This window comes from Salmo salar, chromosome 20 (genome assembly GCF_965601325.2).
Source record: "Salmo salar chromosome 20, fSalSal1, whole genome shotgun sequence".
NCBI lineage: Eukaryota > Metazoa > Chordata > Actinopteri > Salmoniformes > Salmonidae > Salmo > Salmo salar.
The window spans coordinates 36,720,189-36,864,367 of NC_138310.1; the positions used below are offsets into that span (position 1 = coordinate 36,720,189).

Here is a 144,179-nt window from a genome sequence, read left to right on the forward strand (position 1 = left end):
TATTGTGTTGATGACTGATTTTAATGGCAAAGTCACTCCACCCTAGCTGAGTACTCTCCCCTTACAGATCGACTGACAGATTCCTTCCCTCCCATCGTAATGTTATCGTCTCATTACTGCGTTAAGCAACATGGGTTCCTGTACACTCCTGTAGCATCAGTAGGAGAGGAGAGAGACTGGAGGATGTCTACTCCTTTCAGGGCTGCTCTACTGTCCAAGTTGACCCTCCCTGAGAATTTAACCCACACCGCGACAGCTAGTGGGCATAAAGGATGAAGGACAGACGGAGGGAGGGTGGGAGAGAGAGAGAGAGAGAGAGAGAGAGAGAGAGAGAGAGAGAGAGAGAGAGAGAGAGAGAGAGAGAGAGAGAGAGAGAGAGAGAGAGAGAGAGAGAGGCATGCAACAGGACCAAGGCCCATTATTACCTGTGAATTCATTTTTAATGAGGTAAACAGGTCTTTCCAGGTCAGCTGTACCCTCAGTGGGTGGTGTGTCTACTCCATCAGCTGCCTGACTACCTCCCTGCCTAGAGCTTTGACACAGAGCATTGCTGCAGGGGCTCCAACCCATAATTAGGTCTCACTGTCATTGACCGAAAGTGTCTCTCACTTTCCGCCGAGTCCTTTTCCTCGCCTTCAAGTTGAGTGCCACTAATTATACAGTGGCAGGAAGACCTTATTAAATGTGCTCCAGGCAACCTTTGCCTTCGTTTTTCTTCTCACTATGGCAAACTATAGCTCTATATTGATTTCATCCGAATTTGTTGTTTAGAAGTGGGAAGCAATTCCTTTAGCTGGCTTGTCTAATAGCTAGATGTTCAATGTCGTTCTAGAGAGAGATGAACTAAATAGACTGCTAAATAGTTATATAGTTAACCAATAAGCTACCTGGAATATCTGCAAGTACCATTTTTGCACTAACTCTTTTGACTCATTATAATAGACTGCTGTTACTGTTTATTATCTATCCTGTTGCCTAGTCACTTTATTCCTAGTTATATGTACATATCTATCTCCATTACCTCGTACTCCTGCACATCGCCTCGGTACAGGTACCTGGTGTTTATAGCCAAGTTATCGTTTCTCATTGTGTATTTATTCCTTGCGTTATTACTTCTCTTTTTCTTTCTCTCTGCATTGTTGGGAAGGGCCCGTAAGTAAACATTTCACTGTTATTCTACACCTGCTGTTTATGAAGCATGTGACATACTGTATCCAACTAGCTCTCCTTTTGCATGCTGTCTCTCCAGGTACACTATATCTTCATTCTTACGCCATACATTATCAATAAGGTAGCAGCATTTAGTACAGGTTGTCGGGCCCTCCCCACTTGACATATCCTAGCAGCATAGTTTCATCAGAAATGTACATTTAAATGCCAGTCGATAACTCAGAACATGCTTCTGCAAGTGTCTGGTTCCTGAGTGCGACGAGATTGGGTGACAGGGAAGAATGCGTTTACACACATAGACGTCAGCAGGGAAATCAACTCTGTTCCATGCTCAGTAGACGGAGGTAATAGCATGACAAACAGAGACTAGTCAAGCTCCCACAGCAATTCCCTGTGAATCCTCCCTCTCCTCCCTGGCTGCACTGCTGTGAAGGAGAGATGAGGTGAAAGAGAAGGAGAGAGAGGAGAGACATTTTTATTTAGTCACATGCACAGGGTCGCTGCAACTGCATCGCAGATTAAACTCTTAAGTGCCGAGCTCCAACAGTGCAGGTGTGACTGAAACAATAAACAAACAAATGTTTACAACCACATGAGAGAAGGAGCGAGAGAAGGAGAGAGAGGAGGAGAGAGAGAAGAGAGGAAAGAAGAGAGTGCGACAGGAAGGTGAAAAGAGGAACAGATGGAGAGGCACAGTACGTCTTCCACAGGAACGTAGGGACTCTGTGTGTAAAGACATACTCATTTAAAACAGGTGCTATACTTAGACATGGCTCCACAGCCTCTTTCCATCCTATAGTGAACAAAGACATTGATTTCATTAGAACACAGTGTCACAAATCACAATTATAAGGACTGAGTGTTCACACAACTATAATTCTATATGCTAGATCATTTTTACCCTCAGGAGAGCCAAAGCAAAATGAATCAGGCCCCTCAAGTAATGGAATATTCTTTGTCACCCAATGGCCGTGCTACATATACAGTATGTGCCACTCTGTTTTGTATTGGATTTGGGTGGGATCTTTTCTGTCTGACTGGTATTTGGCTCTCAACAAGAAGAAGGAGATCATTTCCCCTGCTGATAGAAAGCCTCTCTCTCTCAGGCTGCACGTCTCCCTGTCTCAGCCTCCCCTCACCACACATCACTACATCCTCTGCCTCACACACCAGCCATGCTTATCACTGTGCATGTGTCCCAAATGACACCCTATTCCCTATGTAGTGCACTACATTTGAACAGAGACATATGGTACCTGCTCAAAGGTAGTGCACTATATAGGGAATAGGGTACCATTTGTGACATTGACTGTTTTATATGGAGAACTTCCATAGACTGGCACCATTAGAATATTCAATATTTCGTTTTTTTTGTGTCACACCAGCATGATTTCATATTGAAGGACAGAAAGCTAATGAGGGTAGATTTATTTTTTATCGTCAAAGGGGTTCTTGAATGTTCCCTGAGGGAAGGTCCCCCCCCCCCCGATGCACCATCATCATCAGCACCAGAGCCTTTGTAGCCCCCGATTAGTTTGGAGGTCGGGTCACAGACTGACTTAATGAGTGTCACTCAATTCTCCATGCTGGCTCTTATGAAATATATTTAATGCATATCTTCTCCTTTTGATGTCCCTGGGAATGAGGGGACACCGCCTGAGAGCATTTTGGCTCTGGCTCTGGCTGGGTCCTGCATCGTCCTTCTTGGTTGTTCCTGTGTTTATTTGAGTTGGGACTGACTGTTTTCACAACCAGCATCCTCTGGGTCCTGCTGTTCCTATAGCCCCTGTTGTCTTTAAATGAGGAGGTCAGGTTCTAGCCCCTGTAGACTCTAAATGAGGAGGTCAGGTTCTAACCCCTGTAGTATCTAATGTAAGAGGCCAGATTCTAGCCTCTGTAGTCTTCAAATGAGGAGGTCAGGTTCTAGCCCCTGTAGTCTCTAAATGAGGAGGTCAGGTTCTAGCCCCTGTAGCCTCTAAATGAGGAGGTCAGGTTCTAGCCCCTGTAGACTCTAATTTAAGAGGCCAGGTTCTAGCCCCTGTAGACTCTAAATGAGGAGGTCAGGTTCTAGCCCCTGTAGCCTCTAAATGAGGAGGTCAGGTTCTAGCCCCTGTAGACTCTAATTTAAGAGGCCAGGTTCTAGCCCCTGTAGACTCTAAATGAGGAGGTCAGGTTCTAGCCCCTGTAGCCTCTAATTTAAGAGGCCAGGTTCTAGCCCCTGTAGCCTTTAAATGAGGAGGTCAGGTTCTAGCCCCTGTAGCCTCTAAATGAGGAGGCCAGGTTCTAGCCCCTGTAGCCTCTAAATGAGGAGGCCAGGTTCTAGCCCCTGTAGCCTTTAAATGAGGAGGTCAGGTTCTAGCCCCTGTAGACTCTAATTTAAGAGGTTGGGTTCTAGCCCCTGTAGGCTCTAAATGAGGAGGTCAGGTTCTAGCCCCTGTAGTCTCTACATGAGGAGGTCAGGTTCTAGCCCCTGTAGACTCTAAATGAGGAGGTCAGGTTCTAGCCCCTGTAGACTCTAAATGAGGAGGTCAGGTTCTAGCCGCTGTTGTCACGCCCTGATCTGTTTCACCTGTTCCTGTTATTGTCTCCACCCCCTCCAGGTGTCACTTGTTTTCCCCAGTGGATTTATCCTGTGTTTCCTGTCTCTCTGTGCCAGTGTATTTATCTTGTGTTTCCTGTCTCTCTGTGCCAGTGTATTTATCTTGTGTTTCCTGTCTCTCTGTGCCAGTGTATTTATCTTGTGTTTCCTGTCTCTCTGTGCCAGTGTATTTATCCTGTGTTTCCTGTCTCTCTGTACCAGTGTATTTATCCTGTATTTCCTGTCTCTCTGTACCAGTGTATTTATTCCTGTGTTTCCTGTCTCTCTGTACCAGTGTATTTATCCTGTGTTTCCTGTCTCTCTGTACCAGTGTATTTATCCCTGTGTTTCCTGTCTCTCTGTACCAGTGTATTTATCCTGTGTTTCCTGTCTCTCTGTGCCAGTTCGTCTTGTATGTTCAGTCAAGTCAACTGGCGTGTTTTTTACCGTACTCCTTTGCTATTCTCCTTTTTCTAGTCCTCCCGGTTTTGACCTGTTTTCTGGACTCTGTACCCGCCTGCCTGACCATTCCGCCTGCCTTGACCATGAGCTTGTCGGCCACTCTGTACCTCCTGGACTCTGATCTGGTTTTGACCTTTTTGCCTGTCCATGACCATTCTCTTGCCTACCCCTTTGGATTAATAAACATTGTAGGACTCCAACCATCTGCCTCCTGTGTCTGCATCTGGGTCTCGCCTTGTGCCTTGATAGCTGTTGTCTCTAAATAAGGATGCCAGGTTGGTTCACTCCAGACATGGGTACAGAGCAGAGGGACGGAGGTAGGTACTGGGCTTTTTCTCAAATGGCACCCTATTCCCTATTAAGTCAACTACTTTTGACAGGAGCCCTATGTGCCCTGGTCAAAATAAGTGCAATATAAAGGAAATAGGGATGCAGCTGTATTTAAACACACATTAGTCAAGGGCTGTGTGGTTGGTAGAGTGTTGTATGGAGAGCAGGCTAGCTTGGTTCTGTTCAATGTTATGCATCAGGTTTCAGAGGTTTCAGTATTCTGGTGGATTTGAGGATGGTATTGCCGATATTATAAACCGGGTTGTTCAAGCCCTGAATGCTGATTGGCTGAAAGCCGTGGTATATCCAACCTAATACCACAGATATGACAAATAATACCTAAAGCACCTTGATTGTTTGGAATACAGTATAGCCAATATAGCACATCTAAGGGTTGTATCCAGGCACTCTGAATTGCGTTGTGCTTAAGAACAGCCCTTAGCCGTGGTATATTGTCCATACCACACCCCCTCGTCCTTATTGCTTAAATTAGGGATAAGAGGACTAATAACAAATAACTTAGAAAACTGATCCCCATCATTACCACCACCAGCATTATCACCATCGCCATGCGCATTATCATCACCATCACCACCACCATTATCACCATCTCTGCCAGCAGTATCACCATCGCCACCCACATGATCACCCTCATAACCACAATCATCACCATAGTCACCAACATTATCATTATCATCAACAACATGATCGTCACCGCCACCAGCATTATCATCATCGCCACCGACATTGCCATCATCGTCACCCGCATTATTATCATCGCAGCCAGCATCATCATCAACATTGCCACCATTATCATCATCGCCACCAGCAATATCACTATCATCGCCACCATTATCATCCTCATCAAAAATCAGAGGCAGTCACTCTAGCTACTTTTCCTGTTTATATTCTAGTCTAAAATGATATGTTAATGCAGCCCTGAATTCACTAATTTATTCCTCTTCCATTGGCTGCTCCACTTTGTGGCTAATGGTCCACCCTCCCCCAAACCCTCAGTCCCCCCCCCCTCTCTCTATCTCTCTCCCCCTCTCTTTACTGTGAGCGAGCGGGATCCAGCCTTGAGGCATCCCATTTCAACTCCTCAGCTTCCATTCATAGGGGGGGTATTCAAGAGTGCTAGGTGGGAGTGGGGTCTGACCGCATAGTCTACTATTTAAGAGAAAGGGAATTCTCCCTCCCTCTCTCTTTCACTCAGTCCCCAGCTCTCCTGGCTTCTCTCTCTCTCTCTCTCTCTCTCTCTCCTCTCACTGACTACATCCGCAGCAGGCTGGGTCTCTAGGTAGATGGAATAGACTGATTGAGAGAAGGAGAGGAAAATGACTAAACTGCCATTGCTTTAGAAGGCAAAGTCACAGACCCACAAGAACATTTGTTTGAGGCTTTGGTTTCTTTGAGCCAAGTTCTCACATACTTCCTTTTTGTTCTATTACGTTGATTTAGCTCCGGTGGAGAGATTCTGTGAATTCAGTGGAAGGTAAGCTGCTCCTGTGTCTAGCTGTGTGCAACTTGATGATGTTCTGTTTGAATTAGAATTAATGCTGATGTCTAGATTTTGTGTGATCAGATCATTTAAGATTTTTGTTAGTGTGACTTAATTTAGTCTGGATTTTTATTACTATTACAGAAATATCACAGTGGGAAATATAATCAATTTAATGTTTTTGGTTTGCCTTAAAATATGTTTTGACGGGAAATTATGTATTTATTGCCAACCAAATAAATACAAAGCAAAACATTTCAGAACAGTAAGCTGTGGATTGTAATGGGATATATTTCATTCATCAAAGTGGAGTCTTTTATTGTTTGCCTTCTATACTTTTTAACAAGCGAAGACTTCTGAAGCTGGTTTAGTTTGTTCCATCATTACTTCTTTACTGTACATGCTCAAAGGTGCCTTTACACTTTATGACTTTACCACATGTTTTACATGTTTCTACTATTTACCTCTTACCTAATCTCATCCACCAGCCTGCTCTCTCTCTCGCTCTCTTGAGCCTGGGGGTGAGGATAGCTGGGTCTTACCTGAACAGAGGGGAAAATGACATTGAGTGATCCAAGATGTTGATCATCTACTGAATAATTCTTCCTGTGTAGGTGTTGAGTTGCAGTCAGCTGGGGTTCGGGGTAGGAGTAGGGTTGTTCTGTGTGTGTTGCCACCCGCAGCCTGCCAGATATGAGTCTGTAGATCTACTGTATGTGTGCCAGCAGACATTGAGCTTCTGTGGCTCGAGACAGACAGCTGCTGTGCAATACAGTTGCTCTCTCTACTCTATACTCTCTCTATTCTCTCTGTTCTCTCTACTCTCTTTCTATTCTCTCTACTCTCTAGTATCTCTACTCTCTATTCTCTTTGTTCTCTCTACTATTTTTCTATTCTCTCTACTCTCTAGTATCTCTACTCTCTCTACTCTCTATTCTCTCTGTTCTCTCTACTCTCTTTCTATTCTCTCTACTCTCTAGTATCTCTACTCTCTCTACTCTCTAGTATCTCTACTCTCTCTACTCTCTATTCTCTCTGTTCTCTCTACTCTTTTTCTATTCTCTCTACTCTCTAGTATCTCTACTCTCTAGTATCTCTACTCTCTTTCTATTCTCTCTACTCTCTAGTATCTCTACTCTCTCTGTTCTCTCTACTCTCTTTCTATTCTCTCTACTCTCTAGTATCTCTACTCTCTCCACTCTTTGTTCTCTCTACTCTCTCTACTTTCTCCTCACTCTACTCTCTACTCTCTCCTCACTCTACTGTCTCTCCTCACTCTACTCTCTACTCTCTACTCTCTCCTCACCCTACTGTCTCTCCTCACTCTACTCTCTACTCTCTACTCTCTACTCTCTCTACTTTCTCCTCATTCTACTCTCTACTCTCTCCTCACTCTACTGTCTCTGCTCTCTCTACTCTCTCTACTCTCTCCTCACTCTACTCTCTACTCTCTAGTATCTCTACTCTCTCTACTCTTTGTTCTCTCTAATCTTTAGTATCTCTACTCTCTCCTCACTCTACGTCTCCTCACTCTACTTCTCCTCACTCTACTTCTCCTCACTCTACTCTCTCCTCACTCTACTTCTCCTCACTCTACTTCTCCTCACTCTACTTCTCCTCACTCTACTTTCTACTCTCTACTCTCTAGTATCTCTACTCTCTCTACTCTTTGTTCTCTCTACTCTCTAGTATCTCTACTCTCTCTACTCTCTACTCTCTAGTATCTCTACTCTCTACTCTCTCCTCACTCTACTCTCTACTCTCTCCTCACTCTACTCTCTACTCTACTGTATCTGCTCTCTCTACTCCCTCTGTTCTCTCTACTCTCTCTATTCTCTCTACTCTTTATTTTCTCTCTGTTCTCTCTTATCTCTCTATTATCTCTACTCTCTCTGTTCTATCTATTTTCTTTACTCTCTACTCTCTACTCTCTCTACTCTCTCTACCCTAATCTCTCTACTCTCTCTGTTCTCTCTACTCTCTCTGTTCTCTCTACTATCTATATTCTCTCTACTCTGTTCTCTCGACTATCTATATTCTCTCTATTCTCTCTGTTCTCTCTAATATCTATATTCTCTCTACTCTCTCTGTTCTCTCTACTCTCTCTGTTCTCTCTACTATCTATATTCTCTCTACTCTGTTCTCTCAACTATCTATATTCTCTCTATTCTCTCTGTTCTCTCTAATATCTATATTCTCTCTACTCTCTCTGTTCTCTCTACTCTCCCTGTTCTCTCTACTATGTATATTCTCTCTATTCTCTCTGTTCTCTCTAATATCTATATTCTCTCTACTCTGTTCTCTCAACTATCTATATTCTCTCTATTCTCTCTGTTCTCTCTACTCTCTCTGTTCTCTCTACTCTCTCTGTTCTCTCTACTATCTATATTCTCTCTACTCTCTCTGTTCTCTCGACTATCTATATTCTCTCTATTCTCTCTGTTCTCTCTACTCTCTATATTCTCTCTACTCTCTCTGTTCTCTTGACTCTCTCTTCTCTACTCTCTCTACTCTCAATATTCATTCTACTCTATCTACTCTCTCTCTACTCCCTGTTCACTCTACTCTCTATACTCTCTATATTCTCTCTACTCTCTCTTTTCTTTCGACTCTCTCTGCTCTCTATATTCATTCTAATCTCTCTAATCACTTTAATCTCTCTACCATCTCTATTCTCTCTGTTCTTTATATTCTCTACTATCTCTATTCTCTCGACTCCCTCTGTTCTCTTGATTCTCTCTATTCCCTCTATTCTCTCTGTTCTTTTATTTTTTCTATTCTCTACTCTCTACTCGTTCTACTCCCTCCACACTCTACTCTCTCTATTCTCTCTTTCTTTTCTCTCTGTTCTCTCTTATCTCTATATTATCTCTACTCTCTCTACTCTCTCTGTTCTATCTATTTTCTTTACTCTCTACTCTCTTCTCTCTGTACTCTCTCTACTCTAATCTCTCTAATCACTCTGTTCTCTCGACTCTCTCTATTCCCTCTATTGTCTCTGTTCTTTTATTTTTTCTATTCTCTACTCTCTACTCGTTCTACTCCCTCCACACTCTGCTCTCTCTATTCTCTCTATTCTCTCTACTCTCTCTACTCTCTCTATTCTCTCTTTTCTCTCTACTCTCTCTTCGCTCTCTATTATCTCTAGTCTCTCTCCTGATTCTCTCATTGTACGGTTGGTACACATTACAAGCTGGCAGCTCTGCAGACTCTCTTTCTCCCTCTAGTCTATGTGCTGTTCAGCACTGGGCTACAGGCAGCGTGTCTGCGTGTGCATGTATAGTCCTCAACACTCACAGATATCCTATATCGGACCTCCTATATCGGATCTCCTATATCAGATCTCCTATATCGGATCTCCTATATCAGATATTCTATATCAGATCTCCTATATCGGATCTCCTATATTGGATCTCCTATATCGGATCTTCTATATCAGATCTCCTATATCGGATCTCCTATATCAGATCTCCTATATCGGATCTGCTATATCGGATCTCCTATATCGGATCTCCTATATCGGATCTTCTATATCGGATCTCCTATATCAGATCTCCTATATCAGATCACCTATATCAGATCTCCTATATCAGATCTCCTATATCAGAGGGCTCAGAGAGAGAAATTAGGGATGTACAGAGCTTATTGGTGGGGGTTGTCGACAGTGATTACACCCCTGTAAAAGATTGCATGCCTGTGACTGTGATGACTGTGACTGTAATGACTGTGACTGTGAATGAGAGTAGAGGGGAGGATGTGTGGGGGGTGCCGTACACGTGTGTGTGTGTGTGTGTGTGTGTGTGTGTGTGTGTGTGTGTGTGTGTGTGTGTGTGTGTGTGTGTGTGTGTGTGTGTGTGTGTGTGTGTGTGTGTGTGTGTGTGTGTGTGTGTTGGGGCACTGTGTGTGGTATGTATGGAGATGTATGGAGATGTGGGGTGCAGTGAAGGAGGAGACCCCCAGGATACCATGTCTGTATCTGTTGGATGGTAAATGCAGCATGGGGGCAGAATGTAATGCCTACCTCATCTTATCTTTTAAACATTGTTGTGTAGATAATGGTTGGAGCAGGATCAACTCATGGTTCTTCTATTGCAGCACAATGATGTTCAGTGCCTAATTGGACGATATTGACCTTTTTCCACTCAATACTTTGATGCTTGTGTGGATAAGGCTACCTACCTACGATCTTGGTTCATTTGTGTAGGTTTTTTCTGTCTTTTGTCGCTTTGAGCTAAGACGTCTAATGTTGGGTTTCCTCTTTCATGCACTTTTTCCTTCTTGATATGTGTATAGTCAGTGTCAGAGTGGTTATGTTTCAGTACCAACTGCGTTCCATGCGGAGGTTGCTCAGGCTTGGTGTGTGAATGTTTTATGATCCTAATGCTATGTGCAGAGAGGAGAGCCATTGATAGTGGCACAGCACCAGAGATGAGTGGAAAACTGTCCTTTGTTTGGACAGCTGTATCCTCCATCACCCCATGCTTGATAATCAATGCACTTGGAGAGAGAACTGTATTTACCCTCACTTAGCTCCTCTGGTGGTGATTGAGGAGAAACAATGATTGGGGCATTTACAATGACCTGAAGAGGTTATTTTACATGCTCATAAAGAAAGGAAAGGATAACAAATTGGTTGAGCGAAGAAGCAGATGTGATTTTTGCTGGATGAAACAACGGTCATCTCTATTTCAAACCACCCCCACCTGCACTGCCACTCTCTCTATCTCTCTCTGTCTCTCTCTGTCTCTCTCTGTCTCTCTCTCTCTGTCTCTCTCTCTCTGTCTCTCTCGCTCTGTCTCTGTCTCTGTCTTTGTCTCTCTCTCTGTCTCTCTCTCTCTCTCTCTCTCTCTCTGTCTCTCTCTCTCTGTCTCTCTGTCTCTCTGTCTCTCTGTCTCTCTCTGTCTCTCTCTCTGTCTCTCTCTCTCTGTCTCTCTCTCTCTCTCTCTCTCTCTCTCTCTCTCTCTGTCTCTCTCTCTCTCTCTGTCTCTCTCTGTCTCTCTCTGTCTCTCTCTCTGTCTCTCTCTCTCTGTCTCTCTCTCTCTCTCTGTCTCTCTCTGTCTCTCTCTGTCTCTCTGTCTCTCTGTCTCTCTCTCTGTCTCTCTGTCTCTGTCTCTGTCTCTCTGTCTCTGTCTCTCTCTCTGTCTCTCTCGCTCTGTCTCTGTCTCTGTCTTTGTCTCTCTCTTTCTCTGTCTCTCTCTTTCTCTGTGTCTGTCTCTCTCTCTGTCTCTGTCTCTGTCTTTCTCTGTCTCTCTGTCTCTCTCTCTGTCTCTCTCTCCCTGTCTTTCTCTCTCTGCCACTTTCTCTCTCTCTCTGTCTCTCTCTTTCCCTTTCCCCCTTGCTCTCTGTCTGTCTCTCTCCCTCTCCCCCTCTCTCCCTGTATCTCTCTCTCCCCCGCTCTCTCTCCCCCCCCTCTCTGTGTCTCTCTGTGTCTCTCTGTCTCTGTCTCTCTCTTTCTTTGTCTCTCTCTCCCTGTCTTTCTTTCTCTGCCACTCTCTCTGTCTCTCTATTTCCCTCTCCTTCTTGCTCTCTGTCTGTCTCTCTCTGTCTCTCCCCCTCTCTCCCTGTATCTCTCTCTCCCCCTCTTTCTCTTTCTCTCTCTCTCTCTGTGTCTCTCTGTCTCTCTCTGTCTCTTTCTCTCCCTCTCCCCCTCTCTCCCTGTCTCTCCTCTTTCTATCAGATTCAGATTGCTTTATTGGCATGAAATACAATTTGTAGATATTGCCAAAGCTGTATAGTGGTACAGCATTTCAGGAAATACACTACAATGCATTGAGGTTAATGAAATCCATTTAATTTCAGTAGTAATAATAACATATCATGTGTACAGGTAAAACACTACTGCTGTTTTACTGTGTGATCCTTGATCGATACATTTCATTAAATAAAAACATATTATAAAAAGAAGTAAGGTATATACAATGTATATACAATGTAAATATATCAAGGAATGAATGTTCATAGACTGTCCCCCAGGCTATGGCAATCAGACATCTGGCAGTAATAGCTGCTCCCTCACCCAAAATACTAACTCGCTTTATGTTATCAGTAAATGCACAGCAGTTGGGGATTGATTGAGCTATTTTCTTTTATATTTATATCTATTATCTCTCTGTCTCTTTGTCTCTCTACACTGTCATTGTTATTTTGTTGAAGTTTGTCTATTCAAGGCTATCTTGATAACGGGTTAATTCACTGACCATTTGACATCATGACAGTTCTACACGTCTCATTGATTGAATTTAATGATGGTGAGTAATTACTACACTGAAAAAAATTATATAAACGCAACCTGCAACAATTTCAAAGATTTCACTGAGTTACAGTTCATATAAGGAAATCAGTCAGTTGAAATAAATTCATTAGGCCCTAATCTATGGATTTCACATGACTGGGAATACAGATATGCATCTGTTGGTCACAGATACCTTAAAAAAAACATCTGGTGTGACCACCACGTGCCTCATGCAGCACGACACATCTCCTTCATATAGAGTTGATCAGGCTGTTGATTGTGTCATGTGGAATGTTGTCCCACTCCTCTTCAATCGCGGTGGATGAATGACAACAATGGGCCTTAGGATCTCATCACGTACAGTATCTCTTGGCATTCAAATTGCCATCGATAAAATACAATTGTGTTCATCGTCCGTAGCTTATGCCTGCCTGCTTATGCCTGCCCATACAATAACACCACCACCACCATGGGGCACTCTGTTCACAACGTTGACATCAGCAAACCGCTCACCCACACGATGCCATACACGTGGTCTGTGGTTGTGAGGCCGGTTGGACGTACTGCCAAATTCTCGAAAACAGTGTTGGAGTCGGCTTATGGTAGAAAAATTAACACTCAAAACTCTGGCAACAGCTATGGTGGACATTCCTGCAGTCAGCATGCCAATCGCACTCTCCCTCAAAACTTGAGACATCAGTGGTATTGTGATGTGTAAAAAAACAGCACATTTTAGATTGGCCTTTTATTGTCCCCAGCACAAGATGCACCTGTGTAATGATCATGCTGTTTAATCAGCTTCTTGATATGCCACACCTGTCAGCTGGTTGGATTATCTGGGCAAAGGAGAAATGCTCACTAACAGGAATGTAAACAAATTTGTGCACAACATCTGAGAGAAATAAGCTTTTTGTGCATATGGAACTTTTCTGGGATCTTTTATTTCAGCTCATGAAACATGGCACCGACACTACATGTTGAGTTGATATTTTTGTTCAGTGTAGATAATGACCTGCTGTGGTTCATTCCGACTGTTCCAGGTTGGTAAATGTGTGTTTTTCACCATGTATATCCGAGCCGCTGGCAGTAGGGCCTGTCTGACAGCCAGATGTTAACCTGAAACATAAAGATTTAATCAGATCCCGGTACCTGGAAACTCATAACCCGCACCATGCAGACTGACTGCAAGACCAAAACATTTCTGCTGACAAAATGTCAGTGTTTGTGCTTGTAGTGGTTTGAGTTCATGAAATGCCACCACCATTGACAGTGAATGAATTAATACCATCTATCCCTTTGAGAGCACCTATTTGCTTTATATAGACTAAGCCTTCAATCCAGTAAATTGTAGTCTGTAGTATTGTGCTTTGCTTTTGTCCTCTGATTTTGTGTTATGTCTGCTGTTCACATCACATTTGAGACTGACACATATGAATGTATTAAGCCTTATAAAAGGCCTCTTTCCTGTGTCACTCCCAGAATTGGCCTCTGACTGACAGCCCCTCCGCCCGACGAGACAAAAAGCTCCTGACAGATTAGTTATCACCACGGGAACAAAGATTCTCTCAAAAAGAATCCAATGTCTTAAAGTGTTGAACACCCAGAAGGTTTTTAATGTTACTCTGATGCTAATGTGAGAGCTGAGTGGAGGGGAAGCGCTGGCAGCCTGTGGGTGCATCCCAAATTACACCTTATTCCCTATACAGTGCACTATTGTTGAACAGAGCCCTATAGGACCTGGTCGAAAGTAATGCACTATATAGGGGATAGGGTGAGATTTGGGACACTGTCTGTGTTCCGGGGCCTTTGTGTTGCCAATGTTATAACTCCATTGGTGGCATCCAAGAGATGAACACAGCTGGCTGATGATGGGGCTGTGACTCTTTGCCTTCGCCAGTGACCCCACATATTGGAATGCACGCACCATAGCATCACATTCCCTGGACAAGACAGGCCTCATTGAGGGGGCAGACAATTTAAATTGGGACATGGTAAATGGGAGACCCATAAAGTGTATGACCTGGGGTCGTATTAGTGTGTGAAAGGATGGTAGTACTCCGTGTGAGGACACGCGACACACTGTCAGCCTTTCATTGACATGCAGACAGGGACAAACAGATGTCCTCATATCACAGCCAACATTCCTGCCTCGATTTCCGAGTGGGAAAAACCTCTCCTTCCTGTCATAAAGCCTGTCAATGCTGTGAAGAATACCCCACAATCTTCAAAAGATAGCCTTCAGTACTTTGGATGTCCTTGAATAACCTAAAAATCCCCTCAGTTCATTAACAAGTGGATGAAGAAGGCAACATGGCAATTCACCAAATGTTATTACTGTAAGTTGTTTACTGTACGTTGTTAGCAGAAGTACTGGACAGCTGCCCCTGCAGTTTGCGAGGGAGGAACTAGGACCAAGGACAGAGAAAGTTGTCCTGTCCTCTGTCTGAATTCACTGCTGCAGTGCAAAGCGAAAGTCAGGGAGCAACACGGTGAAATGCTCCCGAGACCACATGCCTGCAAGGTGCTCCCTCTCCAGGAAAGGGATTTTTCTGTCCACCATTGGACAGAAAATCCTTGTGCCTACCACAGACCAGCAAGTAGACAATTATTCATCCATAAAGCCACTATAGAGCCATGCTGCAGCATTGTCTGAAGGTCTGTTTGTCTGTGAGGGAATTGGATCATGCTGAGAATATTCCTCTTTTTTTTTTACTTCACTCATGCTGTGTCTGGTCGTAGTGCCACTTTTGTATATGTAAGCAATTAAGTTAACAAGCGCTCTCCAGAGGTAACCAATATGAAGCCACAGATGCTCCCAGCTCTCTTGTTTCTTGTTATGGTGCTGCAATCAGATCTCCGTCGAGCTCGTCTTGATGACCTGAGAAGGTGTTGGCTGCTTGAAAGTTCATCCTTGTCTTCAAGGTCAGCCAGCCTCAATAAGATACAGTACATTATCAACACATAACATCCTACAGTGCCTTCCAAAAGTATTCACATCCATTCACCTTTTCCACATTTTGTTGTGTTACAGACCTAATGAAGACGTTGTGTCACTGGCCTACACACTATGCCCCATAATGTCAAAGTAGAATTATATTTTAGACATTTTTACAAAATAATAAAAAACGAAAAGCTGAAATGACTTGAGTCATTAAGTTTTCAACCCCTTTGTTATGGCAAGCCTATATAAGCTCAGGAGTAAAAATTTGCTTAAGTCAGATAATAAGTTGCATGGATTCACTTTGTCTGAAATACTAGTGTTTATCATGATTTTTGAATGACTACCTCATGTCTGTACCCCACACATACAATTCTCTGTAAGGTCCCTCAGTTGAGCAGTGAATTTCAAACACAGATTCAACCACAAAGACCAGGGTGGTTGTCCAATGCCTCGCAAAGAAGGGTACCTATTGGTAGATGGCTAAGGAGGAGAAAATAGAGGAAGAAAACCACTCAGGAATTTCACCATGAGGCCAATGGTGACTTTAAAACAGTTACAGAGATGAATGGCTGCGATGGAAGAAAACTGAGGATGGCTCAACAACATTGTAGTTACTCCACAATTACTAACCTAAATGACAGAGTGAAAAAAAGGAAGCCTGTGCAGAATAAAAAATATTCCAAAACACGCATCCTGTTTGCAATAAGGCACTAAAGTAAAAAATGAGGCAAAGAAATAAACTTTATGTTTTGAATACAAAGTGTTATGTTTGGGGCAAACACAACACAACACATAATTGAGTAACTCTCCTCATATCTTCAAGTATGGTGGTGGCTGCATCATGTTATGGGTATGCTTGTCATCGGTAAGGACTAGGGAGTTTTTTTGTATAAAATGAAATGGAATAGAGCTAAGCACTGGCAAAAACCTAGAGGAAAACCTGGTTCAGTTTGCTTTCCAACCCTTACCGTGAGACAAATTCACCTTTCAGCAGGACAATAACCTAAAACACAAGGCCAAATATACAAATATACAGTTGAAGTCAGAAGTTTGCATACACATTAGCCAAATACATTTAAACACAGTTTGTCACAATTCCTGACATTTAATCCTAGTAAAAATTCCCTGTCTTAGGTCAGTTAGGATCACCACTTTATTTCAAGAATGTGATATGTCAGAATAATAGTAGAGAGAATGATTTATTTCAGCTTTTATTTCTTTCATCACATTCCCAGTAGGTCAGAAGTTTACATCAGTATTTGGTAGTATTGCCTTTACATTGTTTAACTTGGGTCACACGTTTTGGGTAGCCTTCCACCAGCTTCTCACAATAAGTTGGGTGAATTTTGGCCAATTCCTCCTGACAGAGCTGGTGTAACTGAGTCAGGTTTGTAGGCCTCCTTGCTCGCACACGCTTTTTCAGTTCTGCCCACAAATCTTCTATAGGATTGAGATCAGGGCTTTGTGATGGCCACTCCAATACCTTGACATTGTTGTCCTTAAGCCATTTTGACACAACTTTGAAGGTATGCTTGGGGTCATTGTTCATTTGGAAGACCCATTTGCGACCAAGCTTTAACTTCCTGACTGATGTCTTGAGACGATGCTTCAATATATTCTCAGAATTGTCCTCCCTCATGATGCCATCTATTTTGTGAAGTGCACCAGTCCCTCCTGCAGCAAAGCACATCCACAACATGATGCTGCCACCCCCGTGCTTCACAGTTGGGATGGTGTCTCTGGCTTGCAAGCCTCCCCCTTTTTCCTCCAAACATAACGATGGTCATTATGGCCAATCAGTTCTATTTTTGTTTCATCAGATCAGAGGACATTTCTCCAAAAAGTATGATCTTTGTCCCCATATGCAGTTGCAAACCGTAGTCTGGCTTTTTTATTGCGGTTTTGGAGCAGTGGCTTCTTCCTTGCTGAGCGGCCTTTCAGGTTATGTCGATATAGGACTCGTTTTACTGTGGATATAGATACTTTTGTACCTGTTCCCTCCAGCATCTTCACAAGGTCCTTTGCTGTTGTTCTGGGATTGATTTGCACTTTTCGCACCAAAGCACATTCATCTCTAGGAGACAGAACGCATCTCCTTCATGAGCGGTATGACGGCTGCATGGTCCCATGGTGTTTATACTTGCGTACTATTGTTTGTACAGATTAACTTCCCTGTCAACAGGGAAGTTAGTCAACAGCCAGTGGAATCACGTGGCGCGAAATACAAATACCTCAAAAATGCTATAACTTCAATTTCTCAAACATATGACTATTTTACACCATTTTACAGACAAGACTCTCGTTAATCTAACCACATTGTCCGATTTCAAAAAGGCTTTACAGCGAAAGCAAAACATTAGATTATGTCAGGAGAGTACCCTGCCAAAAATAATCACACAGCCATTTTCAAAGCAAGCATATAAGTCACAAAAACCAAAACCACAGCTAAATGCAGCACTAACCTTTGATGATCTTCATCAGATGACACTCCTGGGACAATATGTTATACAATACATGCATGTTTTGTTCAATCAAGTTCATATTTATATCAAAAACCAGCTTTTTACATTAGCATGTGATGTTCAGAGCTAGCATACCCACCGCAAACTTCCAGTGAATTTACTAAATTACTCACGATTAATGTTCACAAAATACATAACAATTATTTTAAGAATTATAGATACAGAACTCCTTTATGCAATCGGGGTGTCAGATTTTAAAATAGCTTTTCGGCGAAAGCACATTTTGCAATATTCTGAGTAGATAACTCGACCATCACAGGCTAGCTAATTTGACACCCACCAAGTTTGGCGCTCACTAAACTCAGAATTACTATTAGAAAAATTGGATTACCTTTGCTGTTCTTCATCAGAATGCACTCCCAGGACTTCTACTTCAACAACAAATGTTGTTTTGGTTCCAAATAATCCATATTTATATTCAAATAGCTCTGTTTTGTTCGTGCGTTCAGGTCTCTATCCGAAGGGTGACACGCGAGCGCATTTCGTGACAAAAAATGTCAAAATATTCCATTACTGTACTTCGAAGCATGTCAAACGCTGTTTAAAATCAATTTTTATGCCATTTTTGTCGTAAAATAGCGATAATATTCCAACCGGGCGACATTGTATTCATTCAAAGGTTGAATGAAAAAAATGGAGAATTCTCATGAACGCGCATCTCCAGTGTCACTGTTCCCAGCCTGACCACTCACAAAATCTCCTGCTGTTCTTCGCCCAGAGACAGGAGACACGTCATTCCACTTTCTGGAGCCTTCTGAGATCCAATGGAAGCCTTAGAAAATGTCACTTTACAGCAGAGATGCTGTATTTTTGATAGAGATGCAACAGAAGAACAAGAAATTGTCAGACAGGGCACTTCCTGTATGGAATCTTCTCAGGTTTTGGCCTGCCATATGAGTTATGTTATACTCACAGACACCATTCAAACAGTTTTAGAAACTTTAGAGTGTTTTCTATCCAAATCTAATTACATGCATATTCTCGTTTCTGGGCAAGAGTAGTAACCAGTTTAAATCGGGTACATTTTTTATCCGGCCGTGCAAATACTGCCCCCTAGCCCCAGAGGTTAACGTCGTACCTTCAGATGTTTGGAAATTGCTCCCAAGGTCTACAATTTTTTCTCTGAGGTCTTGGCGGATTTCTTTTGATTTTCCCATGATGTCAAGCGAAGAGGCACTGAGTTTGAAGGTAGGCCTTGAAATACATCCACAGGTGCACCTCCAATTGACTCAAATGATGTCAATTAGCCTATCAAAGCTTCTAAAGCCATGACATCATTTTCTGGAATTTTCCAAGCTGTTTAAAGGCATAGTCAACTTAGTGTATGTAAACTTTTGACCCACTGGAATTGTGATACAGTGAATTTTAAGTGAAACAATCTGTGTGTTAACAATTGTTGGAAAAATGACTTGTGTCATGCACAAAGTAGCTGTCCTAACCGACTTGGAAAAACTATAGTTTTTTCACAAGAAATTTGGAGTGGTTGATAAACAAGTTTTATTGACTCCAACCTAAGTGTATGTAAACTTTTGACTTCAACTCTATATGGAGTTGCTTACCAAGACAACATTGAATGTTCCTGAGTGGCCTAGTTATAGTTTTGACTTAAATCGCCTTGAAAATCCATGGCAAGACCTGGAAATGACTATCTAGCGATGATCAACAACCAACTTGACAGAGCTTGAAGAATTGTTAAAATAATAATAATGTGCAAATATTGTACTATCCAGGTGTGCAAATCTCTTAGTGACTTACCCAGAAAGACTCACCCCTGTAATTGCTGCTAAAGGTGATTGTTACATGTATTAACTCAGGAGGTTAAATACTTATCTAATCAAGATACACTCTATTAGTGTTTCATTTTTCTTACATTTTTAACAAAAGTAAGAATTGTTCTTCCACTTTGGCATTGTAGAGTATTTTGTGTAGATAATACAAAAATAAAACATGTTAGTCTATTTTAACCCCACTTTGTAACACCACAAAATGTGGGAAAAGTCAAGTGGTGTGAATACTTTCTGAAGGCAGTGTAGTTAGAATAAAGTCAAACACAAGCAGATTTTATTGTCATTGCTGTGTGGTGTTAAAACTAAAGGAAAGGAAGTGGGATGAATGAATAGAGGTCTAGGTTGTTACGACTGTCTGCTGAAATTAATGTTTAGATGTGCTTTAAAGGCAGCAGATGAGGCAGCTTCTCCCCGGCACTGCCTGCCACACAGAGGTTGAACTAATAAACAGGAGCTCACCAACAACATGTAAAAAAGATCTCATGAACAACAACTGGTATCTGTTCTCTCCATCTGGACTGGACTACAAGAGCAGTGTGTGACAGACCTACGTTGGGTTACCAGCAGTAAAGAATATTGATGGGCTCATCCAGAGATGAGAGACATTTTGACAATAAAATGGAGTCTCCGGCTGTCTGCCTGCCATTCCATTCCCCTCCCATGTGCATTCACAGCATCCTTATTTGTCTTTGTATCTCAATGTCAGAATGGGAAATTGCTTTTCGGTTCTGTAAATGTGTGTTGATTTTTTGTAACAGTCAGATAAGTTGGGATAGGATCTAAAGCAACCCTGTGTTTCAATTAGGGTGATACTGTTCATCCCTGGCTAGGTGATCTCACTAGCTGTTCATTGTCTGAGTCCCAAATGGCACCCTATTCCCTATGTAGTGTACTACTTTTGAACAGGCCCTTTAAGGTGCACTATATAGGGAATAGGGTGCAATTTGGGACTTAGCAGTGCATTGAGATAAGTGTTTGTGCTGGGATCACAGTCCTCCACCCCCAGCCTGTCTTATCAGACATGAACACACCAACCACCCCACTCCCCTGCTATCTGTGCCATCAGATACACCAGGGTCATGGAAGATCAATAACATGGGGCTTGATTTATAAGAAACCAAGCCCTTTCATCCCGAGAAAAAAATAAGTCCATATTTCGATTTAAAACTTGCAAGTAATTTTATGCTTTTCCCATACCAAGGAAAATTATAAGCTATATGTCATGGGCGTCGTAAGGATAGGACCAAGGCGCAGCGGGTATAGTGATCATCTTCTTAATTTATTTAAAGATAACACTTAAACAAAATGACGAAACAGTTCCGTAAGGCAACACAGGCTATACAGGAAAACAACCACCCACAAAACACAAGTGAAACAAACCCCAACTAAATATGGCCTCCAATTAGAGGCAACGACAACCAGATGCCTCTAATTGGAGGTCCTACCAAAACCCCAACATAGAAATAGAAAACTAGATTTTAAACATAGAAATAGAAAACATAGAACCTAAACCAAAAACACCGAAACACACAAACAAACACCCCCTGCCACGCCCCGACCAAACTACAATCACAAATAACCCCTTTTACTGGTCAGGACGTGACACTATATGCCAAAAGGGGATGTAATCAAAACATTGTAACACATAATTTATTTAATATTCTCCCTTCTCTGAGGGTTTACCCCTTAGTTTAGAAACATACTGTACAGTGCCTTCTGAAAGTAGTCAGACCCCTTGACTTTTTCCACATTTTGTTACGTTACAGACTTATTCTAAAATGGATTAAATAAAAAAAAAATCCTCAGCAACCTAAACACAATAACCCATAATGACAAAGTGAAAACAGGTTTTTAGAAATATTTGCTAATTTATACACATTTTAAAACAGAAATACCTGTTTACATAAGCATTCAGAATTGAGCTCCAGTGCATCCTGTTTCCATTGATCATCCTTGAGATGTTTCAACAACTTGATTGGAGTCCACCTGTGGTGAATTCAGTTGATTGGACATGATTTGGAAAGGCACAGACCTGTCTATACAAGGACCCACAGTGCATGTCAGAGCAAAAACCAAGCCATGAAGTCGAAGGAATTGTCCGTGGAGCTCTAGGGAAGGGTACCAAAAAAATTCTGCAGCATTGAAGGTCCCCAAGAACACAGTGGCCTCCATCATTCTTAAATCAAAGAAGTTTGGAACCATGAAGACTCTTCCTAGAGCTGGTCGCCCAGCCAAACTGAGCAATCGCAGGAGAAGGGCCTTGGTCAGAGAGGTGACCAAGAACACGATGGTCACTCTGACAGAGCTCCGGAGTTCCTCTGTGGAGATGGGAGAACATTCCAGAAGGACAACCTTTTCTGCAGCACTCGACCAATCAGGCCTTTATGGTAGAGTGGCCAGACGGAAGCCACTCCTCAGTAAAAGGCACATGACAGCCCACTTGAAGTTTGTCAAAAGGCACCTAAAGACTCGCAGACCATGAGAAACAAGATTATCTGGTCTGATGAAACCAAGATGGAACGCTTTGGCCTGAATATCAAGTGCCACATCTGGAGGAAACCTGGCACCATCCATACGGTGAAGCATGGGGGTGGCAGCATCATGTTGTGGGGATGTTTTCAGTGGCAGGGACTGGGAGACTAGTCAGGATCGAGGGAAAGTTGAACGGAGCAAAGTAGGGAGAGATTCTTGATGAAAACCTGCTCGGAGTGCTCAGGACCTCAGACAGGTGGCGAAGGTTCACCTTCCAACCGGAAAATTACCCTAAACATACAGGATATGCAGAGAAGAATGGAGAAACTCCCCAGATACGGGTGTGCCAAGCTTGTTCTGTCATACCCAAGAAGATTCGAGGCTGTAATCGCTGCCAAAGGTGCTTCACGAATGTACTGAGCAAAGAGTCTGAATATTTACGTAAATGTGATCATCCATTTTTCGCAAAATGTTTTAAAATCCTGTTTTTGCTTTGTCATTATGGGGTATCGTGAGTAAATTGATGAGGAAGAAAACTATTTAATACATTTTAGAATAAGGCTGTAACCTAACAAAGTGTGGAAAAAGTGTCTGAATACTTTCCGAAGACTGTATGCATATTTAAAGAGAGTTGCCTACAATTTCAAGTTTCTTAAAGGTCCAATGCATCAGCGATTTTTATCTCAATATCATATAATTTCTGGGTAACGATTATGTACCTTACTGTGATTGTTTTCAAATAAAATGGTCAAAAATAAACAAAAATAGCTTCTTAGCAAAGAGCAATTTCTCAAGCAAGAATTTTGCTTGGACTGTCTGGGAGTGGTCTGAGTGGAGAGGGGAAAACTGAAAACTAGCTGTTATTGGCAGAGAGGGTTGGAACTCTCTTTATCATTGGTCTATTAACTAATTTACCACCTGGTAATGTCACCAGGCAGGCCAAAACTCCATCCCATGAAAACAGGCTGACATTTCAGCTAGTCTGTTCAAACAGCTCTTACACTAAAAGAGCATTTTCACAATTTCACAGTATAGTTCCAACCTCATAGTGTGGAAATATATATAAAACACAGGAAAATCATGTTTTGACTGCACTATGCCTTTAAAGTTAATCTTGTGGGGTTTATTTGCATTTCTGCAATTATTCAATTCTAGTTATCATCATCAACATGGAAATGTATAGAGCTCAGAAATACCAAACACATTTAGGCTACATTTAATGTGAGGTGAAATTCCTTATCACCTCTGTGACTTGTCCAACAGCCAGATATGAGGTCAGTTTCTGTGTTGTAACCATCTAGGCCTTTCATCCAAACAAATGGAAGTGTATTGTGTGTTTATTATGATTGCTCAAAACAATTTGTTTTGAAACCAATCAGTGAGCCCAAACCTGCCACAACTGACTGCCCTTTAAATTGTATCCAGGCCAGAGAAAATAAATGTCTAAGGGGTGCCTGCGTCCAGTCGTCCACTAGCAAACTAGACTGAGAGGGCTCTTTTAGAGGCAGTGGACTACGTTCGAGGCTGCATCCAAAATGGCACCCTTTTGTGTTCCTTTGTTTTTTCCAATGAGACAATGTGTTAGGTCATGGGCACTGTCAGTACCATCAGTTAGCCTCATCCCTCTAACGCATACGGTGCCTTCCTCCCCTCCCTTTGAATGGATAAGATGAGATTGATTGACTGCTTCATCTACGGTGTTTTCAAAAATGAATTCCTGCGTCGTTCTCAACTCAGTTCAACACTGTGAAATATCAGTAAGGGTTGTGTACTGTATGATCGATCGAGACAAAGACAGAGAGCACAGGGTTTCCCATTGTTGCAAGGTGATAACTTTAGAAACCCATTTTGGTGAGCAGCAACAACATGACTGCGGGCTGGAGTTTACAATCGATCCCATTTCTCACTCGCACTCGCATTCAATCCACGTTATAAGTCATACAGGAAATCAATTTCTGTGTTTGATGATTATAACTCTCAGCCATACAGATATAGTGCTGGCCTCAGCAACTATCTCTCCTCTCCCCCCTCACCCTCTCTCTCTCTCTCTCTCTCTCTCTCTCTCTCTCTCTCTCTCCCTCACTCTTTCTCTCTCTGATTGTGACCTTCGTGGAGATTGAAACAAACACTTTAACCGCTCCAGAAGAGGACATAAGTAGAAACCCTTTCACCTTGCAGGCGTTTTATTATGATTTCTGTGTATATCAAACCATTTCAATATTAGCCAGTGTGTCCGCATTATCGCCAAGCTTCTCTTTAAAGATTCATCTTGAAATGTGATAAGAGAGAGTTACTTATTTGATCTTTTTTTTCCAGGCTTTGTAATGAATGGAAGACGTAAGTGTGGCAGTTTGATGTGTTGTATTTTCTCATGATCTTTTGTTGGAGCAGAATTTCCTGGTCATTGAGCCTCATACTCTAATACCATGGTCAATGAGCCTGGTACTCTGGGTCAGTATACATCCACTGAGATATTTTTTATGGCGTCTCTCAAGGTGAAAAGATCCTACAGACAATAACTGGTCATTCACCTCCTCACGAGCGACCCAGATTAAATAAGAGTGTGTGCCAAGGAAGGCAAGCCCGTCTTTGCCATGGGTGACCTACAAAACTAGGCAAGCTTGATAATTTCTACTGAAACGACAAGCATGCTTTCTCCCTGTCCCCTGTTTAACATACTGGGGATGTAGATACAGTCCTGGGAGTTGGTTGAAGAAATCATTGAATATTTACAGCTTTTACACATCAAGTGTGCCAAACTGTTTCATTATTCAGTTTGTTTGTTGTATAGTTTATCTGACTGATACGGTAGACAGTAGTACACTCCAGCAATGCAACTGCTTCCCTTATACTCCACGGGCATATCTTCCATTTATCATTAGCAGACAGTCATGATCTGTAGTAGCTTGCCTTTATGTCATGAAACACATGTGCCCGCAGAATGATGAGGCTTGCCTTCCTTCCTGCTCTATCGATAGTTAGTCTTTTCTACCAAACAGACTGGTTGCAGTGACAGGCCAAACTGTGCGTGGTGAACAGTTGTCTTTTCTAGTGATTTATCTTGACTGTACCATATGGAACAGTGAGTATTAGTTAAGCTAGACTACCAAGGGCAGACTGGTAGTCCATTTTCAGCCCAGTGGACCTGTATAACATGGGTTTTTAGCACAAAATGTTCATTGTCTAGCTAATAATGGGGGCCTCAAGGAAAGAAAATGGGCTAGTTTTTGATTTTTGGTCCCAGTCCGCCCCTGTAGGCTAGAGTGATAATTAAGTTTGCAGCATGGGGGCCAGGCTGAACTGAGTTTGAAAGAAATCCTGGCTTCTGCATATAACGTCTGAAATCCTCTACAGGCGGAAAGCTCCCTCTCATCAATCATAAAGTGCTCCTCCAGAACCAATTGAAATAACAACTTCCAGTGTCTGAAAGATGGGACAAGGAAAGAAAATAAAAGGCACTCCTGGAAAAGCAATCATCGACAGAATAGCGATAATTGTTTATTTCCCCTGAAACTAGAGGAAAACGTGTGAAATGGTAGCAGCTATGCTAAGCGATTAAAGTAAGGTAAAGGAGGATCGATCATGGCTTTCATTGGTTGGAGTTGGAGATCCAGTGCCATGGTTCTTACATTACACTAATGACTAAAGCAAGGAGGTACAGTAAAGTATGAGAAGCAGATTTATGTAAAGAAACACTTCTGGAGAATAGATTTAATCTCTATGGAGTCTCAGTTCTGTCTCACACAATCTCTTATTTTCCATAGAAAATGAAGGACCATGCTTATTGTATCCACACCCACATGGTAAAACTGTTCATCTCTTCATCAGATGCTTGCAATGTAGCTACAGTAGATCGTCCTTATTTGATCAATCAAAATCATGTCAACCTAGTTAACGCTATCACATTTTACCCTATTCCTTGATCACATAACAGTCTAAACCCTATCTAAACCGCATTGAATAACAGATTCATTACATGGAACAACAGAAAGTCCCCCCCAAAAAATACAAAATAAGTTTGTTCTGAAGTGTCTGTCCTATATCTGAGAGATATAAGAAAGATCAGGAAACACATTTATTATTATTATTTTTTAACATTTTTGTACATTTCTGGCGCTGAACAGTCTCCATATGTAGACTACTGTACCTGATCAAAAGTATGTGGACACCTGCTCGTCGAACATCTCATTCCAAAATCGTGGGCATTCATATGGAGTTGGTCCCCCCTTTGCTGCTCTAACAGCCTCCGCTCTTCTGGTAAGGATTTCCACTAGATGTTGGAACATTGCTGCAGGGACCTGCTTCCATTCAACCACAAAAGCATTAGTGAGGTCGGACACTGATGTTGGGCAATTAGGCCTGACTCGCAGTCGGCGTTCCAATTCATCCCAAAGGTGTTCGATGGGATTGAGGTCAGGGTTCGGTTCAGGCCAGTCAAGTTCTTCCACACCAATCTCGACAAACCATTTCTGTATGCACTTTGTGCACAGGGGCAATGTCATGCGGAAACAGGAAAGAGCCTTCCCAAACTGTTGCCACAAAGTTGAAAGCACAGAATTGTCTAGAATGTAATTACATGCTGTAGTGTTAAGATTTCCCTTCACTGGATCTAAGGGGCCTAGCCCGAACCATGAGAAACAGCCCCAGTCTATTTTTCCTACTCCACCAAACTTTACAGTTGACACTATGCTCTGTAGTGAGTGTTGCAACTGAGGACAGACAATTTTCATGTGCTACGCTCTTCAATGCTCGGCAGTCCCGTTCTGTGAGCTTGTCTGGCCAATCACTTCGCAGCTGATCCATTGTTGCTCTTAGACATTTCCACTTCACAATAACAACACTTACAGTTAACCGTGGCAGCTGTAGCAGGGCAGAAATTTGACTAACTGAGTATGACGGTCCCACGTTGAAAGTCATTAAGCTCTTCAGTACGGCCTGTCTACTGTCAATGTTTGTCTATGGAGATTGCATGGCTGTGTGCTCGATTTTTTACATTTGTAAACAACGGGTGTGGCTGAAATAGCCAGATCCACAAATTTCTATAGAGGCGTCCTATTAGTGTGCAGCCCACACTGTTCAGATGCTACAGACAGAGGTTGGAAGATCGGCTCTACCAACAAGCCCCATCGGCTGTACCGAATTCAGAGCAAAACGGAGAACACCATTGTGTTTGTGAGTCTCATCTTTCCATAGAGGGGTCTTAATAGTTTGTAGGATAAACCGATTTTGTGAGAAGACTGCAGTATTTGGACGGAGAGATGCGTTGGACTGAGAAACTTTGAACTGACAGATTTTTATGGGGATTTTTTTTATGCTAATTGGTTTTCCACAGGGGTGCAGACATCGACTCTAATCCCCATGATCATTATCTATGTCCATATGGCAGGGTCAGAGAAGAATGCTGCTTTGCTTGTTTTGAGATGTGTAGACTCATTCTTATTTGCCATTTTTTCGAATTAATCAATCCAAATTTTTGCTAAGGGCTGTAACCTGGCACTCCTCGTTGCGTCGTGCGCAAGAACACCTCCTCGGGCCTTATTGCTTAAATAGGCACCATTGTTAAGACAGATGAATAGTCAATACTGCAATGTTTTGAATGAGAAGCTTTTGAAGACGGGACTTTGTTTGAAACCATTTCCAGCTGTCCTCTGCGTGGGGTGGGTATAAAACTGAAGTGTTGCCGGCTCAGTACCACTCATACAATACTGAGCTAATTTAGATCACTTGCACTAAATATGTGTGCCAGCCAGCAGGTTCGTAAAAATTCCCCTCACATTGGCCACATGGCAGCCAACTGGCTTTGTTGCGGTCTGAGAAGCTAACAATAGAGTAAAAACAAGTGAGAGAATTAGAAAGCAGCAGCAGTCAAATAGTGTCAGGTCTGAGTGTGTGTGCCAGCGACCAGCTGCATTAGCGTCGAACCATGGCCATGGGGGTCTGCTGACAGAAGTCCAGGAGGGGTGGCCGTGTTCTCCGTTTCCCATGGTAGAAACAAGCTACAACTGTCTGTTATTCACAGTATCATCTAATAATAACCGTATGGTCACAAGTAGCTGGCATTAGCTTCTCCTGTCTGTAGATAGTTGATTCTGATTAGACATGTTTTATTCCTTTCCACTTATTTTTGAAAAATACTGTGTTTTGCCAAAGCCACAGATTTGCTAAATAATGCCTCACACAAAGAGTAGTTTTGTCTCTCAGGGAGGGTTGGGTCCCTTAGAGGTCCATGTGGAGAGAAGCCAGCCAGTCTCAAAGTGAGAAAGCCAACCATCCGTCCAGAACTAAAACCCCAGCAGCAGCTCAAAGCAATTTTCTGGCTATTTTGTTGATTTAATCCCTGGTTTGCGATGCTCAGGCACAGTGGAGTGTGTGTGTGTGTGTGTGTGTGTGCCTGTGAGGTGGGGGGTAGCGTTTTAGCACCCCTAGGGTCCAGATCTTAGCGCTCCCATTAGCAGGCTACATTAGTGCTCTTACTGTGCGTCCATCACGGAGGTACTCATCCCTGTCTGTCTAATCAGTGGCTGGCTACGTGGGGCTGCTGAAGCTGAGATCAGCCGTGGGATCCCATCCCCTGTATCCCTGTGACTGGAGCTCATCTGTCAGCCAGCCTAATCACACGTCAGCCAGCCCCGGTTCAGGAGACCGAGCAGACAGAAGCACAGCAGCTGCAGCTCCTCACAGCACAGGATATTACCTGTTCATGACTTCCCTGTGCATATGACTGTCCGGGCTGTCAGCCCCCCACCGTCTGCTCTCACAGGGGAGAGTGTAGAAATGATGTACTTACTGAAGATGAGGAACACCAAATAGATGTGGCAGAAAAGTTCGTATTTAATTAGCTTGGGGTACAAAACACACACACTTTTTTCTGAAGGCATGAAATCCATTGTTACATTTGTATTTACACTCATGTCCCCACGTATAATGTGCCAATAATGAGGTATTTCTAAATATGTCACTCTTAACTTACACAAAGTGACCTAATGGTTACTTAATACCTTATTGTTAGGAATAGTCTTCACAAATCCCCTCTTTACGTCAACATCTATTCTTGTGTTCATACAGAACATGTAGTTTATGCTTCACGTTCAAGCTCGGTTGCCCACAGTGGAGAATACTTTAACTAATCTGTATTTGGAGTGGAGAATACTTTAACTAACCTTTATTTACAGTGGAGAATACTTTAACTAACCTTTATTTACAGTGGATAATACTTTAACTAACCTTTATTTACAGTGGAGAATACTTTAACTAACCTTTATTTACAGTGGATAATACTTTAACTAACCTGTATGTTTTATCTAACCACAAGATTAAAGGAAAGAAAACAAACTTTTACTGCCTGTCTCCAAACCACAATTCAATCTTGGCACATTTTCCAGCAGACCGTTACTCTTAAAAGAAACAACATGTTGCAGGAGCACAGGAGGTTGGTGGTACCTTAATTGTGGAGTACGGGCTCATGGTAATGGCTAGAGCGGCATCAGTGGAATGATATCAAATACATCAAACACATTGTTTCCATGTGTTTGATGCCATTCCATTTGCTCTGTTACAGACATTATTATGAGCCATTCTCCCCTCAAGAACTTGTTCTCAACTAGCTTACCTGGTTAAATGAAGGTGAAATAAATGAAATTATTTTATTTTATTTTTTAAAGCAGCCTCCAATGCTCGGGAGCCTTGCCAAACAGCCAAGTAACTTCTGGTGTAGAAAGAATCATGTTACCAAATGAAGCTGAATGGCAGTCTGTAGAGCGGTCAGGTGAATGCTGATCTGACCCTTGGGGAGCCCTGTGATGCGTACCAAATGGCACCCTATCCCCTTTACAGTTTACTATTTTTTTTAACTAATACCCCTAGGGCTTAGTCAAAAGTAGTGCACTATAAAGGGAATAGGGTGTCATTTGGTGCGCATACTGAACACCCGGCCACTCCGTGCGCCACTAGGCTAGCCAGAAACCTGCAGATGGTCTCCCCCTCATTGGTATTAATCTGTCAGCTTCGGTTGTGGTATAGAAAGTCGGGAAGGGGAGGGAGAAGGGTAGCTCCCCACTCCCCACTCCCCACACCCCACATGCAGGTGTTGCCTGCTGTTTATGGCAGCCTGTCATGAGAAACCCGGACGGAGAATAAGCTCGAGCAGTACTCAAGGTCACAACACACCACCCCTGCCGTAATTGTCCCTGCAGTGTTAGTCCTCAGAGAAATAGACCAAATAATGCCACAATGTCATCCACTAAGTGTCTGTGTCCTCCACTGTGACCAGGGGGGTTGAGATGGGGTGCAGGCAGGCAGACCGGCATGCAGGGAGACAGGCAGGTAGGCAGGGAAACAGGCAGGCAGGGAAACAGGCAGGCAGTCAGGCAGGTAGGCAGGGAAACAGACAGACAGACAGATAGGCAGGCAGGCAGGCAGGCAGGCAGGCTGCAACAGGATCATGTATTGGAGGGGGACAGTGGAAGGTTAATTGCTTTTAGAGGGATACTATGACATTTCACTGCAGCCACACGGTCCCATGTGTATCAGGGTGTTTTGTGTTTGTCACTGTCAGCTCCATACTGGCTAGCAAGAGCAAACTAGAAATGTCAACGTAGTTCTGAGTTTCATAACTTGAGAATTGAGAGTTGGTTGAGATTGTAAATAGATAAAGTAGCTACTGTACTACAACATACAGTATTTGTCAAAATCTCTCTCAACTCTGATGTTTCCTTTCTTTTTCATACATACAGTTTATCTGAAGGCTGACCTTCTGCTTCTATTCACATTGTTTTCTTTCTTTCTTTCTTCTTTCTTTCTTTCTTTCTTTCTTTCTTTCTTTTTTCTTTCTTTCTTACACACAAGGGAATCTGCGCCATCTCCCAGATAGAAGGACTCCATTCTCCTCCCCCGTCCCTGACCGCTCACAAGCACCCCCAGCAGGACGTGACAGGACCTGGTCATCATGGTGATGAAAGGCCTGCTCCTAGGCTGTGTGATCGTGGCTGTGCTGCTTCAACTCTCCAGCGCCGGCCTGGTCAAGAAAATCATCCGCCACCGCAGAGAAACCCTGAGAGAACCCTCTAAGAACCTGACCCTGCCCCACCCTGACCAGCCAGTGGTCTTCAACCACGTCTACAACATCAACGTCCCCTCCAGCTCCCTGTGTTCCGTAGACATGGAGAGCCCAGGAGGAACCAAGATCAAGCCTAAACGAAGTCCAGTCCAGTCGAACATGCAGGGCACGGAGAACAAGGACCACACGATGGATGGAGAGAACCAGATCGTGTTCACCCACCGCATCAACATCCCCAAGCAGGCATGTGGCTGTGACAACCACATGCCCGATATGAAGGACATCTTTAGCAGATTGGAGATGCTGGAGTCTGAGCTGTCCAGCCTCAGAGAACAGTGTGGCAGCGGAGCCGGTTGCTGTGGAGCCCAGGTTACAGGTATAGTACAGAACATTTTGACCAAAGACATTCTCAGGCAGTGTTTCACACCTGTTTCAACTATAGGCTTGATAGTGGGTACATTCATTGTATAAAATGTGTTAGTGCTATGGCAAAAAGGAAAATGTTTTGGGTTCCAAGGACCAGGATTTAGAAACACTGTTCTTGCGGCAGTTAGAGTTGTAGTTTTCACTTAGATTACATTCCCACATTGGTTTTAATTCTGCTACAGATCAATATTCCCTATTCTGACTCATTGCTATTGTCTTTTTGTACATATATTATTTGCTGCAAATATTATAGTATTATCATAATTTAATAGATGTATGTGTTGTTTCCTCTACGTTTCCTCAGGTGAGGTGGCCACCAAGCCTTACTGTAACGGCCGTGGTAACTTCAGCACTGAGACCTGCAGCTGTGTGTGTGAGCCTGGCTGGAAGGGACCCAACTGCACCGAGCCTGAGTGCCCCAACTTCTGCCAAGACCAGGGACGCTGCGTCGATGGCAAGTGTGTCTGCTTCGAGGGCTTCCACGGAGACGACTGCAGCATGGAGCCATGTCAGGAGGACTGTGGGGACAACGGGGAGTGCATCGACGCCATGTGTATCTGTGAGGACGGCTTCACCGGGAATGACTGCTCCCAGACCAACTGCCTGAACAACTGCCTGGGACGCGGCCGCTGCATAGACGATGAGTGTGTGTGTGACGAGCCGTGGATGGGCTACGACTGCTCCGAGCTCATCTGCCCCAACGACTGCTATGACCGCGGCCGCTGCGTCAATGGAACCTGCTTCTGTGAGGGGGGCTTCACCGGGGATGACTGTGGGGAACTCACCTGCCCCAGCAACTGTAACAACCGTGGGATGTGTGTCGACGGCCAATGTGTGTGTCACTCTGGCTACAGCGGCGAAGACTGCTCCAAGCTCACCTGCCCCAACGATTGTACTGAGAAAGGCCATTGCTTCAACGGGAGATGCATCTGCGACCCAGGCTTCGAGGGAGTGGACTGTTCCATCCTGTCTTGCCCAGACAACTGCAGCAACAGAGGCCAGTGTGTCAATGGAGAGTGTGTCTGCAATGTAGGATTCGAGGGTGACGACTGCTCTGAAATCTCCTGCCCAATGAAGTGTCTGAACCGAGGCCGCTGTTTGAATGGACAGTGTGTGTGCAGTAAAGGCTTCGCCGGGGACGACTGCAGCATCAAGACCTGCCCCAAAGACTGCCTGGGACGCGGCGAGTGTGTTGACGGTACGTGCGTGTGCTTCATTGGCTTCACGGGCAAAGACTGCAGCAAGCTGACTTGTCCCAACAACTGTCTGAACCGTGGGCACTGTGTTAACGGCCAGTGTGTGTGCGACAAAGGCTTTGCTGGGGAGGACTGCAGTGAGAAGACATGTCCCAACAACTGCTTGGAGAGGGGCTATTGTGTAGACGGGAAGTGTGTGTGCTTCGAGGGATTCCAGGGCCTGGACTGCTCTGTGCTGACCTGTCCAGGAGACTGTGAGGACCAGGGGAGATGTATGGATGGAGTGTGTCTGTGTAACGAAGGTTTCATCGGAGAGGACTGCTCTAGGGGTAAGAAACTGAGGATGAACTCCAAATGGCATCCTATTCCCTTTATAGTGGACTACTTTTGACCTAGGGCCAATAGGGCGCTGGTCAAAAGTAGTGTATTAGGGCAGTGGTTCTCAACTGGTTTTGCCTCAGAACCCAAATTGAACCAGGTTGTCTCAGTCGCAATACAATAGGAATTTTTGGGGGGGCTAAAATGCAATCTTGGAAACTATTTTGAATGCTATATTGATAGTAAGTGTACTAGTTATATGAAAAGGGAACAGCAGTCCCACCTTTTTCATTGTCATTCATTTCATTTTGCCCATATTCTTGATGAGGAATGTTAAGCTCACTGGTTTGAGACCACAAAATCAACCAAATCCTCTAAATAGCTCTGCTAATAGCTCTATATTGAAGATACTGTGATTAAAGAAAAAGGTTAAATTATAAAAAAATATATAGGTTCATTATCATTCCTACACACTTTCTACCTGGTTTTAGTAGTTTAATTTCAGACTGGAGTATGTTTAATAAAAAATATAATATAAACATGTTTACTCACACTCTCGACCCATTCAAAACCTCCCATGACCCGTATTTGGGTCATGACCCACCAGTTGAGAATCGCTGTACTAGGAAATAGGGTGTAATTTTGGACAAACAGAAAGAGACAGAGAGAGAGAGAGAGAGAGAGATCTCACATCCTTTGGTTGATGGGAGTATCGCTTGATGTGATATAATTTGTTTATGGCTGATATGTTTGAGGAACATTTCAACATGATGACCTTAATCTAAATGCTAAAGTTTCTGGCTGCACAACATTGGTTATATTGCTTTGAATAAATAATGTTGCTGTTTAATGTGGATGTCAAATGAAAATGTCCATGGCTATTGGAGTCATCTTGGAGAATTTATGTTGTTAGTTGCCGCAAAATACCTCAGATCAGAGACATTTAAAAAAAAAATGGGTTTGGCAAATGATGCTATTCGATGCCCACCCTCTATTGAAGTGTAGTTGTGTAGCTGCTGGAATTTCCAGATAGAAATTCTACGTTTAGCAAATCCGGACATTTTAATTTCCCTGCCCAATAAGACTACTTGAACTTGAAAGTGATTCATAGGCATTGTCCTTTTGCATTTGTGATACGTATCGTAGTTGTGTGTTATTTTGTTATTTTATAAAGCGTACCCAACCAAGTCCATAGTAGGTATAATCTGTTACAATTATACCTACTATACCGAATATGTCCCTTAACATGATGTGGTTGTGATTCTCTCCAGTGTCTCCACCCAAGGACCTGACAGTGCAGGAGGTCACCCCAGAGACAGTGGACTTGTCCTGGGCTAACGAGATGCAGGTGGCAGAGTACCTGGTCACCTATGTGCCCACCGCCCTTGGAGGCCTGGAGCTGGACATGCGTGTGCCTGGGGATCAGAAGAACGCCACCATCAGTGAGCTGGAGCCTGGTGTGGAGTATCTGATCAGTGTCTTCGCTGTCCTCAGCAACAAGAGGAGTGTCCCTGTCAGTGCCAGAGTGGCAACACGTAAGTCAGGAGTAGTAAAAACTTGACCGAAGACTCTCACCTTGTGTCAGTTTAGCATTTTCCCCACTAATGGTTAAGGTTAGGATTGGTGGAAGGTAGGATGATCTGTAATTGGGGAAAGTTCAGCCCGGAGCTGTAAGTCACCTCTACGCTGTCCATTTTAGGGCCGTCTCAGTCTCACCAGGAACTTGTGATAAGACAGACTCAAGTCTGACTGAGACTGTCCTAAAATGGACTCCGTACAACCTCACCTCACCTTTGGTGCCTGACTTGTTGGCTCTCCCAGATCTGGGGTAATGCTAAAGTGACATTCATAATGGGCAGTCAATAAAAATCAAATTTATATCAACAAATTGATTGCAGGGCTCATGCGAACATCTGTTGCTAATCTCATTTAATTAAATTCCTAATTGTACCTGGGATGATGTAGTTTTTCAAAGTTGTTACCCTTGATCTACCCATCATTGGAACCAGCCAGCCTATTTCCTATATAGTGCACTACTTTTGACCAGGACACATAGGGCTGGCTCTGATCGAAAGCAGTGCACTATGTAGGGAAAAGGGTGCCATTTTTGACACAGTCCATGTGCTGCGTGTCCTGAGGGTTTAGTAAACAGAACATCAAACATGGTTTCATTTGTAAGTCTCATCCCATTAGATCTCCCTGAGCCCGAGGGACTCAAGTTCACATCAGTGAGGGAGACTGCAGTAGAGGTTCAGTGGGACCCCCTGGACATCCCCTTTGATGGCTGGAACCTCATCTTCAGAAACACTGTAAGTTGTCAACAGTAGACCTCTCATCTATAGAAACACTGAGCTATCAGTAGTAGACCTCCCATCTATAGAAACACTGAGTTATCAGCAGCAGACCACCTCATCTATAGAAACACTGAGTTATCAGTAGCAGAGCATCTCATCTATAGAAACTCTGAGTTATCAGTAGTTGTCACGCCCTGACCATAGAGAGCCCTTGGATCTCTATGCTGTTGTAGATCAGGGCGTGACTAGTGTTCTAGTCGATTCATTTCTATATTTGGGATTGAGTATGGTTCCCAATTAGAGGCAGCTGATTATCGTTGTCTCTGATTGGGGATCATACTTAAGGTGTCCCTGTTCCCGCCTGCTTTTGTGGGATATTGTTTGTGTTTGTGCTTGTTGCACCACGTAAGTCACTTTTCATTGCTTGTTTATTGTTTTGTTGATAAGTTTTCACTTAATAAAAGGATATGGAACTCAAATCACGCTGCGCCTTGGTCCGTCCATTATCACGACCGTGACAGAATATCCCACCAGTCAAGGACCATGCAGCGTGCTCGGGAGGATAAAGTGAGTTGGACCTTGGAGGAAATCCGGGGATGATGCGAGACCCTTCCTTGGAGAGAATCGCAGAAAGATCAGGAAGGACAGTGATGACGCCGAGGACCGCGGCCACAGAAACCCCAAGATTATTTTGGGGGGGGCACATGGGGTGGTCGACTGAGCAGCGGGGAGTACCAGAGCCCGTTTGGGAGTCGGTGGAGGAATTCAAGGAAAAACACCGGAAAGAGGTGGTAGCGAGGAGTATGCTGCAGCGCAGGCGTGTTGAAGAGCGTGACACCAGTCCGGTGCCATCTGCACCGGCTCCACGCACCAGGCCTCCAGTGAGCTTTCTCAGCCCGGTATGTCCTGTGCCGGTTCCTCGCACTCGCCCTGAAGACTGGGTCATCAGTCCGGTGCCATCTGTGCCAGCTCCCCGCACTTGTCCTGAAGAGCCAGAGACCGTCAGGGAGGCGATGGAGAAGTTGGGAGAGAGAGAGAGGAGAGATGTTGTGCAGGTGTGTTCTGCACAACATTCGAACTGAAGAGCCTGTCAGCAGTCTGGTGAGTCCTGTGCCAGCTCCCCGCACCCTCCGTAAAGTGCGTGTCAACAGTTCGGTGCCACCTGTGCCGGCTCCACGCACTAGGCCTCCAGTGCGCCTTCCCAGTCCGGTACGTCCTGTGCCAGCTCCCTGCACTCGCCCTGAAGTGCGTGTCATCAGTCCGGTGCCACCTGTGCCGGCTCCACGCACCAGGCCTCCAGTGCGCCTCCCCAGCCCTGTACGTCCTGTGCCGGCTCCCCGCTCCGCCCTGAAGAGCGTGTTATCAGTCCGGTGCCACCTGTGCCTACTCCACGCACCAGGCCTCCAGTGTGCCTCCCCAGCCTGGTATGTCCTGTGCCGGCTCCCCACACTCGCCCTGAAGAGTCTGTCATCAGTTCGGTGCCACCTGTGCCGGCTCCACACACCAGGCCTCCAGTGCGTGTGTACGGTCCGGAGACTCCAGTGACGGTCTACAGCCCGGAAACTCCAGCGACAGTTCACAGTCCAGAGCTTCCAGTGATGTTTCACAGTCCGGAGCCTCCAGTGACGGTCATCAGCCCGGAGCCTCCAGTGACGGTCATCGGCTCCGGAGCTCCCAGTGATGGTCAATGGCCCAGAGCTTCCAGTGACGGTCAAGGGCCCGGAGCTTCCAGTGACGGTCAATGGTCCGAAGCTTCCAGTGACTGTCCACTGCCCGGAGCTTCCTGCACCGGTGCAATGGCCCGGAGCCTTCCTCTGCGCCGGTGCCCAGTCCAGGCACGGTGTCCAATCCCGCTCCATGGCAGGAGCCTTCCTCTGCGCCGATGCCCAGTCCAGGCACAGCGTCCAGTCCTGCTCCAAGGCCAGAGCCTTACTCTGCGCCGGTGCCCAGTCCAGGCACGGCGTCCAGTCCCGCTCCAAGGCCGGAGCCTTCCTCTGCGCTGGTGCCCAGTCCAGGCACGGCGGCCAACCCAGCTCCATGGCCGGAGCCTTCCTCTGCGCCGATGCCCAGTCCAGGCACAGCGTTCAGCCAGGCACCATGGCCGGATCCGGGGTCTGGGCGGTGGCTACGACCGGCACCGGAGCCGCCACCAACACTAGTCACCCCCCCAAACCTCCCCATTTGCTTTCAGGATTTGCAGCCGGAGTCCACACCTTTGGGGGGGTACTGTCACGCCCTGACCATAGAGAGCCCTTGGTCCTCTATGGTGTTATAGGTCACAGTGTGACGAGGGGGTGTTCTAGTCGAATCATTTCTATGTTTGGGATTGAGTATGGTTCCCAATTAGAGGCAGCTGATTATCGTTGTCTCTAATTGGGGATCATACTTAACTTCTCCATTGTTCCCACCTGCTTTTGTGGGATATTGTTTGTGTTTGTGCTTGTTGCACCATGTAAGTCACGTATCGTTGCTTGTTTATTATTTTGTTGAGAAGTTTTCACTTAATCAAAGGATGTGGAACTCAAATAACGCTGCGCCATGGTCCGTCCATTATCACGACTGTAACAGTAGTAGACTCCTCATCTATAGAAAAACTGAGTTACCAGTTGTAGACCTCTCATGTATAGAAACACTAAGTTATCAGTAGTAGACCTCTCATCTATAGAAACACTGAGTTATCAGTAGTAGACCTCTCATCTATAGAAACACTGAGTTATCAGTAGTAGACCTCTCATCTATAGAAACACTGAGTTATCAGTAGTAGACCTCTCATCTATAGAAGCACTGCGTTATCAGTAGTAGATGTCTTATCTATAGAAACACTGAGTTATCTGTAATAGACCCCTCATCTATCGATACACTGAGTTATCAATAGTAGAAACACTGAGTTATCAGTAGTAGACCTCTCATCTATTGAAACACTGAGTTATCAGTAGTAGAATCACTGAGTTTCAGTAGTAGAACTCATCTATAGAACCAGTAGTAGAAACACTGAGTTATCAGTAGTAAATCCCACATCTATAGAAACACTGAGTTATCAATAGTAGAACTCTCATGTATAGAAACACAGAGTTATCAGTAGTAGACCACTCATGTATAGAAACACTGAGTTATCAGCAGTAGACCTCTCATCTATAGAAACACTGAGTTTAGACCTCTCATCTATTGAAACACTGAGTTATCAGTAGTAGAAACACTGAGTTATCAGTAGTAAACCCCACATCTATAGAAACACTGAGTATCAGTAATAGACCTCTCATCTATAGAAACACTGAGTTATCAGTAGGAGACCTCTCATCTATAGAAACACTGAGTTATCAGTAATAGACATCTATGGAAACACTGAGTTATCAGTATCCGACCTGTCATCTATAGAAACACTGAGTTATCAGTAGTAGAAACACTGAGTTATCAGTAGTAAACCCCACATCTATAGAAACACTGAGTTATCAGTAATAGACCTCTCATCTATAGAAACACTGAGTTATCAGTAGTAGAAACACTGAGTTATCAGTAGTAGACCTCTAATTTATAGAAACACTTAGTTATCAGTAGTAGAAACACTGAGTTATCAGTAGTTGACCTCTAATTTATAGAAACACTTAGTTATCAGTAGTAGAAACACTGAGTTATCAGTAGTAGTCCCCTCATCATCTATAGATACACTGAGTTATCAGTAGTAGACCTCTCATCTATAGAAACACTGAGTTATCAGTAGTAGACCTCTCATCTATAGAAACACTGAGTTATCAGCAGTAGACCTCTCATCTATAGAAACACTGAGTTATCAGTAGTAGACCTCTCATCTATAGAAACACTGAGTATCAGTAGTAGACCTCTCATCTATAGAAACACTGAGTATCAGTAGTAGACCTCTCATCTATAGAAACAGTGAGTTATCAGTAGTAGACCTCTCATTCTGTATACTTCTGGCCCTTCTTTGGACACTGTGTTAACAACCCTCCAGACAAGCTTCAATGCCATACAACTCTCCTTCCGTGGCCTCCAACTGCTCCTAAATACAAGTAAAACTAAATGCATGCTCTTCATTCGATCGCTGCCTGCACCTGCCCGCCTGTCCTGCATCACTACTCTGGACGGTTCTGACTTAAAATATGTGGACAACTACAAATACCTAGGTGTCTGGTTAGACTGTAAACTCTCCTTCCAGACTCACATCAAACATCTCCAATCCAAAGTTAAATCAAGATTTGGCTTCCTATTTCGCAACAAAGCATCCTTCACTCATGCTGCCAAACATACCCTCGTAAAACTGACCATCCTACCGATCCTCAACTTTGGCGATGTAATTTACAAAATAGCCTCCAATACCCTACTCAACAAACTGGATGCAGTCTATCACAGTGCCATCCGTTTTGTCACCAAAGCCCCATATACTACCCACCACTGCGACCTGTACGCTCTCGTTGACTGGCCTTCGCTTCATAATCGTCGCCAAACCCACTGGCTCCAGGTCATCTACAAGAACCTGCTATGTAAAGTCCCCCCTTATCTCCGCTCACTGGTCACCATAGCAGCACCCACCTGTAGCGCTCCAGCAGGTATATCTCTCTGGTCACCCCCAAAGACAATTCCTCCTTTGGCTGTCTCTCTTTCCAGTTCTCTGCTGCCAATGACTGGAACGAAGTACAGAAATCTCTGAAACTGGAAATACTTATCTCCCTCACTCGCTTTAAGCACCAGCTGTCAGAGCAGCTCACAGATCACTGCACCTGTACATAGCCCATCTATAATTTAGCCCAAACAACTACCTCTTCCCCTACTGTATTTATTTATTTTATTTTGCTCCTTTGCACCCCATTATCTCTATTTCTTCTTTGCACTTTCTTCTACTACAAATCTACCATTCCAGTGTTTTACTTGCTATATTGTATTTACTTTGCCACCATGGACTTTTTTTGCCTTTACCTCCCTTATCTCACCTCATTTGCTCACATTGTACATAGACTTATTTTTCTACTGTGTTATTGACTGTATATTTGTTTTACTCCATGTGTAACTCTGTGTTGTTGTATGTTGTCGAACTGCTTTGCTTTATCTTGGCCAGGTCGCAATTGTAAATGAGAACTTGTTCTCAACTTGCCTACCTGGTTAAATAAAGGTGAAATAAATAAAATAAATAAAAATCTATAGAAACATTGAGTTATCAATAGTAGAACTCTCATCTATAGAAACACTGAGTTATCAGTAGTAGAAACACAGAGTTTTCAGTAGTAGACCCCTTGTCTTCAGACAATCTGAGTGAGCAACACTCCTCTCCCTCGTCTCCCATGGTGCATTACATGTTGTTAATGGATCTGTCTCTACATATTCCACAAGGAGGAGGCTGAGATCTTCAGAAGCCAAAAGCCTATCATTATCCCCACTTTCCTGTGGTCGAAACCATACACCACCCCATGAAAGGACAGATAGACCCACTCCTAGCTTCAGTAATTGCCCTAGCTATGTGTGTTTGTGTTCTAAATGGCACACTTTTCCCTATATAGTGCACCACTTTTGACCAGAAGCCTATGGGTCTATGGGTCCTGGTCAAAAGTAGTGCACTATATAGGGAATAGGGTGTAGGGTGCCATTTGGGATAAATACTATGTGAACCAGAGTATCCTGTGGAAATAATTTAGCAGAGCCAGTATTCAAGTCTCTATGTCAGCAGTTAAATGTGACTAAATGTTCGGCGAGGCTTCTGTTGACAGCTCTAATGGCCATGTACTGCAGCAATGAGGCACAGAACCATTATTGTTTCTGAATGCTTTGTTTTTTCTTTTCAAAAGCCTATGAGAAGTAGCCCAAGGACTTGAAAGCCACAGTTCATTACATTCAGTTCCCCCACATCCTTACAGTAGTTTAACAATCACAGACAGAATCCTCTGAGTACGATGTGGCTGCCCTATTCCCACACCAAGGCTATGTCCCAAATAGCACCCCATCCACTAGAAAGTGCTCTACTTTTGACCAGAGAGGCCCTGGGAAAGTAGTGATTAGGGTGCCATTTGGGCATCAGCCCAAAGCTAACCTTGACTTTGAGGTGGGTAACGGTAGATACACTCGATAGATAGGTACTTTATTGATCCCCAAGGGGAAGTGTATCATAAAACATGCCATACCATTTTAATGACTGGTGTTGTTTGGTGTTGTCAGAAAGAGGAGAATGGGGAGATTCTGAACTCCCTGGGCAGCCCTGACACCATGTTCGAGCAGTCTGGGCTAGGACCTGGTCAGGAGTACGAGGTCAAACTGGAGGTGGTGAAGAACAACACCAGCGGACCTGCAGCACGCAAGAACATTTTCACAAGTGAGTACATACATTCAGCACTTACAGAGTTCTATTCACTTGTTTTTTGGACAAGAATTTGCTCCTCCAGGCCAATATCTTTCAGTTGGAAAATTAACCTGAATGTTGAATCTGCATAGATGGTAGCTTGTCGCGCAATAAAACAAGTAAATGAAATAACTATTTCAAAATATGATGAACTATTTCTTGCCAACCTGAAGTGTTCTGTAATCCTTGTATTCATGACATATTTGCATTGGATATAATCCGTAAACCCCTTTTACACCATTCTGACCACCTACTGGAGATTTAGAAGACATGATTTCCAGCAATACACACAGATCCAGAAGCAGCTTACAGCTGTCATAGTTACACACAGAAACACATTGTCACCTTGATTCACTAGGTTTCTCTATTGAATATCCGCTCTGCTGCAGCTCTGAGAGTGTGTTCCAAATGGCACCCTATTTCCTTTTTCGTGCATCCATTTGGGATGCAGCTGGACAGTCTATCCAAGGCATCCTGGAGTGCCTATATTGAGTGATTAGCTTGTTACTTTTCATGGCAACGTCTTGATTTACCAGAGGCAGTAAAAAGCCATCCCCTCGGCTGGTTAACATTTATGAGGAAATCATATCTCCATAATGCTGCTGCTATAAGGGCTAATGGCTTTTATGGGATCAATATAACAACACGTTTTGGTGTTGAAACTATACACCTCTAACCCTCTCACTAACCAAGCTATTTTTAGGTGGCTCGAGTGGAGGTTAAAATATACTGCACTACCAACACATTAAAGAATAGTCATAGAGAATGGTGTGTTATTGTCATTTAGAAAGAAAAAGCGTTCTGGAACATTCCAGCCCTAAACTATCAATATAAAGAAAGTCGCACACTCCATGTATAAACTCGCAGCAATTTAATGGGTATTTACCAATGTTTCGGCATCACCGTGCCTTCCTCAGGGTAATGTCATGAATACTTGAACCAGGTTATGTAGACAAACAGTGCAATTAGTGTAACCAATGACAGTAGTGAGGGGTGTGTCAATGATTAAATTAAAATGAATTAGTGAAACTGTAAAAAAAATTGCATATGGCATATTAAATGTGTTACGCTAATGTTATCATATAGAAACATAATGGAATATTGTACATCATATTAGCATCAATATACATTGTTTCATTCAATTTCACATAATAATTTCGTATTTCATTTCATATTTGTTACATGTTATCTTTTGGTTCAACCTTTATGTACAATGAGCATCATCAAACAGGGGGAACATATTAGGTATACGCTAATAACCTGTAGAAAAATATATACATTTATAAGACTTGTTCATAAAGGAAACTTTTGTTCGTAAGAAGGGCCTGAGATCAAAGTCAATATTCAGACCACTAGGGGTCAATGTTTTTAGACAGGATATCAAGTAAGCCTCCCTTTGTAGTAGAAGGATCTCGATGTTACCTCCTCTCCTTGGTAGAGCAACATGCTCAATGCCTGTGTATTTGAGGGAGGAGATTGAATGGTTAGCTTCAACAAAGTGAGCTGCTACTGGATAGTCAATGTTCTTAAACCTGATTGAGCTGTGGTGTTCAGCTCTTCATTGTTTTAATTGTCTTTTCGTTTGTCCTATGTAGGCTTTTCCACATGAACAGGTGATGAGATAGATTACTCCCTTGGTCTTGCATGAGATGATACCCCTAAGAAAGACATTTTTATAGTGCTATTGCACTGTGCGCATGAGCCACAATATTGTGACCATGCTTATAGACAACCAGTGGGGGTTCTTTGAAGAGGTGTGCGATTTTTTGTTCTGATTGCAGAATATGCCAGTGCTTTTTCAGGATTGCTTTCATTTTCTCCGAACCCTTGGTGTACTTAGTACAAAAGACGGTTGCGTTGTTTTTCTTCTTTGGTTGAGTTTTTAGAAAATTCCTCTCTTGGTTTTTGAGATATTTTCATCATTGCAGCATCAAGTTTTGACCTTGTAGCCTCTCATTTTGAATTTATCTGTCATTTTTTTTGCGTTGCTGTCAAAATCTGACTGGTGGCCACAGATTTGTTTAACCCTGCATAACTGGCTATATGGTAGACCATTCTGGAGAGGAAGGGGATGCATACTATCCACACATAACAAGGTATTGCGATCTGTGGGCTTTGTGTATAAGTCTGTGTGTAATGCATCATTGTCTTTGATAATCCATAAGTCCAGGTAGTTTATTTTTCTCTCATCAGTCTGCATGGTGAATTTGAGGTATTCAGAGCTCTTGTTTAGTAGAGTTTGGAATTCATTTAGTTCCTGCTGACTTCCTTCCCAGAGCACAAAGACATCATCTATATATCTCTTCCATAGAAGTATTTTAGAAAGTAAGGGGTGTGTCTCTGTTTTATAAAGGAGTGCTTCTTCAAATTGCCTCACATAAAGGTTTGCATAGTTGGGGCAAAAGGGGAGGCCGTCGCTACACCCCAACTTTGAAGGAAAAAGCCTGACTCAAAGATAAAGTAGTTATGGGATAATACCAGTTCAGTAAGTTGTTAGATGCGATCATTGGATGGAGCAAGGTTCCTCTGCTGAAGGAAGTGTTGCAGCGCCTGCAAGCCTCCAGTGTGTGGAATGTTAGTGTACAAGCTCTCCACATCAAAAGTGGCCAGCAGCCCTCTATCAATGAGATCATGTGACTAGTATCTTTGACATAAGATGGGAGACTCTCAACCATCGGTTTAATGTGGTAATCCACAAATGTGGAAATGTTGGATGTAACAGAGTCGATTGCTGCTACAATGGGTCTACCTGGAGGAGGAGACACTTGTTTGTGTAATTTCGCGACTGTATAGAAAGTTGGTATCTTGGGAAATTTCACACATAGAAGTTCTACTTCTTTTTTGGTTATTTAGTATACACCTAATATATTCCCCCTGTTTGATGATGCTCAATATACATTAAGGTTGAACCAAAAGATTACATGTAACAAATATGAAATGAAATGAAATATGAAATTGTTTTGTGAAATTGAATGAAACAATGTATGTTGATGCTAATATGATGTACAATATTCCATTATGTTTCTACATGATAACAATAGCATAACACATTTAATATGCCATATGCTATTTTTTTACAGTTTCACTAATTTATTTTAATTCACTTAGTCATTATGACACACCCCTCACTATTGTCATTGGTTACACTAATTGCACTTTTTGTCTACATAACCTGGTTCAAGTATTCATGACATTACCCTGAGGAAGGCACGGTGATGCCGAAACATTGGTAAATACCCATTAAATTGCTGCGAGTTTATACATGGAGTGTGCAACTTTCTTTATTTTGATAGTTTATAGTTCATTCGCCATTAGTCAGCACCTCCACACAAACTATTTTTTCTGGGTGTGCGCCAGCTCATGTTTTTTAATCGAACATTCCAGCGCTGACATGGGAGCTGAACAGACTGGGAGCTTTCACCCCTGCCCTTGCGAGAGTTCTCTTTCAACAACTCAGAGTAAACAGATGTCAATATGCTGAAGCAAATGTTCTCCACAGGTTTCTGTACTAATTTTTATTGCCTCACCTCCATCCCAATTCAAGATCAGGCTCTCTCTGCGTATTTATGGTTTGAAAAATGCATTCGCTTTGCCAGAGTAAACAGAACTAAGCCACTAGCAACCTGACATTCTCCTCTTATACGCCCCCGCTTCCTCTTTATCGGAGGGTAGTTTGTACATTATAGCGTTGACTGACACTATAGGACTAGCATGTCTGTGTCTAAAGTTTATGGAGCTGTTGAGCTGTTGAACACACACACACACACACACACACACACACACACACACACACACACACACACACACACACACACACACACACACACACACACACACACACACACACACACACACACAAACATACTTTTACACAACAGCACTGGGATTATGTTACCTTGATCTCCATGAAGCTCAAGGCCTCTCTATGTCTGCCATTAAAGCACATAGACTCATTCCACATCAAATCAAATCAAATTTTATTGGTCACATACACATGGTTGGCAGATGTTAATGCGAGTGTAGCGAAATGCTTGTGTTTCTAGTTCCGACAGTGCAGCAACATCTAACAAGTTATCTAACAATTTCACAATTACCTAATACACAAATGTAAAGGGATGGAATAAGAATACAGTGAGGGAAAAAAGTATTTGATCCCCTACTGATTTTGTACCTTTGACCACTGACAAAGAAATGATCAGTCTATAATTTTAATGGTAGGTTTATTTGAACAGTGAGAGACAGAATAACAACAAAAAAATCAAGAAAAACGCATGTCAAAAATGTTAGAAATTGATTTGCATTTTAATGAGGGAAATAAGTATTTGGCCCCCTCTCAATCAGTAAGATTTCTGGCTCCCAGTTGTCTTTTATACAGGTAACGAGCTGAGATTAGGAGCACACTCTTAAAGGGAGTGCTCCTAATCTCAGTTTGTTGCCTGTATAAAAGACACCTGTCCACAGAAGCAATAAATCAATCAGATTCCAAACTCTCCACCATGGCCAAGACCAAAGAGCTCTCCAAGGATGTCAGGGACAAGATTGTAGACCTACACAAGGCTGGAATGTGCTACAAGACCATCGCCAAGCAGCTTGGTGAGAAGGTGACAACAGTTGGTGCGATTATTCGCAAATGGAAGAAACACAAAAGAACTGTCAATCTCCCTCGGCCTGGGGCTCCATGCAAGATCTCACCTCGTGGAGTTGCAATGGTCATGAGAACAGTGAGGAATCAGCCCAGAACTACACAGGAGGATCTTGTCAATGATCTCAAGGCAGCTGGGACCATAGTCACCAAGAAAACAATTGGTAACACACTACGCCGTGAAGGACTGAAATCCTGCTGTGCACGCAAAGTCACCCTGCTCAAGAAAGCACATATACATGCCCGTCTGAAGTTTGCCAATGAACATCTGAATGATTCAGAGGACAACTGGGTGAAAGTGTTGTGGTCAGATGAGACCAAAATGGAGCTCTTTGGCATCAACTCAACTCGCCGTGTTTGGAGGAGGAGGAATGCTGCCTATGACCCCAAGAACACCATCCCCACCATCAAACATGGAGGTGGAAACATTATGCTTTGGGGGTGTTTTTCTGCTAAGGGGACAGGACAACTTCACTGCATCAAAGGGACGATGGACGGGGCCATGTACTGTCAAATCTTGGGCGAGAACCTCCTTCCCTCAGCCAGGGCATTGAAAATGGGTCGTGGATGAGTATTCCAGCATGACAATGACCCAAAACACACGGCCAAGGCAACAAAGGAGTGGCTCAAGAAGAAGCACATTAAGGTCCTGGAGTGGCCTAGCCAGTCTCCAAACCTTAATCCCATAGAAAATCTGTGGAGGGAGCTGAAGGTTCGAGTTGCCAAACATCAGCCTTGAAACCTTAATGACTGTTTATATTCAGATCTGCAAAGAGGAGTGGGACAAAATCCCTCCTGAGATGTGTGCAAACCTGGTGGCCAACTACAAGAAACGTCTGACCTCTGTGATTGCCAACAAGGGTTTTGACACCAAGTACTAAGTCATGTTTTGCAGAGGGGTCAAATACTTATTTCCCTCCTTAATTAAAACGCAAATAATTTTATAACATTTTTCACATGCATTTTTCTTGATTTTTTTGTTGTTATTCTGTCCCTCACTGTTCAAATAAACCTACCATTAAAATTATAGACTGATCATTTCTATGTCAATGGGCAAATGTACAAAATCAGCAGGGGATCAAATACTTTTTTCCCTCACTATGTACATATAAATATATGTATGAGTGATGGCCGAGCGGCATAGGCAAGATGCAATAGATGTTATAAAATACAGTATATACATATGAGATGAGTAATGTAAGACGTAAACATTATTAAAGTGTAATTTTTTTAGGTGAGTAGTGATGCATTTATTAAAGTGGCTAATGATTTGAGTCTGTATGTAGGCAGCAGCCTCTCTGATGGCTGTTTAACCATCTGATGACCTTGAGATGGAAGCTGTTTTTCAGTCTCTCGGTCCAAGCTTTGATGCACCTGTACTGACCTCGCCTTCTGGATGATAGCGGGGTGAACAGGCAGTGGGATGGGTGGTTGTCCTTGATGATCTTTTTTGCATTCCTTGTGACATCGAGTGCTGTAGGTGTCCTGGAGGGCAGGCAGTTTGTCCCTGTTGATGCGTTGTGCAGACCACACCACCCTCTGGAGAGTCTTGTGGTTGAGGGTGGCGCAGTTGCCATACCAGGCGGTGATACAGCCCAACAGGAGGCTCTGAATTGTGCATCTGTAAAAGTTTGTGAGGGTTTTAGGTGACAAGACAAAATTCTTCAGCCTCCTAAGGTTGAAGAGGCGCTGTTGATCCTTCTTCACCACACTGTCTGTGTGGGTGGACCATTTCAGTTTGTCCATGATGTGTATGCCGAGGAACTTAAAACTTTCCACCTTCTCCACTACTGTCCCATCGACATGGATAGAGGGGTGCTCTCTCTGCTGTTTCCTGAAGTCCACGATCATCTCCTTTGTTTTGTTGACATTAAGTTAGAGGTTGTTTTCCTGACACCACACTCCGAGTGCCCTCACCTCCTCCCTGTAGGCTGTCTCGTCATTGTTGGTAATCAAGCCCGCAACTTTTGTGTCGTCTGCAAACTTGATGATTGACTTGGAGGCGTGCATGGCCACGCAGTCATGGGTGAACAGGGAGTACAGGAGGGGGCTGAGCACGCACCCTTGTGGGGCCCCAGTGTTGAGGATCAGTAAAGTGGAGATGTTGTTTCCTACATGGGGGTGGCCCGTCAGAAAGTCCAGGATCCAATTGCACAGGGCGCGGTTGAGACCCAGGGCCTGAAGCTTAATGATGAGCTTGGAGGGTACTATGGTGTTGATTGCTGAGCTGTAGTCAATGAACAACATGCTTACATAGGTATTCCTCTTGTCCAGATGGGATAGGGCAGTGTGCGGTGTGATGGCATTTGCATCGTCTGTGGACCTGTTGGGGCGGTATGCAAACTGAAGTGGGTCTAGGGTGGCAGATAAGGTGGAGGTGATATGATCCTTGACTAGTCTCTCAAAGCACTTCATGATGACAGAAGTGAGTGCTACGACGCGATAATCATTTAGTTCAGTTATTTTTGCCTTCTTTGGTACAGGAACAATGGTAGCCATCTTGAAGCATGTGGGATAGGGAGCAATTGAATATGTCTGTAAACACACCAGCCAGCTGGTCTGCACATACTCTGAGGACGCAGCTAAGGACGTCGTCAGGGCCAGCAGCCTTGCGAGGGTTAACATGTTTAAGTGTCTTACTCACGTCAGCCACGGAGAAGGAGAGGGGGGCCCGCAGTCCTTGGAAGCGGGCCACGTCGTTGGCACTGTATTATCCTCAATGCGGGCAATGGTATTTAGTTTTTCTGGAAGCAAGACGTCGGTGTCCGGAACATAGCTGGTTTTCTTCTTGTAGTCCGTAACTGCCAGTAGACCCTGCCACATACGTCTCGTGTCTGAGCCGTTGAATTGCAACTCTACTTTGTCCCTATACCAACATTTAACTTGTTTGATTGCCTTGCAGAGGGAATAACTACACTGTTTATATTCAGCCACATTCCTAGTCATCTTTCCATCATTGAATGTGATGGTTCGCGCATTCAGTTTTGTGCGAATGCCACCATCTATCCATGGTTTCTGATTAGGGTAGGTTTTAATAGTCACATAGACATAGTGTAGTGGGATTAGCATTCTGTGGGACTAATTGCATGGAGTGATCCCCTCCCCCATCCCCTCCCACATCCCCTCCCCCATGGTGTGTGTTTGTGTGGGAGGGAGGGAGGCACCACTCCGGCTCATGGGAAGCCATCATCCTCCCAGGAAACAATCACAACCCTCGAACGACACACACACACACACACACACACACACACCACACACACACACACACACACACACACACACACACACACACACACACACACACACACACACACACACACACACACACACACACACACATAGCTAGCCAATCTCATTGAGGGTTAAATCTATGTTAAGCTCCAGTGCAGATTCCCTGTTTTATCTTTCTTCTGCAGAAGGTTGACTTTCCTGAAGTTGCTAATTGTGACAAATCAATTCCATCATAATGTAGGGAAAGTTCCTTTCATGCTCTGGGTTTTGATCTGTACTTACATAAATAACGTAATGCATGGATGCATAAAAGAAAACACAGTTCATTTTCAAATTATTATTTGTAGTAAATCCTGTCACTATTCATATTCAACCCTGTAACAAAGGCTCTGATGAGAGCTTAAACTCTTTAAATCATATTCCAAGTCTCTCTGCCCTATCCATGGCTTTTTACAAGGACACCAGGACACCTGCACCCAGTATCACCTCCCTTGCATTATTAAAAATAGACAACCTGCCTTAATAAACCCCGTTCTCTGACCAAACTCGGTCCTCGGGAAACCCCAGGGGGTGCACATTTTGGTTTTTGCCCTAGCACTACACAGCTGATTCAAATAATCAACTAAGCATCAAGCTTTGATCATTTGAATCAGCTGTGTAGTGTTATGGCAAAAAACAAAATGTGCACCCCCTGGGGACTCGAGGACTTAGTTTGGGAAACGCTGCTCTACATGAAAAACATCATGAATGCTAACTAAACGTTCTCAGTCCTGGGATGCGACCCAAACTGCACCCTATTCCCTATATAGTGCAATACATTTTACCACGTACCATAGAGCTGTATTCACATAGCACCCTGTATTCACACCCCCCACCTCCTCTCTCCCCAGAGATCGATTCTCCTAGAGAGGTGAATTTGCGTGATGTGACGGACACCACAGCGCTGGTGACCTGGTTCCTGCCGGTGGCCATGGTGGATGGGGTGAGAGTGTCCTATGGGCCCAGCGACAACCCCTCAGACAGGAACACAGTGGAGCTGTCCTCTAGCGACACACAGTACCACCTGGGCAGCCTGAACCCTGACACAGAGTATGAGGTGTCGCTCATGGCCAAGAGGGGAGAGATGACCAGCGTGCCTGTGTCTGAGACCTTCCTAACAGGTAAGACGAGCTGTATCTCATTTGGCACACTATTTCCTTTATAGTGCACCAGGGCCCATTAGGGACAAGCAAACTATACAACACTAGGGTTGCAAAAGTTTTCCAGAAATCTTAGAATCAGGAGGGAATTAAGAGGATATCCATGAATGCTCCAACTGGGATTTCTGGAAAAACCTGGAATCGGGAGGGAATAAGCAGGAAATCTGGAAATCCTTCAACCGGGATTTCTAGAAAACACGGGAAATTGGGGAAAGTGGCTGGAAGTGTGCAACCCTTGAAACAGCACAATATCAAAATGATGGATATGTAATAATTTGTTTGCTGGGTCTTTGATTAGAATAAAGGTAATGTTGATTAGTTAAATGTTTATATATTCATGTCTGACCCTTTAGCTGTTATACATTTAGATTAGATTAAAATAAACATCCAATAAGCTTATAAAATAGATTAAAAGGCCAGGGGTGTCAAAGTAATTTTGCCCAGGGGGCCATATCCTAGGCAAACATACTAACAGGCGATAAAAAAGTGGTGGTCTGTTCTCAACTGGGGTCTGGACCACACATCGTATTGTATTTGCAAGGGGATCGTGACATTCCCCCCTGCCTGATCTATGACTGGATGTGTTCCAGACCTGGACGCCCCGCGGGATCTGCAGACGGTAGAGCTGACTGACGAGAGCATTACTCTGGAGTGGAAGAACAGCCAGGCTCAAGTAGACAACTACCGCATCAAATATGGCCCCCTCTCTGGAGGAGACCATGGAGAGCTGCTGTTCCCTACCGGACCCCTGGACACCACCCAGGCCAAGATCACTGGTAAGTGATCTCATTTTACTACATATCTGTAAAACCCTGATGAACTGTAAGGGCCAACACCCGTTAGTTAAATCAATAAATATGTGTTTATATCAACTCCAACTGCCCTCCAAGAGTTCCTCTTCCAAGAATTCCCTCTTCACTTCTGTTTGCTCCTCAGTTCATGCACCTTGGTTGTAGAGCAAGGTAGAGGCACTGTTCCTTTTCCTTTGTTCAAGATCACTGGTAAGACAGAGCCCCTCCACTTGTCTAGTTATAACAGGATGCTTTTGGTGGTGGTGTTGGGTAATATCTGTGAATTTTCAGTTTTTAGATACTTTTGTTGTTACCTCTTAAAAAAAATAAATGTGAGAACAGCTATAAAACAACCATCCTGTCTTTGTGTAAATTAATATACACTACATGACCCAAAGTATGTGGACACCTGCTCGTCGAACATCTCATTCCAAAATCATAAGCATTAATATGGAGTTGGTCCCCCCTTTGCTGTTATAACAGCCTCCACTCTTCTGGGAAGGCTTTCCACTAGATGTTGGAACATTGCTGCGGGTACTTGCTTCCATTCAGCCACAAGAGCATTAGTGAGGTCAGGCACTGATGTTGGGCGATTAGGTGTGGCTCGCAGTCGGCGTTCCAATTCATCCCAAAGGTGTTCGATGGGGTTGAGGTAAGGGCTCTGTGCAGGCCAGTCAAGCTCTTCCATACCGATCTTGACAAAACATTTCTGTTTGCAACTTGCTTTGTGCACGGGGCCATTGTCATGCTGAAACAGGAAAGGGCCTTCCCAAAATTGTTGCCACAACGTTGGAAGCACAGCCTCGTCGTGGTATGCTGTAGCCTTAAGATTTCCCTTCACTGGAACTAAGGGGCCTAGCCCGAACCATGAAAAAGCCCTAGACCATTATTTCTCCTCCACCAAACTTTACAGTTGGCACTATGCATTGGGGCAGGTAGCGTTCTCCTGGCATCCGCCAAACCCAGATTCGTCCGTCGGTCGGCCATGGAAACCCATTTCATGAAGCTTCCAACGAACAGTTCTTGTGCTGACGTTGCTTCCACAGGGCAGTTTGGAACTCAGTAGTGAGTGTTGCAACCGAGGACAGGCGGTTTTTACGCACTACGCACTTCAGCACTCGCCGGTCACGTTCTGTGAGCTTGTTTGGCCTCCCACTTTGCGGCTTAGCCATTGTTGCTTCTAGACGTTTCCACTTCACAATAACAGCACTTACTTTGACCGGGGCAGCTCTAGCAGGGCAGAAATTTGACGAACTGACTTGTTGGAAAGGTGGCACCCTATGACGGTGCCACGTTGAAAGTCACTGAGCTCTTCAGTAAGGCCATTCTACTGCCAGTGTTTGTCTATGGAGATTGCATGGCTGTGTGCTCGATGTTATACACCTGTCAGCAATGGGTGTGGCTGAAATAGCTGAATCCACTAATTTGAAGGGGTGTCCACATATTGCTGTATATATAGTGTATATTGTTTTTCAATGTAAACGGCAGCCTCGCTCTGCCAACTGTTCTGCAGCCAAGCGTTTGCGGCCCTCCTTCTAAATTGTCATTATTAAATTCAATACACTTATTTACAAATGGGCTGCTTTGTTTTTCTGTCGTGAAACGTTTGTCCAGCCACAAAAGACCCCCACTTTATTAGAAAACAGCTCAAGGGAGATTGCATTCAGGCCTTAAATGGAATTACACTGCTACTTCAATGTGAGATCCATCCTGGTTTAACAGAAAAATGCAGGGAGGGCCTATTTTTATCCTCCTGCACCGGTTCCCATTATACTCCATGTTTTGAGTCAGGCGGGCGGACAGACTCTTTTTGTAAACCATGTGCCACTGCATCGACGGATTAGGCTCCCTGGCTGAGAAAAAAAGAAAAAAGGTTTCAAACGGGTAATAGTGTCTTTGTCTGGGGCCCGTTCTTTGTCCTTGGGAGACCCATCCCCTGTAAATAAGGCATTGGCTGTGTCCCAAAATGCCATCCTATTCCCTATATAGTGCACTACTTTGATCAGGGACCATCTGACTATGGGCCCTGGTCAGAAGTAGTGCACTATATATTGAATAAGGAGCCATTTGGGATGCATCCAGTGCGTCTATTCAGCTGACTGGCCTCCCCCGGTCCCCCTCCGCTCCTCTCCGCTCCTCACAAACCTCAGCACTTTTTTCACACAGTTATTATCTGTAATTGCCTTCACGCTTGTGATTTTATTGATAATGAGTTTCCTCTGCGTTAGGTGTAATTTCATGCTTCTTGTGCCTGGTTGCCTAGTGACCTCTGTGGGAGATAATAAAGGAAATGAAGGCCGTTGGACTGAGGGCTCTTAATTGCACCGCGCAGCGCGGCCACGTAGCCGGACTAAAAGGATCTCAAAGCCTCTTATATCATAGCAAATGTTGTTTCTGCCCCATATAGCGCCTCTTCTAGATCAATCAGAGCAGATAGAGGTTCCAAAATTAAGAGGCTGAAAATAAACCCAATTATGCTTCAATCTATTAGCTAGGCAATTAAGGCCTTGAAGAGTTTCGGTCTTTTTCATCGTTGGCGAAACTATTACCTGCAAACAGCTGGGTGTTTTAATATAAAACTTTAAACATATTGTTTTCATTGATAAATACTTGATAAAAAAATACAAATAACATGTTTTTGTTCTTATGCTCTGTTTGCATACATCCAGTACGATAAGTGTTCTTCGTCTGTGTGTTGTGTAGGCCTGAGAGCTGGGACAGAGTACGGGATGGGAGTGACAGCCGTGAAGAGTGAGCGTGAGAGCCTTCCTACCACCACCAATGCTGTTACAGGTGAGAGCTATGACCTTTTTCTGTATTGTAAATAAATACATTGTTTTTGTTTACGATCATGGATTGTAGTAATAATGTACTAAAAATAACCCCCATTCGACTATTTGCCTCCTACAATTCACAAATGGTTATTTGCACTTGTCTTGCACTATTTGAAATATACTCTCCTTCTATATTCTACACTCTCCTTCTATATTCTCCTTGTATATTATATATTTTCCTTCTATATACTATACCCTCCTTCTATATTCTATATTCTCCTTGTATATTCTATATTTTCCTTCTATATTCTATATTCTCCTTCTATATTCTATATTCTCCTTCAATATTCTATATTTACCTTCTATATTTTCCTTCTATATTCTATACTCTCCTTCTATATTCTATATTCTCCTTCTAAATTCTGTATTTCCTTCTATATTCTCCTTCTTTATTCTATGTTCTCTTTCTATATTCTATATTTACCTTCTATATTCTCCTTCTATATTCTATACTCTCCTTCTGTGTTCTATATTCTCCTACTATATTCTATACTATTCTTCTATATTTTATATTCTCCTTCTATATTCTCCTTCTATATTCTATATTCTCCTTCTATATTCTATATTCTCCTTCTATGTTCTTCTCTTTAGCGTTGGATGCTCCTAAGAACCTGGAGGTGGAGTCTTCCTCTGAGACTGAGATGGTGCTGGTGTGGCAGAAGCCGGTGGCTAAGATCGACAATTACAAGCTGGAGTACGTGTCAGCCGATGGGCAAAGGGCTGAGGTGACACCCTTCTCTAGAGACGTCAAGTACACCATGAAGAACTTGACGCCCGGCATGTTGTACACCATCACCCTGACTGCTGAGAGGGGACGCAGGCAGAGTGGCCCCACCACCATCTCCGCAGCAACAGGTCAGTATGGAAAGGTCACCGCTATCTCCTCTTAGCCAATTCATAGAATTAGAATGAATAGAGCAGGCATCCCCATTCAGGTCAGTTATGCTATAATGGGAGGACTTTCAGACATATTGAGTGTCCCCTCAATCTATTTATATGATCCCATGCTGCAGTAGCCACATGTCAGTGTCGACTGTAACCCTCTACCTCTCCAACCTGGTCCCATACATAGAAAAATAATCTAGATTATATTTCCATGGTCCCATATTACATGTATTCTAGCCACAGGTCTTTGTGGACAGTACTCTAGCCTGGGTGCCAGTCTGTCTCTGTTCCCGTGCCAACTCCTTATGGAATTGTCACGCCAAAAATTCAATTTAATTTACAATAACTGTGTTGACAATGACTGTGTTGACAAAGTTAACCCCCCCCAATATATATATATATATTATTATTATAATTTTTTAATAAAAACTTTGGGGGGCCAAAAGAAATCACTCACGGGCCAGTTTTGGCTGCTGTATAGTAGGGGTCTGTAAGAAAGCTATTTTTTTTGTGTTTGGACTGTGTTTCATGAAGTTTTCTACTGTAAAGTTTTGAACAGCCTTTTCCTCATTAACCAACGATTCAATTTTGCTCTCCAGTCCTGCAGCCAAACCTAGGGAATTAATTGAATTCATTGTTACTACTTTCTTTAAGTCTCTCTGTCTCTGTTTCATTTACTGCATGTGGGTTCATTTTTTTTACTAAAACAAGGAAAGGAAAATAAGATTATTATAACCCTTTTTAGCTCGCTCCTGTGGTCAGGATGCTTCCAAACCAAACATTTGAGAAGAAAGTCCTCCAGTTATGTTACGGGATACCCATTAATGTGTATGGCTATGGGCAAAATTGAGATGGTGAGAGGGAAACGCTGGTATGGATAAGAATGACTGTCTTTTGTTTGGGTCTTTGTTACATGCTGCCAACTTTCAGAATGGTGTGTGTGTGTGTGTGTGTGTGTGTGTGTGGGTGTGTGTGTGTGTGTGTGTGTGTGTGTGTGTGTGTGTGTGTGTGTGTGTGTGTGTGTGTGTGTGTGCTCCATACAGAGCTCATTCATGTGATAATTGGTGGAGTGAGCCCACTCCCCTGTGTTTCTGTATGAATCTACCATGATGAATTGTGGGTCTGTCAGATAAAACGATACATACTCTGTTAAAACATTGGCTCCGAGATCACCACTCCTCTAATCAGCATGCTGCGGTCGTTCCTCCAACACTTTATCGTCTCCATTCCAGACAGATAATGCAAACACAGTGCATGCTGCACGTTAACAGGGATATTAAGGGATTGGGAGGGGGGTGGGGTTCCCACCCTTTTGCCCCCCAGGTCTGGACTTTACTTGTGTTTGACAATCATCTGGCGTTGAAAGGATTACAAGAATTAAAGTTCAAGTGTTTCGAGACCCACTGGAGTGAGCCAGTAACAACATTATACCTCTGCAGAACAAAAAACTTCAAAATCTTAAGGCTATTTCAAATGCTGAGCAAGAAACCAAAATTGATTTGATATAATAAACCTCCCACATCCTTCCAGCAGTCAGACATGTATTGTTGATGTAGGAAGATCAAGAGACAGTAAAGCTGCAGTATTATAACTTAGGCTAATCAGCAAATTCAGGGACTCATGGGGCTGTGGGGAGCCTTTGTGTAAACGGAAGGCTCAGGCACAATGAGAGAGAACAGTTTGAATGATAATACTTTGAGCAAAAGTCAAAGGAGTCAATAATCACATTTGAATAATAGATTAAACACATCAGATGATTTTGTCCGTGGCTTTAGTGTACTGCGCACACCACACAGAATATGAAGTATAACCCTAGAGTGTAAACAAAGCCTTTTTAAGATTCTGCTGTACAGAACAATATTCTTTAGCAGTTTGGTGATGGTTTTATACACCTACGTGAACTGAAACCAAAGTTCTCTATAAATAAGACTAGAAATATAGAGCTTTTCTATGTGAAGTTTTCATGTTTTATAATATTTTGCATGAATGTTGCATGACCAATTGCTCCAATTTGAGAAATGGAGCACAAAGTGCATATCCTGCATGTTTTTGAGATGGTCTCATCTTGACGATAAGTTATTTCATTCATCCCATCACGTCTCCATCTGCATGTTCTGAAGGCCAGACCTGAGACTCAGCCACAGTTGCTTCTGTTACCTGACAAAAGGAGAAGAGACAATCCGTCCCAAATGGCACTCTATTCCCTTCACATGTAGGATCTTCATTTTAAGCAGTTTGCTACAGCAGGGAAATAATCCTGCAGCAACAGGAAATGTGAATTATTATGTGGATTATAATTAAGGGAATTTTGTAAGGGTTGATACATTTTTCGTAAGGGAAAATCAAGTCTGAAGCCTTTTTAAACCTCAAATACACTACAAGTTTTACAAGTTCTCCTGCAACATGGTGACCAAATGAAGATCCAAAATCTGTATATAGTGCACTATAAAGGGAACAGGGTGCCATTTGGAATGCAGGAAATATGTTAGGTACTGATTGACATGACGCATCTTGATCGTTTAGTATGTGTCTGTAAAATGAACATTTCTAGACTAGTACATAAAGACTAGTCTGAGTCAATCCCCTCCCTCCTAATGGTCTCAATCTAACTACTCCAACATTATAACAATGTTCTGATAATGCTGTTCAGTCTCTTCTCCCATGTGAGCTTTCACAAGCAATTAATGGCCAGGCCGGTCGCCGCCTGCCTTCCATCAAACGTCATTCATTCCATTCTCATTGTCTTCCATTCCATTTAGTCTACATTTTCCTGCCCACTCCAACATAGGTGGTTTGAAAATAGGATAATGGTAGCCTTGACGTTTCCCTGCATCTCAATCTGCTGACACCTCCAGCTCACAATGGTCTCCAATTATAGGGTGTTCTGCTCTCTCTGCTGTACTGCTATACTGCTGCTACTGCATGGCTTCTCCATGTGTTTGAAGTGTACTGTGTACTTCTGCTCAAGCGGACTACAGGGGACCTTCAAAAATGAATGGCTTGTTCAGAGCCATTAATACACAGGCAAGACAGGCTGTTTCAGGCAGAGAGCCTTGCTGGAGAACAGATTGTCTGTCTACGTCATGGAGGCTGTGTGTGTGTGTGTGTGTGTCTGTCTGTCTGTCTGTCTGTCTGTCTGTCTGTCTGTCTGTCTGTCTGTCTGTCTGTCTGTCCCCACAATATATTGAGTCTTCGTATCCACGCTGCTAAAGAGTGTGTTGTCACCAAGGTCTTTTGTAGTGGTAATGTTAGAATATTTTTACATTTACACACACTAAAGGGACTTCTTTCAGAGTCTAATAGATGTTGGAAGTTAATAATTTGATCATCCTGTTGTTGCAGGAAATTGTAGTATATTCAAGGTTTAAAATCAAATCAAATCAAATGTATTTATATAGCCCTTCTTACATCAGCTGATATATCAAAGTGCCAGACCTCTTCTGGCTGTGCCGGGTGGAGATTATAACAGAGTGAACAGGTCAGGGTTCCATAGCCGCAGGCAGAACAGTTGAAACTGGAGCAGCAGCACGGCCAGGTGGACTGGCGACAAAAAGGAGTCATCATGCCAGGTAGTCCTGAGGCATGGTCCTAGGGCTAAGGTCCTCCGAGAGAGAGAAAGAAAGAAAGAGAGAATTAGAGAGAGCATACTTAAATTCACACAGGACACCGGATAAGACAGGAGAAATACTTCAGATATAACAGACTGACCCTAGCCCCCTGACACATAAACTACTGCAACATAAATACTGGAGGCTTCTAAAGTTTTTAATTTCCAATTTAAAATGTCAGACTTGATTTGCCCAAGCTAAAAATATATCAACAAAAATGTCCATTAATTTAAATCCACACATTACCTGTTGTGCTCGATTATTTTTGTGCTGTGAGAAACTGGTCAAATTAAGATCCTACATCTGTATGTGGGAATAAATGATTGAAATAGAAATGAGATTGGGTTATCAGGTTCAACTATCTTTTCCAGCAAAGATCATGTTGTCTTTTTTGGTTTTATGGAGTCTTGAATTAACAATGTCTTTGTGGATTGAAGACAACTTTCTTGGGGTCTACAAAAAACGAATCTCTTCTTTGAGGTCAATACTTGTTTATTGTGTGCCATGTCATTTGAGTGAAATGTTGTCAGTGAAATATCTGTAGGCTATGTCTTCAATAACCAGCCTTTTTCACAATCCAAGCCCTCAGCTTTCTTATGTGTACTGTATTTTCCTTGTCCCAATTCTCCACCCTTCTCCAAAGGTGTAGATTTGTACACTCCCCGTCGTGGATTTTATAAGCATAGGATTGGTGTAAGCATTGGCTAGAGGGAGTTTTCACCATTTTCAAATGGTGGAAGTGCACACTTCATGAAAAAGGGTGGAGAATCGGGTCACAGCCTATCTATATCTATGTTTGACATTGAGTGGTTAGCCTAACGTTGTCTTGATGTTGTTTGTTGTCATGTTTATCGTCATCCAGAGGAGGAGAAGCCTGTGCTGGGCAAACTGACAGTGTCAGATGTGTCGTGGGACAGCTTCCTGGTGTCCTGGGTCACTGAGGAGGGAGACTTTGATGGCTTTGTGGTTGAGGTGACAGACGCAGAGGCAGGGGTAGATTGGCAGAACCACACCCTGCAAGATGCGGCCCAGAGCCTGGGCATCGTAGGCCTCTCTCCCGCCACCTGGTACAATGTCAGCCTGTATGGGCTGTACAAGGGGGCCCTGTTAGGGCCTGTCTATGCAGACACCATCACAGGTATCACCACTCACTTAGTAAATCCTATTTCTGTCTGACTAAACATTTGAATTAACATCACAATCTTTCTCTCCCTCGTCTTGGAAGAGGCTTGATTCAATCCATGGGTATCATCTTGTCTCTTTATACTGTAGTGTACACCCTATTATCCATTTGTATACCAATAGAACTTTACTTATCTGTTTTCACACCAACATCACTTTACCTCTGATCTCTTCTTACAATAAGTTAACTGTCTAATGGTGATAAGTTACCAGTCCAGCCACTGCGGAAGTTCTTTGCTCATTAGTCATTTCCACTATACAAAACCCTCAGCCTGTTTTAACCTCTTGCCATTCAAATGCCTCAACCATCATCATCTAGCAACACCACATCACCCATTCTGTGGGTTTCCCTCACTTTGATGCAGTGACTGTAAAATATATTTTCGAAACCAACCGTCCACAGTATAGAACCACCCCACCCAGACAAAACCCATTCAGTTGACATGAGGCCTGACCTGGCCTGCAGGGGATCCACCCAGACAAAACCCATTCAGTTGACATGAGGCCTGACCTGGCCTGCAGGGGATCCACCCAGACAAAACCCATTCAGTTGACATGAGGCCTGGCCTGCAGTGGATCCACCCAGACAAAACCCATTCAGTTGACATGAGGCCTGACCTGGCCTGCAGTGGATCCACCCAGACAAAACCCATTCAGTTGACATGAGGCCTGACCTGGCCTGCAGGGGATCCACCTTTGAGCCACCCTAAGCAGACTACAGTACAGTATGTGCCTGTCAGGACGTACCATGAGAGAACATTTCTGGAGAATTTCTGACCTGTCAGCCGACCCACGTGTTGTGATCTGTACCCTGGGGACTGACTGACTGACTGACTGACTGACTGACTGACTGACTGACTGACTGACTGACTGACTGACTGACTGACAGTATAAACCCAACAGGTGCATTGATTCATTCGCCCATCCAACCAATAGTAGTCATTATCAACGATTCACATTCTGTGAATTACAACGTTGAACGGAGCGTGAACAAGACTACTCATGTCAAGACTACTTACTTTGTTTGCTGTTAAAACCATTGAGGACTTTGGCATGTGCTATGAGAATGTACAAAAGGATTAAGCAGTGACAAGTAATAATAAGTATCGATATGAAGTGTTGTCAATGTTTCAGTAAAACATTTTCATTTCAGATTCGAGGTGGATGTCAGTTAGGATTTAGGTGACCTGGCCAAGCTATCTGTTTTTGACAGCATAGAGTACCTAGACGAACCTGGCCTCTGCATACTTCTGCTGTCATTCAGACCAGCCAGCCCCCTGGTACCTCCCATTCTCCCCTAAACACACATACAGAGGCTAGGCTGCACACACATCACACACATAGCTTTATTCTTTTGAGGTCTTCTGTCACCTGCTGAAAACCTGCCTCAAATTACTTCTCCCTCATCTACTAATTTGGTAACTTTCCCAGTGAATAAAAGGGATTTATTTGAAGCAATCTCTTCAAAGCTCATTTAAAAGAGTTCTTCACGTTTTTCATGTTATCCTCATGGTATAAACAATATATGTATTGTATCATTGTATCACTCAAAGCACACTATAGTTCAGCTGTTCCAACATAATGACGATTCGGCAAATGGATGGAGAGAGTCAATGGTTTCTTCAAGTCCCTGAGAATATTTTTTTTCTAATCTGTGAGGGCTTTGTTCACCTCTCTCCCTAGACTCTCATTCTGCTCCGCTCCGCTCCCAGACCTCTCTGCTACCACACCCGCTCTTCTCCTCTCCCAGACCACTCTGCTCCTCTCCCAGACCACTCTACTCCTCTCCCAGACCACTCTGCTCCTCTCCCACACCCTCTCTGCTCCTCAATCTCAGGCTCACATTGACGCTGTGTCCTGGAGCCTGGTGTTGGGATGCCAGGGACTGCTGGAGCCTGGTGTTGGGGTGCCAGGGAATGCTGGGGCTGCTGCACATGTTTGCACTTCTGGGTTGCATCCCAAATGGCACCCTATTCCCATATATAGTGCACTACTTTTTTACCAGGGCCTCTATCACACTCTCTCCCTCCCTGCTTCCTTGACTGACTGGCTGCCCAGCTAAAGAAGCCCTGCTCCACTCCTAACGAAGAGTGACAGCTACCCGGGATTTTTGTGCTCTGGTTTTCATTTTCCACCACTTCTTCTCACAACAACTGCCTTGTGCAGTTCCCTCATTTCACGTCAGCCCAATCCTCTGGGTTCACACTGGCTCAGGCACTTAATGTTTGGTGTTGTGTTCTAATGACTTATGTCCCTGTATCTAGTCAGGCAGCACTGAGGCGGCACAGTCAGTCCACGGTATGTCTGACTGTCCATCTCTTGAACAGAGCTACACCAGAAATACTTTAGAACCACCCTGGCCCATCTTCCATCCATCTGTAGCTCTGAATCTCCAGGAAGCAGCTTTAGTTGTAATAAACTGCTGTCTGTATGGTGCAGATGGCCAGTCTGCTAGCACATCCTCTCTCTCTGGCTACTACAGCTGTAGACTCTAACAGCTGTAGACTTTAGCAGCTGTAGACTCTAGCAGCTGTAGACTTTAGCAGCTGTAGACTTTAGCAGCTGTAGACTTTAGCAGCTGTAGACTCTAGCAGCTGTAGACTTTAGCAGCTGTAGACTTTAGCAGCTGTCTCTAGCAGCTGTAGACTTTAGCAGCTGTAGACTTTAGCAGCTGTAGACTTTAGCAGCTGTAGACTTTAGCAGCTGTAGACTCTAGCAGCTGTAGACTCTAGCAGCTGTCTCTAGCAGCTGTAGACTAGCAGCTGTAGACTTTAGCAGCTGTAGACTCTAGCAGCTGTAGACTTTAGCAGCTGTAGACTCTAGCAGCTGTAGACTTTAGCAGCTGTCTCTAGCAGCTGTAGACTTTAGCAGCTGTAGACTTTAGCAGCTGTAGACTCTAGCAGCTGTAGACTCTAGCAGCTGTAGACTTTAGCAGCTGTCTCTAGCAGCTGTAGACTTTAGCAGCTGTAGACTTTAGCAGCTGTAGACTAGCAGATGTAGACTCTAGCAGCTGTAGACTCTAGCAGCTGTAGACTTTAGTAGATGAAGACTCTAACAGATGTAGACTCTAGCAGCTGTAGACTTTAGAAGCTGTAGACTAGCAGCTGTAGACTTTAGAAGCTGTAGACTCTAGCAGCTGTAGACTCTAGCAGCTGTAGACTCTAGCAGCTGTAGACTTTAGTAGATGAAGACTCTAACAGATGTAGACTCTAGCAGCTGTAGACTTTAGAAGCTGTAGACTAGCAGCTGTAGACTCTAGCAGCTGTAGACTCTAGCAGCTGTAGACTCTAGCAGCTGTAGACTCTAGCAGCTGTAGACTTTAGCAGCTGTAGACTCTAGCAGCTGTAGACTCTAGCAGCTGTAGACTTTAGCAGCTGTAGACTTTAGCAGCTGTAGACTCTAGCAGCTGTAGACTCTAGCAGCTGTAGACTTTAGCAGCTGTAGATTCTAGCAGCTGTAGACTTTAGCAGCTGTAGACTCTAGCAGCTGTAGACTTTAGCAGTTGTAGACTCTAGCAGATGTAGACTTTAGCAGATGTAGACTCTAACAGATGTAGACTCTAACAGATGTAGACTAACCAATGTAGACTCTAACAGCTGTAGACTAGTAGCTGTAGACTCTAGCAGCTGTAGACTCTAGCAGCTGTAGACTCTAACAGCTGTAGACTTTAGCAGCTGTCTCTAGCAGCTGTAGACTTTAGCAGCTGTAGACTCTAGCAGCTGTAGACTTTAGCAGCTGTAGACTCTAGCAGCTGTAGACTTTAGCAGCTGTAGACTAGCAGATGTAGACTCTAGCAGCTGTAGACTCTAGCAGCTGTAGACTTTAGTAGATGAAGACTCTAACAGATGTAGACTCTAGCAGCTGTAGACTTTAGAAGCTGTAGACTAGCAGCTGTAGACTTTAGAAGCTGTAGACTCTAGCAGCTGTAGACTCTAGCAGCTGTAGACTCTAGCAGCTGTAGACTTTAGTAGATGAAGACTCTAACAGATGTAGACTCTAGCAGCTGTAGACTTTAGAAGCTGTAGACTAGCAGCTGTAGACTCTAGCAGCTGTAGACTCTAGCAGCTGTAGACTCTAGCAGCTGTAGACTCTAGCAGCTGTAGACTTTAGCAGCTGTAGACTCTAGCAGCTGTAGACTCTAGCAGCTGTAGACTTTAGCAGCTGTAGACTCTAGCAGCTGTAGACTCTAGCAGCTGTAGACTTTAGCAGCTGTAGATTCTAGCAGCTGTAGACTTTAGCAGCTGTAGACTCTAGCAGCTGTAGACTTTAGCAGTTGTAGACTCTAGCAGATGTAGACTTTAGCAGATGTAGACTCTAACAGATGTAGACTCTAACAGATGTAGACTAACCAATGTAGACTCTAACAGCTGTAGACTAGTAGCTGTAGACTCTAGCAGCTGTAGACTCTAGCAGCTGTAGACTCTAACAGCTGTAGACTTTAGCAGCTGTCTCTAGCAGCTGTAGACTTTAGCAGCTGTCTCTAGCAGCTGTAGACTTTAGCAGCTGTAGACTCTAGCAGCTGTAGACTTTAGCAGCTGTAGACTCTAGCAGCTGTAGACTTTAGCAGCTGTAGACTCTAGCAGCTGTAGACTCTAGCAGCTGTAGACTTTAGCACCTGTCTCTAGCAGCTGTAGACTTTAGCAGCTGTAGACTCTAGCAGCTGTAGACTCTAGCAGCTGTAGACTTTAGCAGCTGTAGACTAGCAGATGTAGACTCTAGCAGCTGTAGACTCTAGCAGCTGTAGACTTTAGTAGATGAAGACTCTAACAGATGTAGACTCTAGCAGCTGTAGACTTTAGAAGCTGTAGACTAGCAGCTGTAGACTTTAGAAGCTGTAGACTCTAGCAGCTGTAGACTCTAGCAGCTGTAGACTCTAGCAGCTGTAGACTTTAGTAGATGAAGACTCTAACAGATGTAGACTCTAGCAGCTGTAGACTTTAGAAGCTGTAGACTAGCAGCTGTAGACTCTAGCAGCTGTAGACTCTAGCAGCTGTAGACTCTAGCAGCTGTAGACTCTAGCAGCTGTAGACTTTAGCAGCTGTAGACTCTAGCAGCTGTAGACTCTAGCAGCTGTAGACTTTAGCAGCTGTAGACTTTAGCAGCTGTAGACTCTAGCAGCTGTAGACTCTAGCAGCTGTAGACTTTAGCAGCTGTAGATTCTAGCAGCTGTAGACTTTAGCAGCTGTAGACTCTAGCAGCTGTAGACTTTAGCAGTTGTAGACTCTAGCAGATGTAGACTTTAGCAGATGTAGACTCTAACAGATGTAGACTCTAACAGATGTAGACTAACCAATGTAGACTCTAACAGCTGTAGACTAGTAGCTGTAGACTCTAGCAGCTGTAGACTCTAGCAGCTGTAGACTCTAACAGCTGTAGACTTTAGCAGCTGTCTCTAGCAGCTGTAGACTTTAGCAGCTGTCTCTAGCAGCTGTAGACTTTAGCAGCTGTAGACTCTAGCAGCTGTAGACTTTAGCAGCTGTAGACTCTAGCAGCTGTAGACTTTAGCAGCTGTAGACTCTAGCAGCTGTAGACTCTAGCAGCTGTAGACTTTAGCACCTGTCTCTAGCAGCTGTAGACTTTAGCAGCTGTAGACTCTAGCAGCTGTAGACTTTAGCAGCTGTAGACTCTAGCAGATGTAGACTCTAGCAGCTGTAGACTTTAGCAGCTGTAGACTTTAGCAGCTGTAGACAAGCAGATGTAGACTCTAGCAGCTGTAGACTCTGGCAGATGTAGACTCTAACAGATGTAGACTAACAGCTGTTTACTCTAACAGCTGTAGACTCTAGCAGATGTAGACTAACAGATGTAGACTAACAGCTGTATACTCTAACAGATGTAGACTCTAACAGATGTAGACTAACCAATGTAGACTCTAACAGCTGTAGACTAATAGCTGTAGACTCTAGCAGCTGTAGACTTTAGTAGATGTAGACTCTAACAGATGTAGACTCTAGCAGATGTAGACTCTAACAGATGTAGACTAACAGCTGTATACTCTAACAGATGTAGACTCTAACAGATGTAGACTCTAGCAGCTGTAGACTTTAGTAGATGTAGACTCTAACAGATGTAGACTCTAACAGATGTAGACTAACAGCTGTATACTCTAACAGCTGTGGACTCTAGCAGCTGTAGACTCCTGTTGGCTCCACTCCTCTCCTTTTCATCAGGCATTATTAGCTACTGGTAACGACTAGTTTACACTTGTTTTTTGCAACTCTTTGTAAGCACAGACCCATCTGCAATGACGTAGTCACCTGGACTCTTAAAACTCTAGTCAAACCCTGACTGACTGTCTCTTATGTTCCTTTTCTTCTGATAGATGACCTTCGTTTCAGTGTATTATGGAGTTGATGTGCAAATCCCATGCACGTTATTTTGCAGTCACAGCATCAATAAACTGAGGGTTGAATTTGATCACACTAGCTGGTGAATAACAACATACCTACCTGCACCAATAAAATACATATCTTTCCCTTCATGCTCACCACAGTGGCTGTGATAGGTACAAAAGTGGTATAAACATTTATAACTTACATAATGAATACTGGTGAAACACGCGGTCAACATCTTCAGGTAAATAACAACTTTTCATTCTTTGCATCTTGCAAACCTACTCTTCTCGTTTGACTCATATGGATCCCTGGATTGATATGGATCCATAACTAATATTTGATATTTTATTAGGATCCAAATGACCTACTGCTAAAGTAGCAGCTACTCTTCCTGGGGTGCACACAAAACATAAAACATGACATAATAAAGAACACCAATAGACAAGTACATCACAAGGACAGAACTACATCTATTTCAAATAAGTATACCCACTTTCATACATTTCTGCTTTCATGATCATGTGACTGTCTATAGTAAATACAATATGGAATAACTGTAAATGATCTTCTGTAATCTGCATAAGCACTTCCTAAAGTACTCTTGAGGCCTAAAGAGGATGGAAACGACATGTCTTCCCTTCTCACTCAGAAGCTGAACCCATCGTGGAGCATCTCTTGGTCTCCGACATCACCCCAGACAGCTGTAAAGTGGCCTGGTTGGCTGAAGAGGACCTCTTTGATAGTTTTGTCATTGTGATCAATGATACTAGCGACGACCTCGCTTCTCCGCAAGAGGTGGTCGTGCCCGGCGAGGAGAGAACAACCGTGCTTACTGAGCTAATTGACGACACAGAGTACGAAATTGAGCTGTATGGGGTAATTTCTGGACGGCGCTCAGACTCTATCTCCAGGGTGGCAAAAACAGGTACATGGTATGACATCACACCAGCAATGGTGTAGGGCTGCTGGATAGATGATGCTAGGAATGTGTTCAGCATCTTTCAATATTGTAAACTATATTTTCTCTTTCTCCATGTTGTCAGTTTGCAGTCTTACAATAACAGCATGAAAAGATGGTCAAAATGGGTCAATGTTTATACAATCATCTAATTTCCTTATCGTTGCAGTCGTTTTTGTTTACTAACCTGTTAACATTGTGTCATAATATTTGTTCAAGGCAGCAATCTGGTAGAATTATAATTATCTTTGCAAATGGAAGTTATTAAGCCTTTTTAATGGAGTCTTTGGGTTGTCATGAATGTTTTATTTAAACCAGCTTGGGCTGCCTTGTGTGCCTTGTTCCAAAACTGTGTGTGATGGGCCTCGGTGTTTTTTCTCATCATGTCTGTTCAGTGTTCACTCTCCTGTCATTGTCTCGTCTGTCAGCTCTCCTGAGTGGTTCCAGTGGAATCATCCAGCAACCCTCTCCTCTAAAGCCAGCTCCAGTATATGTGAACCAACACACTCTGTCTGTCTGTCTGTCTGTCTGTCTGTCTGTCTGTCTGTCTGTCTGTCTGTCAGTGTAAACACTACATTCAGCCTCTGATGGCCTCCCATTCATGGGGATCCAGAGAACTGCTCAGGAGATTTATTCAACTCTTCACTTGCTCAGTTTTTTTGTCTCTATCTGTCAAGTTGTCTCCAATGTTGTCTTTGACTGTCCAGCCCCAATGGGGTTTGTCTAATTGTCTTTAGACCGTAAAGGGAAATTGTCTGTCTGTGTGTTGAGTGTCTGAATGGGTGTCTCTCTCTCTCTCTATGGCCGTCCCCTGCCTTCTCTGGGGGTATGGCTTCACTCTCGGGTCTGACGGCCCTGATGCGTTTCACTTTTGTGTGTCTGTAATGGGGGCAAGTTAATCTCCCTGTGTCGTGTCTGTCAAGGAAGATGCTGTGGCCCAGCGCTGACGACAGGCTCTGGGAGCCTTGGCTTCTTTGTCTGTGTCTGTTTCTCTTTCTCTACTTTAATTGGTGGTTGTCAATGGTGTATCTGACACACTAAAATAACACAATAATGTGTATTTTCTGGGTAATTAAGGCATTAAAAAAAAATTCTATGGACGATTTTAGGAATGGGATCTTTAGGAATCTTTAGTTGTGCTTTAGGGGTGTTTTCCTTTTTTTGTCATTTATTTGGAACCAGTAATCTTTTATTTAGCGATGTAATGGGGCACTATGTGATGTCCTATGATCTGGAGCCATTTCCTTAAAGCATCTCAGAGTAGAAGTGCTGATTTAGGATCTGTCCATATGATCTAATTGATTATTATCTAAAAGGCAAAAATAATCTCCTACTCTGAGACACTTTGTGGTTTTCATTGCTCTTCACTTACAAACCTGCCCCCTAAATTGCTAACTATCTACCTGTGTTCTGTTTGTTTGTTGTCCTCTGTATCCGTATGTTCTCCTATGCCAGGGCTAGGCACACCCAAGGGCATCCATTTCTCTGATGTCACTGATACCTCTGCTATTGTACACTGGACAATCCCCAGAGCTCGAGTGGACAGCTACCATGTCACCTATGTTCCTGCTCAGGGAGGTGAGTACCTACAGACATACATACCTATACTGTACAGGCATATACTGTATATCTATGCTATATCTATAATATATATCTATATCTATGGTGCTCCCGAATGGCACTGGGGTCTAAGGCACTACATCGCAGTGCTAGAGGCGTCATTACAGACACCCTGGTTCGAATCCATGCTGTATCACAACCAGCCGTGATTGGGTGTCCCATAGGGTGGCGTACAATTGGCCCAACGTCGTCCATATTTGGCCGGTGTAGGCCATCATTGTAAATAAGAATTAGTTCTTAACTGACTTGCCTAGTTAAATAAAGGTTAAATAAAATAAATAAATATATACCTATACTATAGATACAGCTACACTACATGGCCAAAAGTATGTGGACACCTGCTCGTCGAACATCTCATTCCAAAATCATAAGCATTAATATGGAGTTGGTCCCCCCGTTACTGCTATAACAGCCTCCACTCTTCTGGGAAGTCTTTCCACCAGATGTTGGAACATTGCAGCGGGGACTTTAGTGAGGTCGGGCACTGATGTTGGGCGATTAGATCTGGCTCACAGTCAGCGTTGCAATTCATCCCAAAGGTGTTCGATGGTGTTGAGGTCAGGGCTCTGTGCAGGCCAGTCAAGTTCTACCATACCGGGCATTGTCATGCTGAAACAGGAAAGGGCCCTCCCCAAACTGTTGCCACAAAGTTGGAAGCACAGAATGTACTTGTATGCTGTAGCATTAAGATTTCCCTTCACTGGAACTAAGGGGCCTAGCCCGAATATTGAAAAACAGCCCCAGACCATTATTCCTCCTCCACTGAACTTTACAGTTGGCACTATGCATTTGTGCAGGTAGTGTTCTCCTGGCATCTGCCAAACCCAGATTTGTCAGTCAGACTGCCAAATGGTGATGCTTGATTCATCACTCCAGAGAACGTGTTTCCACTGCTCCAGAGTTCAATGGCGGTGAGCTTTACACCACTCCAGCCAACGCTTGGCATTGCGCATGGTGATCTTAGTCTAATGTGCTGCTCCTCTGTCATGGAAACCCATCTCATGAAGCTCCCAATGAACAGTTATGGTGTTGACATTGCTTCCAGAGGCAGTTTGGAACTCAGTAGTGAATGTTGCAACCGATGACAGACGATTTTTAAGCACAACGCGCTTCCGCACTCAGCGGGCCAGTTCTGTGAGTTCGTGTGGCCTACCACTTCGTGGCTGAGCCCTTGTTGCTCCTAGACGTTTCCACTTCACAATAACAGCACTTACAGTTGACCGGGATGCTCTAGAAGGGAAGAAATTTGACGAACTGACTTGTTGGAAAAGTGACATCCTATGACTGTGCCACGTTGAAAGTCACTGAGCTCTTCAGTTAAGCCATTCTCCTGCCAATGTTTGTCTATGAAGATTGCATGGCGGTGTGCTCGATGTTATACACCTGTCAGCAACCGGTGTGGCTGAAATAGCCGAATCCACTAATTTGGCCATGTAGTTTATATCTATGCTGTATATAGCAATACTGTACATACAGATATAACTATACTATACACTGAGTGTACAAAACATTAGGAACACCTTCCTAATACTGAGTTGCACCCCCTTTTGCCCTTAGAACAGCTTCAATTTGTTTGTGCATGGACTCCACATGGTGTCGAAAGCATTTCATTGGGGTGCTGGCCCATGTCGACTCCAATGCTTCCCACAGTTGTGTCAAGTTGGCTGAATGTCCTTTGGGTGGTGGACCATTCTTGATAAATACGGGAAACTGTTGAGCATGAATAACCCAGTAGTTCTCAACACAAACTGGTGTGCCTGGCACCTACTACCATACCCTGTACAAAGGCACTTAAATATTTTGTCTTGCCCATTCACCATCTGAATGGCACACATAAAGAATCCATGTCTCAATTGTCTCAAGGCTGGAAAATCCTTCTTTAACCTCTCTCCTCCCCTTCATCTACACTGATTGAAGTGGATTTAACAAGTGACATCAATAAGGGATCATAGCTTTCACCTGGATTTACCTGGTCAGTCTGTCATGGAAAGAGCAGGTGTTCTTAATGTTTTGTATACTCAGCATATATACTATACTATACATACATTGGCTGCAAACCAGAGGAAACCCATTTACATGTGTGGTGTGGTCACATGGAATTTATTTGATCAATTAAAATAAATAAGGTATGATTTTGCAGTCTCGGTAGAGAGAACAGATTATCCTGTGGAATTCTATGCTAGTCTTCTTCTGCCCTCTAGTGTCTGTTGTGTCTCTGTGAGGGGGCGTGGCAGTTTGAAGTGCAGGGAGACGTTACACAACACAACTTTGATGTGAACTGCTTCACTACTGCTTCACTATTTTACTGATTTGCTGCTTGATGATAAAACATATTATTTGTGATATGAATTGAATAAATAATAGCCAATACAGAATCGGACGTCTGACCCAAACAGGTCCTATAATTCATTATTGATTCTATTTAATTCCATGTAATTTGAGGGTCTGACTGACCTTGTCCCTTTCTTCACATGTGTGTGTGCAGGTGCTCCTCAGACTGTGACAGTGGGTGGCACTGAGTCTCAGAAGGTGCTGTCCAACCTGACCCCTGGAGTGACCTACCAGGTGACTGTCATCTCTGTGAAGGGACAGAAGGAGAGTGAGCCAGGCTCCAGCAGTGTCACCACAGGTGAGTGTCTCACCTGTTCAAAACACAAGGGCTTGCATCCCAAATGGCACCCTATTCCCTATTTAGTGCACTACTTTTGACCATAGCCCTATAGGACCCTGTCAAAAGTAATGCACCACAAAGGGAATAGGGTGCCATTTGGGACATAACATTTGGAGTATGGCAACAAGAGCCAACATACACATACACATACAACATCAAAACAATAATAGCTTTGTCTTTGTATGCCCTGCGGAAAGGATTTGATACGTTCAAAACAATTAAACAAAGCATCAAACGTTGATGGTGAGAACCAAGTTGGTGAACGGTCTATAAAGGCTGAGCATGAAGCCCATTGTGAAAGCTGTTAGTGTGTACAGATGGAGCATGGCTGGGGGTGGATAGGTCTCCTGTTTCCTTACAACAGAAGACAATGGCTCTGTCCCTGGGGAGGTGTTTGATGTGGCTCTGCTCAGGGTAACCACATTGTGTGCGTGTGTGCGTATGTGTGTGTTCTGTGTGTGTTCTATGTGACAGCTCTGGACAAGCCCCGTGGCCTGACTGTAGTCAACATCAATGACACAGATGCTCTGCTCCACTGGCAGCCTTCCATCGCCACTGTAGACGGATATGTCATCACCTACAGCGCAGACACTGGTAGGGTATCTCGCGCACACACACACACACACACACACACACACACACACACACACACACACACACACACACACACACCATCTGGATGTACTATACTCTATATTACCAGGGCTTATAGGAGAAAATGTGTTGCATTTACGTTCATTGTTTTCATTTAATATCCTTACAGACAGATGTTGATCTGGTCGTTACTGTCTATATCTGTCCCTGTATTTGTCCCTGTCCTGGTCTCTGTCTCAGTCCCTGTCCCTGTCCTGGTCTCTGTCACTGTCTCTGTCCCTGTTGCTGTCTCTGTTTTTGTCTCTGTCCCTGTCCCTATCTTTGTCTTTATTTCTATATCTTTCTTTGTCTCTGTCTCTGTCTCTGTTTCTATTTCTATTTCTATATCTGTCTCTGTCCCTGTCCCTGTCCCTGTTTCTGTTTCTATTTCTATATCTGTCTCTGTCCCTGTCCCTGTCCCTGTTTCTATTTCTATATCTGTCTCTGTCCCTGTCCCTGTTTCTATTTCTATTTCTATATCTGTCTCTGTATCTGTCTCTGTCCCTGTCCCTGTTTCTATTTCTATTTCTGTATCTGTCTCTGTCTCTGTCCCTGTCCCTGTTTCTATTTCTATTTCTATATCTGTCCCTGTCCCTGTCCCTGTTTCTATTTCTATATCTGTCTCTGTCTCTGTCTCTGTCTCTGTCCCTGTCCCTGTTTCTATTTCTATTTCTATATCTGTCTCTGTCCCTGTCCCTGTCCCTGTCCCTGTTTCTATTTCTATTTCTATATCTGTCTCTGTCCCTGTTTCTATTTCTATTTCTATATCTGTCTCTGTCTCTGACCCTGTCCCTGTTTCTATTTCTATTTCTATATCTGTCTCTGTCCCTGTCTCTGTCCCTGTTTCTATTTCTATATCTGTCTCTGTCTCTGTCCCTGTCTCTGTCTTTATTTATGTATCTGTCTCTGTCTCTGTCTCTGTCCCTGTTTCTATTTCTATTTCTATATCTGTCTCTGTCCCTGTCCCTGTTTCTATTTCTATCTCTATATCTGTCTCTGTCTCTGTCCCTGTCTCTGTCTTTATTTATGTATCTGTCTCTGTCTCTGTCTCTGTCCCTGTCCCTGTCCCTGTTTCTATTTCTATTTCTATATCTGTCTCTGTCCCTGTCCCTGTTTCTATTTCTATTTCTATATCTGTCTCTGTCCCTGTCCCTGTTTCTATTTCTATATCTGTCTCTGTCCCTGTTTCTATTTCTATTTCTATTTCTATATCTGTCTCTGTCCCTGTCCCTGTTTCTATTTCTATTTCTATATCTGTCTCTGTCTCTGTCCCTGTCCCTGTTTCTATTTCTATTTCTATATCTGTCTCTGTCCCTGTCCCTGTTTCTATTTCTATATCTGTCTCTGTCTCTGTCCCTGTCCCTGTTTCTATTTCTATATCTGTCTCTGTCCCTGTCCCTGTCCCTGTTTCTATTTCTATTTCTGTCTCTGTCTCTGTCTCTGTCTCTGTCTCTGTCTCTGTCCCTGTTTCTATTTCTATTTCTATATCTGTCCCTGTCTCTGTCCCTGTCCCTGTCTCTGTCTCTGTCTCTGTCTCTGTCTCTGTCTCTGTCCCGTTCTCTGTTTCTGTCTCCTCACTGTTTCTGTGTGTTCTGTGTGTGCAGTTGTCCCAGTGATGGAGAGAGTGTCTGGAAACATTGTGGAGTTTGAGATGACCTCCTTGACCCCTGCCACCCACTACACTGTCAAGGTCTACGCCATGAGAGCGGCTGCTAAGAGCGCCGCCACCACCACTGAGTTCACCACTGGTGGGTATATGGCCTAGGGGGAGGCTGGACCTTCCCTCCCACACACACATTCAAACAGCAGATTTGATTAGTGCCTACAATTTTATTGTGACACTGCTATGAAACTGTATGCTCATTCAAAAGATTGATATCAATTGTGGATCAACAACAGAACAGATAAAATTCAAACCGAACAGGCAGACATTCACACAAAGCACCAATCTATTTCTCCCTACTGCAGTTGCAGTATTTACTAGTCCACTAACCCTACAGGTTACATAACTGTTTTTTTAATGTTTAAAATGTAACTTTTTTACCCCGTACCCTTTCAAACAGACAACCTGAACCTGGAAACAGAATATTTAAAGAAGGTGAAGTACTCTGTCTGAACGGGGGTTTTAGACCACTGTGTTAGACCACTGTGTTAGACCACTGTGTTAGACCACTGTGTTCTCTCCCCTAGATGTGGATGCCCCTCAGGACCTGGCAGCCAGTAACATCCAGACAGAGAACGCCATGTTGACCTGGAAGGCCCCACGCGCTGACATCACCGGCTACATCCTCAGCTTTGAGTCAGCTGACGGCACAATCCGGGTCAGTGGTTGTCTGCATGGTGGAACCATAGATTTAAAATGATTAGAAGAACATTCCTTCCTTTGTCAGATAGAGTATTGTTTTGTCCAAGAGGACATGACGATGCATCTTTGGGGAGTATAAGAAAAAGCATTGATAATACACCTTTGGGATCTAGAAAGCATGATATACTTCTAAATCCAATGAGTCCCAAATGGCATCCTTTTCCCCCAGGTAGTGCACCATAATGTATTAATAATGACGTATCTCTGACATTCTGACTGCTGGGTTGTGTTGTTCCTCCAGGAGGTTGTTCTGAGCCCCACAGCCACTTCCTACAACATGGCACAGCTGAGTGCCTCCACTGAGTACTCCGTCAGACTGCTGGCCATCGCAGGGCCCAAGAGGAGCAGAGTCATCACCACCGTCTTCACCACCAGTGAGTGTTACAACAGGGATGTTGGTAGTCTGCCGACTCCAGACCGAACATACCCACTGGCAATAAGGGTTAGGAATCCGGCCTCGGACTCTACTCTCTGTTTCCCTCTGGATTTGCCCCCTTCTCTACCTTCCGATTTGGCACCGCCCATAAACCATAAAATACAAAAATATATATTTTTAGAAAAAAACCATGTTACCATAGCGACCCTCTGCTCTGTTCACCACCCACTGTGGCAATCTCTGTCCCTTCTTTATTCATCTTCAGCTTAGAGTTTGCTGGGCAGCTGGAGCTGCTTAGTAACTCATCTTCCGGTGTGTGTGTGTGTGTGTGTGTGTGTGTGTGTGTGTGTGTGTGTGTGTGTGTGTGTGTGTGTGTGTGTGTGTGTGTGTGTGTAGTTGGCGTGCTGTACAAACACCCCAGAGACTGCTCCCAGGCCTTGCTGAATGGAGACACAGCCTCTGGTGTCTACACCATCTACCTGGGTGGAGATGAGAGTCAGCCCATCCAGGTCTACTGTGACATGGCCACAGATGGAGGTGGATGGATTGTAAGTCACTTGCTACTAGTATACTGTACAACCCAACTCCAAACCTCATTGTAATGGATCCCAGGGTTATATAATGAGCGATCTGGTGTTGTTTGTCCCATCATACAGGTGTTTCTCAGACGCCAGAGTGGTAAACTGGAGTTCTTCCGCAACTGGAGGAATTACACTGCTGGCTTCGGTGACATGAACGACGAATTCTGGCTCGGTATGCTCATAATATGGAAAATATTATAGATCAACACATTCATTGATTTATTTGAATCCATTTAAGACATATGAATATGAGTACTGTATTTGAATAAACTTTCCTCTTTTCCACTATCATTTGTTACATATCATGACTAAAAAGTCCTCAGAAATGATTGTAAATCCCAACTGTCATATTTTCCCACAGGCCTGTCGAACCTCCATAAGATCACTGTAGTGGGACAGTACGAGCTTCGTGTGGACCTCAGAGACAAGGGGGATGTAGCCCACGCCCAGTATGACAAGTTCTCTATCTCTGATCCACGCAGTCGCTACAAGGTCCACGTTGGAGGGTACAGTGGTACCGCAGGTAAGACTTGCTTCTCTACAACCATTAGATAGCTAGTACAAAGTCCAATATGTGTCAGAAATGGCACCCTATTCCCTATATGGAGCACTACAGGGGTCATAGGGCACTGGTCAAAAGGGTGCCATTTGGGGACACACAAAAAGTTAGAATAGATCTAAGTAATAAAGTACTATATATTGTTATTAGGTGTGTGAGGGTGAAGCAAGCATGTATTCAACCTAAGCCTCCTTTCTGAAGTCTGTTAAGTTTGGTTCCTGCTTAAAGCTCTCTCTGCTGCCCCCTGTAGGTGATTCTATGACCTACCACCATGGTCGCCCGTTCTCAACCTACGACCATGACAATGACATCGCAGTCACCAACTGTGCCCTGTCCTACAAGGGTGCCTTCTGGTATAAGAACTGCCATCGTGTCAACCTTATGGGACGATATGGCGATGACAGTCACAGCAAGGTGAGAGCACATATACTTGAAGATTCAATACTAGCAGGAATTTCTGTATTCAAAAATACTGCTGTAGTACAGTATTCAAACTTGTTGACTTTGTAAAGATAAGGGAGGAAATTCAAGGCATTTGTGTTAATAATATAAACCCCTCGCTACTAATATTACTGTGTGTTCTTCAGGGAGTGAACTGGTTCCATTGGAAAGGCCATGAGCACTCCATTGAGTTTGCTGAGATGAAGATCAGGCCATCCAACTTCAGGAACTCTGAGGGAAGGAGAAAACGATCGTAAACCAACCGACCGATCCGCGCTACGACCCATCTCCTCGTGACCCCTGAACCTGTCCACCATCCTCTGCCACTGCTGATTCCAGGGCTGCATCCCAAATGGCATTCAATTCCCTATAAAGTTCCCTGCTTTTGACCAGGGCCAGTAGAGCTCTGGTCAAAGTAGTGCACTAAATAGGGAATAGGGTGCCATTTGGGACACATCCCACAATTCCCTGCAGCTACCAAAGCCACTGCTAAGAGCCCAGCCACCTCGAACTACACCCCTCCTCTTGCTCAATCACAGAAATAAGCACAGATACAGTAAAAATGTACTACAAATCCCACTATCCAACCCCTGATACAAAATGGTGCTGTGCAGTATAAATACTGTCAATGCGAAATTGATGTGGAAAAATATGGATTTACACATCACAAACTAAACCCACAGATTATACTTGCACCAAAGAGAGTATAATCTACAAATCCCAAGTATAAAGCATTTGTTTCTTTCTTGTCACTATCATGTTACAGTAACATGACTCAGTGGAGGGGTGCATTTGAGTCTGGTCTGAGGTATTAACATGAAGAATACTGATGTTTTCTGCCTCTACAGTGTATCCATCTCCTCCAACCACAGTAGGCCATTCGAGTGTTTGCCAGGGTTGGGGTCAGTTCGAATTGAAGGCAGTCAATGTAGGAAGTGATTTGAATGTAAAATAAAAAAATATAACAACTTTTTAAATATATTGACATTTTTGGGAAAAAAATAAATGTTTATTGAGTAGTTGTTGAAAATAATCCTCTTTTTAAATTGTTGAATTGGAATTTCAGTTTACTTCCTGAATTGACTGCCTTCAATTGGAATTGACTCCAACCCTAGTGTTTGCAGAGAGGGCATGGTATACCTTTAAACTGGATTATAGAAATAACACACCACCCACCAAGAGCACGTACCTTCAGTTCAATCATCTGGATGGAAGTGGTTACCGATCAGAAAGGATTCTCCACAGAAACCGCACAACTCATTCAAATGTAAAATGTCTTTGTAAAGTGGAGAGAGCTCACAGAGAAAGGCTGTCTCATTCATTAGTCTATGTGTGACTCATTCTTTTTCACTTTATCATTCCCTCTCTCTCAAAATCCCTTCTTCACGTCAACCTGCAAACTGTCATCTGAAACGATATGGGCAGAATAAATGGCATTCTGAATAAAGCTAATCTGCTTCATCCCACACACAGGATGAATGACATGAGGTTTTTCCATTGATTGTGTGGGCCATACAGGCACTGTGCAATTGTCTCTTACACATGCAATTGAGCTAGTACTACTTTTTCCACCAGCTATCATGCATTAGCTAAAGGATACAGAGAAATGTGTTTGATTTGTTTTCTATTTCCTAAAAAATCCAAGGCAGGACCTACAGTTCAATAAACAATGAAATGGTGGGTGATTGTTACATTTTTGTTAAATGGGAAATACTTATATGGATGCAACAGGAGTCAGAGGAATATTGTGATGAAATATAGAAGATATGGATGCTTAAAATAGGCTAATGGCCAATTCCAATTGACATTGTAAGGTCTTAGTGTTTACTTTGCTGAGAAACATCTATTTGGTCAGACTAAAATTAACTAGAGAGAAGTCCTTCTTGTTCTGTTCTGTTCTCCCCCTCCCCTCCCCCTGCTATGCCAGGAGACGAAACCACTGATACCCCCCTCCCCATGAAATACCTGTGTAAATTAAAGTTCTTTTAGATTTTTTTTGTTTTTTGATTTTTGATTGTTTATAACTGGGTGAACAACGGGTGTTTCTCTGTAGCCCGTATTACAATAAAAAAAGTTTGTTTAAAAATGACGAGTCTAATATCTTTCTAAAGAAAAATTTTTCATAATGCAATAAGTCACTGTGAATTTGTTTTTACACTGCATATTGGTTTAATATTGGGAGTTGGCTTGTCCATAGCTCTCCGGCGCATAAATGTGAAGGAACCATACAGACAGTCTCTATATAGCCGATCTTAGACAGGAGCTATTTATTGCACAGAGAAGATGTACACATCACAGTACCGAATGAGATTTTATGTTTTCATTGTGCACACATGTAGGTTTATGGTTTTACTTGTAAGCCTACTCTATTTGTGTTGCTGTAAGTCTTGCAGACAAGAAACTCAGTCAAATAACATTATAGGATAATAACATAATAGAACAGCTCACTTTTCCGTATGCCACAATAGTCATTGTCACTGGATTTAAACCACATGAGTTGCTGGGTATTTGAGGTGGCTTCCAGAAAGGCCATCTCACCTGCTGATGTCTCATCCAGTCTTCCTTATGCGCTAAAAGTAATAACTACAACTAGGACATTGTTGTAAAGAATGTGCATCAATGCAATGTTTTTTAAAGTCATACGCAATATCCTGAACTTGACTGGTGTTTGTTGGTAAAATGAGGTGAAAGGTTTATTATCGACCTTACTAGGTTTAAAATGTTGTTGATGTAAAATGAGATAGAATCATGCCGAACATCAGCAAAGACCTGTAGTTCCACTTTATGAACAGCTGGTGGCATAGTTTACCCACTTTCCTATAATGAGGTGGAAGTGAACAGATCAGCATCAAAAATCAATTAAATTGTATTGGTCACATACACATATTTAGCAGGTGTTATTGCTGGTGTAGCGAAATGCTTGCATCACTGTGCAATTGAGTGGTGTATTATGGAAAGAATATCATTAAAAGTCATATTCTTTTATCATATTAATTAGAGTGCAAACATATCATAAAACAAAATGAATCTGTCCAATTACTACTTCAGAAAATGCATTCTACAATCGGGATAATATATTTTCCTCATCTGCACTGAATAGTGTTATTCTACAAGTATGCCATACTCCAAATTCATCTGGCTCTATCTTTAATGCAATTTAATTTAACTGAGAAATGTACTTGTTTGATGTTTACGAGCATTTTCGCTACACTCGCAATAACATCTGCTAAATATGTGTATGTGACCAATAAAATCTGATTCAATTTGATTTGTTATCCATGTCATCATTATTAAATGTTTGTTGTTGGTGGTGACTGTTAAGTAACATAATTGCTTTGAGAAAACAATGAAGTAACAGGAAGAACAATGAAGATGCTGTGTAATTACAGGGAGGTTGGATGGTGAAATGATGATAGAATGATATAATCTCTCTGTAGAAGTAGAGAGATGTGTCAGTGTGTGGGATCAGAAATAGGCTGATGATTCATGAACACTAGAGTCTGCAGCCTGGCTCTCTCAGCCAGCTTGCAGCAGATGGCTGACTAACAGTAAAACTGTAAGACCAGTCACACTATAGAACAATAAGACAGAGAGAAATAACAAGTTTCAGCCGTTCTTTGATATGTTACTCTTCCTTTCCCCCTGTCATAATAATTTTTATTTATGCTTAGGCTGGTGCACTCAAGACTGTAAAACAACCGTGTTCCTCCCTATCATCCAATGTCTTCATGCAATCTCTGTTTGACATGACAATGTTCCTAGAAATATAGCTGGTTCATATAACGCATGTGTGTAAAATTAAATATATGGTCCCATATAGCTCAGTTGGTAGAGAATGGTGTTTGCAACACCAGAATAATGGGTTAAATTCCTAGGACTACCCATACGTAAAATGTATGCATTCATGACTGTACATTTCTTTGGATAAAAGCATCTGCTAAATGGCATATTATTATATACAGAACCAGTCAAAAGTTTTGACACACCTACTCATTCCAGGGATTTTCTTTATTTTTACTATTTTCTACATTGTAGAATAACAGTAAAGACATCAAAACTATGAAATAACACATATGGAATCATGTAGTAACCAAGAAAGTGTTAAAAAAAATCTAAATATATTTTATATTTGAGATTCTTCAAAGTCCCCACTCTTTGCCTTGATGCCAGCTTTGCACACCCAACTCCATCACACCTCCTCCTCCATGCTTCATGGTGGGAACCACAGATGCGGCGATCATCCGTTCACCTACTCTGTGTCTCACAAAGACACGGCAGTTGGAAACAAAAATCTCAAAGGACTCATCAGACCAAAGGACAGATTTCACTGGTCTAATGTCCATTGCTCGTGTTTCTTGGCCCAAGCAAGTCGCTTCTTATTATTGGTGTCCTTTAGTAGTGGTTTCATTGCAGCAATTCGACCATGAAGGCCTGATTCACACAGTCTCCTCTGAACAGTTGATGTTGAGATGTGTCTGTTACTTGAACTCTGTGAAGCATTTATTTGGGCTGCAATCTGAGGCGCAGTTAACTCTAATGAACTTATCCTCTGCAGCAGAGGTAACTCTGGCTCTTCCTTTCCTGTGACAGTCCTCATCAGAGCCAGTTTCATCATATCACTTTATGGTTTTTGCGACTGCACTTGAATAAACTTTCAAAGTTCTTGAAATTTTCCAGATTGACTGACCTTTATGTCTTGAAGTAATGATGGACTGTCATTTCTCTTTGCTTATTTGAGCTGTTCTTGCCATAATATGGACTTGGTATTTTACCAAATTGGGCTATCTTCTGTATGCCACCCCTCCTTTTTCACAACTTATTGGCTCAAATGCATTAAGAAGGGAAGAAATTCCACAAATGAACTTTTAACAAGGCATACCTGTTAATTGAAATTCATTCCAGGTGACTACCTCATGAAGCTGGTTGAGAGAATGCCAAGAGTGTGCAAAACTGTCATAAGGGCAAAGGGTGGCTACTTATTTTGATTTGTTTAACACTTTTTTGGTTACTACATGATTCAATATGTGTTATTACATAGTTGTGATGTCTTCACCATTATTCTACAATGTAGAAATAAGTAAAAATAAAGAAAAACCCTGGAATGAGTAAGTGTGTCCAAACTTTTGACTGATACTGTGCAATTTACATCTTGTGCCTTATTCTCCTTATTGTACCTGCTGAATAAATACATGGGAAAAAATTACTCCATTTATTTTCTATTGCATGATTACAAAGTAGCCAACAGCACAGCTGATCGGTGGCTATAATGTAGCTTCAAGCTTACAGAGTGGGTGGAGACTGAGTTGAGCGATATCAACCGACGTAATTACAGTTGGTTCCAAAGGCAACCCATCAAACATGAATTTCATCAAGACTGTTTCACCCCCGCTCCGCCGTGCAACCGCTTTCACACCCTGAGTGGCGAGTGCGTTGGTTGGAGACTGAAGAGCCGCACAGCATTCGGAAACAGTGCATAGCGCACCGAATTCGGATCCCAGTGTATCCTACGTAGCTAACGCAGTTAAAATATATCACTGTGTAGAATATAATCAATACATTTCTGGGGGAACAGTTCTCTTTATAAACGAATTGGACTGTTGTTATAACGATGTAAGTACCATTTATACCGATCAAGTATGTGTTAAATATGTGTTCAAGGTTGGAGGTTTGTTCAAGGATGGAGTTATAGCCTAAAGTTTCTCTTAATATTTTTCTAATAACAAGAGATCATTGATTGAAGAAGTGAAGATTAGGCTACATACCAACAATGTATTGAATAGTATATCTGACAGGGGTAATGGCTGGCTCTTATTCCAAAATCAAGACTAATTTGTTAGTATTTGTCATAGCCTACCCTACTTTTCTTATGTAATCCTGTTTTCATTTGTAATATTTTAATAGATATTTACAGAAATTACAGACAGGGTCAATGTTTCTATTGGGTGCATGGAAAATGTGGACGCAACAGCTGGCCTACTGAATATTTGTTTATGCCTGCCTCTAACGATGCCTGCATGAAAGCAAAGCCTAATGTATGTCACAGTATAGTAACAGTCCTGGCTCTGTGTGTGTGTATGTGTGTGTGTGTGTGTGTGTGTTTGCTCATTGTTGCATGCATGTGGTTCTCCCTAGCTTCTGGATAAAGACTATAACTACTGCCAAGCTGGCTTGGGTATTGCACTGACTGGCGGCCAGTGCATTTCCACCCATCCTCAAGATGCATATGAATAGCTTATTAAATCAATGGAGTAAGTACTGTAACAACTGTTTCTTACCCCTCTTAATATTGCATTGAACATGCAATGAAAATATACCCCAAAAGCATTATATGACATCTCTATCATATCATTACGTTTTTGATGTTCCCATGACAACTATGTGTCATATAGAAATATTTCACAGAAGTAGTGCATTGAATTTTTATCCTAAGCTCTATTTTTATTCTTAGTCATATGCCTTTGATTCCGAGTGACTCCATCCATTACACTGAATTGTTTTATATGTTTCATTTTTCTAATATTTTTTGCTGCTTGCCCGTGATTGTGATTATAGCGTGTGTGCATGGAGCACTGTGCAATGAGTTGGATGTTGTTGATGATCAGCAGCTTTTGTAGATGTAATAACATTCTGTGTCATATAGATGTGTGTGTGTGTGTTTCTGTTTCCAAACCTGCACCATTCAGATGTGTCCCAAATGGCACCCTATTCTGCTATTCCCATTTACAGTTTGGCAGGTTGCCTGTTAAGAGTGTTGGGCCAGTAACCAAAAGTTCACTCATTCGAATCCCTGAGCCGACAAGGTGAACAATCTATCTGTGCCCTTGAGCAAGGCACTTAACTCTAAATGCTCCTGTAAGTAGCTCTGGATATGAGCATACACAGGTGAAATAAAAATAAAAAAACATGTAAAAAGTACTTTCAACCAGAACCATAGTCAAAAGTACTGCACTCTAGGGAATAGGGTGCCATTTGGGGCACAGACTGAGTCTCTGATACAGTGTGACTAAGTGTGTATAACTGTCTTGTCCTAATATAGAAACTCCTCAGTATTGTGCGCTCCTATCCTAACCGTGTTCAGAGGTGTTGAGTCAGAGAAGTCTCCTACTATCTATCTATCTATCTATCTATCTATCTATCTATCTATCTATCTATCTATCTATCTATCTATCTATCTATCTATCTATCTATCTATCTATCTATCTATCTATCTATCTATCTATCTATCTATCTATCTATCTATCTATCTATCTATCTATCTATCTATCTATCTATCTATCTATCTATCTATCTATCTATCTATCTATCTATCTATCTAGCTAGATAGCTAGCTAGCTAGCTAGCCTCTGTGGTTTGAAGATCAGAGACTCATTTCTCTGAACAGGCTCCAGGTGAATACATTTGATGAGAGTGATGTACTGGCATGATAGAGACTTGAGCATCAAAAATAACCTTTACTTTAAGGAATACCAGGGCCATACTAGAGTAGGAGTGCTGATCTAGGGTCAGGTCGCCTTGTCCAGTCGTTATAATCGAAAAGGCTAAATGTATCCTTGATTAGAGCACTACTACCCTGAGACGCATTCTGAGTATGGGCCTTGAAGACGTGCTGGGAATTGTAGTTTTCTATTAAAGTGGTTGCTTATGGTTGTTAAGTGGATGATAACAGAAGCCATAGAGAATGTGCAGGACAGTGGAGGCTCCTCAGAGGAGGAAGGGGAGGACCCTCCTCCTCTGCGAATTTCATAAAAATAGAAATAGTGAAACATTACAAAAGTTATCATTTTTAGATAAAACTATACAAAAATATATTAACGCCACCAAATAATTGATTAAACACACTGTTTTGCAATGAAGGTCTACAGTAGCCTCAGTAGCACTCTGTAGGGTAGCACTATGGTGTAGCCAGAAGGCAACTAGCTTCTGTCCTCCTCTGGGTGCATTGACTTCAATACAACACCCAGGAGGCTGATAGTTCTCTCCCCCTTCCATGGACTTAAACAGTAAATATGACAACTTCCGGAGGATGTCCTCCAACCTATCAGAGCTCTTGCAGCATGAACTGACATGTTGTCCACCCAATCAAAGGATCAGAAAATAAATCTAGTACTGAAAGCATAAGCTACAGCTAACTAGCACTGCAGTGCATAAAATGTGGTGAGTAGTTGACTCAAACAGAGAGAGACAGTTTTTTAACAAATTAATTTCTTACAAAATTAAGGAGAAGCAAGAGAGAAAGTGAGAGAGAAAGAGAGAGCTGGCTATATTTCGTAGTCTCTTTTTTTCACGTTCACTTACTTAGCTAGCATCAAATGCAGCTCCCTAGTTTAGCCTACTCAAACACCTGGCTCAAAATGGAAGGGATGCTATGTTAGCTAGCTGACTATGGCTATCCAACACTGGAACTTTTCCAAGTCAAGGTAAGCTTTTGGTTTTATTAATTTATTACCACCGGGCCCCACCGGTCTAACTGCAAAACTGCTTGCTGCTGACTGTACGTGTACACTGTACTGCATGATTGTAGTGGGTTTACTAACACGTTAGTTCTAGTAGCTATGTTGACTATGATGTCACTATAATGTAGGCTGTGTGTAGCAGTTAGCGGTCATGATATAAAGGTTTGGGTCGGAAAGGTTTTTTCGCCTGGTCACAGACAGCTGATGTGTTGTGCACTGAAGTCCACATGTCAAGGGAAAAGGTGAGAGGAGGAGAGCACGTAGATACACTACATGGCCAAAAGTTGCTGGACACCTGCTCATCAAAAATCTCATTCCAAAATCATGTGGATTCTTATAGAGTTGATCCCACCTTTGCTGCTATGACAGCCTCCACTCTTCTGGGAAGGCTTCCCACAAGATGTTGTAACATTGCTGCAGGGACTTGCTTCCATTCAGCCACAAGAGCATTAGTGAGGTCGGTCACTGATGTTGGCCAATAGGCCTGGCTCGCAGTCTGCGTTCCAATTTATTCCAAAGGTGTTTGATGGGGTTGAGGTCAGAGCTCAGTGCAAGCCAGTCAAGTTCTTACACACCGATCTCAACAAACCATTTCTGTATGGACCTCGAACCATGAAAAACAGCCTCAGACCATTATTCCTCCTCCACCAAACTTTACAGTTGGCACTATGCATTCCGGAAGGTGGTGTTCTCCTGGCATAAGCCAAACCCAGATTCGTCCATCGGACTTCAAGATGGTGAAGCGTGATTCATCACTCCAGAGAACGCATTTAGTACTGCTTCAGAGTCCAATGGCGGCGAGCTTTACACCACTCCAGCCGACGCTTGACATTACGTATGGTGATCTTAGGCTTTTGTGCGGATGCTCAGCCATGGAAACCCATTTCATGAAACTCTGTTGCTTCCAGAGGCAGTTTGGAACTCGATAGTGAGTGTTTTTTACACACTACGCGCTTCAGCACTCGGCAGTCCCATTCTGTGAGTTTGGGTGGCCTACAACTTTGTCATTGTGGCACCTAACCCTTTCCACTTCACAATAACTGTCACATGAGTTGACGCTGGAGAGACGAAGCAGGTACGGGGAGTCAAACATTTAATGAGGAACGGACATGGAACGAGACAGGAACAGTGTCAGCATACAAAAAAACAAAGTACAAAAAAACAATCAATGCATCGGGCGAGCAGGGAAACTGACAAATATAGGGGAGGTAATAAACAGATGATAAGTGAGTCCAGGTGAGTCCAATATCGCTGAAGCGTGTGACGAGGGAAGGCAGGTGTGCGTAATTGATGGCATGAGTGCGTGATGCAGGGCATCCTGGCACCCTCAAGCGCCAGGGGAGGGATGAGCGGGAGCAGACGTGACAATAACAGCACTTACAGTTGACCGAGGCAGCTCTAGCAGGGCAGAAATTTGACGAACTGACTTGTTGGAAAGGTGGCATCCTATGACGGTGTCACGTTGAAAGACACTGAGCTCCTCATTAAGGCCATTCTACTGCCAATGTTTGTCTATGGAGATTGCATGGTAGTGAGCTCTATTTTATACACCTGTCAACAACGGCTGTGTCCACATACTTTTGTATATATACTGTAGATGCGAGAAGGAGTTGTATATACAACTAGCTGTTTGTATGTGGCTGCTATGAAAGTGGACTGTGTTTGCGTGTGATCAGGGGTTTATTTATTGAGCTGATTCTGTTGAAAAAAAATCTTAAACGGAAGCAAACCGAACAAAACGGTAATAAACATACCTGAATTTGTCCAATAGAAACTCTTGTTTGCAACTGTTGGACTAATGATTACACCCTAGATCAGCTAGATGCAGGCAAGAGTGTGCAAAGCGGTTACTGTCTGTTACCTTGATTACTCTAAATTCTCTCGACCTGTGCACGTACGTTGTAAACTTTCATTAGTAAGCTAGGTTGTAGCAACCTCATGATCGGTACAGGGAACATTTTATTATCATATACATAGCCTAAAACTGTCTTTGTTACATTGAGCTGGGTGAATGGAATGTGAATGACAGCCATCCAATATGCTGCAATAGAAATAAGGCCATATTCAGGAGAGGGGAGTCAGGAGAGGGAAGTCAGGAGAGGGAAGTCAGGAGAGGGAAGTCAGGAGAGGGAAGTCAGGAGAGGGAAGTCAGGAGAGGGGAGTCAGGAGAGGGAAGTCGAGGAGAGGGAAGTCAGGAGAGGGAAGTCAGGAGAGGGAAGTCAGGAGAGGGGACTCAGGAGAGGGGACTCAGGAGAGGGGACTCAGGAGAGGGGACTCAGGAGAGGGGACTCAGGAGAGGGGACTCAGGAGAGGAGGGAGAGGCTGGCATGAAGGGACCTTTGAATCCCACTTCTTTCTCTGGGTTTGTTGTTGTTTATGATGATGGTAATCAGAGGGGTTGAGTCCTTCTGCCTGTCCTCCTCAGAATCAGGATTCCAAAACTACTGTGAAAATAGAGTGACTTACAACATGTATATGTTGGTGGTTGCATCCAAACGGTACCCTATTCATTATATAGTGCACTACTTTCTAGCAGAGTCATGTGGTCACTGGTCAAAAGTTGCGTACTGTAAAAGGAATAGAATGCTACTTGCGATGCAGGCGTTCTGTCCGGTTGACTTCATAGCCTTAACACCTCTGAACGTAATTTGCGAACCGAGTGCACATCGATTTACCATGTGGAATCCCATGAAAAATGTTGCCAGTCAAACGTCTACAGCGGGAGGTCCATAAAACACAGCTCGCTGATCCACATTTGGTGCGATGTGTGCAAGCCTTTACAGAAACCTGAAGTTATCCCCATGCATGCATCACTATAACATACAGCACACAGTGACATCTGTGTGAGCTAAGAGGTTAAGTACTCTCGGCCAGCAAACACTGTTGGTGTGTCTGAGCACTAAGTCTGTTGGCTCTGTCCCAAATGGTTCCATATTCCAATTTATAGTGCACTACTTTTGACCTGAGCTCATTATAGTTCACTATAAAGGTGATGTTTGGGATGCTATATGTTATTAACTGATTTATGGTGCATTTTCAAGAATGTATGGGGTGTTGTAGTTAAACACCCAAAACTATTTTAGATTTGACACTGACACTCCACTCTTCCCTCATCTGACCGATGACTTGCAAATAGGGTTGGAAAGGGAGGGTATATTACTGGAAACTTTCGAATTTCACCAGTAAACTACCAGAATTTTTGTATCTTTCAAGGATTTTATGTAGTCTACCAGTCATCTAGTGGCCCTTTGGGGTAGTTAACCCTTGTGTTGTCTTAATTAACCTGTTGGGGCTCGGGGGCAGTATTGAGACATTTTGAAAAAAATATGTGCCCATTTTTAACTGCCTCCTACACCAACTCAGAAGCTAGGATATGCATATTATTAACACATTCGGATAGAAAACACTCTGAATTTTCTAAAACAGTTTGAATGGTGTCTGTAAGTATAACAAAACTCATATTGCAGGCAAAAACCTGTGAAAAATAGATTTAAAAAAATGTGAATTTTGTGACTGTACTATTTAGTGTCATTGTTTTATAGATACCATAGTGAGAAAGGATTCATTTCGCAACACCTACGGCTTCCACTAGATGTCAACGATCTTTATATAGTTGTTTGAAGCGTCTATGATAAACAGAGAGCAAATTAGAATCCAAGGAAGTTGACATGTCATCACTTCATTTTTTTGCGCCTGCGCATAAATCTGAGAAACGTGAGTTTTGTCTTCATTGTTTATCTCGACATAGGATAGGTTGTGTGAAAATATTACTGATGTTTAACGTTAAAAATGGACCAAAAGATTAATGCTAAACAACATTTGACATGTTTGAACGAACATAAATAGATTATTTACTAGGTTTTTTTAGCTTTTCGGCGTGATTTTACAGTCCCCCACCACGTTTTGTGGGAGCATAATGAACGCTAAGTACTTGGTGTTATTTGGACATAAATTATGAACTTTGTCAAAAGAAACCACATTTGTTCCGGACCTGGGATGCCTTCCGGACCTGGGATGCCTGTCTTCTGATGGAGATAATCAAAGGTAAGGGGATATTTACAATGTTATTATCGATTTTAGATGATGCTAACTGTATAGCATAGCCTGTTGTTCTTAGCATAGCACCCCGTTTATTGCAAAATGTGATTTCCCAGTAAAGTTATTTTGAGATCTGGCCATTCGGTAGCAATTACGAGATGATAATATATTATTCTTTGAATGACAATATTATAATTTACCAATGTTTTCGAATAGTAATTTTGTTATGTTCACCGGAAGCATTTCAGAGAAGAAAAAAATCTGAATTTCACGCTACTGTAAAATGCTGTTTTTGGATATAAATATGAACTTGATGGAACAAAAAATGCATGTATTGTATAACATAATGTCCTAGGAGTGTCATCTGATGGAGATTGACAAAAGTTAGTGCATAATTCAAGCTGGTTTCTGCTTTTGGTGACGCCTGACCTTGAATTGAAAATGGATGTTGGTACTTTTGTGGCTATGTACTGTCCTAACATAATCTAACTTTATGCTTTTGCCGTAAAGCCTCTTTGAAAATCGAACAATGTGGTTAGATTAAGGAGATGTTTATCATTTAAATTGTGTAAAATAGTTGATTGTTTGAGAAATTGAAATTATTAGATTTTTGATGTTTTGAATTTCCAGCCTTGTTAGCAATCCCGGCTCGGGGTTCATTGCTAACCTGTAGCCCCAACAGGTTTTAAGGGTAAAAAATTATCCGCCACTATGTTTAACAGCAAAGAAAACCCCCTAAATTATATTTTTTCAACTTGAAATTTGATGACTTTTCCTAGAGTGACCCCAACATTAGAAAAGGTGAAACATATTTTAATGAAAGCTGTACACCACCAGGGTACAAAGATTGTCTTAGAGTCATTTTTGATCCAGCAGTTATAAAATCATTCCCCCCCCCCCCCCCCCCACACACCACACACACACACACACACACACACACACACACACACACACACACACACACACACACACACACACACACACACACACACACACACACACAATGAGAAATTGAGATTGTGTGTGTTACTGATTGAACTGAAGGGGAAGATCACCATGGTTGGCACAATTAGAAAGAACAGGCCTGAGCTCCCCCCTGCACTCCTCGCAACAAGGGGGAGAAAGGCCATCCCTTCAAAGTTTGCCTTTATGCTCACCACCACTCTAGTTTCTTACCTCCCAAAGAGCAACAAGAATGTGATCCTCCACACTGCCCAAAACAGCTGAGATCAGTGATCGTGAGGACAGAAAGCCAGCCATCATCCTAGACTACAACCACAACAAAGGAGGCGTGGACAACCTGGACAAGGTGATTGGAACTTACAGCTGCAGGAGGATGACTGCCCACTGGCCCCTGGTCATCTTCCATAACATCATTGATGTGTCCTCATACAATGCCTTTGTGATATGGAACAAGATCAATCCTACCTGGATGCCTGATAAGCAGAACAAGAGGAGGGTGCTCCTGGAGCAGCTGGGAAAGGCACTTGTAACCCCACACATTCAAAGAAGGGAGCACCTCCCCCGCACAGCAGCCTATGCAGAGCTTGTGAAAGCTGTTCAGGGGGCTGAATCTTGTCCTGATCCATCTGAGGCTGCAACTGGAGCAGCCAAGAGGAGGAGGTGCCGATTCTGCCCCCCAAATAAGGACTGTAAAACAAATACTATGTGCTGCACATGTGAGAAATACATCTACAAAGTCCATGCACACACACTTGCATACTGTCCTACATGTGCTAATTAGTGTTGATTGATTTATGTTCTTCACATTTTTGTATCTATTATCTTATGTTATTCTTATTTATTGTTGTTGTTTATACACCTTGTGGGTGGGGGCAATGGTTAAAAAAATGGGAGAAGACTAGTGTTTTGTAGTGTAATTCCTCATTGTACAGTATATAAGAATATATCATTATGTTGCCAAAAAATGTCAAGACTGTTATTGTTTCCCTTTAATAAAACACATTCAAAACTTTCTGCACATTTCTGCTACTTTCTTAGGCTATACAAGTGCTATCTCTTGCTAAAAAAATTATGTTTACACCTATGCAATACCTTTAGCAATAATAATAATAATAATAATAATAATAAAGAATTATGACAGGTGTGTTGTAATAAAAAAGAGTGGTGTCCATTGATTAAATGAAGTCTTTCTGCATTGTGAAGAGGGAAAACCCAGATATTCACAAAGTTTGTGATGAATGTGTTAAGGGAATTTTCAATTCCAATAATGCATTTAATCTTTAACCAATTCACCGAGGTTTGTAAGACCCTGGGTTCACTAATAATTGGGCAAAGTCTCAGATTTTATAAAAAAGCTTCACAGATCTTTATTCATGAGAGCTCTAAAGTCAGAAATGAGGACCCAGTCCTTTTATAACACACACACACATTCCTATCTTTAGACCACTCCCTGCTCAAACAACCAGTACTTTTCCACTAACCACAAAGAACCATAAAAGTTGTCACATTTTTCAAGGCTTTCACCTCCCCTCCCCGTTGGGACCCTCTTGGTTTGAAACCCTCTAATGATTTTCTATTATCTACTCTACAACTTCATTCTGTTTACATCCCTACTAAAGAATATAACATCATAGTATTACAATTCTAACAGATCTACCCACCTCCTTGTTTTATCTTCTCATGATTCTCAAACATTTCACACTATCATACAATTTCAGAGTGGAGCACTTTAGCCATTATATTAACACATACAAATTATTCTATCCGAATGGCAGGTTGTTACTTTGCTTTATTTTAGGGGTTTAGTGAATTTTTGTGAATTCTTTACCCGTAGGACAAGGGGAGAATACAGAATGTTAAGACTACACAAGGGTTAAGATTAACACAGGCGTCTGTAATTTCTCTTGCCATCTCTCTGCCCTTTTCACATGTAAAATATATAAAATAATTAAATAAGATGATTTAAAAATAAAATGACAAATCTGTAAAGCATTATCCTAAATATGAACCATAAACTTAGTAAACAACATTGGTGTTTACGCGTGGCTCAGTTAGTAGAGCATGCCACTTGCAATGCCAGGGTTATGAGTTCAATTTCCACAAGGGACCAGTATGATGTATTCACTCACTACTGTAAGTTGCTCTGGATAACATTGTCTGCTAAAATGTAACATGAGGGGTTTTAGCATGAAATATCCTTATATATTTTTGCAGACTATTATTTATTTTACTATGTGAATATGTATTTGTTCTCAATGTTTTTCCGGCAAACTGGTGGCAGTTGTGAAAAAAGTCAACAGTTGGATGAGTTGCAGAGGTAATTGAAAATAATGGCATTATTCATTAAATGTTTATTTAATCAATTAGCCTATTATCTACTAGAAACTCATGGACAATATGGACACATAGATAAAAAAAAAAAAGAATGCTATATATGAATTAAAAAAATGCCGGTATAAATTACCAAAGTTATGATTGATTGCCATAGATTTTCTGTTAGTTACCAAAATTACTAAAGATTCCGTTAACTTTGGTTAATTACCGGTAGCTTTGCAACCCTACTTGCAAACTATGGTGTTCCTTCCTATAGTATTAGTGACGTCTGTCCAAGACTGTTCAAGAAACACACTGTTCTTTAATGTTTATAATCTGTCCTCCCTCACTAAGTGTCAATTCCACATTTTAATGGAATAATGTCTCTACTTACATAATCAAATACTTCCCAGGTTTTAATGGAGGTCGCAATGCTTTTATTTCATGTTTGTTTTATTGAGTGCTGATGATAGTAGTCTTTGAGTCTGGTGTTTGCAATGGCCTACTCTTACCGTGGTTGGCTACCCTGAACATGCCGAAACAATCCTTAGTTCCAGTTGGTTGTTTGACCAATGCACGGGAGGAGTTCCATGGGATCTACATGAGAAGGTTGTGTCTGAAATGGCACCCTATTCCCTATATAGTTTGACCAGAGCCCTAAAAAGTAGTGCACTATATAGGAAATAGGGTGCCATTTTGGACAAACGCAAGTTAGAGAGGGACAGAGTTACATTGTGTGCTTTTGACATTCTGTGTAACCTTACATAAACTGCATCCAGCCAACAAATGCATATGTGAGGATGCTGTTCATCAACTACAGCTCGGCCTTCAATACCATAGTGCCCTATAAGCTCATTACAAAGCTCACAGCCCTGGGTCTGAACTCCTCCCTATGCAACTGGGTCCTGGACTTCCTGACTGGCCGCCCCCAGGTGGTGAAGGTAGGCAACCTTATCTCCTCTACACTGATCCTCAACACGGAGGCCCCACAAGGGTGTGTCCTCAGTCCCCTCCTGTATTCCCTGTATACCCACGACTGCGTGGCCTCAGACAGTTCCAACGCCATCATCAAGTTTGCTGACGACATGACAGTAGTAGGTCTGATCAACAACAACGACGAGACAGCCTACAGGAAGGAGGTAGGCACTCTGACGGCATGGTGCCAGATAAACAACCCCTCCCTCGACGTTTGCGAAACAAAGAAGCTGATTGAGGACTTCAGGAGGAACCAGGCTGGACGCCCCCATCCTCATCAACGGGGCCGCCATGGAGATGGTCAATAACTTCAAAATCCTCGGCGTACACATCTCAGTGAAGCTGAAATGGTCTAACCACACGGACAACGTAGTGAAGAAGGCACGACGGTGACTCTTCAACCCCAAATTCGGCCTGTCCTCGAGGGCCCTCTTAGTGTTCTACAGGAGCACCATCGAGAGTATGTTGTTGGGCCATAACAGCCTGATATGGCAACTCCACCGCCGCAGACCGCAAGGCTCTTCAGAGGGTGTACATGCAGCCAAATGCACCATGGGGTGCACACTGCCCTACAGGACACCTACAACACCAGGTGTCGCAGGAAGCCAAGAAGATCCTCAGGGACCCCAGACACCAAACCATGACCTGTCCTCCCCGCTTCAATCACTCAGACATTGCAGTACAGAAGCATCATGGCAAAAACTGAAAGACTGGCCAATAGTTTCTACCCTCAGACCATCAGGCTGCTGAATAGCCACCACTAGTCAGCTACCTGCTCCCCCCTCCAACTGCTACTTCACCTATGGACACCCCCAAATCCTCAACTCTCACTTACCTTCCCTGCTAGCCTATGGACATTCTTTAGCCTGCTGCCCCCCCCCCCTTCTACCTACTCCCCCTTTAAATTTCATTTGGGATTTTAGCGCTGAACTTCCACGATATAGCTTGAATAGAGCCTTAAGAGTGCCTTTTTGGTTCAGGAAAGGTGGTCATACAATGGATCATTTAACTATTTGATTTAGAGCTTTAGGACCCCATTAAGTATAAAAAAAATATAGAAAACAATTATTGGTAACACTTTACTTCACACCCAGTGTCATAACACGTTATGACACGCTCATAACCATGTCATAATATGTCATAACAGCTGACATAACACTGTCATGGCCCATATATTTATGTGACATATATTGCGTTATTTTATGGCTGGTTATGACTCCTACATAAGAGTGTCAAAACCCACATTTATTCAAATTATTTTTTTTCCCTGACAAGAAGTTTCCTTTCGTTTAAAGTTAGTTTCTTAAATCCTTTGTTGCTGTTGTAATTCATTCTTTAGAATTATGCTTCTTTCATCATATTTTAAATAACTTGTAGAAAATATACTTTATGACACTGTCAAGAAGCATTATGACCATCACAATCATACAAGCCAGATAGGCCTATCACGTACATGCCCTTAAATCAGTCAAAAAGAGGGTGTCTTGTCCTGCTCCTGAAATCTGCTCCTGCATTCATCCCAGTAATCAGCAACAGAGGGGTATGTGCAATTACAATAATACTTTATGGTCAATTTAAAATATATATATATATATATATAACATAAACATACTGTTGACACGTAGGGTATGGTGTAATGTGTTTTGCCTTGTGTGGTTTTGTGGGTTTTTATACTCTTGTGTAGGTGTCATAACCAGCCATAAAAACACGCAATATATGTCACAATAGGTGTAAATATATGTGTCATGACAGTGATAACAGGTTATGACAAGTTAAATCAGTTGTTATGAAATATTATGACTTGGTTATGACCGTGTTATAACCTGTTATGATGCTGGGTGTCACATAAAGTTAAAATTATTTGATAAAATATAAAATTTGTCCTTTACTACTATACCCCATAGAAAACACATTGCATTCATAAATGGTAACAAAGACAGTAAAAAAAAAATCATAAGGAATAAGGATTTTAATGTCTATCTAGCAGATATAAGAAAGCTCCTGAAATATATATATGTATTTTTACACTTATTTTACCCCTTATTTTTGTTTGCACAAAGCTACCTCCATACGTGCGTTCATTTGTATGGGTTACCTTCAGACGAGTTGTAGAGCAAAACAGTGAACACCATCTTATTTGTGATAATCTCATCTTTCCATAGAGTGGTCATACTAGTTAGTAGGCTAAGAAGTTTTTGCTTTGGACGTTTTCATCAGAAGACTGATTTCTTATGGTCTGGAAAACACCGCTGTAGGTCGGTCACCTTACACCACAGATGTGGAAGGCCGACATAGGCAGATGTGGTGATTAAGAAGCATCTCATGCAAAAAAATCTCTAATTTAAAATGATTTTGATGGCAATTTTTGTATCATGTTGGGTAAATAACGGGTTAAATATGTGTAAAAAAATATATATATATTTTGTGAGCTTTTTTTATGCCTCCTAGATACTGTATAGGGCAGATACTTCAAAACCTTTTTCAAAACCTATTTTTTGATTTATGAATGTGTTATTCAATGTGTCCCTCCCCCCAACAGTTTAATTTAAATGTAATTTTTTTGACAGAGGAAATTGATGTCAATGAATGGTCAATAGGCCTATGTCAGTTTGTGACAACTGCTGATGTACTCTATGTGCTTTCTAAAATACATTTTATTGACTGATTGAGTTAGTTAGGTTTCAGTTGCTGGTCACTCGTGTTGAAGCACTGGTATTTGCCTCAGGCTGCTGGTACTCAGATCTAGTCCAATAGTGGGTTAATGGGAGAACCTATTTCTAGAGGTCCCACACACATTACGCACAACAACAAAAAGATGATGGCTTTTTCTGAATAACACAATATGTGTAAGCTACAGAGGAACTGGAACCAACAAGCTCTCACAGTCTCACTGCAAAATTAGACAGTTTCTCCCTGACTGTAACACTGATGCTAACTGCTGCATATTTTACCTCTTTGCTATGCCATCTATTTTGAACCTTTAAATGTTATTATGCAATTACCTTCCTTATTCCTGGCAGAAACTCAGTTCCTTGAGTGTATTCTTTCCTTCCTTTCTATCTCTTTCTCTAGAAAACATTTCAGCTGTTCATGCATAATTGAGTTATGCCTTGATTTGGACTCTCAGGTCTGGCTGAGCAAGAACCCGTACAATCTCAGACCGCCATAGATTACATGGCACATACAGTTGAAGTCAGAAGTTTACATACACTTAGGTTGGAGTCTACTGGTGCTGCTACTCTCTGGTCATCATATATACATAGTCACTTTAACCATATCTACATGTACATACTACCTCAATCAGCCTGACTAACCGGTGTCTGTATGTAACCACGCTACTTTTATAGCCGCGCTACTGTATATAGCCTGTTTTTGTACTGTTGTTTTATTTCTTTACTTACCTATTGTTCACCTAATACCTGTTTTGCACTATTGGTTAGAGCCTGTAAGTAAGCATTTCACTGTGAGGTCTACACCTGTTGTATTCGGCGCATGTGACAAATAAAATTTGATTTGAGTCATTAAAACTTGTTTTTCAACCACTCCACAAATTTCTTGTTAACAAACTATAGTTTTGGCAAGTTGGTTTGGACATCTACTTTGCGTATGACACAAGTAATTTTTCCAACAATTGCTTACATCATTTCACTTATAATTCACTGTATCACAATTCAAGTGGTCAGAAGTTTACATACACTAATTTGACTGTGCCTTTAAACAGCTTGGGAAATTCCAGAAAATGATGTCATGGCTTTAGAAGCTTCTGATAGGCTAATTGACATCATTTGAGTCAATTGGAGGTGCACCTGTGGATGTATTTCAAGGCCTACCTTCAAACTCGGTGCCTCTTTGCTTGACATCATGGGAAAATCAAAAGAAATCAGCCAAGACCTCAGAAAAAAATGGTAGACCTCCACAAGTCTGGTTCATTCTTGGGAGCAATTTGCAAATGCCTGAAGGTACCACGTTCATCTGTACAAACAATAGTACGCAAGTATAAACACCATGGGACCACACAGCCGTCATACCGCTCAGGAAGGCGACGTGTTCTGTCTCCTAGAGATGAACATGCTTTGGTGTAAAAAGTGCAAAACAATCCCAGAACAACAGCAAAGGACCTTGTGAAGATACTGGAGGAAACAGGTACAAAAATATCTATATCCACAGTAAAACGAGTCCTATATTGTAACGGCTTTCTTCGGAAGGAGTGGACCAAAGCGCAGCGTGGTACGTGTTCATGATTTTTATTAACTATGAAACACTCAAACAAAATAACAAAACGAAAAGCCAAACAGTTCCATCAGGTAACGAATACAAAACAGAAAACAACTACCCACAAACACAGGTGGGAAAAAGGCTGCCTAAGTATGATTCCCAATCAGAGACAACGATAGACAGCTGCCTCTGATTAGAAACCATACTCGGCCAAAACAAAGAAATAGATAACACAGAATGCCCACCCCACATCACACCCTGACCTAACCAAACAGAGAAAAACGGATCTCTCAGGTCAGGGCGTGACAGTAACCCCCCCCCCTCCCCCCAAAGGTGCGGACTCCTGGCCGCAGACCTGAACCTATAGGGGAGGGTCCGGGTGGGCATCTACCCATGGTGGCAGCTCCGGTTCGGGGCGTAGCCCCCGCTCCGCCCGCTGATCCCTCCTCTTTTGTATCACCGGACTGTGGATCGTCGTCGGAGGAACCGGACCGTGAATCATCGCTGGAGGCTCTGAACTAGGAACCCCTGCTGGAGATTCCGGACTGCAGACCGCCGCTGAAGACTCTGGACTGCGGACCGCCGCTGAAGATTCTGGACTGCGGACCGCCGCTGAAGACTCTGGACTGCGGACCGCCGCTGAAGACTCTGGACTGCGGACCGCCGCTGAAGACTCTGGACTGCGGACCGCCGCTGAAGACTCTGGACTGCGGACCGCCGCTGAAGACTCTGGACTGCGGACCGCCGCTGAAGACTCTGGACTGCGGACCGCCGCTGAAGACTCTGGACTGCGGACCGCCGCTGAAGACTCTGGACTGCGGACCGCCGCTGAAGACTCTGGACTGCGGACCGCCGCTGAAGACTCTGGACTGCGGACCGCCGCTGAAGACTCTGGACTGCGGACCGCCGCTGAAGACTCCGGACTGCGGACCGTCGCTGAAGACTTCGGACTGCGGACCGTCGCTGAAGACTCCGGACTGCGGAGGCTCCGGACTGGAGACCATCGCCGTATGTTTCAGACCTATTGATCAGCTGTAGAGCCACACAACAGGATCTCTCCATGCTCTTCCTGTGTTGGTCACAGAACTGCAGACATAAGCAGGCAGCATCAGGGTTCCTGTGTCTCCCCTGGATGGATGTCTGAAGATCCATGAGGCAATTAACACTTCAAGTGTCCTCATTGGATCCACCCTAAGTGTTTTGCATCCTAAATGGCACTCTATTCCCTATCAGAGCCCATATATGCCCTGGTCAAAGTAGTGAATGTGGTGCCATTTGAGACACACAAAGTGTTGTGTTCACCCTAATGCACTCTGCTGGAGCCACATGCCTTGAGTAAATCACTATGTAGGATTAATGACCCAGCTTCCAATCTGTACCATAATGGTATGTGTCTGAGATCAGCAGACAGAGCAGTGGAGACTATTTACAGATTCTGAATCTGACTAGAGTAGGCTAGCCTGCCATATTGACTGAAGCCTATGTGTGGATGGGATGTTGCTGTTACACAAAGTTCATTATTACTGTACGCGCGTACACATGCATACACACATACTCGCATTCAAACGCGCACATGTGCACACAGACACACACACACACACACACACACATACACACATAGTTCCACACATGCACTCGAAAATAGCGCCACACATGCACTAAAATGCATACAGTTAGCCTCTTTTGTTTTTGTATTGTTGTTTTCCTTACTTTTTCTCTTTTTTCTCTTTTGTTCTTTCTATTGGTTGTTGGTTGTTTTGGCTGGGTTGGAGGGGGGCATTGGCTTGGGGGGGTGGAGGTGGGTGGAGGTTTTTCGGCGGGGCAGTGGGGGGGGTCTCAGATGGTTGAGGGGCAGCTCTCGGGGGATGTGTGGGAGGATCTTGGATGGTTAGTGCGCTTGACCCTGGTTGTTCCTGTGGATCGCTCTGGATGGGAGTGTCTGCTAGATGACTGAATATAATGTAAATGTAGATTGTATGTTTTAAAATTTGATAAAAAATAAATAAATGAACATTAGCACTGGGTATGTCCAAAATGGAACTCAATTGGCCCTGGTTAAAAGTAGATCGCTGCAATATATATGGAAAAGGTTGCCATTTTGGACTCAGACACTTTTTTTTGCGAGTGAGAGGGTGCTGCTGCATGACAGTGATCCTGTCAGACTCTGTAGTAAAACTTTTGTCGCTTGCATGTCTGTGTGAAGGCTGTGTCATCCTTTGTGACGTCATCTGTTGACGTGATTCCACATCAGTCAGGAAATGGCCTTGCTGAAGTACACAAGTATTTGGTTCAGATGCCTCTGACTCTCTCTCTCTCTCTGCCCTTAACTGAGATAGCAGTCAGATATGTGGGACTTCCTCAGAAAGAGAGTCATTCCCCTGAGGAATAGTCTCACCTTGGTGTGAACTGGTCTCACTGTTAAGGTCTCATAACTCACATTTCTTATCTGTGGGTGGGACGTCAGTAGGGTGGTCCCACTGGTAGTGTTTCTCCTGAAGGTCTCTGTGGTCAGACACAGGTCAAACTCACTGTTTAGTGTGATAACAGGCTTTTCCACAGGAAATCACTTTACTAAGGCTGCGGCCCAAATGGCACCCCATTCCATAGTGCACTACCTATTCGCCCCCTGGTCAAAAGTAGTGCACTATAGGGAATATGGTGCCATTTAGGATGCATTTCTAACCCGATATCTTACTTTTTTTTCAGCTCTTGGCTCCGTAACAAAGCCCCTCTGTAAGACAAAGCTGAAATTGACGGACCGAAAAATCTGATTTGGAAACACAAATTGAATCCAAACACTATGAAATTCAATTTAAAGACAGATTTGTTGTTTGTACGCTGAGATTCACTCCCAATTCAAGTGAAGTGCCATCAGATTGATGCTAAGGGAAGCTGACATCATTACCTGATTTATCTACCATTGTGTATTCAAACAAACCAGACTGTAATCCACATCCATATTTTCTGAGTGCCGTATAGGATGTAAATTGTCACACAATGTTCTGACTTATATGGAAGTGACTGTTTGATTGAGGAGGGTTGCAGCAGGCTACAGCTCTGGTGACTGTGTGACAGTGTGGCTCTGGGATGAAGTGTGAGCGTGCGTTTCTGTGCACCATACAGGATGCCATGTAGGATGCTTTGTCTTGGGATTTCTGTGAAAGTAACCGTTTGATTGAGGTGGGTTGTAGCAGGCTACAGAATAGCTCTGGTAACTGTGAAAGACAGTGTGTCTCTATGATATACTGTAGATCCTCATCAGTGAAAGACATGATAAGGCTGCACTGTGAGCTTTTTCTCTGACAGCCAGCCGGGTTGGTGTCGTGGTGGTGGGGGGGGCTGCAGTTGAGATGAAAACACTGTGATTGTTTGTACACGGCTGTGGTTGTTAAAACAATGGCAGCGTGTGTGAGAGCTAGCCTCTCATGGTGAATACCATGGTGGGGTTGATTCACACTTGATTGACAAAGCCCTGCCAATTGTGTCAGCGTGTCAGTCTGTGCTGTTCACTGGCGTCATTGTCAGGACCAGGTTTGTTGTTGCTCCCTCTGCCCTTTAACCATGCTGTCCTGACACCGGAAGTCAAGTAAACCAACTTATTTTAAGATATTGTTTTCAAAGCAGCAGGATCGGCACCTTTCCAGTGTGGTACAGACACTATATGGTTTCAAACATACAGAACTGTCCTTCCCTTAAAACACACAGACAGTCCAGTATATTATTCTATTTTATCAAATTTATTTTACACGTTCACCCACTGAAAAATCACTGGCCTCTACGGCTACGCACATCACTATATCTTACTTAAAATAAGTTGTTTTACTTGACTTCCGGTGTTGGGACAGCATGGTTAAAGGGCAGAGGGAGCAACAACAAACCTGGAAAGGTGCCTATCCTGCTGCTATGAAAACAATGACAGTGTGGTTTTGTTTGCTGCACACACTTCCTGTTAGAGTTGGTCTTCTCAGCTACATTTTCCTGTGACAGTCGATTCCAATTTGTGTTTGATGTCTGATAAGGGCTTAGAATGCCTCAAAGCCTAAAAAGGACTCCTTAACGATAGAAGCGCACACTGATAATTATACATAAAGCAATTAAGGAACATAATCTTATGAGAAAAAGCTCCATTCACCTCTATCTGGTTACAAATTAATTAATGGAAGAGGAGCACCTTCTCCAGATGAATCATCAGAAGAGCACATTTTACTTTCAAATATCTCCCCCTCATCCCGTAGTAGGCGGACACGTCCCTCTCATCAGATGCTCTCATTAAAATGAATGGAACCCCTCTTGATCTTCCTTGTTATTATTAGCCTGGAGGGAAAACAAGTCACTTGATTAGCCAGCTACACTGGACAGTCTCTCACCTGCATTGCCCAGGCCTGCTACACTATTTTAAGGAACCATTATTCATGTCTCTTTGTTTCGCTCCATAAAGGGGAGGCGTAAAGGGGAGGCACGTTCCATCCCATTGAGCTACTGAGCATAGATTTAATTATTGTCCGCTCTCCCTTTCATCCACTCTACTTTCTTTCGACATAGCGTTATTTGGGGTTATTGCAGACTCTTTGCAAGGACAGGCATTCTCTCAATGTAATCTGTCACATAGATGAGGGATCTGACTAACAAGTGTGTGTGTGTGTGTGTGTGTGTGTGCATGTTCATGTGTGTGTGTGTGTGTGCATGTTCATGTGTGTTTTTGTGTGTGTGTGTCTACCTTATAGCAGACATCACTCCCCACTCCAGGATGTGTGACTGTGACGTGGATGTGTCCTCAGAGCCCACCAGTCCCAGGCTCTATGGTGAGTCCTCTGACAAATACTACCATGTGGACCGCTGGCAGAAGCTCCGCACCGCCGTCCGCAAGCTGGAGTTCTGGGAGAACTTCACCGCCGAGCTCATCGGGAGTGGCTTCTTCTCCAAAGTCTACAAGGTACCTGGTCCCTCCCTAGCCATCTGTAGTGAACCTAGCATGCCTCCCAAATTGCACCCTACTACCTATATAGTGCACTCCTTTTGACCAGAGCCCTATGGGCCCTGATAAAAATAGCGTACTATATACACAATAGGGTTCCATTTGCGCTGCATACTTAAGACAAAGCATGTTTTGTGTTGGATCTAATTGGAACGTAGTGGCCAGGAATGTCTGAGCATACTGGCCATCAATCTGTTTCATTTTATGTGATGATTTAATCACAATTAAATAATGGAGTCGTTATTTAATTTACATGCAAAAACAGCTCCTTTCACACAGTCACTTAACCTGCTTTTTTGTACAGGTTTCATTACTAGATCTTGAGCAGGTTTTTGTTAGTGGTTAAACTGTAAAAATGTGTCTGTTTCTCTCAGGTGATTCACAGTACTGTAAAATAACTTGTGTCTGTTTCTCTCAGGTGATTCACAGTACTGTGAAATAACTCGTGTCTGTTTCTCTCAGGTGATTCACAGTACGAGCCATAAGGTGATGGTGGTGAAGATCTATAAGAATGATGTGGACCAGGATAGCATCGTGCGTGAGATCAGCTTACTGCAAAAACTCTCCCATCCCAACATAGTCAGGTATTAGTCAGTTACTCACACCTTTTTGTGATGACGACTTATAATATTTGGTATATGACCTTATTGATACCATGTAAGAATTTTGCATAATTGCTTATTAATTAAAATAAATATTAATAGATGCATTGTACCTGTCAAATAAATGTAATAAATTAAACGAAAATTGTTTAGATAAGATTAAGCCTGATAAGCTTATAATGTTTGACTTATGTAATATTATCTGTGTTAGTACAGGGCATACACTATGAATGGGAATGCTAGGAAGCTTTGTGTACTTTATGTCGTGCAGCCAATGGCTCCAGAACATAATCATCTAGTAGCCACAAAGGCCTATTCTACCCATCTGAAGTGGTTACATAAGGTGTGAAGGCATAGTTTCAAGTGGATGTTATGATGCACACCACAGAATCATGGCATACCTTTCCTGAATTCCAATCCAAAATATAGGGTATTATACTGTACTTCCAGTCATACTTATGCTAAATATAGCTACCCAGAAATCACCTTTGTCTCAAGACATCTCCAGACAGCTTAATTTATGTCTTAAGACGTCTCAAGACATCTCCAGACAACTTCATTTATATGTCTTAACATGTCTCAAGACATCTCCAGACAACTTCATTTATATGTCTTAATATGTCTCAAGACATGGTGATGACTGGGTATGTATACACATGCTGCTGAGTCTGTGAGGTGCAGTAATGGCCACAGCAGGAGGGACATAGTACTACCTTGTCACGTAGGCCAGCTCTACCCTTATGAAGTGGTTACATAAGGTGTGAAGGCATTGTGTTTGTCCAAGCAATCTTATTTTAGCCTTTCTTTCAAGGCCACAGTATCAGTGGTTATTAAACAGCACAGTTTATCTGCTGAGGTCAGAGCGTAGAGAGTCAATGATGAAGACAAATATGAGTCCAATACAATATTTCCCTGGCACAGATAGGGCATCCAGCCCTCTGTGAGTGGGCCCTACTCAAACAATGATGTGAAAATCTGAATCATTTCTAATGTTGGAGCCTGAGAACATTGCCTTCCTCAGACACAGTGCTCCAAACCCAAATAGAACCCTATTCCCTATATAGTAAACTTCTTTAAACCAGGGCCCATGGGGTGCAATTTGGAACGCACTCACCGTGAGAATGGCAATGTTATCAGGCTCCAACGTCAGAGCATTGTAAGGAGACTGATATGTTCGGTGGTTTATTGTAAGCCGTTGGTAATAGCCTTTCAGTCAAGGTATACTGTAAACCAGTGTCTGGAATGGATGTAGTTTTGAGGTTGTTAATCTCGGGTGAGCACTGGCCACCGGCGAGTTTCTTGATGTTGTTTCTGTTCACAAGAGCCTAGGTTATTGTTGAATGTCTGGCTCAGCTGGTCGTCAAAACATGTTTTCAGCCCTGAGCATCTTATAGAACTTATTGTATATTATCACCTGGGAGACAGATTGTGTGAAGACCGGTGGGGCCAGGAGTGGTGGTCTTAATAACCGCTCAACCATCTTCAAGCACATCGATTGTACAGTATATTCTAAATTCATTATGATTCCGCATTATAATTCTGTTGTCCATATAAAATCAAAGTGTATTGGTCACATACACATATTTTGCAGATGTTATTGCAGGTGTAGCGAAATGCTTGTGGTCCTAGCTCCAACAGGGCAGTAGTATCTAACAAGTCACAATAATTCACAAATCTAAAAGTAAAATAATGGAAATAAGAAATATATGAATAATATATTGTTGTGATTTATTCTAGGTATCTGGGGATATGTGTGAAGGAAGATAAACTCTACCCTATTTTAGAGGTGAGTGTTAATTTCTCCTCCTTGTACGGATGACGACTTCACATTCTAGTGAGATGAGTGGGGAGACACACTGTCTGTTTCTAGGACATGTACCCTGTACGTATAGAAGGTTGGGTTGTGTGTGAGCTGCTCCATCTGGGCAAATATGCCCTGTAGCGACTGAAACATGTTGGGTTTTACAATAAAGAAGCAGTTTTATCAACTTCCAATAGTTGCTGAATTTCCTCTTAACTTCAGTTTGCTACTCAATTCTTGCCCCTTGGTTGGAGATCCAGGTGTGGCAGTGTTCCTTATCCTTTGAACTCAACTCTTATTTCCAGGTCTGTTTCAGTATGTGAGACTAATCTAATGAGGTGTCTATCTGTTTCATCATGTTAGTGGGGGCTGATGGGTGTCTATCTGTTTCAGTGTGTTAGTGGGGGTTGATGGGACATCTGTATGTTTCAGTATGTTAGTGGGGGTTGATGGGATGTCTGTATGCTTCAGTATGTGAGGCTGACGGGCTTTCTATCTGTTTTAGTGTGTTAGTGGGGGTTGATGGGTGCCTATCTATTTCAGTATGTTAGTGGGGGTTGATGGGATGTCTGTATGTTTCAGTATGTTAGTGGGGGTTGATGGGACATCTGTATGTTTCAGTATGTTAGTGGGGGTTGATGGGATGTCTGTATGTTTCAGTATGTTAGTGGGGGTTGATGGGATGTCTGTATGCTTCAGTATGTGAGGCTGACGGGCTTTCTATCTGTTTTAGTGTGTTAGTGGGGGTTGATGGGTGCCTATCTATTTCAGTATGTTAGTGGGGGTTGATGGGATGTCTGTATGTTTCAGTATGTTAGTGGGGGTTGATGGGATGTCTGTATGTTTCAGTATGTTAGTGGGGGTTGGTGGGCTGTCTGTCTGTTTTAGTATGTGAGGTTGACGGGCTTTCTATCTGTTTCAGTATGTTAGTGGGGGTTGGTGGGCTGTCTGTCTGTTTTAGTATGTGAGGTTGACGGGCTTTCTATCTGTTTCAGTATGTTAGTGGGGGTTGATGAGGTGTCTATCTGTTTCAGTATGTTAGTGGAGGATGTCTGGAGGAACTGTTGGCCAGGAAGGATGTGTCTCTGTGCTGGAGGGAGAAGGTGGACCTGGCCTGTGACATCACCAGAGGAATGATCTACCTGCATTACAAGAACATCTACCACAGGGACCTCAACTCCAAGGTACAGTAGACCAGGGGACAACCCCACCCACATCTACCACAGGGACCTCAACTCCAAGGTACAGTAGACCAGGTGGACAATCCCACCCACATCTACAGTACCACAGGGACCTCAACTCCAAGGTACAGTAGACCAGGGGAGAACCCCACCCACATCTACCACAGGGACCTCAACTCCAAGGTACAGTAGACCAGGGGAAAACCCCACCCACATCTATTGTAGATTATTGTTGTGTTTGTGGTGCATAGACCACAAAGTAACCCGGAAAGTGAAAAGGAAAATAAGGAAAGTCCTCACTCAGCATTTGCAGTGAAAGAAAGAGGAAACTGTAAGGGATGTTACCTCACACAGTGGCTGTGTCTGAAATGGCATCCTACTCTCTATATAGTGCACTACTTTTGGTCTGGCTACAGAAACTGACTGATCTCTTTGACATTAGGAAAACCCCAACTCTTACGACAAACTTTAGCAACATCGGTGCTGTGACATCATGTAGTGATCACATTGGCAGGTCTCCCTTGTAAAAGAGGTCTTCTGACCTCAATGGGACTTCCTGGATAAATAATGGTTAAGTAAATTGGTTTTAACTGTTGTGGACAAAGCAGGGAACGGTTGAGTTGAGGTTCATTCAGTAGTCAGACTGAGGCTGAGGATAACTCTCTACCATGAGGAAAAGATATCAGCCTAGAAAAATCGGTTGTCTCTCTCCCAGTTGCCAGGTTCCACAGAGGTGCAGGTCGGTTATGTTATGTAGAGGTGCAGGTCGGTTATGTTATGTAGAGGTGCAGGTCGGTTATGTTATGTAGAGGTGCAGGTCGGTTATGTTATGTAGAGGTGCAGGTCGGTCATGTTATGTAGAGGTGCAGGTCGGTCATGTTATGTAGAGGTGCAGGTCGGTCATGTTATGTAGAGGTGCAGGTCGGTCATGTTATGTAGAGGTGCAGGTCGGTCATGTTATGTAGAGGTGCAGGTCGGTCATGTTATGTAGAGGTGCAGGTCGGTCATGTTATGTAGAGGTGCAGGTCGGTCATGTTATGTAGAGGTGCAGGTCGGTCATGTTATGTAGAGGTGCAGGTCGGTCATGTTATGTAGAGGTGCAGGTCGGTCATGTTATGTAGAGGGACGAGCAACAAGCACAGTCCATTGTCATGCTAATGTGCTCCCACTCTGAGCTTTGTTATTGTACACACACAAACACACACACACACACACACACACACACACACACACACACACACACACACACACACACACACACACACCAACAGCCAGTCCCTCTTTGTCTGGGAAAGTAGGGTCAGTGAGCAATGGATCAATAGTAGAGTCCCGCCACCATCCTGCCCTACCTCCTCTCTCTCTCTCTCTCTCTCTCTCTCTCTCTCTCTCTCTCTCTCTCTCTCTCTCTCTCTCTCTCTCTCTCTCTACCCCTTCTCTCTCTCTCTACCCCTTCTCTCTCTCATATCTTTCTTTCCTTCTCTCTCCTCTTTCTCTCACTCTCTCTCTCTCACTCTCTCTCTCACCACGTCCCATTTTAACAGCGACCTCTCTCACTCTCTACTAACCATGGGAATACTGGTGGTGACACTGACGTGTTCCATACTGACATTTAGCACGTCACCCAGAGGGACAATCCATTTGGCTCTGGACTCAATGATGGCATTTTACCGGAAAGTAATTGGTGTTTCTGCAAAGCAGTACTGTTGTTTTTCCCCCTAGACCCCCCCACTGGTATCATTAGAGTTGGCAAAAGGATGCACACGTCTGTCTTACGTCAAACAAACAATTGCTGTCTTCACAATTACAGAGAGTGTTTCAAAAGATCACTGCTAGGATTGATGGTAAAGGCATATAGACAAGACAAGGTCTTTTCTCATGTGGAATATGTTTCAATCTCTAAAGAAGGGACTTCAGTCTCTATAAATTACAGTGGATCCAAGCCAGACGTGCAAGGTAATTAATTATGTGCAGTGTATTTTCTGAAAAGGTCATATTAGGTTAAACCAATTACTGTTTCAGTTAGAATCACAATATTAGGCTGCACAGCTCTTCGGACATATCTCCTGTATAAGCAATCATTAGAGTTTAAAATTGCCAGAATTAGGAAAGGTATGGTGGATGTAATTGCAAACGTAGATCATTTTAGTGAACTGGCTGTGTGTCTCAAATGGCACCCTATTCTGTATTTAGTGCACTACTTTCATAGGGCCCTGGTCAAAGGTAGTGCATTATATAGGGAATATGGTGACATTTGGGACACAATCCTGGTTACAGTTTAGACCAAGTGCTCAGAGTTCCATTGGAACAGCCCTTTTAATTCCCCCTGAAACTCTCCATTCTAGATCTGATCTTCCTGGAACTGTTGCTTTTTTTGGGCTCTGAGATGAGGGCCCATGCTAAATTTAGCGGTCATGTTTGGTGCTTGGAGTGATAACCAGATTGCTCAATAATCACAGGCTGCTGAATGAAAACACTGGAGAGAGAGGGCCTCTAGTGTGGTTCCCTTTGTAATGACCTCTAGATGCTGAGGAGACGTCAGCCAGCCAGCTAGTCGGACAGCCAGCCAGTCAGCCAGGGCCCTCCCTCCCTCTTTCCCCTCCTCCTGCTCTGCTCCACACCCCTGTCAGCCTGCCTATCTGTCTATTTTTCTGCCCGTCTGCTTGCCTGTCTACATCCCTTCTTTTTGCCGGCTTGCCTCTTTTCCTGACTCTCTCGCTTTCTGTGCCTGTCTATCTGCTTGTCTGTCTCTGCCTAGCTGTCTGCGTCTCTACACCCCAACCTGTCTTACCATCTCTGCCTGCCTGCCTGTCTTACCATCTCTGCCTGCCTGCCTGTCTTACCATCTCTGCCTGCCTGCCTTACCATCTCTGCCTGCCTGCCTTACCATCTCTGCCTGCCTGCCTTACCATCTCTGCCTGCCTGCCTGCCTGCCTGCCTGCCTGCCTGCCTGCCTGCCTGCCTGCCTGCCTGCCTGCCTGCCTGCCTGCCTGCCTGCCTGCCTGCCTGCCTATATTTCAGTCTCTCTGCCTACCCTGCTTGTCTCGTTTCCTGACTCTCTCTCTATCTCTGCCTGCCTGTCTCTCTGCCTGCTCGACTTATGTAACCGCTCCACCACCTTGTGTCCTCTAGAATAGCTCACCCACTCTTACTGAGCCCATCCAGCCTACTAGTGCTCTCTCCACACCTACAGTAAACCACCTACTATGGTAATCAATACCCAACACACATAGCTATGGTTGGGCTTTGTCCTCAGTAGGCATAGATGCCAAATCAGGTGGATCATCAGGTAAGGACTGAAAAATGTAGCATGGTGGGGAGGTGATTAGTGCAGACCCCATTGAGTCAGGCTATTTAAGAGTGTCTGGTCTGGCTGTCTGTATGTAGGGTCTTCCCTTCATACTGGCTGGCTTCCTTCCAAATGGCACCCTATTCCCATACAAAGTGCACTACTTTAACCTGAGCCCTATATGGGCCCTGTTCAAAAGTAGTGGATTATAGGGAATAGGGTGCCATTTGGGACACACACACTGTTATATCTGCTTACACTATGGATAGAATCAAGAGATGTGCCATGAGATGTTTATCAACACGTTTACTCAGCTTTCCCAATAGGCCTGATTTGATTTGCTGAGGTAGCTAAAACAGCATTAAGTAGACCCACAGGCAGGTATAATGTGTGAGATTCGAAGGCAGAGAATGTTCAGTTGAGTTGTCTGTGTATTCAGACCAAGCTTGACTATTGGGCTCCCAAGTGGTGCAGTGGTCGAAGACACTGCAGTACCTGGTTCAAATCCTGGCTGCATCACATCTTGCTGCGATTGGAGTCCTATATGGTGGTCCACTGTTGTCTGGGGCAGGCTGTCATTGTAAATAAGAATTTGTTCTTAACTGACTTGCCTAGTTAAATTAAAAAAATGATTGGTGTGATTGTACTACAACAGTGTTAGATTGCTCTCTGGTGGTAAGCAGGTGTCATAACACAAATGCTTAGAGTGGCAGGACTACTCTAGTGCAAAAAAAAGGGACTCAATTAAATCTCCTTATTGTAATTATTGCATGTTGTTGATTTCGCTGGATGTTATGTTAAAAATCATATTCGATATGCAATGTAATGTCATGGTGAAATGGCTTGGCATACTGCAGTATACTGTGGAAAATCATATTCAATATACACTGTAAAAAGTGGCAACTCAAACATCTCCAACAATCAGTAGAACTCAAATCATAAAAGTGTTAATACATCTTATTGACATATGAGTTAGTATCACTTAATGTTTTTGAGTACTGTTAAAGTTATTGAGTTTATACAAGTTATTTATTATTTAATATTTGAGTCACTCTAACATTTATTAAGTTGATCTTACTTGATTCTATTATGTTTTATGTCTTTACTTAAAATAATAAAGTAGTAGTCAGATACATTTATATTTTCATATAAAACACTTGATTTATCTGTGTTGTGCTGATATAGAATAATTACGTTTAAGTTAGGAATACTTAATAATACCACGTGGCTCTATTTTTAAAGAATTGTGGGTAAAATGAACATGTTTATTCATTTGATTATGATGAACAGATATCAAAACTGTCAGGGAAATTGATGTTGAATAATGACAAGCCATTCCCACAATCATCAAAGTAATGTACACTACTCTCAATGACAGAGGCTAATGCAACATAATGTGTACAGTTAGTTACACCTCCAGTATCTGCTATACGAATGAGCACGTTGATGTTTTACACAATACATTACTGGGAGTTTATATATAGTGTTCGACTCTCTTTATTGATTTTTATAGCTCAAATCGTATTCGCCGTTAGACAGCACCTCTACACAAAATAATTATCTCTAGGTGTGTGCCAGCTCATGCTTTTTATTAAACGTTAAGACACGACCACTGAAAATTACGAAAATTATTTATCCACTGCTGGCCTGCTCTCTGGGCAACATCGCATGAGCCTGAAGCCACACACTGGCTTCATTCATTCTAAAAATTAATTCAAAGGCATTAATAAGTAATGTTTCGTGTCATTTGTATTTAATTCTAATTATACCACGGGTGTCTCTAATCCTGAATGCTGATTGGTTAAAACCGCATTACAGCCGGCGTCTATTCTACAAGTTACCACTGGCTCATCAGTCCAGGCAGGGAAGTTATAAACTTGATCTCCACTATAAAAATCATTTAGACATTATCTAACATTTCTTTGAGACTAACATTTAGTTTTCAACAGCGGAGATTTGTATAATTACTGTCTGTCTCCGACATTTGCAACATAATTTCAATATTCAAATTCGATCTCCAACTGTCCCATAGTAATGAATGTGTAGGGGTTGGGATGAGAGCGAGACAGGCAGGCAGAGTTTCTCAGCCAGTCGAAATCATGAATCAGCTGACATCATTTTTATGGATATATACAAAGAAATGTCAATTGAAAAAAGGTCAAACGAAACGAAGTGCATCTAGTTTGTGGTCTTCCCAGCTTCAGATTGAAGTTATTGTGTTAGCTGTGTTGTTGGCTAGCTCCTCAACCATGTCCTAACGAGAGAGCACATTTCTATGCCAGTCAAAATCGTGCTTCATTAGCATATTATTATGTCACTAGAAAACAGCTTAAATGTCACGTCCTGACCAGTATAAGGGGTTATTTGTTATTGTAGTTTGGTCAGGGTGTGGCAGGGGTGTGTTTGTTTTGTGTTATCGGGGTTTGGGTATGGTTCTATGTTTTTGTATTTCTATGTTTTTCTATGTTGTGTATTTCTTTGTGTTGGCCTGGTATGGCGCTCAATCAGGAACAGCTGTACATCGTTGTTGCTGATTGGGAGTCATACTTAGGTAGCCCTTTTTCACCTGTCTTTTGTGGGAAGTTGGTTTTTCATTGCTAGTTGTGAGCCTGCAACTGTCAAGCTGTCATTCGTTTTCTTGTTTTTTCGTTAAGTGTTCAATAAAAGTTTAAGATGAGCACTCAACCCGCTGCGCCTTGGTCTACTACCTTCGACGGCCGTTACAGAACTTCCCACCACCAACGGACCAAGCAGCGGGGTAAGGAGCTGGAAAGGAGCTATCGGGAGTCATGGACCTGGGAGGAGATCCTAGCCAGAGAGGGACCATGGAGGAAGGCTGGAGAGGACTGGGAGTGTTTTGCTGGAACACTGCTGGCATGGAAGCCTGAGAGGCAGCCCCCCAAAAAATGTTTGTGGGGGCACACGGGTAGTTTGGCTGGGCCAGGGTTGAGCCCTAAGCCAACTCCCCGTGCTTACCGGAGGCAGCGTGGTACTAGTCAGGCCCCGTGCTATGGGGTGATGCGCACGGCATCGAGGCCGAGCATCCACAGGCCAGTGTGCTCGGTGCCAGCGTCCCGCATTTGCCGGGGGAAGCGGGCACCCAGCCAGTACGGGTGGTGCCAGTCCTGCGCTCGAGACCGCCAGTGCACCTCCACGGCCCAGTGTATCCTGTTCCCGCTCCTCGCACTAGCCTTGGGGTGCGTGTCTCCAGTCTGATACCTCCACTACCAGCCCCACACACCAGGCCTCCAGTGCGTCAGCCCAGTCCAGCTCGTCCTGCTCCTGCTCCTCGCACTAGCCCTATGGTGCGTGTCCCTAGTCTGGCGCTTCCTAGACGCATCAGGCCTTCAGTGCGCAGTCCCCTTCCAGAGCTTCCGGCAACAGTGCCCTTTCCAGAGCGTCCGGCGACAGTGCCTCGCCCAGAGCGTCCGGCAACAGTGCCTCGCCCAGAGCGTCCGGCGACAGTGCCTCGCCCAGAGCGTCCGGCGACAGTGCCTCGCCCAGAGCGTCCTCCGACAGTGCCTCGTCCAGAGCTTCCGGCGACAGTGCCCCGTCCAGAGCTTCCGGCGACAGTGCCCCATAGAGAGATGGCCCACAGTTCGGAGCCAGCAGAGACGGCCCACAGTCCGGAACCGAGAGAGTCGCCCTCCGGTCCGTGTCCGACGCAGCCAGAGTCGCCCTCCGGTCCGTGTCCGACGCAGCCAGAGTCGCCCTCCGGTCCGTGTCCGACGCAGCCAGAGTCGCCCTCCGGTCCGTGTCCGACGCAGCCAGAGTCGCCCTCCGGTCCGTGTCCGACGCAGCCAGAGTCGCCCTCCGGTCCGTGTCCGACGCAGCCAGAGTCGCAAGCCTCAAGAACCAATAGGACGAACGACCAGCCGACCTAGATTTGTGTCGGGACTATATCTTGTGGAAGGATTACATATTATTAATACATTTATCAAAATAATGTTTTTAAGGAAAATATGTCAATCATTAATTGAATATGTTGGGAACCTGTTGTATAAAGTGATAATGCTCTCGAAGCCGGTGTTTGGAGAATATATTGGCACGGTTTGCCGGCCATCAACCATGCCAATATATCCTCCAAACACCGGCTTCGAGGGCATTATCACTTAATTAAGTCACGGCCTATATGACCAATTTATAGACTACTTTATAATGATTTAATACAACAAAGTGTTGTTTAAATGCTGATTGCTTTATGTCCCTATCAGCCTGTTTCGCACTGGCAGATGTTTCACAATGTATTTCTTTGTAGGCTATTATCTAAATAATACATTTTCGTTCTTTCTTAGTCACCCTGTCTGGCTCTGGACCTATTTAGAGTGTTTATATGCAGTTTAATATGACATGTAGCCTAATTGAAATTATGTGTGGTTCTTACATTCACCTTTTCATATTTATTCAAATACTTTAAATTCAAATCATATCGTTTGGTTTCAATACTTCAAAAACAAATGGTAGGTTCAGGTAGTCACAAAAGAAGATGTGTGTTGGTTAAATTGGGATTTTAATGAATGGAGCGAATTTGGGGTAGGTGTTTTTTTTTTCCTTGTGAGAGCAGAGTTTTTAGTGGAGCGGTTGGAAAGGATATGGAGCACCCAAGTGGTCCATGAGCAATGAACAGGATTTCCAACCGCTCAACACCAACCGCTCAACTCTGCCCACATACTCTGAGTAGAAGGGACCGAACATATGTATGTTCATTACAACAAATATTCTAGTAACATCAATCGTTAGTGTTGTCATGTCTTTGTCATCATTAAAACGATAGACATGTTTATCAAATAACTCTATGTAATTATTATTACGCGATTAAACTGATTAATCATGTAACTGTAATTAACTAGGTCGGGGCACCAAGGAAAATATTCAGATTACAAAGTTATAATTTTCCTAATATAACTTTCAAATATCATAATATCTGATCTATGTGTCTTCTGATTTAATTACGTATTCTTTACCTCACGTCAATCTCATTCCAAACATCGTAAATTGTTGGTTATCTTCACGAACCCTGGCTAACAAGTTGAATCAGCAATACAAAATTGGGTTTAATTATTTATTTACCAAATACCTAAACTAATCACACAGAATTACATATACACAGAATACAAATTATGTCATACAGAAAACGTCCCTGGTGGATGGAACTTGTATGAGGCTTGTTACACAAAGAGGGGGTTGGGCTTGAATGAAAGAGCGGGAAGACTGAGAAACGAAGAAAGCAGCTATGCCATCGTAAATACAGTATCGTATGCATTCTAAATTACCGCCCATTTGGAAAAGGAAAATGCAATAAATATTTACTCTGAGCTGTGCTTCGGTAGGTTGGTCGTAGATGCTGGTCGTGTTGGCCAACAGAGATCTTCCTGTCCTCGGAAGAATGTCACTGGTGGTAAAATGGATACGTTGTAGTATCTTCGTCGTGTGTTAGACTGGATACGTCGTCCGTCCTTTCCTAGCCCACGTCCTACAGCGGCCGCTGCTAACTCAACGGCTAGGAAGTATGACTTCTGTAGTGAATAAGGGTTCAAAGTTCATACCATTCGCAACCAAAGCTCACGCTGAGGTTGGCTTAGTTCTGTACTTGACAGGTCTGACCTTTTAACGCAGAGGCTGCAGACCTCATGTACCCGGAACCGACTGGTTACTTTTTGTCACTGACTGTTATAGTGGCGAGGGGAGAAGGGTGTGTTTCATCGTTTATAACCCCTGTCTCTTCACAGGGGCGGGCCACTGATTGGTCAGGGCTCTTTCCTTATAAAAACCCAATTCTATCATTTGGAAGCTAAAATTACATTTAATCTTCTAACAAACAGTTTCAATATCAAACATTTAAATTGCACAACAATTCCATGTGAATCTGATAACTAGAGGGTGTATACTTTCCCAGGTACAGTTTATGTCGTCCTGTCATCAGTCATAATGTCTCAGATGACAACCGAACTGACATCCATATTCATTAAGTTTCAACGCATATTTCCAACTGGTTCTCTTACCGAAATATGGTTCCTTTCCCCCAACTTGTTTGATGTTCCCAGACTCTCTATATTTAACAAAGGCTATTTAAAAGTCCTTCAGTAGGGTCAGAGAGAGAGGAAGGGAGAAAGGTATTTATGGGGGGTCATAAACCTTACCCACAGGCCAACGTCATGACAGTGTAAAAAAGTTCACAAAATTTAAGTATTTACAACTTAAAAAGAGAAACATATGAGTGGCAATGTCACTTCATTACCTTAAGTATTTAACACTGCAATACTTTGAGTTGGGTTACTCAAGACTGTAGGCAACGTGTTTCCACAAAAAATGTAGTTAGCAGAACTAATTACATTTTACAGTGTAGTGTACACTGTACAGTACAGTATATGTGCATTTGACTCAAGCTGCCCACAAGGTGGCAGTGTTTTGTAAAACATGTTTTAAAAGACTACTGGTATGTAGGACTGTTTCTGACATCTTTTCTCCTGGGATTAAGTGTTTTAGGTGGGTGCTTCTGTCCTGTGTGAGTCATATCCTCCTGACATTGTTTGGACAAATATGCCTTCATTCACCAATAGCTTCACTGTTGTCTTTTAGCTTCTACCTGTCAGCCTGCCTGCCTGTCTCTCTGCCTGCTCGACTTATGTAACCTCTCCACTACCTTGTGTCTTCTAGAATAGCTCACCCGCTCTTACTGAGCTCATCCAGCCCACTGGTGCTCACTCCACACCTACAGTAAACCACCTACTATGTGATTGTACTATAACAATGTTAGACTGCTCTCTGGTGGTAAGCAGGTGTCATAACACAAATGCTTAGAGTGGCAGTACTACTGTAGACTGAATTAATTGTAAAATGTATAAATTACCAGTCAAAAGTTTGGACGCACCTACTCATTCCAGGGTTTTTCTTTATTTTTACTATTTTCTACATTGTAGAATAATAGTGAAGACATCAAAACTATGATATAACACTAGGATATTTTTATTTATTTCACCTTTATTGAACCAGGTAGGCCAGTTGAGAACAAGTTCTCATTTACAACTGCGACCTGGCCAAGATAAAGCAAAAGTGCGACACAAAAAAACAACAGAGTTACACATGGAATAAACAAACGTACAGTCAATAACACAATAAAAAAGTCTATATACAGTGTGTGCAAATGAGGTAAGATAAGAGAGGTAAGGCAATAAATAGGCCATAGTGGCGAAATAATTACAATTTAGCAATTAAACACTGGAGTGATACATGTGCAGAAGATGAATGTATAAGTAGATATACTGGGGTGCAAAGGAGCAAAAAAATAAATAACAGTATGGGGATGAGGTAGTTGGATGGGCTATTTACAGATGGGCTATGTACAGGTGCAGTGATCTGTGAGCTGCTCTGACAGCTGGTGCTTAAAGTTAGAGAGGGAGATATGAGTCTCCAGCTTCAGTGATTTTTGCAATTCGTTCCCGCCATTGGCAGCAGAGAACTGGAAGGAAAGGCGGCCAAATTAGGAATTGGCTTTGGGGGTGACCAGTGAAATATACCTGCTGGAGCGCATGCTACGGGTGGGTGCTGCTATGGTGACCAGTGAGCTGAGATAAGGCGGGGCTTTACCTAGCAAATTCTTATAGATGGAGCCAGTGGGTTTAGCGACGAATATGAAGCGAGGGCCAGCCAACGAGAGCATACAGGTCGCAGTGGTGGGTATAATCATGTATTAACCAAAAAACTGTTTAGATTCTAGATTCTAATTTGAGATTCTTCAATGTAGCCACCCTTTGCCTTAATGACAACTTTGCACACTCTTGGCATTCTCTCAACCAGCTTCACCTGGAATGCTTTTCGAACAGTCTTGGAGGAGTTCCCACATATGCTGAGCACTTGTTGGCTCCTTTCCCTTCACTCTGCGATCCAACTCATCCCAAACCATCTCAATTGGGTTGAGTTCGGGTGATTGTGGAGGCTAGGTCATCTGATGCAGCACTCGATCACTCTCCTTCCTGGTCAAATTTTATTTATTTTACCTTTATATAACTAGGCAAGTCAGTTAAGAACAAATTCTTATTTTCAATGACGGCCTAGGAACAGTGGGTTAACTGCCTGTTCAGGGGCAGAACGACAGAATTGTAGCCCTTACACAGCCTGGAGGTGTGTTGGGTCATTGTCCTGTTGAAAAACAAATGATAGGCCCACTAAGCGCAAACCAGATGGGATGGTGTATCGCTGCAGAATGCTGTGGTAACCATGCTGGTTAAGTGTGCCTTGAATAAATAAATCACTGACAGTGTCACCAGCACAGCACCCCCACATCATCACACCTTCTCCTCCATGCTTCACGGTGGGAACCACACATGCAGAGATCATCTGTTCACCTACTCTCCGTTCAACAAAGACACTGTGGTTGGAACCAAAAATATCACATTTGGACTAATCAGACCAAAGGACAGATTTCCACCTGTCTAATGTCCATTGCTCGTGTTTCTTGGCCAACGCAAGTCTCTTCTTCTTATTGGTGTCCTTTAGTAGTGGTTCCTTTGCAGCAATTCAACCATGAAGGCCTGAATCACGCAATCTCCTCTGAACAGTTGATGTTCAGATGTGTCTGTTACTGAAACTATGTGAAGCATTTATTTGGGCTGCCATCTGAGGTGCAGTTAATTGCCGATTTCTCAGGCTGGTAACTCTAATGAACTTATCCTCTGCAGCAGAGGTAACTCTGGGTCTTCCTTTCCTGTGGCGGTCCTAATGAGAGCCAGTTTCATCATAACGCTTGGTTTTTGCATCTGCATTTGAAGAAACTTTCAAAGTTCTTGAAATTTTCCAGATTGATTGACCTTCATGTCTTAATGTAATGATGGACTGTTGTTTTTCTTTGCTTATTTGAGCTGTTCTTGCCATAATATGGACTCGGTATTTTACCAAATAGGGCTATCTTCTGTATACCACCCCTACCTTGTACCTACCACCCCTACCACTTTTTTCGTTACTACATGATTCCATATGTGTCATTATTCTACAATGTAGAAATGGTCAAAATAAAGATAAACCCTTGAATGAGTAGGTGTGTTAAAACTTTTGACTGGTACTGTATATACTGATGTGATTTGTATATGTCTGACTCTTCAGAACTGTCTGATCCGTGTGACGGCGCGGGGCAGGGAGGCCCTGGTCACAGACTTTGGCCTGGCCAGAGAGGTGGTGGAGCTGCCGGTTAAAGACCCAGAGAGGAAGCTCTCCCTGGTGGGATCTGCCTTCTGGATGGCCCCGGAAATGCTGCGTGGGGAACCCTACGATCGCAAGGTAAGGATACGTCACCAAGACCCTAAATTTGAGTAAATAACCTTGCCCGAGTCAAAACTGATCATAGGTCAGGAGGTCCACAAGGACACTTAGTTTGAGATGTGGTCAAAAATACTTGGGTAGAAAGTTAGAGAGCTTTGTCATATATTAGTATCCTAGTAGTTGGAACACAGCTCATCGTTGGTTGGCTCTCTGTATGACAGACATGTGGTTCTGTGTTGTCACCAGGTGGATGTATTTTCCTTTGGAATTATGCTCTGTGAAATACTGGCAAGGATCCCTGCAGACCCAGAGATTCTACCAAGAACCCAGGTAAAGCTCTACTCTGTATTTACGTTATATTCGACTACACAGATCCAGGTTTTCTACCATGTGTGAATGCTCTGCCATGCAACTTGTGTGAAATCTCTGCCATGTACCATGTGTGAAAGTTCTGCCGCATGCACCATGTGTGAAATCTCTGGCATATGGACCATGTGTGAAAGCTCAGCCCTATTAACCGTGTGTGTGTGTGTGTGTGTGTGTGTGTGTGTGTGTGTGTGTGTGTGTGTGTGTGTGTGTGTGTGTGTGTGTTTGATAGGACTATGGCCTGGATGTGAGTGCGTTTAGGGAGCTGGTGGGCGGGTGTCCTCAGCGCGTGTTGGAGCTGGCAGCCAGCTGCTGTCTGGTGAGTACATACAGTACAGTATACTTTAAAGTACAGTTCATACAGGATACTTTACAGCATAGTTCATACAGTATACTTTACAGTCTGAGTACATACAGTACAGTATACTTTACAGTACAGTTTACAGTTCATACAGTATATGTTAAAGTACAATTCATATAGTATACTTTACAGTATAGTCCATACACTATACTTTACTGTACATACAGTATACTTTACAGTTTGGTGAGTAGATATAGTACAGTATACTTTACAGTACAATTCATACAGTATCCTTTACAGTACAGTTCATACAGTATACTTTACAGTACAGTTCATGCAGTATTATTTAAAGTCTGGTGAGTAGATATAGTAAAATATACTTTACAGTACAGTTCATACAGTATAATTTACAGTACAGTTCATGCAGTATACTTTACAGTACAGTTCATACAGTATAATTTACAGTCTGGTGAGTAGCTACAGTACAGTATACTTTACAGTACAGTTCGTGGTTGCCCTCTATACACTTGGTAGCATGTTAAGGTTTGTGAGTTTACTTTTTTCTTACAGCCTGGTGACCAATAGAGAGCGCTAGCTGTGTGTAAACTTAAAGTGGCAATCAGTAGTTAAAACAATAACAAAGCCGCCTCCCCATCCCTGTTTTGATAAAAAGCTGAGGAATAGGGCTGGATGAATGTAACCAGTCTCAAATTCATTGACCGAGCTATGGATGCAAGGAATGACCATCCACGATATTCAAATGATAGTTTTAGCCTCTCTGGGGTAGGGGGCAGTATTTTCACATCGGATGAAAAGCGTGCCCAAAGTAAACTGCCTGTTTCTCAGGACCAGAACCTAGGATATGCATATAATTGGTGGATTTAGATAGAAAACACTCTAACATTTCTAAAACTGTTAAATGATGTCTGTGAGTATAACAGAACTGATATGGCAGGCAAAACCCCGAGGACAAACCATCCCCCCCTTAAAAAAATTCAGCTTACCACTGTTTTCAATGGCTAGTACTATAATTATAAGCCCAAGTCCTCCCAAATTGCAGTTCCTAGGGCTTCCACTAGATGTCAACAGTCTTTAGAAAGAGTTTCAGGCTGTTTTTTGGAAAAATGACCCAGAAATTGTAGTTTTTCTAGGTGGCTCACATTTTGGCTGTAGCGTTTCCAAGCACGTGGAGGAAAGCAAGTTCTTTCTTATTTATCTCCGGTAATGAACATACTATTCTCCGTCTTAAATTTGATGCTTTATTTGCGTATTAGGATACCTAAGGTTTGATTATAAACATTGTTTGACTTGTTTGGAAAAGTTTATTAGTAACGTTTGGGATTCATTTTGTATGCATTTTGATGGAGGGAAAATGGGTGGATTATTGACTGAAGCGCACCAGCTAAACTTTTAGTTTTTATGGATATAAAGAAGGACATTATCGAACAAAATGACCATTTTTTATGTAACTGGGACCTTTTGGAGTGCCAACAGAAGAAGATCATCAAAGGTAAGGCATTTTTTATATCGCTATTTCTGACTTTTGTGTCTCACCTGCCTGGTTGAAATAGGATTTTCATGTGTGTGTATGCGGTGCGCAGTCCTCAGATAAACGCATGGTTTGCTTTCACCGTAAAGCCTTTTTGGCATCTGACACGGCGGCTGGATTAACAAGAAGTTTTATTTTGATGTATAACACATATATTTTCAAGAATGTTAAATATTTCAAATTAGTATTTTTGAATTTCTCGCTCTGCAATTTCACTGGATGTTGGCCAGGTGGGACGCTAGTACCCTAGAGAGGTTTTAACAATGCTTTGTGGTGTTTGTTTACATTTACTATGTTTACAAACATTAGCGTGAAACAAGCTTATATTTTGGTTCTGATGGGGTATGACAGTTGAACTAAGCTCAATAAGTTATATTCTTCAAGAATCAATGGGTACATTTAATTAATTCAGAAGTCCAAGAATGGATGAAGCAACTGCAGATTGCCACTTTAACACAACATGAAATGGAACGTCAAAATATCTTGGTCTCTGGTGTGATGCCAGACTTCCTCCATCAGAAGTAGTAGTCCAGGGCCACAAGTAGTAGTCCAGGGTATTCACAAAGGCCCCAGTTCCAACCCGAGTGAAGCATGCATAAATGGAATGTTATTCCCTTTTTATGCACTTTTCTCTATATGTGTAATCTGACCTTGAACATAAGCATAAAAATGGCATGCTCACGTTCATGGTTAACCCGCTATTCATTCTAGGTGGAGATCTAAGAAATTAAGGTGTGGTGGAGGTGTGTCTACAGATAAGCTGTATTCTGACCTTGATTTAATTCCCTCATAAATCCAGCACCATTACGTGTGAGTAAACCATTCATTTGGTCGAGCGAACCTGCCGGTTCCAAGTGGAAAAAGCATCTAGTTTATTTTTTCCAATAGAAATAACAGCATTCTCCATGCACTGTAGTTTATACATGGATACGAGCTATTGATAAGAGCTAGGTAACTGAGTAATCCGTTTGGAGAAAGTGATTGTAAATACACATAGAAATTGTTTTAGATGGCAGGTAGCGTGTCCTAGGAGTGTCATCTGATGAAGATCATCAAAGGTTAGTGCTGCATTTAGCTGTGGTTTGGGTTTCTGTGACATATATGCTTGCTTTGAAAATGGCTGTGTGACTATTTTTGGCTGGGTACTCTCCTGACATAATCTAATGTTTTGCTTTCGCTGTAAAGCCTTTTTGAAATCGGACAATGTGGTTGGATTAACGAGAGTCTTATCTTTCAAATGGTGTAAAATAGTCATATGTTTGAGAAATTGAAGTTATATCATTTTTAAGGTTTTTGTATTTCGCGCCATGCTCTACCATTGGATATTAGGCGAGGCGTTCTGCTAGCGGAACGTCTGTCCTCAATTAACTGACTTACCTAGTTAAAACCTGTTAGGGACAGACGTGGCGCGAAATACAAGAACTCCTTTATGCAATCGCAGTGTCAGATTTTAAAATAGCTTTTCGGCGAAAGCACATTTTGCAATATTCTGAGTAGATAGCTCAGTCATCACAGGCTAGTTAATTTGACACCCACCAAGTTTGGTGCTCACTAAACTCAGAATTACTATAAGAAACATTGGATTACCTTTCCTGTTCTTCATCAGAATGCACTCCCAGGACTTCTACTTCAACAACAAATGAATCCTACAGACGAAGAACCATATATGTGACAATTTTTCAATTTTAAGATAATCAGTTATTTTTATATTATTAATTGTGTGTACCACATTAGGTGTTTTATGGTTGACAAATAATTCACCATACTCATATCTTCCAACAACAATTTAGATTTTTTTGTTAGTTCAAAAAATATTTTTTTTATTGCCATTTTAATTTTTAGAATGTGGAAGAACAGTATATCTCCAGTGATGATTTCAGTTTGTGGAAGAACAGTATATGTGACATTTTCCATGACACTTGTAAGATGTCCTTTTTTAACACCTGATATGATGTTTTAAGTACTTTCAAGTGCAGATGCCCTTCATGTAAATAACTTAAATGCAATATGTAGTTAATTCATTTGTATGGAGGTTCATTTAAAGGTGGTCTATCAAATTTAGCACTGATGACTTTTCTTAAAAGTTGAGTCATGAAATCTTAGTCTCATTTAAAATGAAGCCCTCAATGTGAACATACCATAGAATAACTACAAAAATAGAATTCAATCAAAATAAGCACAACTTCTACATATCAAATATGGATCAATGTGATGTGCCAATATGCAGGTCCCTAAGGTCAATATTACAAAACATTCAGAAAACCATTCTCTTTGCGTTTAACACTATGATCAGCAATTAAGTTTTGAATTGCGTTAAACCCATGCTAAAGGCAAGAAATGTCCTGTACTGAGGTGACAGCAGTAAATAAGTATTAACTGCTTAGAGTTGATGCTAAATGTGGTGACAGAGAGACATACTGTATATTGTAATGAATAAAAAAAGGGAATCAAGATCAAATGAATACTCACATACTGTATGTGATGACTTATTTGTTTTTAATTAATTCAGATTTAAAAAAGGTTCAAATGATCACACACAAAATCATTCTCAACAGAACACATTGTACATAACATTTTCTACACTAGGAACAACATCTTAAAATTAAATTAATTCAATATATTGTGCTGGTTGAAATCATACACAAATTGATTCACATAGAAAACACCTACTATTCATTTAATTTCCTACAATAGGGGTGACATGTCTTCTGAAATGTATTCAGATTCAACATACTATACAGGTTCAGGGGATCATAAACTCACAGAAAAAAACGGTTAATTATGTAGCTTGGTTTAACATCAAATTATTCACTCTGCAGTGATTTATAAAAAGAGCGTGCAGCAGCTGGCAAGTAGTTGAGCATGGTCATCAGATCTTGGTACTTGTTTTTTTTGATGGGCAGAGGACTCTCATATGCTCTAGGGTAGTGGCTTGCAAAATAGGGAGGTTGAGGTGTAGCTCCTTGTTTTGGTTTGGAGATCAGCCACGATTTCCATCCCTCAAATAGACTGTGGCTCTGTCTGGCGTACAGATTCCAAGGATCCTCAACTGAAATTACAACAGAAACATTTTAAGTTCCTGACATCAATAAACAACTTTCACAGTCAAGCACTAGGATATTTTATTGTTAGAACAACATGTTGCATGTTGATGATGAATGTTAGTAAACTATTCTCTGTGCAATACCTGTGATATACTGTCATCGGATCTTAGAATGAGCCAATGTTTGTGATCGATTCCTTTCCCAATAACTGTGACTTTTAACCACCTCACTGAGGTGATCTGTAGTCCAGCTGGTCGCTTGAGGACAGAATCTGGAAGGTGCCTGAAGTCTTCACATTGCATCCTCATCACCTTGAATGGTTTTGCTGGTTGTGCTTCAAGTATCATCTTTGAAACATCATCAGGTGTATGAAGGACTGACACCTTGCGCCTCTTCTCGATGGTGGCAAAAGATCGATCACAAGGAAGAAAAGAATGACCAGAGACCATGAACTTCTGCTCAACTTGGGTAAAGTAACCCATAGAGACGAGCATCGACATCAGATTGAGCATCCGCCAGTTGTTATTCTGCCCACAGCATCTGTCACTGAAGATGATCAACTTGCGCACCTCTGGTTTGGTGAGTGGCGTGAATTTTGTCTTCACCCACTTCAATATGCAGCTTGCTACCTCAATGGACCCTCGGTGTGCAATCCCCTCATGCCAAACACACATGTATGCAGGATCTTCTTTTCCAAGTTCCTGGATGCAAAGGTTAAAATTTGACAGCTGCCGCTGGTAGTAGACATTGGAGTGGGTCAGATTAGGGGTGTACATCACCCCCTGTAGATCCACAGAAATGACATGGCAGTCAGCATTGGTTTAGCCCACTCAGTGTCACTTTGAAGCTGTGTGTAGGCCTTTTCGGCTTTTCGATGGTGCAACTCACTTTCAACTGCAATCTTCCTCTTCTCCTCTTCAGATGTTGCTGCTGACATCTTAGTGAAGAATGCGTCACATTTGCCACAGGTGTCACTCCTGGGTTGAGGAGGTGTCACTCCTGGCCGAAATTGAGACTCTGCTGTTTGAAAATGTCCCTATAAACCCAGAATTTTGCAGATGATGTGGTATTCTTCTCTTTGTAGAGTCGGTACATTCGCAACAAATTCAGATCAGGGCTGAGGTATTCTCTGTGTACATCCCCCTTCATCCGAGAGTAGTGGTTCTGGGTTCTTGGGAAAGATAAAATGTGCTCCTTGATGCCCTCTTTCACTGTAGCATGTATACGATGTGGCCTGTAAGGAGACAACAAGATGTTGTTGAACTTGTATTCTCTCAATGGTCTAGGGACCTGCCTTAGAGTGCAACTGTGTCGCTATAACCGGGGTACAAATCCCGGTCACGCCATTGCCGTTTGTGGCCGGGGGGTCCTGTAGGGCGGCGAGAATTAGGCCAGTGCCGTCCGGTGGGAGGGGGAAGGTAATCGGCACTCAGTCCTCAATGCTCAGGTTGTAGTTGGACAGCTTAATTACCATCATTTTGTTTAAAAGTAATAAACATTTTTATATTTTTGTTTCAGAATTCGCTGTTCATCCATTCGATACTCTATGTTAATGTTTAGAAGATTGTTTAGAGCACTGCTATAGTGAAATAATCCAGGCTGGAATCCATAGCGCATTACCTATTGCTATGCTTCCCTCTTCCATCTTCTAAAGAAGACTTAGCCTCAGTAGCCTGATCTGGAGACCCTGCAACCTCACCTGCCTCAGCTTGAACTCCTAACTTTTCCTGAACAACCTGACCAAAACAATTACATTTCAATTAGCAGGTTCTAAAAAAACTAGTACAAAGAATACAATATGTTTGTAATTGATATTCATATAGACATTAATTCATATTTTCACTTGCCTGAAGACGGCTGTTGGTTAGCTGCAACACAGACATGAAAGTGACCTTGCACACATTCAATCTCTGGCCTGCTTGCTGTACATGGTATTTGAAGGTTTGTTTCCGTCGTTTGTTCTCCTTTGTATCCTCAGGTTTACGTCTCCGTTTCACCTCATGCTGCAATACAAATTGACAATGATAAGTATTGACACGGCCGGATAAAAAACGTACCTGATTTAATCTGGTTACTACTCCTGCCCAGTAACTAGAATATGCATATAATTATTGGCTTTGGATAGAAAACACCCTAAAGTTTCTAAAACTGTTTGAATGGTGTCTGTGAGTATAACAGAACTCATATGGCAGGCCAAAACCTGAGAAGATTCCATGCAGGAAGTGGCCTATCTGACAAATTGTGTTTCATCTTGGCTCTTTTTATTGAAGACTGAGGATCTTTGCAATAACGTGACACTTCCTACGGCTCCCATAGGCTCTCAGAGCCCGGGAAAAAGCTGAACGATATCGAGGCAGCCTCTGGCTGAAACACATTATCGCTTTTGGCAAGTGGCCGATCAGAGTACTATGGGCTTAGGCGTGTGCCCGAGTCGACCCCATGCTTTATTTTCTTTTGTCTGTTTACCTAAACGCAGATTCCCGGTCGGAATATTATCGCTTTTTTATGAGAAAAATGGCATAAAAATTGATTTTAAACAGCGGTTGACATGCTTCGAAGTACGGTAATGGAATATTTAGATTTTTTTTGTCACGAATTGCGCCATGCTCGTCACCCTTATTTACCCTTTCGGATAGTGTCTTGAACGCACAAACAAAACGCCGCTGTTTGGATATAACTATGGATTATTTTGAACCAAACCAACATTTGTTATTGAAGTAGAAGTCCTGGGAGTGCATTCTGACGAAGACAGCAAAGGTAATACAATTTTTCTTATAGTAAATCTGACTTTGGTGAGTGCTAAACTTGCTGGGTGTCTAAATAGCTAGCCCTGTGATGCCGGGCTATCTACTGAGAATATTGCAAAATGTGCTTTCACCGAAAAGCTATTTTAAAATCGGACATATCGAGTGCATAGAGGAGTTCTGTATCTCTAATTCTTAAACTAATTGTTATGCTTTTTGTGAACGTTTATCGTGAGTAATTTAGTAAATTCACCGGCAGTGTTCGGTGAGAATGCTAGTCACATGCTAGTCACATGCTAATGTAAAAAGCTGGGTTTTGATATAAATATGAACTTGATTGAACAAAACATGCATGTATTGTATAACATAATGTCCTAGGGTTGTCATCTGATGAAGATCATCAAAGGTTAGTGCTGCATTTAGCTGTGGTTTGGGCTTATGTGACATTATATGCTAGCTTGAAAAATGGGTGTCTGATTATTTCTGGCTGGGTACTCTGCTGACATAATCTAATGTTTTGCTTTCGTTGTAAAGCCTTTTTGAAATCGGACAGTGTGGTTAGATTAACCTCTATGGGCTAGGTGGGACGCTAGCGTCCCACCCGTGGTGCACTCCATCAACAGCAGGTGCATTTCAAGAGCGGCAAATTTGAATCCAAATAAATGTCAAAATTCAAATTTTTCAAACATACAACTATTTTACACCCTTTGAAAGATAAACATCTCCTTAATCTAACCACGTTTTACGATTTCAAAAAGGTTTTACGGCAAAAGCATAAATTTAGAGTATGTTAGGACAGTACATTTACAAGAGTTGTGTGTAATGTTTTGTCAATTCAAAGACAGGGTCACCAAAACCATAAAACCAGCTAAAATGATGCACTAACCTTTTACAATCTCCATCAGATGACACTCCTAGGACATTATGTTAGACAATGCATGCATTTTTAGTTCTATCAAGTTCATATTTATATCCAAAAACAGCGTTTTACTATGGCATTGATGTTGAGGAAATCGTTTCCCTCCAATAACCGGCAGTCAATTCAACACCACAAATTAAATAATTAAAATTAGAAAACATTGGTAAAATATTATATTGTCATTTAAAGAATTATAGATTTACATCTCTTGAACGCAATCAACTTGCCAGATTTAAAAATAACCTTACTGGGAAATCACACTTTGCAATAATCTGAGCACTGCGCCCAGAAAAATACGCGTTGCGATACAGACTAGACGTCATGTTGGGGAGATCTAAAATCGAAAATACTATGTAAATAATCCATTACCTTTGATTCTCTTCATCAGATGTCACTTCCAGGTATCACAGGTCCATAACGAATGTAGTTTTGTTCAAAAAAGCTCATCATTTCTGTCCAAAAATCTCCGTCTTGTTAGCACATGATCTAAGCCAGCCGGACTTCTCGTCATGAACGAGGGGAAAAAATATATTTACGTTCGTTCAAACATGTCAAACGTTGTATAGCATAAATCATTAGGGCCTTTTTTAACCAGAACATGAATAATATTCAAGGTGGACGAATGCATACTCTTTTATAACGTATTGGAACGAGGGTACCCAACATGAACTCGCGCGCCAGGTGTCTAATGGGCCATCATCGTTCCATGGCTCTTGTTCGGTCAGATCTCCCTCCAGAAGACTCAAAACACTTTGTAAAGGCTGGTGACATCTAGTGGAAGCAATAGGAAGTGCCAAAATATTCCTCAACCCCTGTGTTTTTCAATGGGATAGGTTTAAAGGTAATACAACACATCAGGTATCCACTTCCTGTCAGAAAATGTCTCAGGGTTTTGCCTGCCAAATGAGTTCTGTTATACTCACAGACACCATTCAAACAGTTTTAGAAAATTTAGGGTGTTTTCTATCCATATGTAATAAGTATATGCATATTCTAGTTACTGGGTAGGAGTGGTAACCAGATTAAATCGGGTATGTTTTTTTTTATCCAGCCGTGTCAATACTGCCCCCTAGCCCTAACAGGTTAACGAGAGTCTTGTCTTTAAAATGGTGTAAAATAGTCATATGTTTGAAAAATTGAAGTTTTTGCATTTTTGAGGTTTTTGAATAACGCGCCACGGGATTACACTGGCTGTTACGTAGGTGGGACGATTTGGTGCCACCTACCCTAGAGAGGTTAAATGTCTGTGTGAACTGAGAGGAGCCTAAAAACCTGCAGCTGGCATTCCATAGATAAGATGTGGTGGGTGTAACAGAGAGAGAGCCTGGAGGAACAGAACAAAACCCTCATTGTCTCATCATCCTTGCATCTGGAAAATAACACAAGAGGCAGATGACCACAGGAGATGAACCCAACGTGGCTTATTGTGCCCCCAATCTATATGCGAGGGCTGGAACCAACCATGACTTAGCATTCTTGGTATCAGCTATATAAGAAACACAATTTTTTGTAAAGGTTAGGCTGCTCAGCCCAACAGTCAAGAGTGTTGGGCTGACTAGTCTTATTATTGCAATAATTAATCGATATTGAATAAAGATGATTGTTTGAAGAAATGTCAGTCTCTCTTTCCACGACAATACGTACTCCTACTCTGAGACACTTTGTGAACAGTTACTTTTAAACCTCAAACAAGGCCAAGTACTGATGCTTATGTTTCCTCTGTGTGTTTAGATGGAGTCCTTCAGGAGACCAGCATTCACAGAACTGCTGGATGAACTGGGGGAGATCGCTGAGACTCTGGAACCGCCCCCTAACCCGCCCCCTAACTCAGAGCTGACCACTGGGTGAGCTGCCTGGGTTGGCCGAAGCCCCACCCACCCATCTATCCTGAGGAGGATTTGGGATTTGTATATGGGCTCAATCCCAAATGGCACCTTATTCCTTATATAGTGTACTATGTTTTACCAGGGCCTTGTGCTCTGGTCAAAAGTACTGCACTATAAAGGGAATAGTGTACCATTTGGAAAGCAACAATAGACAGTTGCACAGGGGCAGGGGCACAACACTTCACCAGGATGACCTCTCTACAGGGGCTGACCTCTCTGTTTGTGCCTGCCTACACTGCACCTAAACTGCACCTACAGATGTGTCGGGGGGTAGCTCCACAGTTTTCAAGTGAGACCCTGGTGGATTAATGGATGGAATAGACCGTATGTATCTTGAAGAGAGGGTTTCTTTGGAAGGTTTCTTTGACCAGTTCACACACTTTGTGATAGAAGTTGGGCATAATTTTGTTTAACGGCATGTCTTTCCTTAACTTATATTTTCTTAATCTTAATATCATATGCTGCTTTTTTGTTTAAATTTGTTGTGTTGTTGTTGTTAATGTTTATGACAGTGTTTCGTGATGTAACTGGGGAGGCTGATGATGAGGATGATGATGATGGAGGATGATGATGATGGAGGATGATGATGATGGAGGATGATGATGATGGAGGATGATGGTGATGGAGGATGATGGTGATGGAGGATGATGGTGATGGAGGATGATGGTGATGGAGGATGATGGTGATGGAGGATGATGGTGATGGAGGATGATGGTGATGGAGAATGATAGTGATGGAGGAGGATGGTGATGGAGGAGGATGGTAATGGTGATGGAAGACGATGGTGATGGAGGATAGTGATGGAGGATAGTGATGGAGGATGAGGTGATGGAGGATGAGGTGATGGAGGATGAGGTGATGGAGGATGAGGTGATGGAGGATGAGGTGATGGAGGATGAGGTGATGGAGGATGAGGTGATGGAAGATGATGGTGATAGTGATGGAGGAGGATGGTGATGGAGGAGGATGGTGATGGAGGAGGATGGTGATGGAGGAGGATGGTGATGGAGGAGGATGGTGATGGAGGAGGATGGTGATGGAGGAGGATGGTGATGGAGGAGGATGGTGATGGAAGACGATGGTGATTGAGGAGGGCGGTGATTGAGGAGGGCGGTGATTGAGGAGGGCGGTGATTGAGGAGGGCGGTGATTGAGGAGGACGGTGATTGAGGAGGACGGTGATTGAGGAGGACGGTGATTGAGGAGGACGGTGATGGAGGAGGACGGTGATGGAGGAGGACGGTGATGGAGGAGGACGGTGATGGAGGAGGACGGTGATGGAGGAGGACGGTGATGGAGGAGGACGGTGATGGTGATGGAGGACGGTGATAGTGATGGAGGACGGTGATGGAGGACGGTGATAGTGATGGAGGATGGTGATAGTGATGGAGGATGGTGATAGTGATGGAGGATGATGGTGATGGAGGAGGATGGTGATAGTGATGGAGGATGATGTGATGGTGGATGAGGTGATGGAGGATCACTAGATGCTAGAGAGACATCATGCTCAACACTCCATGTCACCTCTTTTCAAACATGAAATTGCTTCAGTTCAGTTAGCTGAGCTGTGAATAGGGCTGTTCACAGCTTTGCAAGGAAGTCAACAAAGACATCATCATCTATTCAGCTAGATAGCACAATACAGACGGCAGGCAGTCTAATACCGGTGGGTGCACAGTGGATAGGTATACCCAGTGGGCAAAACTGGATTGAAAATATGTAATTTCAACCAGTTTTGCCCACTGGGTTACGTCATTAGCTAGTTAGTAATGTTCAGCTGAACTCTGTCTACCTGATCGAGAGATCTTTTCTCAGTGGATCTGTATTTTCTTGTTGTTATATAAAGTACAGTATGTCATATTTTTTCCTTAGCGTATTTTCTCATCAGTCCTAAATAATCTATATTTTTTTGTTATTTTTATTTATTGTTTTTGCAATCTACATATGCACAAATAATATTCGGGCATCTACAGTACTGGGTACTTGTTACATTTGATTTAATACCCAATCTGATATTTCTGGTCATTCATGACATGTTGTGTTGAACCTGTGGCTGTAAATATTCCAACTGTCTGAGAACGTTCCATGCTGTTGCCAGGTAACCAGTATTTGCCAGTAAGTATGTGTCATCATCTTAATCTGATGTTTACAGTGTCACTTGAAGAGTAGAAAAAAACAGGCCGCTGCTGTTTGAACATTTTATTTTATTTATTTTAAGTCTCTTCTTATTGAGCTATTGTTTCAAAAAGCATATCAAATAATGATGTAAAATATTCTAAACTGAAGCTTACAGACATATATGTAAGTAAGTTTTGGACAAGTAGCTTGGCTTGGGCGTTCAAAGTATTTCCATTCTAAAAAACAAAATAACAATGTTCCTCCTGCCATATCACATTTTAGAAATTCAAAATCTTTGTGATACTATATGAAGGCAGATCTTACATTATTTCAGCTTTGTCTGCTACATTTGGCATTACTCTGTAAAGCTAAGTACATTTGTAATAAATAGGCATTTAAAGATAAAAAGTTATATTTGAAACATGTACATGTATTTTACAGATGAATTACTTCTTTCAATAAACTGTTTCTCTGGTACAGGGTAAGACTGTGGTGTGTGTGTGCCATGGATCGGATCTTAAATCATCAGTGGCGGTCTAGGTCCAGGATCGTAACTATAACAACCTTGTTGGTGGTGAGAAGTGGCTTTCTTTCATGTCTGGTTACCTGGGCAATTCCCCACCTCAGGTGTTCTTGACCATGCTAATCAGATTTCAGACTGGCCCTATGCTCTTTGAAGCTTGGTCATTAGCATAGTTCATTTACAAAGTGATTATGATTATCATGTAATGCTGCGTTGTATCAGCTGTGTAGTGCTAGGGCAAAAACCAAAACGAGCAAACAGGCGGAGCCCCAGGACTGAGTTTGGGAAACTCTGATGCAGTGCATGTAACATATTTTTTTGAAAGATCAGTCTCATGTTCAATGGAAATGAAATTCAAAACGTTTTGAAACTGAAATTAGCTATCGTTCTTATGGTAGTTAATTTTGTACCTCTCCAGTTTACTGACCATGATCATGATCCAGGTACAGTATCTGGTCTAGTTGTTCACTTCCTGTTGTGTGAACCAACACAAGCTGAATTCAAAATAGCACCCTATTTCCTCTATAGAGCACTACTTGTAACCAGAGCCCTATGGGTCATGGTCAAAAGTAGTGCACTCTAAAGGGAACAGGGTGCCATGTGTTAACAAATACAAACTCAATCAAGGCTCCTTCTCTCTCCAGGTGAGCTGATGAAAAGGTCAGATGTCATGTTACGACTTAAGTCACCATAGTGAAGAGACAGCTGAGTTGTCCGAGCTGCCCATCATTCAGATGGATGTCCTGGTCTTCACTCTCTCTCGAACACATGCACTTGTGTACATGCACACAGTAGTGTAAAGTACTTTGAAGTATGACTTAAGTCGTTTTTTGGGGTGCCTCTGTACTTTACTTTACTAAACTCAGCAAAAAAATAAATCTGTCCAGAAGGACATCATTGTCAACAGTGTCGAATGGAGCACTTAAATCCATACTTACAAGGACTGAGAGCTGTAAGGCTGTCTCACAACATTTATCTAAAACGAACCCTATAAATAGCATTGTTGGGAGATTTAGAAAGCCATAGTCAAGCAATCAACAATATAATAATACTTTTATCTTTAAATCTCAATCTTTTGATACCATGTGATTAAACAGGTTCAGAATCTATGTAAACATCACAGCACAGATAAAAAATACATGGCACATGGAAAACATAAGATGGTGGTTTACGGAGATAGGTTGGATGGACTGAGAGTAGCTTAGGGGTAGATTTAATAGCTCATGTTCTAGAATAGTTAAGACTGAAAACACAATGTATATTGTACAGTATAAGTACTCTCTATCCAGATGTGATGTAAGCTCAGCAAAAAAAGAAACGTCCCTTTTTCAGGACCCTGTCGTTCAAAGATAATTAGTAAAAATCCAAATAACTTCACAGATCTTCATTGTAAAGGGTTTAATAAACACTGTTTCCCATGCTTGTTCAATGAACCATAAACAATTAATGAACATGCACCTGTGGAACGGTCATTAAGACCCTAACAGCTTACAGACGGTATGCAATTAAGATCACAGTTATGAAAACTTTGGACACTAAAGAGGCCTTTCTACTCACTCTGAAAAACACCAAAAGAAAGATGCCCAGGGTCCCTCATCTGCGTGAACGTGCCTTAGGCATGCTGCAAGGAGGCATGAGGACTGCAGATGTGGCCAGGGCAATAAATTGCAATGTCCGTACTGTGAGATGCCTAAGACAGCGCTACAGGGAGACAGGACAGACAGCTGATCGTCCTCGCAGTGGCAGACCACGTGTAACAACACCTGCACAGGATCAGTACATCCGAACATCACTCCTGCAGGACAGGTACAGGGTGGCAACAACAACTGCCCGAGTTACACCAGGGACGCACAATCCCTCCATCAGCTCTCAGACTGTCCGCTATAGGCTGAGAGAGGCCGGACTGAGGGCTTGTAGGCCTGTTGTAAGGCAGGTCCTCACCAGACATCATTGGCAAGAACGTCGCCTATGGGCACAAACCCACTGTCGCTGGCCCAGACAGAACTGGAAAAAAGTGCTCTTCACTGACGAGTCGCGATTTTGTCTCACCAGGGTTGATGGTCGGATTCACGTTTATCTTCGAAGGAATGAGCATTACACCGAGGCCTGTACTCTGGAGCGGGATCGGTTTGGAGGTGGAGGGTCCGTCATGGTCTGGGGCGGTGTGTCACAGCATCATCGGACTGAGCTTGTTGTCATTGCAGGCAATCTCAATGCTGTGCGTTACAGGGAAGACATCCTCCTCCCTCATGTGGTACCCTTCCTGCAGGCTCATCCTGACATGACCCTCCAGCATGACAATGCCACCAGCCATACTGCTCATCCTGTGTGTGATTTCCTGCAAGACAGGAATGTCAGTGTTTTGCCATGGCCAGCGAAGAGCCCGGATCTCAATACCATTGAGCATGTCTGGGACCTGTTGGATCGAAGGGTGAGGGCTAGGGCCATTCCCCCCAGAAATGTCCGGGGATTTGCAGGTGCCTTGGTGAAAGAGTGGGGTAACATCTCACAGCAAGAACTGGCAAATCTGGTGCAGTCCATGAGGAGGAGATGCACTGCAGTACTTAATGCAGCTGGTGGCCACACCAGATACTGACTGTTACTTTTGATTTTGACCCCCCCTTTGTTCAGGGACACATTATTCCATTTCTGTTAGTCACATGTGTCACAGTTGTCGTAGGATGAAGCAGACCAAAATGCAGCGTGATTATCGTTCCACATATTTTATTGAACTGTGAAACTATGCAATACATATACATAAACTAAAGAACAAAAAACAACAAATCGTGACGCAGAGGTGAAAACATACACTAACTCAAAAACAATCTCCCACAAACCCAGGTGGGAAAAACACCTACTTAAGAATGATCTCTAATTAGAGACAACGATGACCAGCTGCCTCTAATTGGAGATCATCCCAAACAAAACCCAACATAGAAATACAAAACTAGAACATGACCATATAGAAAAACTAAACTAGAAAAACCCCCTGTCACGCCCTGACCTACTCTACCATAGAAAAATAACAGTTTTCTATGGTCAGGACATGACAACATGTCTATGGAACTTGTTCTGTTTATGTCTCAGTTGTTGAATCTTGTTATGTTCATACAAATATTTACACATGTTAAGTTTGCTGAAAATATACGAAGTTGACAGTGAGAGGACGTTTCTTTTTTTGCTGAGTTTATTTATATTTTTGACAACTTTTAGGTTTACGAAATAAATAATAAATAAAATAATGTACTTTTTACTCCATAGATTTTCCCTGATACCCAAAAGTACTCGTTACGTTTTGAAAGCTTTGCAGGACAGGAAAAGTGTGCCATTCACGCACAAAACGCCTCTGATCTGGCAGACTAAATTATGTCTGCGTGTTGGAGTTTGCCACTGGCTTTCCATAAATAAATAAAAAACAAGAAAATGATGTGGTCTGGCTTGCTAAATATAATGAATGTGAAATGATTTATACTTTGTTTTTTTATTTATTTATTTATTTCACCTTTATTTAACCAGGTAGGCAAGTTGAGAACAAGTTCTCATTTACAATTGCGACCTGGCCAAGATAAAGCAAAGCAGTTCGACAACATACAAAAACACAGAGTTACACATGGAGTAAAACAACATACAATCAATGAATGCAGTAGAAAAAAAATAAAAATAAGACTATATACAATGTGAGCAAATGATGTGAAATAAGGGAGGTAAAGGCAAAAAAATGCCATGGTGGCAAAGTAAATAAAGTATAGCAAGAAAAACACTGGAATGGTAGATTTGTAGTTTGAAGAAAGTTCAGAGATAAAATATAAATAATATGGTGCAAAGGAGCAAAATAAATAAAGTAAATAAATACAGTAGGGGAAGAGGTAGTAGTTTGGGCTAAATTATAGATGGGCTATGTACAGGTGCAGTGATCTGTGAGCTGCTCTGACAGCTGGTGCTTAAAGCTAGTGAGGGAGATAAGTGTTTCCAGTTTCAGAGATTTTTGTTGTTTTACTTTTGACACTAAAATATATTTGAGCAATTTCATTTACTTATGATACTTAAGAATATTTTAGCAATTACATTTACATTTGATACTTAAATATATTTAAAACCAAGTACTTTTAGATGTTTACTCAAGTAGTATTTTACTGTGGAACTTTCACTTTTACTTATATTATGGTACCTTTACTTTTACTCAAGTATGACAATTGAATACTTTTTCCATCACTGCATGCACATGCACACATGCCCACACACACAAACACGTACCTGTACCCCTCTCTGCCTGTCCCCAATGAACACAGCCCACATAAAGAGATAATAAAATATGTAGCTGGTCCATTTAGTGTTTAACCAACAGCTCTCTCACGCTATACTTGCCACCGTGTCTCTCTCAATATTACAATAATGAATAGATCTATACTGATGAATTACGTAGAAGGCCTGTGTCATGAGAATTTTCAATCCCAATGATAATAACTAACAATCAATTAAGCTTTGACCAATCCCCAAGGCTTGTAAGACCCTGGGTTTAATAATAATTAGGCAAAGACTCAGTTTATGCAAAAGGTTTGTTCAGTTTATTCACGAGAACGTTCTGAAGTCCACAATACAAAGACATGCCATTTTATAACTCACTCCCTACTTACGCACATACCTCCACACAAACAGTAGATAGCCTATGCACATACATACACATGAACAGTAGGTAGGATGTATCCTTCTCCATAGTTCTCACCACTGTTTATCACTACCAAGTTGGCAGTTCCATCCCCCCGAGATTAGAGGGACCTGAAAGGACTCCCTGTCCTATCGTAAGTTTCTCAGAGTTCTAGCCAGGTCAGGTCATACACAGTTTAATTGTTCTCGATATCTTCTTAGTCACACACACACACATTTCTTTCCCTCACATGTCTCTACCGAACCTTATTGGACTTACATTTAGTACTTTAATTATTCATTATACATAAACTAATAATCACTAATAGTTACGTTTCAGGGTGGAATTCTTTAATCATTACCTTTAACCTGTTAGGGATAGGGGGCAGTATTTTCACGGCCGGATAAAAAGCGTAACATAATACGCACATGGGTTTTTACTGCCCTCCAAATACATGTACACCAGATGTAAGAGAGGATGGCGTCATCTGTCCCTCTCTCTGACTGATACGCAAATTGGAGGCAGTCAAGAAGGCATCTGGTGGTGTTGATTATGTATGCCTTGATGATCTTTTCAAGAGATTTTTTATATTTTTTATTTGACCTTCATTTAACTTGTTATGGATAGGGGGCAGTATTTTCACGGCCGGATAAAAAACGTATCCGATTTCATCTGATTATTACTCCTGCCCAGAAACTAGAATATGCATATAATTATTAGCTTTGGATAGAAAACACTCCAAAGTTTCTAAAACTGTTTGAATGGTGTCTGTGAGTGTAACAGAACTCATATGGCAGGCCAAAACCTGAGAAGATTCCATTCAGGAAGTGCCTTGTCTGACAATTTGTTCTCCTTCTAGGGCATCTCTATCAAAAATACAGCATCTCTGCTGTAACGTGACATTTTCTAAGGCTACCATTGGCTCTAGGAAGGCGCCAGAAAGTGGAATGATAGCTCTCCAGTCTCTGGGCAAAAAACAGCAGGGGTTTTTGTGACCTTCATTTAACTTGTTATGGATAGGGGGCAGTATTTTCACGCTGGATAAAAAACGTACCCGATTTAATCTTGTTACTACTCCTGCCCAGTAACTAGAATATGCATATAATTATTGGCTTTGGATAGAAAACACTCCAAAGTTTCCAAAACTGTTTGAATGGTGTCTGTGAGTATAACAGAACTCAAATGGCAGGTCAAAACCTGAGAGATTCCTTTACAGGAAGTGGCCTGTCTGACCATTTATTGTCTTTCTTTGACATCTCATTCCATTACAAAGGATCTCTGCGGTAACATGACACTTCCCACGGCTCCAATAGGCTCTCAGAGCCCGGGAAAAACCTGAATGTCGTCATTCCAGCCCCAGGCTGAAACACATTATCGCCTTTCTCAAGTGGCCGATCAAGGGACTGTGGGCTTAGGCGTGTGCACTGGCCACCCCCGTCTTTGTGTTTTTTCCTCTGTTTGCAGAAAAGGAGATTCCCGGTCGGAATATTATCGCTTTTTTACGAGATAAATTGCATAAAAATTGATTTTAAACCGCGGTTGACATGCTTCGAAGTACGGTAATGGAATATTTAGAATTTTTTTGTCACGAAATGCGCCATGCGCACGACCCTGATTTACCGTTTCGGATAGTTTCTGGAACGCACGAACAAAACGCCGCTATTCGGATATAACGATGGATTATTTTGGACCAAACCAACATTTGTTATTGAAGTAGCAGTCCTGGGAGTGCATTCTGACGAAGACAACAAAAGGTAATCAAACTTTTGTAATAGTAAATCTGATTTTGGTGAAGGCTAAACTTGCCGGGTGTCTAAATAGCTAGCCCGTGATGGCTGGGTTATGTACTTAGAATATTGCAAAATGTGCTTTCACTAAAAAGCTATTTTAAAATCGGACATATCGAGTGCATAGAGGAGTTCTGTATCTATAATTCTTAAAATAATTGTTATGCTTTTTGTGAACGTTTATCGTGAGTAATTTAGTAAATTGTTAGTAAATTCCCCGGAAGTTTGCGGGGGGTATGCTAGTTCTGAATGTCACATGCTAATGTAAAAAGCTGTTTTTTGATATAAATATGAACTTGATTGAACAAAACATGCATGTATTGTATAACATAATGTCCTAGGTGTGTCATCTGATGAAGATCATCAAAGGTTAGTGCTGCATTTAGCTGTGGTTTTGGTTTTTGTGACATATGTGCTTGCTTTGAAAATGGCTGTGTGATTATTTTTGGGAGGGTACTCTCCTGACATAATCTAATGTTTTGCTTTCGCTGTGAAGCCTTTTTTAAATCAGACAGTGTGGTTAGATTAACCTCTTGGCGTTCCCCTAGGATAGGGGGCGCTAAAGCGATTTTTGAAAATAATTCGTGCCCATTTTAAACGGCCTCCTACTCAAACTCAGAGGCTAGGATATGCATATAATTAATACTTGTGGATAGAAAACACCCTAAAGTTTCTAAAACTGTTTGAATGGTGTCTGTGAGTATAACAGAACTCATATAATTTAATATAAGCTTACCTTGACTTTGAAGAGTTCTAGAGTTGGATAGCCATAGCCATCTAGCTAACATAGCATCCCTCTCCGTTTGAGCCGTGTGTCTGAGCAGGCTAAACTAGCTAGGTTTAGGTTCACAAATCTAAATGTGTATTTGAACCCAATAATGGTTTAATTAAAGACGTTTAAGCTGCTAAGTGAATGTGAATTTAAACAATACAACCAAATATAGCTAGCTAGAAAGTAGGGTCAGTGAGCAGTGGACCGATAGTAGAGGCCCTCCACCATCCTGCCCTACCTACCTCTCTCCTCTATCTCTCGCTCTCTCTCTCTCTCTCTCTCTCTCGCTTCTCCTTCATTTTGTAAGAAATTAATTTGTTCAAAAGTGCTAGCTGTAGCTCATGCTTTCAGTACTAGATTAAATCTCTGATCCTTCGATTGGGTGGACAACATGTCACTTCTTGCTGCAGGAGCTCTGATAGGTTGGAGGACATCCTCCGGAAGTTGTCATAATTACTGTGTGTCTATGGAAGAAGGTGAGCACCAAGAGGTTTTGTATTGAAGTAAATGTACCCTGAGGAGGACAGAAGCTAGCTGTCCTCTGGCTACATAATGGTGCTACCCTACAGAGTGCTACTGAGGCTACTGTAGACCTTCACTGCAAAACAGTGTGTTTTAATAAATTATTTGGTGACGTGAATATATTTAGTAAAGCTTTATCTTAAAAGGATAACTTTTTTAATGTTTCACTATTTTTATTTTTATGAAATTCACTGAAGAGTAGATAGGGGCACGTTCCCTCCTCTCCTTCCATTAGTCAACAATCAACTCCTTTGTTTTGCTAATGTTAAGGTTGTTGTTCTGGCACCACAATGCCAGTTCACTTATCTCCTCCCTATAGGCTGACTGGTCATTGTTGGTTATCGTCAGCAAACTTGATGATGGAGTTGGTGTCATGCAAAGCCATATAGTCATGGGTGAATATGGATTACAGCAGCGGGCTGAGGACACACCCTTGGGTAGAAGCTGAAGGCGGGACAACAGGCATCTTTAGCCGAACAATGTCATGTTCGGCTAAAGATGTGATCATTAGGATTTGACTCGTCTGTCCCATGTGGCTCAGTTGGTAGAGTATGAGGTTTGCAATGCCAGGGTTGTGGGTTTGATTCCCACGGGGGACCAGTACGGGGGAAAAAAACATGTGAAATGTATGCAAAAGTTGCTCTGTATAAGAGCGTCTGCTAAATGACTGAACGGTAAAAATGTAAATGACTCAGGCAGGACAGTAGCACCCAAGAAAAACAATTAATCCCAGGAGAAAAGCAAGCAGAAACAGTCCTACATACCTGTAGTCTTTTAAACTTGTTTTACAAAACACTGCCACCTTGTGGGCAGCATGAGTCAATGCATAATGCAGTACTTACATGCATTGTTGTGACGCTTTAATTTCAGGGTAAGCTACTAACAACTAAACAACAACATTCACATTTCTGCAACAAAAGTACAAAGTCAAGTAAAATAGAACAACCTAAATGGAATATAAAGTGATTAGAGTACAGATCATCCTAACTAACCATGCATGTCACCATCCAACTAAACTGTGAGAGACAAACCCAGCATTCCCAGTGGATTCTGGTTTTCTTCAATAAAGTTCATATTTATATCCAAAAACCCCATTTCACATTGGCGCGTGATATTCAGAAAATATTTTTCCTCCAAAACTTCGGTGAATCAGCACAACAATTTACAAAAATACTCATCATAAACATGATAAATATTAAACTGTTATTCAAAGAATTATAGGTAAACATCTCCTTAAATTTAAACTTAAACCTGTTAGGGACAGACGTTCCGCTAGCGAAACGCCTCACCAATATCCAATAGTATAGCGTGGCGCGAAATACAATCACCTAAAAAATGCTATAACTTCAATTTCTCAAACATATGACTATTTTACACCATTTTAAAGATAAGACTCTCGTTAACCCCTGTGCGGCCTCCGTCCCGACATCCAGCGAAAAATCATATCGTCATTAGCATAACAAAATGTAATAATAAAAAAAATAAAAAAAAATATCAAATTATATCGTTTTATAGATACACCTCTCCTGAATGGAACCACGTTGTCCGATTTCAAAAAGGCTTTACAGCAAAAGCAAAACATTAGATTATGTTAGAGGACTATATCGTAAAAGTAGCCACATAGCCATTTTCCGACCAACCACATGCATCACAAATAACCAAAGAACAGCTAGATGCAGCACTAACCTTTGACAATCTTCATCAGATGACATACCTAGGACATCATGTTACACAATACATGCATTTTTTTGTTCGATAAAGTTCATATTTATATATAAAAACAGCATTTTACATCGGTGCATAACGTTGACTAACTTTTTTCCCTCAAATGCATCCGATGAAACAGAGCTACAATTTACTAAATTACTATTCGAAAACATTTTTAAAATGTAACATTGTCATTCTAAGATTTATAGATGAATATCTCTTGAAAGCACCTGTAATACCAGATTTAAAATGAACTTTACTGGGTAATCATACTTTGCGATGAACTCATATAATTTATTGCCACCGAGGCTGGCCGGTGTAACTGCTAAACTGCTTTCTTACTGTACACTGCACTGCATGATTGTAGTGGGTTTACTAATGTGTTAGTTCTAGTAACTAATTCTAAATCTTTGACACTTCTCTGTTTTCTCAATGACATTCAAATCACCATTGAAAAAAGACGCAAGTTTAAATGTGTCTACATAGCGCATTGGTGTGAATCACACTGCTGCTCTCATTTAGCTATTTGCGCCTTACGGATTGTGGTTGTTGTGGATGGCTGTTCACAAATCTAGATGTGTATTTTAACCCAATAATGGTTTAATTAAAGACGTTTAAGCTGCCTAGCAATGATTGTTTTTGAAACCAGTGGACAGCCAGTAAAAAAAGGCTCTCTTGCAACAGCTGCATAGTGCAGATCCCAGCCTATGGAATAAAAGTGTGGATTTTATTGCTTAATCTAATTCCTGCTGATAAAAAAATAAATAATACATACCAGTCAAAAGTTTGGACACACCTACTCATTCCAGGGTTTTTCTTGGAAATGCATTCCAGGTGACTACCTCATGAAGCTGGTTGAGAAAATGCCAAGAGCGTGCAAAGCTGTCATCAAGGCAAAGGGTGGCTACTTTGAAGAATCTCAAATATAAATATATATTTTGATTTGTTTAACACTTTCTTGGTTACTACATGATTCCGTATGTGTTAATTCATAGTTATTCTACAATGTAGAAAATAAAGAAAAACCCTTGATGAGTAGGTGTGCCCCAACTTTGGACTGCTATTGTGTATATATATATATCCAAGAGTGTGCAAGGCAGTATTGAATGTGTCACTGTCTGTCACCTTGATTACTCAAAATTCTCTCAACCTGTGCACCTATGTTGTAAACTCAGGCTAGGTTGTAGCAACCTCATGATGGGTACAGGGAAAATGTATGTATCATGTAGCAGCCTAAACCTATAGATGTTACATTGCGCTGGGTGAATGGAATATGAATGACAGTCATCCAATATGCTGTAATAGAAATAAGGCAATGCTCATCTTAATCACATGGTACTGCATTAGAGAGGGTCAGCAGTTTTAAGTTCCTGGGTGTCCACATCACAGAGGACTTGACATCGACCAGCAACACCACCACTCTTGTCAAGAGGGCGCAACAGCGTCTTTACTTACTAATGTGGCTGAAGAAATTTGCCATGCCACTTAGGGTCCTCTCCAATTACTACCGCTGCACTATCAGGTGCATCCTGGCAGGTGGTGTCACGCCTGGTACGGGAATTGGGCCCAGTACATCATTGGGACCGTTCTCCCACCCATCCAGGACATCTACTCGAAACTGTGCCTGAGGCAGCCCCGCAGCATCATCAGCATCATCAAGGACACCTCACATCCCAGCCACGAGCTGTTCACTCCTTAATCGTCGGGCAGATGGTATCGGAGCATGAGGTCGGATTTTTTTATTTAACCTTTATTTAAACAGGGAGTCACATGGAGATAAAACATTTATCTTACAAGTGAGCCCTGTATACAGTACAATAAAAACATGTAACGGCTGTCGGGAGAGAGAGTAGACCAAGGCGCAGCGGAGTTAGTGTTCATCATGATTGTATTTAATTAACGTAAGAACACTATACAAAAACAAGATAACCAACAGCAAAACAGTCCTGTTCGGAAATAATCTAAACAGAAACAATTACCCACAAAACCCCAACGGAAAAACAGGCACTTATGTTTGACTCCCAATCAGCAACAACCAACAACAGCTGTGCCTGATTGGAAGCCACACGGCCAAAATCAATGAAACAGACAACATAGAAAATGAACATAGAATGCCCACCCAATGTAACACCCTGGCCTAACCAAAATAAAGAACAAAAACCACACTCTATGGCCAGGGCGTTACAAAACAGAATAATAAAACATACACATTTATGTGTATAAAACTATATAATTCAGCACACAATAACAAAATAAACATATTTAATACAATAAATCACATTCAACTACATAATCAATCATTTAAACTGCCTGAGTGGCACGAGCACATGTAACTCCAGTGAACTCTGCAGATTGTTCCACAAATTAGGGGCAAAAAAACAAAATGCAGATTTTCTCAATTCTGTTGAGACTGAAGGGCTCTCTAGTGTTATCTATTCCTGAGAACGTGTTTGGTAACATGATTCTTAACTTATTTAACCTCTTGGCGTTCCCCTAGGATAGGGGGCGCTAAAGTGATTTTTGAAAAAAATTCGTGCCCATTTTAAATGGCCTCCTACTCAAACTCAGAAGCTAGGATATGCATATAATTAATACTTGTGGATAGAAAACACCCTAAAGTTTCTAAAGCTGTTTGAATGGTGTCTGTGAGTATAACAGAACTCATATGGCAGTCAAAACCCCGAGACCAATCGTAACAGGATGTG

General features: G+C 42.6%; 3 protein-coding genes across 4 annotated transcripts; 2 read left to right on the plus strand and 1 right to left on the minus strand.

The window, feature by feature from the left end:
• Window positions 1–5,674: 5,674 nt before the first annotated feature.
• LOC106580533 (tenascin) lies at window positions 5,675–78,624 on the plus strand. 2 transcript variants are annotated; one of them, XM_014161717.3, is made up of 23 exons: window positions 5,675–6,035; window positions 30,840–31,426; window positions 31,781–33,001; window positions 34,262–34,525; window positions 35,184–35,299; window positions 41,444–41,597; window positions 50,388–50,657; window positions 51,287–51,472; window positions 54,191–54,280; window positions 54,913–55,176; window positions 59,677–59,952; window positions 66,984–67,256; window positions 68,745–68,867; window positions 71,395–71,538; window positions 72,055–72,174; window positions 73,818–73,961; window positions 74,404–74,534; window positions 74,820–74,952; window positions 75,351–75,502; window positions 75,611–75,707; window positions 75,897–76,058; window positions 76,345–76,508; window positions 76,682–78,624. In XM_014161717.3, exons 2-23 carry the CDS (start codon window positions 30,940–30,942, stop codon window positions 76,790–76,792), a joined length of 5,082 nt encoding a protein of 1,693 aa, XP_014017192.3. In that variant the 5' UTR covers window positions 5,675–6,035; window positions 30,840–30,939; the 3' UTR covers window positions 76,793–78,624. The 2 variants fall into 2 exon arrangements, with proteins under 2 accessions (XP_014017192.3, XP_014017191.3); XM_014161716.3 differs by having other exon boundaries at window positions 5,676–6,035; window positions 66,981–67,256.
• On the minus strand, window positions 72,186–73,619 carry LOC145862466 (uncharacterized; the record flags this gene model as incomplete). Its single annotated transcript, XM_082966835.1, has 1 exon — window positions 72,186–73,619. A coding segment is annotated over one exon (1,209 nt), but the record flags the coding sequence as incomplete, so codon positions are not given.
• Window positions 78,625–102,196: 23,572 nt separating the features above from the next.
• Window positions 102,197–129,939, plus strand: LOC106580534 (dual specificity testis-specific protein kinase 1). The gene is made up of 8 exons (XM_082966407.1): window positions 102,197–102,425; window positions 102,930–103,051; window positions 104,807–104,855; window positions 105,905–106,054; window positions 118,437–118,610; window positions 118,839–118,922; window positions 119,191–119,277; window positions 129,247–129,939. The coding sequence occupies exons 1-8, from the start codon at window positions 102,240–102,242 to the stop codon at window positions 129,361–129,363; spliced, it is 969 nt and encodes a 322-aa protein (XP_082822533.1). The 5' UTR covers window positions 102,197–102,239; the 3' UTR covers window positions 129,364–129,939.
• Window positions 129,940–144,179: the final 14,240 nt, after the last annotated feature.

What these genes read in the sequence shown, in the direction of transcription:
- LOC106580533 (XM_014161716.3), top strand. Translation starts at nt 30,940, where the DNA reads ATGGTGATGAAAGGCCTGCTCCTAGGCTGTGTGATCGTGGCTGTGCTG. An exon ending in CTCCAGGGTGGCAAAAACAG is followed by an intron (nt 67,257 to 68,744) that starts GTACATGGTATG and finishes CTCCTATGCCAG; the next exon opens with GGCTAGGCACACCCAAGGGC. An exon ending in CACCTACAGCGCAGACACTG is followed by an intron (nt 72,175 to 73,817) that starts GTAGGGTATCTC and finishes CTGTGTGTGCAG; the next exon opens with TTGTCCCAGTGATGGAGAGA.
- LOC106580534 (XM_082966407.1), top strand. Translation starts at nt 102,240, where the DNA reads ATGTGTGACTGTGACGTGGATGTGTCCTCAGAGCCCACCAGTCCCAGG. An exon ending in TCTTCTCCAAAGTCTACAAG is followed by an intron (nt 102,426 to 102,929) that starts GTACCTGGTCCC and finishes TGTTTCTCTCAG; the next exon opens with GTGATTCACAGTACGAGCCA. An exon ending in ACAGGGACCTCAACTCCAAG is followed by an intron (nt 106,055 to 118,436) that starts GTACAGTAGACC and finishes CTGACTCTTCAG; the next exon opens with AACTGTCTGATCCGTGTGAC.